The sequence below is a fragment of the Hylaeus volcanicus genome, chromosome 2 (assembly GCF_026283585.1).
Source record: "Hylaeus volcanicus isolate JK05 chromosome 2, UHH_iyHylVolc1.0_haploid, whole genome shotgun sequence".
Taxonomy (NCBI): domain Eukaryota; kingdom Metazoa; phylum Arthropoda; class Insecta; order Hymenoptera; family Colletidae; genus Hylaeus; species Hylaeus volcanicus.
This window is the reverse complement of record NC_071977.1, coordinates 25,636,354-25,780,532: the sequence shown is the minus strand read 5'-3', so window position 1 is coordinate 25,780,532 and position 144,179 is coordinate 25,636,354. Positions and strand designations below refer to the sequence as shown.

Below are 144,179 nucleotides of genomic sequence, written 5' to 3'. Positions count from 1 at the left end.
GATATCCAATTATATTTTAACTAGCAAGATTTTATCGTTGAGTTCCTTTAAAAGAAGATGATAATTTCCAGGGGTGGAAGTCTTGATTCTCGAAATTCCTTCGAGAACTTCCCACCCCTAAAATCGTTTCAACGTCGAAAACGAAAGACAATCCACCATCTTGTGCCCTTACCTCGTTCTTCAGTTTACTCGAAAACGTTGGATGAAATGGTTGACCGATGCTTTCCCTCCTCGTTAAGCAATTATCGCTGCAATTGCGATGCTCGCACGGGATTGGCGTGTTCGGATGGAACGATGTTACCCACTGGCGTTTATTAAGTCAAACAATATATTTAATATTAATTGCAGCAGAAGACGATTAACGCTCGCGCGGCATTTTGCGGAATTAAGTGAACGGTGCTCCGTTATCGCGAGGATCTTTCCAAATAATCAAAGCAATTAAATACCCACATCGCGCGGCGTGTCGATGTATCAGGATCCGACGATGAGAGACAGGTGCGCCACTGTTCCCCGTTTCACTCGCTATTAAACGGTAATTAAAAGGTAATTGCGCGAGTTTGCATCCGCTCGATAACAAAGTAACAATCGCTTCCTGTTGCGAGCTCGATCCGCGAATACGATGGTAAACAGCGATCTGCGTTCGTATGGAACACGAGAAACCGTGATATTTCTCGTCCCTGGAAGCCCTTTGATTCATGTCTTCATTATTTTCATTGTTTCCCGCAAGTTCGACCACGTTACTTCTGTCTTCCAGGCTTCTAGCTGGCTGAGCATGCGGCAAAAATGAATTCTTCGGCTCTGCATACAGGATCCTTGCCTCGGAGGTTTACCTGTTTAATTTGCTTGCGAACCCTGTCCGAACTAATATTTTCGCAATCTTTAATGGTTTCCTTCATTATTCCGATACGCTTCACAGTCCATATCTTTCTCCTCGATTGTTCTTGTTGAGCGTATGCAGGACTTCGTGTCTTCGTTTTTTTTACTCGGTCATTATTTCGATATTATAACCGGCTGAGTATGGCGCAGAGATAGAATCTTAGCTTAGCATCTCGAGTCCTCGAGTGTAAAGGGTTAATTTATAAATTACTCCACTCGGAGATCATACTTTTCCTCTTCTGTCGAGGCAAGGGTGGACAAAGCCATCGATGTCCAGCTCGAGCTGACGTTAGACTGTCGCGAATTCCCCTTTCCCGGGTTTCCCACGAGTTGTAAAAATCGACGAACCAGCCAGGGATTCTTCGGCTGTCTCGAAAACACCGTCTGCTTCCCATCGAGGTCGTATCGGGGTTCAGCTAAAACAGGAAGACTTACGGTTCTCACGGCAGCTTTCCATAAATTGCGAGCAACGTCGAATCGGTCAGCGTCGCGGCGCGGCTAGGCAACCAACATGGTAGTTGCAGCAGCATGGTCGCGACGAACGAGCCGGTGCACGCGCCAGGAGCGCAGCCCTCGAAGACGGTGCAACCAGCACCAGCTTCAAATTTTACAGACCGCTCGTATGTCCATCGAGAACGTTACGTCTGACGTTTCTAAAATAATTCATTGCCATCTGTTTAATATTCTTTTAGCGGCTCTCTGTATCTGTAAATTGTCTGAATGTTTCATCTTGGAGAAACTCCTCGAAGAATCTCGTCTCTGAAGATGAGTATTTCTTGGACTCTAGTCTTCGACTTCTGGCGCAGATCCAGAATCGATGTCACCTATGAGGGCAGATTAGACACAATCTATGCGAACCCGCCTTCTACGCAGTTACCCACATTTTATTATTATTTCAGATGTTTTACGTACACCCTTACATACTTGTGCAACAACGTGGTTAAATAGAACAAATCGGTAAATAAATCTTCCTAAATTTGGATATTGCTGCTATGAGGTCGTCGTCATCCATTGCTAAAAATGATCGAGCGCCTTTGGAGCCTACGCGTTGATCCAGCCCTGCTCGCAACCCCGTATTCACCACTCCCAGTCGCGGAGGCATGGTTTCTCCAGGTGAGTTTTTCTCACCTGGTGTACCGAAGGGTCCGTTCGTCCAACCAGGTCGCGGCTGTGGTCGGGCCCACGGGCCAATCCCCGCTGATGATCGCTGGTCCAGAGCCACAGCCTCCTTTCGTTTTCCCTCTCCGTTTCGCTAACCTATCGTCCGTCCCTCTCGCTCCTCAGGTTTCCTGGTCCTGGCTCGCGGTCCTCATTAGTGCCTCCTACCTTCCTTGAGCCGACGAGACGTCGTATCCTGGTCCTTATATCAATGACGCGTAGGAAAAGGGCGACCGTACCCCACTACCCTCTCCGTCGGCGAGTAACGCCCCTTTCTGATACCTGGTCATGTTTCATTATTTTCCCCCGGAATCATTAAGCCGGCCCGAGTCATCTCCCTCCTAAGAGGCGCGGACTGGACGTCAGCCCTCCTCCGTGCCCGTGGAGGAGATTAAACGCACACTCTAGCACGTCCACACCGACGAGCACTTACTCCCTCCAACCTGGCCTCCTCACCTCCCCGCGTTCACCGTTCCAGGGGTTCTTTTTTCGTTCCAACCACTACCCCTTCCACTCATCCCTGTCTCTACGTGGTCTCGCTCCGTCCTGGTACCGCGTTCTCCGTCGATCTTCGATTCTCCCTATCGCGCTCCTCTCTGTTCTACCAGAGATTCTCGCTCCATTCATTCCTCCTCCTCGTCCTCTCGGCCGTACCGCCGCTTTTTAATTCCAACGAGGCGCAGTGCGGTGCTGCCATCTGCTACTTGCAGGAACTAAGCATTTTTACGCGTTGCAAAGCTTGCTCTGAACCCGCCGAATGGATATCGTGTGTCCCGAGCCAACCGATCGTCGCGCAGAACTTTCCTGCGAAAGTCACGGATGGAACCGATCAATTTGGAGATCTGGAGATGAATTTCGGAGCAGGGAGCGCAATTAGGTCAAAATTAGAGTTCTCGAAGGCAGGTTCTCGTTTTTACGAAGGGTTTCTTATCATCTTATCATCTGCTTTGTTTCTAATCACTTACGATTTTCAATTACAAAGAACTATCTACGCGTATCTACAACCAATGCGACGTTCCTACTTCGATTTCGCTATAGATACGAAATCTATCCAGTCACCTATGACTGTCATCCATGCAGCTCGCTGATTATCACTCTCAGGTGTGAAGTTTCGCGATAAATCGAGTACCAAGATAACAATACGTTAAAAAAATAATTAAGCTGATACGCGAAAGAAACTAAGCGAGCAACACGGTGAACTTTGCTTGCGAACGTACTGCCTGTTAATTAGATTAGTTAGAAAGGATCGGTAACGAGGAAACGGTCCGCCGAGCAAAGGTTGTTTTATGCTCGAGCAAATATCGACTCCAGGTGATTCGAATCGACGGTAATTCCCTCGTAGCGAGAGCTCGCGACAACGTCGGCTCGTGGGGCAAGGATAGATCATAGAATCGAAACTCGAGCACGCCACGAGCTGCCATTTCGCTGATAATGAATGCTAAACCTGCCATTGCGCGTTCGCCGATAAACGCCGCCTTATCGGCGATGAACGACTGCCCGTACACGGGTCTGTATTGCTGGAGCCGAGAGATCGCGCGATAAACTCGCGCTAATGAACGACGAGCAGACCCTGTTCCTCGAGAATAATTCAGAAACGATCTTGTTCGCTTCGATCGAATCATTTTATTGCCTGGAACGTTCCTCGACTACCCGATCCGAGCCATCCTCGGGACACTTGAAAAGAGTCTGAAAAGGAATCGAGGCGAGCGCATCTAATTTCGACGAAAATACAACCATCGACAGGTTGCATTTATTTCGCGAGTATTTTTATTTAGTTGCTAATCGTTTGGTAGTATTTTCTTATTTATGCTTGGTGAAAGTGTGGTGTTTTTTATACCTGAAAATTTGGATAGAGGATGAGGGATTTTTCGAATAGAAAAATTGGAGCACAGAGTGAGTACAGTAAAATATTTCTTTTTTGTTATAATAAGTGAAAAGAAGGAGTACAACGTATTGTATATATATATATACATACAGTAAAGTTTTTGAAAAATAAACCTGAAAAGGAAGATATACGCTCATTTACATGCGTGTGTCTTGATGTTGTCTGACTATAAATTGATCAAGCTCCTCAGCAGAAGATTGAACAAATAGTTCGCTCAAGTAATATTTGAGTAAATTACACCATTTCGGTAATCTAATGAAAATACTTGCTACGACAAGAAGATCCAACGATCTCGTATAGCAAAAAAGAAAGCTTGCACATCTTTAACTGACTTCAACGACGCGTAGTCGTTATACCCGTTCAAATGTGCCGTGGATGACTCGAATCGAAACGCGAATTTATCGCTCGAACGAGAAACATGGGAAACGATAACGGAAACATGATCGTAGGATTCCTCCGAGAATAGGTTGATGCGACTGGTCTGATTTCAGCGCAGATCGTCGAGCACGAATCCGATAACCGCTGTCGACAGAATGAAACGCTTACGTGCAGAAAAACACTACGTTTCAGGGGGGGGGGAGGGGGTAATTATAGCTGTCGCCAGGAGGCAACGAAAGGTGAGAAGCGTGGCGTCGAGTCGTTACCTGTGCTCGACGCAATTTTCACGTCTTTTAACGAACCGAGTGTGTCATTAGCGACCACGGCACTCGAGAAGGTTCTGTCGCCTTTGAAAATCACGCTTCGTTTTTGCTTCTATTCTTTTTTCTTGGGGCGTGCAACTTGTTAAGTCCGGATCTAGTTCAGACATGATTATCAAAAAGAACAAGAAAGTAATAAAAGACATTCGTATACGTGAGCAATATTGGACCGCGACTCGATGGATCTTCTGAATTTATTCTGGTAATAATGACAATACATAGAAGACAAACTTCAGAGTTGATGATCTGCCTATCAACTATAGATTATATACAGACGTGGTTTTTAACCCTCTGAGTGCCAAAAGAAAGTTTCATACATATCCGGGAAATGCCAGACAATTTTAAGCTTTTTAAAAGATGCATGGATGTAAACAAAAGTATGCAGCGATATATCGCTCCTTGGCACTCAAAGGGTTAAATTAATATTGTCTTCAGAAAAAATAACTGTCTCATTATTTACAGAATGAAATGCTACAGCTCATCGACTGGCGTCGCGAATGTCTTCTTCCCCCATTCGCCATCCGTGTCGTTAGACGGGGGTAGGAGGAAACCTGGGCGACGGTTCGTGGCCTCCAGGGTAAAAAAAATGGTTCACCCAACGACAGAGGGTGTATCGTTTCTGGGCGCATCCTCTCAAGACTCGTAGCGACGGCAGTACGAGCATTACGGGCTGGCAATTTATCGTTATTACCGTTGACCGGCATGAATATCGTTCAGGAGCCGGGTTATAGCCGAGAGCCAATCGGGCTTCGTGATCTGTCTCCCCGTTTCGCTCTCCTGGCCGCGGCGTTGCACTCACGGCGACTTGCACCGTCGGCGAGCGAGCATTAACGCTCGAGTTACGCGACCCTATCTACATCAGAATAATTATTGCCGCGGCGAGCAGGACGCGACCGATCCCTGCATCGCGTCCTGCGCTCCTTCCAGCCTCCCCCCTGTACCTGATCCTGATCTACGGCCGACGAAACGCATCCTCAAGGACAGAGGAAATCTCGAGGGAACCGTCCTGTCCGATCCGCCATTAGAGGATGCGCGGTTGACCCTTGACACGCCGAATATTAAATGGGTTCGAGACATTATCGATTAACCAAACCTTTTACTCTTCGTGACAGGAGAATTTGAGTAGGTTTGAGACTTGGAGACTGGGAGGAAGGACAAGAAGATGGAGAGGTACCTTCGGACGTGGTGTTTCTCTCCCTTTTGCGGTTTCGAGAAAAAGTGGAGGTGCTGGAGCTACTGGTCACCGATGCGCTGGAATCGTCGTCTTCGAGGCGATCATATGAACTACTCAGAGAGTTTTTCAAATCTGCTTCACCCTTCAGCCAGAAAGTCAGCATCGAACGCAAGACACGCGTCCAAGACTGTAGAGGAACGACGATACAAGGCGGCAAACTTGCCAAGAGACCTCGACGAAAATCGTCTCGCCGCTTCTTTTTGCCTCGCGTCGCAGACGACGCGTCCTGCATACGTCACACATCGCGAGGAAAGTTCTGGTACTTGTACAAACTGTACCCTATAGGACGTTTCGACAGCGACTGAGTATGTGTTCGCGGAGATGACGGGAAGGGGTTATATAACGTCGTAACACAGCAAAACTTACACGAAACTTTCCCGAAGGGAAAAGAGCGAAGAGTCTGGCGACTGGCGCGAATATACGCGCCCAGGAAACTCAGCTTCGACGGAAACATAACGTCGCTCGCGAGAGCATGGAAACAGCGGCGTAAGGCAGCTTGGAAGAAGAAGAAATCGGATGGTGCGGTGCACGTGTCGTGCTCGCGAAGGGTGAAGTGGCTGAAACAGCCTGAACTGCGAGTTCGCGCCTCTAAACTTCGGTCTGCGACCTCCGTTGTACAACCGGGAAACTTTATCTCGGATTAAGTTCGTCCTTACTCATCCCCCGAGCTCCGAGAATTATTCTTTGTTTCGACAACGTAGCCCGATCGATTTCGTAATAGGTTCTCGTATTTGCTGGAAAGGAACCGCGAAGAACAACGTTGGGTGAGTTCCGGAGAGTGGGTAAGTGGAGGGCTTTGAATCTTGATGTGCGAGAGTCGACTTTCAACACATTTCAGAAACGGGAAGACAAATTACGCGACGGTGTGTCGATGATGTCTTTGTCGCCAAAACTGTAGGTTTACAATAGCTTGGGAAACTTTACTTTCCACTGAAGCATTCGGTACTCTACTCGGTACTTTACCAACTTCATTGGTTTGTCTGAAAAGTTCGTGCCGATTTTTGGTAGGTGGTACAGGTCTGAATATATCGGAATGGTTGAAAACAAAGAACATGTGTACATCTCTTAAAAGATGGAAAGGTTGTAGAAGAAAATGGTACCTATGTTATTTAATAAATGCATATCAAAATTCAAATGAGTTTTCGAATTTTTCTTAAAAATTGGCACGAACTTTCTGGACAATCCAATATTTTACTAGTACGAAACAACGTTAAATAATTTGTGGAACAATTCCAAGGTACTTCGTACCTCACCTGTTTTTTCATCAATTTCTTTCCAGCAAGGATTAAACAAGTTATCGTGCGGTTTATGCAAAGAACCGTGTTCAAACACAGCTTGGGAGGACGATATCGTTTCCACGGTCGCCAGGGAGTTTTATTCTCGTTCCTGGGTGAAAATTTGAAAGAACGAGTCGGCTGGGGACTTGTATCACGCTGGTACCAGCGACCATTTTCGAGTCTTCCCTCGCGTCGCGTTGTCTTAATATGCGCGAACTGCGAAACTTTCGGCGTAAAAGCGCGACAAGGAAGCGACTCGAGCAACGAGATCGAGCTTCTCGTCGTTTCATTCGTACTTCCTCGATGTGCCCCGAGGCTCTTTGTATTTAATGCGTGCCGTTAAAAGACAACTTTCGTCATTAACAAGAGCGAGATGCGCGTTCGGATCGCTTCTAACAATCTACTTCATCCGCGAGCGAATTACAACGTCTATTAAGCAACGAATTCGTCGCTTTGAATGTTAACGAAGTTTTGGAACCGGGACGAATCGCTCGCCGATGAATATAACGGGGAAGTTCGCGGGCTAACCAAACGTTAATTAGACGTTCAGGTGCTCCGAACTTGAGCGGAGGATTGTACGCGAAATCCTCCTAGAAGCGGGATAAGAAAATATAGAAATGGGGGATAATAAAAATTTACTCAAAGGGTGATTCGTTACAACTTTAGGACCGCAGAAGTTGGAATCTTTGAAATCGTTCGCACACCAAAGATCGCCATAGATAATCTCAACTTGTATCATATGTTTCTAGGTAGAAGGATCATTTCCGTTACACATGCACATGGACTAGGTCGCGGAGGACTCAGCCGATCTTCGGCAGGAAACATCGCTCTCGCCGTCGAAAGCGGAGCATGCAAGAGGCGAGGAAGCTTCATCATGGTTACAGAGGTTCGAAAGAAGCAACTTCCGAGAGAAAAACGATGCTGAAATTATGACCGAGGGGGGAAGAATCGGCCTTGTATATACGCTCGATCTTGTTTATTCGAATCCGGGCTTATCAAGCCGAGGGGGCAAGGTGGCGTCGATCGATTACGGAAAAATAAAGAGCGCGCTTTGAGTTGGCCCGTGGAACACGCTCGACACGGCCCGGGTCCCGGCGAGTGCGCCAATTAATTCCCGACCACGGTTTATTTATTTATCGAACGGTCCCGCGGTACCACGGCACTTAATCACCGCGATCTACGCTTAGGGACGCGAAGCAGCCCAACGAAAAAGGCCGGCTGGCGAGAGCATCCTCCTCGAGGATAAATCAGCGGCGATCCGCGAGCGATCCTCTAGGCCCGTTTTCGCTATCGTCGTACTGGATACGCCGTGATCGTTTCTAACGAGCTTGCGTGTTCGCGGTGGCGCGTTTTGTTTCGCGGTGCGATACGGCGACGAGTTCCGCGCCGATATGCAGATAGGCCGCGCGCGAGAGGAAGGCGCAGGTAGAATACGCGCGTAGACGGGATACGGTCGTAACGGGGTCCCGCCGGGAGAGTAGCTATCCCTTTTTCCAGACTCCTACGCGCTCACGGGGCTGTCCCTAATGTCTAACGAATGGCCCCCGATAAATTCATAAGCCGGCCAAAACATGCCCGCGAGATACAGAACACGCCGTCCAGCCGCTCTTATACGGCGCGTTAACCCAGAACCCGAAACTGCGTTTCGTATGCCGATCTGGCTTGCAACCCTAAGTGCACCACTGACTCGCATGAGCATGCCTTTCAAGTTGCGAAAGCCGCGCCTTGATCGCTGGCCAACTTGACAGGTATATACTTTCACTTTTAATGCGCCTGATTCCTCGACATTGATTTTCAAATTTCGAGTTCAGACATAGAATCAGCGCCTCCAAAAGTACCCCACGTTTCATCCAGATCCACTTTTCACATTTTGCCCCTTTGAAAACCCCTGTAAATGAAGTTTCATTGAAAGTATACACACTAGTGATATCCTTTGTTATACATCTCTCTTATGAGAAAGCCAGATGGATTTCATAAATATGAATCTTCCGCAGAAGCTGCAGATTAGTCTAACCACGTTGAAGCAAAAAGAAAGATTCAAGAATCGAGACGATTAAAGCGATCGCGATTTGGGCATTGCCACGGCGTTCTCCAAAGCCTACGCGATAACCAGGAACGCGAGGAGACGAGAAGTTCGCGTATCGGGGGTGCTCGGAGGCGCGTAGATACGCGCGAACCCGCTCGCTTTCGTGGCCGGTGGTCGTATACGCGCGTTACGGTGATACGGCAGACTTTATGGTATCGCGTACCGAGGTAGGCACGGGGCGTGCGGTCATGCCGTGGCGTATTCATTTCCACGCCAGCCTCGTAAAGCCGACTTAATTTAATGTACGCTCGGCTCTTGCGCCCCACCCCCTTCCCGTTTCATCTCTTCCGTTCGCTTCTTCTCTGTCGCGGCTCGTGCGAGGGAAAATCGAAGAGCTAGGGGACTCTGGAGGAAGCAAGATTTTATTCAGATAACGGAAATATACCTCATGATTTAGTATTGATTAGTATCAAGGATTTAAAGTTTGTTAAGAATAGCACGGATGTGTTTGAAGTCATTAATTCGACTCTTAGCTGTATTTACCAGTGATACTCTTAATATGTATTTAGTTGGTCCAATCAATAGATATTAAAATATCAACCTTTCGGTTTTGAATACTACATTATGTATTCGAACAGTGTGCATGATAAAACGTTTATGCAGTAAATGGAAAGAATAAGTGGAGAGCAGTTGCATGTTCTCGTTAATTACAATGGTACATCGGTTGTATCGCCGTGTAGTTGATCCATCCTTCTGTCAGTTCTTATTTCTTGAATGTACTCTGACGTTGCGTGACCTACAGTTTCTCCTGCGCTCCGATAAGATCGACCATGTCTTCCTAATACTATCAAATCCTGCTATTGTACGTCCCTTTCGGCGTTCGATTCGGGATTTGATTTTTTTGGTGATCTTTTTATAATTCCTCGAGGCGTCAATGGTTTCTTCGTCGATTCGAACCCACTGTACTACAGCAATATTTCCGAAAAGTCACTCGCCCCTAGCATAATCGTCGATTAATTCATTTGCTACTCAACATTCAAAGCGTTTCATCCAGGTGAGGACTTGAACGATCCCTGCCCTGGATAACACCACGGAAACGGTCTCCGTCCTTCGTGGAGCGGATCCCTCGATCGAACACCGTTCCAGAATCCAACTAGTCCCGAGGTCGAGGCTCTAGATCATCGTCGATCTCCCGCTTCGAAAGGTAGACGATCGTCCCCGAGTAATGAGAACAATGCGAGACACGTGACGCCCGTGGGTCATTCTTATCCGACGTCTTCTCCTCTCCGATCCGTCCGTCTCTCGATATCCCTCCGCCGCCACCCTCTTTTTATCCTCCCGGCCTGCTGGTACCCTCTCTCTCGGAGTACAACGAGGCGCAGCGAGTTATAGCGGCACGGATCGAGGTAAATAATATATTAATATAAGATACGAGTGGCGGTGCAGTGGTTGGCAGGGCACCAGGAGGTAATGGATGCCCGGGCTCGCTGGAAGTGACGGCTCTCCGCTGGTTGCGTGGCCATTCGTGGTTAAATTCCTGGTTCCTCCGAGGAGACCCCCCGCGGTCTGTGGGCCCCGCTGTCACCACCCCCCGCCAAGGGCCCCCCCTCGAAAACTACGCTCGCATGCCTCGGGCACCGCGTTCCTCCACCGCGTTCTCCGCCACGTTCCATCATCCAGGCGAAATCCTTCCCTGGTCCCCCGCGTTCTCTCACTCTCTGTCTTTCGCCTGCTCGGTCCTGCGTTTACCCACGACTCGCCTCCATTCGCTCGCTTCGTCTTTCTCGGACTCGCGAGCGTCTCGGACTTTTCGTTGGGCTCGTTTTGCATTTCTTTATATCTCTTTCGCGCGAGCTTTCCTCGGTAATCTCTTAATCTCCAGTATTTCGGGTTTTCTCAGCCGGAGGCCGTCGAATCCCGCGTGGAACTCCGACTCTGGCGAAGCCTTTTACAGTGCAGGATAATTGGCATCGTCGTTGCGAGACGCGGGAGAAAAAGAAGCAAGTTGATTTTTAACGAGGAAATTTTACAGAATTTGAGCATAATTCTTTAATTAGTAGCTAGGGTGGTAGGCAATCTACTACCTAGGAACGCATTTCCTACTACTTTCTAGGAAGTATGTTGGTCCTGCAGGTAGATGGGACCCATTGCGTTGCCTTTACCTTTCTCGGAGTTTCATTTCTGGACTTTTTCGATCATTGAATCGACTGCATCCGGGCTGAGGAAAGAATTTTAAGCACTTTCTATAAAGGCAGCTGCACATCACCATGGACGTTACCAATTTCGGAGCATGGTCAAATAGGGAATATGTTCGTATGAACTTTCTCCGCTGCTTTTGCGTCCTCGATCCGCCGTTAAAGCGAGTCCCAGATGTTACCGTACACTCTGTATAATTGAAAACTGGTGCAGAAGAATTGAAACAGAAACAGGAAGATTTTAGTTTCTTGCGATAAAGGCAAGATCGTCGATATTCCCTTCGCACAGGCTGTCGAGGTTTTTAAGGTATCCAGACTAAACGTGCGGGTAATGGTTAGAGCAAGATTTAGAGTATAGCAAGGTTTTAGGAAATGAATCAGGATTTGGTGACGCGACCATGATACATGAGTGCAATTGATATAGGATTTTGGCGACGTTAAAGGCAGTTTGGAGTTTCGATATCTGGGATTGAAGGAGGAATACACGACTGTGTGTACGATGTTTAAAAATCATGTTTAAAAATTAAATCGAGCAGGCATTTTCTTTTCGTATCAAAGCCCTGAAACATGTCCACCGACTACACCCCATGGTAAAGTTCCGCCTCTAAGCTGGACTTGTTTCCTCCTACAGTCGACCGATCGGTAATTCGACCTTGTTTCTTCCCAACGCCCCGTCCTGTTCACCACCGTCCATGGCGGCCGAGTCGATAATCAAATTAGGCCGCAACGAGCGAGGGGAGGGTCGCGATCGTGGAGGCAGAGAAAGGGCAAGGTGGGCAGGTGAGAGGACGCCGTACGTATCGAACCTGTCCACCAGGCGGATTACCTCTAACCGATGGGACAGGACGCGTCTCCTAACAGGCCGTCCTGTTACGGACGCGTAATTGAAAAACGCAAGCTCGATTTTTATTTTGATCACTGTACAATATACACGCTGCAGCTTAAATCTTAATTTTTGATTGCGTTTCTCGATTACAGCCTCTACTCATTTTGACATCCTTGTTATTTCTTGTTATAGTACCTGTTAGAATATTATTCCATTTTCGTTAGCCCTCAGGGGCTGTAGCATGCGAATGTGCTGCTACAGTACGGGCTTAGCGACCCCGGGGTACCTGAGCTATAATAAGAGAGCCAGTGAGCCCCAAACAGACGTGTGCTAAAGACAAGAGTAATGTAAATGTAATGTAACTGCTATAGAAGTTAAAAATTAATAAGTTATGTAAGGCAAAGTTACGTTAAGCAGAATGGAGATAAATTATATTGCGATGTATGGATTCAGTGCAATAACTGAAATGACAGTTACTCCACTTTCATTAGAATACAATTCACCGATCTTTCATAGTTTGACTGATTCATGAGAACTAATACTTTGCGAAAGTGTTGAAACATCGATCCCACTATTTCGGAAAAAATTCTCCAAGAAGTCACTCACCCTTGACATAACCGTTGACCAATTTCGTGCAGATTCATCCCGATCCAAACAATCTCCGTTTCGGTTGGCTAGGCTGCAACAGAATCTAAATTGATACAACACTGTCTCAACGATGCCAGGGTACGATTAGGTACGCCGATCTGCGTGGTCCCCGGGACAAAAGCGGTGGAGTTACGAACACAGAGATCGTGGGCGAGTCGGTGAACGACACGTTCACGAAAACCGTGCGAAATCGTTTCGATTCCCATCGGCGGCTGTGACCAATCGGCTGGGGCATCCGTCCGGGCGGATACAGCCCTGACCAAGACAGAAGGCAGGTACGGGCCGAGGGAGCCGAAAATAGCCATGGGACGCTGCTAACCGTGCTAGGACGCAAGGAAATCTCCATCTTGGAAATAATTAGGGGGACCAAGATCGATGTCCTGGTCCCGAAAACCACTCGCAGATAGGATCGGGACGGAGCTGAATGGAGCCCATTGATGCGTCCGCGGTCGTCCAGCGTTTCGTTTCTGCTATCAGTGTCCACGGTCCGGCCTAAATCTCCTGACTGAGGGGCCCCGACCGTTCCGAGAAATCGAGCGTCCTTTCCGGGACGAATTCTCGAGATAAAAAGGGTCTGAATGAATCAAGGCCAGCCGCACGAGTCCTCTTTCGTTTCCCTTCGCGTCGCCACGGCTTTCTTCTCGGGCTGCCACCTCTTCGTCTTCCTCTTCTGTTTCTTCGGCTTCCCTTCGGTGAACGCGAGAACCTGTCGCCATCTCCCGAAGATGAGATCGCACGATAGAAGGACGCCCGGTTTTTTCCATCCTTTTCGTCGCTTTCCGAGCTACGAATCCAGAGACGGAAGTCACGCTCCTGCTATTGTCTTTGTTCGACGAGGAGGGCCCCACTTCCGACGACCTGTAATCGATTCTTGGTCTAACGTAATTTCTTCTGATATATTACCTTTGAATTCGCGCTAGGGAAGAGAAACCCGAATTGTAATAAAATAATTCAGATTCTTAGGGCAGTTCTTCAGGGTAGGTCCTCGCAAAAGATACGATCTCGACGCAAGGGTTGATCGATAATCAACCATCCATGCAAGGAAATGTACGAAATGGTTTCTGAAAATATAATCTACCAACACGAGAACATTCACTGCTCGAGGTGGGAGTTCGAGCGACCTTTCGCGTTGCTGTTCGTGGCGGAAGCAACGGGGGCCTAACAGATCGCTCGTAACCACCGAATTATCGAACACCATACATCAACCGGCCGGAATTTCGTTACATCTCCGACACACCAATCGATCTCGAGTTTGCGCAATAATCGCGGAAACATCGTCGGCTCATTACTCGGCTCGCATAATTACGCTCTTATAGGCACGGTATTTCAAACGTACCCAAACGATTTTGACACGCGACAACCTCCTCCAGGCTATTTCCTTGAACTATGATCTGTGTTCATCGATAGATTCTTCGTTTCGACTACTGGATGTTCGATTCTCTGAAGAGTTTTACATATTATGCAATGTTAGGTGAGAAAATGGCTTCTGGATTTAATGGAGATAATCTTTCAGGGACATTAAGAGACAGATAAATTTGTATTTATTTCAATTGTTTTTGACTCGTTAATTAAACAACCATGTGAGAAAATCATTTTTCCCCAGAGTAAAATGAACATCGTTCCTTTAAAGAGCATTTTTAACATGTTCCATCGGAGCCAAACGCCTCCTTCGTTTTCGAGGCTACGTAGAGGTGTTTCAGGAGGCACACGACACGGAAATCAAGAACTGTTTTCGTACGAATCGGGCATGATTCATTTTAATGCGTTTATTATGCACGGCAAGGGATGTCGGCGTGTCGCGTTAAGTGGGAACGACAATGGCCGGCGGTTGTAACGATTTAGTTGGAATACACCGCCGAACTTAACGACAATAGTCTGCCACGCGAATAGGAAGGGAGGAAAGAGGATGAGGAAAAAGAGGAGACGTAAGCCGATGACGATGTAGCTCGTCGTACGTGACAGGATGAGCAGCCACGTGCCCGCTGTGCGGGTGGCTGTTGGCACACTCGACGAGCGTATCTTCGTCATCGAGTACGTGGAAGACACCGACAGACGCTGCACGTGGAATATCTGTATAATGCACCCTGCCAACCCTTTCTTCCGATGACGGGACGTTAGATTAGCTCGGAAGCTTTGATATCTCTGCACTGAATCATCAAACATTGAATGACAGATATTCCCCGAAAGAAACGCTACGTGAAAATGAGTACTTATACCACGAGCAAGCAGAATTTATTCTAGAAATTGGAGCAAATCTTTTTTAATTGCAAAAAAAAAACTATAGAAGAGGAAATCGAATGGTAACAGGTGGTCTAATTTCTGGAGACCACACATTCGACGACGCACCTGCGAAACTGCACCTTTCCTTTAATAGAAGTACGCACCTTCATTTTTAAATTATATCGATTCGTTTCATCTCTCTGTTCGTACAAGTAATACGGTAAATACCTGCTTCGGACAGTGATTACGGGATATGTATCTGGGACGGTCGATGTGGAGCTCCAGGCCAAAGAAGCTGTAGTTGTTTGCTTCCATAGACAAATATCGTGTGAAGTGTTCATTCCAATGGACTTAGTTTTCTCGCTATAATAGCTATTAGTTATTTATAGTTTCTTCGATTTGGAAGTTGAAAATTCCTCTCCGACTCTCCTCCGTTTCTCCAGCGCACAGTAGGATTGGACCTGTCCTGACATGGACACAATATCGGTATTCGACCCCGAGTGGACCTCGAGACATTCCATATAAATGGGTGATGGATGACGGGTGATGGATGTCCTATAAGGGTGACGAGTGCGTCGAATGAACGTTGTCGTTCAGGTGGCAAATGGGGGTAAATGGGAATAGAGCATAGCAGAGGATAGATGGGTTATAAAATAACACGAATATAATAGAATTAGATAAGCTAGACACCGAATAAATCCGCGACAGATGGGAATACATAAAGGACGTTGCGGCAATCATTTAAGAACTTGAACGAACAATACATCAAAATCTAAGACACCAGAGTCATAAAGCCACCAGATGTCTTGGAAATTCAGCTGTTTTCCAATCCCAGTTCCCAGAAGTCGTCGTGTACCACGGATCCACGCGTGCAGCGTTGTCCACACGTCCAGGTTCATAATTATTCCGGGTGCACCTGACGACGTGCGACTACACCGGCTCGGAGACGCGTCTCCAGCAACGATGATTCACGGCTAGACAAGCCTGAACGCGGTACGCGTCGATTTTTAATCGTCTCGCCAGCCGTCCAAGCAGCCGCGGCACGCTTTAGCGTGACCAGAGCCTCGTCGACGCGTACCCTCGTCGATTTCCTGTGTCCAGGTTGTCCAAAAAGCGACACGAAACTCCGTAATAACGGGAACAATGGTGAACCGTGGTCATTGTTTACACGGAAACAATCGGACGCTATTGTTCACGAGTAAAAAAAGAAATCTGTTCGGTCGATTATTGTTCGTCCGGGTCCATTGGAACGATGCAAATTGCTGGTGGACGTTCGACGAATTTCAAGCGAATTCGGAGTCAACTCGCGTTAGAATTTCGTCGTCGTCCATGGTAGTTCGAGGGCTTTGTTGGCCCTGTCCGCTATTGGTTTCGGTCTTTTGTGGATTGTGAACTGGAACAATGCGGGAAGGAAAGTTCGATGACTGAGCAATGGCGGGATTAATGGTTCTTAGAGAATCGAAAGAAGTTTCGGAGCATCAAAACACTGATGATCTTCGCGACGTTACGCCAGAGGCTAACGTAGACTTAGCCTATATTATCATAGAAGTACAATTTGCACAAGTCCGAGACAACCTGGCCTTTGTCAACTGTTTGATGACGGGGGTACAACGAAGGTAGGATGCGTCTTCGCGTTGTCTTCCAGCCAGACTTTTAAGGAGGAGATAATTCTACCGAAGACGGTATTAAAATGTTAGAAAACATACTTACAACGCAGGTGTCCGCGAACAGGTATTAGCATCCTCGAGACCTCCGGCAATCCAAAAGTTCGCAGTTTTACGCGGCGGGTAGCTGTCTCACGAATTTATCGTAGGGGACGAGAACGCACGAGGAAACGTCACGAAGACGGACCCGCGTGTTAATCAGGCTGAACAGCTCTTCGGTTGAGGGATTTGTAGCCGCGGCATGAAATTACGGCGATAAAGTGTCGAAGAACCTTCTGACCGACGTATAATGCCTCATCTCGAGGCAGCATCAAAGCGTGGCCACAGAATTTGCTCGCGGGGTATAAAAGCCCACATAAACGCTTGGCCCTGTCCGTGGCAATAAAATCAAGTTGGATTTAATTACGCGCCGTTATCTTCGCCGAGGATCTACTCCTTTTATCATTAAACCAGCCACCCAATTCCCGAGCGCAGCGTCAACCGTTAAACTAACCCGGGTTTATTAAATTTGTAGCTGCTCGTACGGTTCGGCGAAACAATGGAGCCAAGCTGTGTCGTTCCGATTGCCAAAACTGGGAGGAAGAAGACTACCCTGGACTTCTGAAGGCGAAGAAGAAGATAACGACGAAACGTATTTATATTCCTAATAAAAGTACGTAATTTAGATGATAACCTCGGTTGATTATCGCGATGCGCAGAGTTAATTTGAACGAAGAAGAAGCCTCACGAAGCAAGAAATGTGTTTGGTACATTGTCGGAGCAAATATTTACCGATGCTAACAGCATAGCGCTCGAAAGGGCATCTAGATGGTCAGCCCATCTATCTACCATGTTGCAAGGAATTAATCTTAACGACACAGGAACATAGTTGAATCAAGTCGAGCTAACAAGCCCAGTGCCCGAAGGACACATTCCAGATCTTCGTGTAAACTAACCTATTTGCACCGCGTTGCAAAGGGTTAAAATCAGCGAAGAAGAAACCTCGTGGATCCAAGATGAAGAAACCATCGTTACTCCATCGACTCGAAGAAGAGTCGCTTAGGCTCCAGTCTTCGTAGGCAGTCGTTCAGTTTTCGTGTTTTCCATTCCGGTCGAGCAGCGTTGGGAATCCAAACGACCGGATGTCCCAAGCGAAGACGATTCGAACGGCGGTCCTCGGGGCCCTCGTAAAGCGTGAAATAATCAACCGGACGAAAAGTGGCAATAAAATGTGTCGCCAAGCTCGGTAACGAGCCTGAACGGGCCAACGACGGAGGCGGCAGACCACCCAAAGAATCTCGAACAGGAGGCGGCCGCGGTGGCCGAGGGGGCGAAGCCAGAGAGGGCGGGCGGGGTCACTCGAGCTACTCATTATGCATCTCGGATCTCTGCTCGCACCTCTGTTCTTAATCTCGCTAAGCGTTAATTTAATTAAACGCCTCCTGCTCCTCCGCGCCGCGCGACCACGCCATTCATTCTGTTTCTGCGTTCCACCATCGTCTTCTTTGTCCCTTGCTCGCGACCAGATATACCGCGGTCCACCGGTAATTAACGCTCATCGCGATGGAACGCCGTGCTCCCTCCCTCCTTACGTGGAGTTATTCCGCCTCTTCTTCCACGGAGGCGAACGATTAGGTGTCAGGTGCCGCCGGATTCCCCGTGATGTTCGTAGTCCAACAAAGAAATTCGGTGACTGCGCGGGTTTCGGAGGGGCACAGGGTACGTATCCACAATATTGTGATCTTCAACATCTTCGGAAGTAACGGAACAGGTTTTTTAAAAGCTCCGTCTTCGACGCAAAACCGAGAGAAAAGCTGTAGCGAACAATGGAACGCGAGCCCTTCATTTTCGAGATGCTAAGTCCATTTAAATTTCAGCGGAGCGCAAACGCAGTCGTCCATGCGTCGCGCCGTTAAGTTCCATTCGAAATTTAAAACGGTTGTAACTCGGAGACAAAGCGTTCACGTACTGGAGCCTATTAAGTCGTTCTTTTCATTTTAAGACGTAGAATACTTGGAAATCCATCGTTCGTCCACGCTCGAGCCACTAATCCTAGGAGGTCCTAGCCGTTAACGCTTCCCTAGATTTTTTTCATTCGCCGTACCTGCTCGCGATATTAAACCAGTTTATATCCGAGTATTAATTTAAGTAAAAAAAAGCGCGACCGTCTCCGATCGCGTTTTTCATGCTCGCCTTGCACGGCCTCTCGATGGTCATCGATCTCGGCAACTTTGTACGCGGTAAATCGAACAGAAAGCGCGATCCGGTAATCGACGATCGTGCAAAGTGAAATATTTCTCAACAGGTTTCGCGAGTCGAATCAACAATCGGAGCTGATAAAGCGAACGAACGGACGGCCACGCGTGGCGGCAATTAGCTCTCTCGGAATCATCAGTTTCGCAGATAACACGACGTTTCGAGAACGTCCGATGCGCGCTCCGTCTTTCGCAACGTTCATCACCCTTTCACTCGATGCGAAATTACGTATTAATAGCAGTCGATGGGTTGGAACGTGAATGATGCCTCGAAGCCCACGAGATACCGTTTCGCATCGCGAAATACCGCTGGCATCTCGATGTGGAAACAGCCATCGATCCTCTCCCGTGTCGGAGGGCGAGAGAGCATCGGAGGAAGCGTGTGCAGGCCTCAAAAGTCAGACATCATTTCGATCGATACGAAATCACGAGCTAATGGCGCGGGATGAAATAAATTGCCCGGTGTCCCGGGATTGAATTATGCGCAAATAGCGAAACGTTATTTGTTACCGCGTCGATGTCGAAAGCGGCACGGATAGTCTTCGATGTCGGGGATCGCGGAGATGGAAAACCTTTCGATCGCTGCCAGCAGAAGGTAGGAAAAATTGTAATATAATGTTTCGAAGATCAGTTGTCCGGCATTGGAATCCCTGTTACCCTTTCCTTATTCAATTTCTAATGATTTCTTACAGGTTGAGCAAATAAATCACGCGAGTAGGGTTATTTACGACCAAGAAGTTGTAGCGGATAGGAATATTGGAGGACTGAGATTGTACTAAAGACACAAGCCAGTGCAAGTGTCTCTACTGCATCCTATCGGCAATATAGAATCCCTATTCGAAAGTTTCACCGACAGAGCGATCAATATTACCAACAAAACGACCTGGCCCATCCACCGAGCGTTTTACGGACGACAGATCCAAAACGGTATTACTATTTTCGTAGCTAATTTAGAGGTAAACAGAAATAAATCTCAAAATTACAGCGTCAATGGGAATAAACTTCCAGGTAATCCTTGGAGAGCAAGGACAGCTCGGAGTGGGGTTGCCGACGGACGCGAAAATCGGTCGTCGGGAGTCACGGTATGGGCAGGTCTTAAACGAAGGCGCAAGCAGCGTGGGGGTATCTCTATCAGAATGTGTTTTACATTAATACTTTAGTGTTTTAGTGGCGATTGCCGGCCGTTAATGCCACTCCGGCTTGAGTGGTCTGGCTCCCGGCTTTACAAATTTATACACTCTGCCGGTCGCTCGTCCTCTCCGATATGATATCTACGTTCGAGCGGCCGAGGCGAGCGGAGGCGAGTCGTTTGACCTTATTCTCAGTTCGTCCAGCGATCGGCGTGCGACGACCTCGATCCACGTCAGAGGACGCACCGCGAACGCGAATCGCGGAACCTCTTTGAGAACTAACGCGACTCAAGGAACTTCATAGTTGCTTCGTACAATGTAGTATGAATTTTTTAAATTCATCTTTGCAAGGGTACAGTCTCGTATAGTTGACACGTTCCGTGCTCAGCGTACCACCGGTGGTACACGCAGACATATTTATGTAATTCGCTGAGAACATATATTCTATGACAAATTTAATTCTGTAAAATATATTCCGAGCAAAAGAATGAAGCACAAGTGGTACACAATAATTATTGGTCTAAACAAGCTAACTACTTATGGATCGACGATGTAATGAAATATTGTGCGATAATATATCAATCTTTAGTCAAAGCATCAAATGGCCAGATCGACAAGTCGAGTAAAAATGGCTTGGCACGGAACGTGTTAATGAAGTTTGCTACAGTTCTCGTCGAGTCAGTTGCATCTTTAAGGGTGACTCTGCCTAATTGTCATCGCTTTATTTCTGGGGTGGTATGGGAAGAAAAAGAAAACAGCGGTACAAGCAGAGTTATGCAATTGCTTTAACAAAGGTTATTGCCGCTGAACTGCCAGGTCTAGTCCCTTAGTCCCTGAGTTACGTTAATTGCCCAACATCTCGCAAACCATCAAGCCCCCGAGCCTAACAGCCTACCAGGGGTCAAACATTTTTCGGTTCGGTTATCTTCGAAGCCGTCACTAAAAATCGTCGCGTAACCCGTCACTTGGTTCCCCTTATAAGTGTTTTTCATCGTTCTAGCGACACATCGTTAATAACCGACGACGAGCTTTCGTTTGGATGATACGCGTAATTCCGCGCGCTTCTCCCGCCCGTCGTCCCGGAAACCTGTCCGTCTTCGCCGGGTCCGCGATTTCGAAAACCGTGGACCGGGGCCCGGTGTGTCCCAAGAGGGGAGCGGCCCGCGTTCGCGACGACCGCAGCGGAGAGAGGAAACGCGGCGTGTACCGTCTCTCGGTGATCCGAAAGGAGTGGTAGTGGTGACGGATACGGAGATACGACGACGATGATGGTGCTGGTGGTAGTGGCGGTGGTGGTGGTAAGTATGGTACCCCTTGGAGCGGGTGTCATCATTTATCTCGCACCGGAGATCGGGCCCGCCGATACAGCGGGACGTTTTAATGGCCGAACCATGTTGGAATTAACCAAAACAAAGACGAAGCATCAATTAGGCGACTTTTTCTTCCACTTCTGCTGGCTCTCCGTCTCGCTGCCGGTCCCGCGGTCTTGCTCCCTCTCGTTTCGCCGTGTCAAAGAAGAGGATCGGAGGTGCATACTCCTATACGCGGCCCACCTATGTACTCTGCGGCTGGCCTCCTCCTCGCCGCCCCTCGCCCGTCCGATCCACCCAGCTTTTACGTTGCTCGACTCCTCTTCCACGACGGTCGGAGCTCCTTTTCTCTCTGGCGAATGCGCCCTCTCCCCCCTCTGCGATTCAAACCGTACGCGCCCTTTGGCGCCCAGGTAGCCGCATTGTCTCAGATAATGGCTAATAAATTGCCCGACGAAATCGCGCGGCGCTGGACCACCGCGACCAGATACAGTCGCGGCGAATTGCTCGTCGGCGTCGTTCCTACGGGAAGCTTCTACGCTCGTCCGGTCTGGGGACTCGAAGTCTCCCTTAACTGTCGAGTGGGAGAAAAGAAAATTTTTTTCAGGTTCTCGCAGAGTTCGTGGACGGTTCGAATGGTTTACGTAGGGACGGACAAATTGCTGGGTGTATATTACACGGCACTTAGGGCCGCGTCACCGTGAAATATCGTATTTTGGCACGAGGCCCCCGCGTTTACGAGGAACAGAAGTGGCGTGCGAACGAGACGTCCCACGAAGTGGCCTACGAGACGAGGGAGAGACAGGAGGATCGGGCTATCCTTGACCGTCGTCGAATAATTAACGTCGGTTTTCGTGAAACTCTCGGTTTCCTACCTGTCCGAGCCTCCTGTCCCAAAGTCCTTACCAGCGAAAAGGAGAACGAAAGTGCCGATTCCCCGATTCCACCACAAATTTATCGATCAACCGCTCTATAAATCGAACTCGCGAAATGATATATGAACTCTAGGATTCGGTGACGTACCTTCTATCGAATAGTAAAGCTAGGACTCCAGTCGTAAGCGTTGCAAGGGCTTCTCACCCATGAAGCCGTGTTCGAACAGCATCAGGGAGTGTACCCCAATATCATCGAATCGCATCATGCAATGAAATGTCCCTCTAAAGTCATCTAGGATTTACTTTCCCAGGCTTCCTCCGGTCGCGGAGCCTCGTTTCATTGAGATGTCCTAGAATCGAGCAAATGAACACAAATCCCGCGACTGGTCTCCCGTTACCCTAATTGTTCCAACATTTTCGGATGGTGGACAGGGTCGTAGAGAACGCGCGATGATGGATAGTCAGGAGAGTGCGTCCGTGGCTCTCGAAATCGGTCGCGGAAGGGTCGGGCTGCGGTCGCGGTATAAACGAGAAGCTGATCGCGCAGATGACGCCTGGCCTGGCTCCTCCACTAATCACCATCGGTTTTAGATTATTCTAAAATAATGACCAGCCTTCTAACGGCGCGAATCGACGGTGACAAATCGCCGGCTCGAGCGCACGGGTGACGTAACGACCGGTTATGCGCGTCGTTGGCTCTAGGGACGCGTCGCGTCGCGGCCAGTGGCTAGCGGAGCTTTCAGGTGTCGCTGAGACATCCTTGGAACGTCCCGTGCCACCGCGGTTTCTGTCCTTCGACCCGCCTCCGAGATGCTTCGAATTGTTCCCCGGCTGCCTCCGACCGCAGCTCGCGCAGGAAACATTAAATCAACCGGCTCGATGGAAAATACGAATGTCGCGTGAGAACCGGCCACGACCACTCAGAACTCGTCCATTATCTGCAACAGATTCACCTACGGTGGAATAATCGTGGCAAACATGATTATACGGATCCCGGCTTGCGGTGGAATTATTACTCGTCCGTGACGTTCTATTCATCTTTGTTAGAAAAAGGAAACGTTACGTTTGAAGATGCAAATCTTACGATTCGAAAAGATTTTTACTCAAAGTAACCATTTGCAAGTGTTTCAAGTCATAGAATAGATCCAATGCATATTAGTTTATTTGTAGCCTTTATTCGATCGATATTTCATCTAACGATAAAACCAAATTCTACATTTTCCTAAACAGCTTCTTCGATGTTCGTTTATCTTTGATTCGTCACTCGAAATTTGTAGACAGATAAGGATTTTGCTCGGCTCCGATACGGACCAGAGTTAGAACGTGTTCGAACATTTCCGAATAAGTGGATGCTTCTCGTCGAGGAGGATTTATGGAACGAGGCGGTTCGAGGGTGACTTCTTGGCCGACGAACGAGCGTGGAATTAAATGGCAGATAAGGGACAGTTCGGACCTAGAGGGGCCAAGGCAGGCGTGAGTGCGTGAAAGAGTGCGCTGGCCGTTTCATGGATCACCGTTTGGCCCATTAGCGGTTACCTGTAAGTGGTTTCCCTGTTTTTAACTCGCGGCACGATTAAGCGTTTAACCGGTCGTTTCGTTTGTACGGAACAACGTTAGATGTGTCCGCTCGTTCACGAATGTTCGATGGGTAATTTACGCTGCGACCAGGAGAATTTATAGCACGATGAGTTTCGTTGGTAACTTCTGCTCGGACGAGTGAACGAGGAATTAAAATTAAACGGTAGATAGATGGTCTGACGGAGAACACTGTCGGTGCACGCTCGATAGCGATTTTGTTCTCGGGAGGCTGTTGAACACAGAAATTTATGAGATAGACACTTTTTTAAGTACACTCGATTTCCATTTTAAGGGTTGAAACAACCTCTCGTAAATTTAAGATTGGTTTATTTGGCTCCGGGTAGACGAGTTGTTTTTCAAGCAAGAAATTAGTATCTTTACATAGTATTTAGATGAAGTTAGCTTCTATTAAGTCTGCAGATTTGGTCGGAAGACCAAGACCCAATCCAGACTAGGTGAAACTATGTGTTGAATATTTCGTTACACAAAACACGCAGGTTTTAGGTCTTCCACTGAGGTAATACATTTCAGAAGTCTTCTGCGAAAATGAAACTTTCAAATTATAACGGTTTCATTTTTCGCAAAAAATCCAACAGTATGTAGCGTTCCAGACAGGATACCGAAGAAAGACTGCACCAAGAGGTCCCCTCAAACAGGTCCTCGACCTCCTTCCGGTGGGCATCATGCCGTATCCTGATCGATCTCGAGAAATCTCAGCCGCGGCGTCCTTTCTCTCGAATCGCGACCGGGTACGAGACGAGTCCGCTCGCCGACAGGAATACCGTGAGAGAGGTATTCCTCCCTCGAATACGCGCGGCCACCCCGGTCGCCCCCAGACTCCCCTGGCCAACCCTCGTTCATTCACGCGCAAACCTTTCCATTGATGGTCGTCCTCGACGCGAATCGGACCGCAGGAGCGGGAGAGGATCGCGGCTCCTCCAAAGGAGGAAACTATGCGACCGCGGATGGCGTAACGAGGAAGGCCCACGCATTAATACTCATCCTCCCTTTCCTCGGCGTTTTCTTTTTTCACGCCGAGCCGTCCGTGAGACCGCGTGGCCAAAAAATTCTGGATCCCCGACGTCGAGGGGAATCGACTCGGCGGCCGCTCCTAGGACGAGCTGGACCCTCGAGCCGAGAAAAAGTAGACGGATCGCCTGCTCGCCGCCAGGACGTTCCAAGGATGTCGCGGTCACACCTGGATACGGAATGCACCCCGAGCCTCGCGGTCCCCGCCGGAATAGTTTTATAGTAATCGATCGTATCTCGCAGCGATTCCGTTCTTCTGCTCCTTTGGGATGTCGGATACGCCTGGCGGTCAATGGACGGTGGATGTTGCGCGTAAAGTCGGTATTTCGATCATTTCGAATAGAGAATTTGATAGGTAATCGCTTGGATAAAATATTTATATGGATTGGCATTTGGTATGAAAATTTTATCTTGATCACAATATCGTTCCAGTAAAACACTCTTCGGTTCTTCACCGAACGAACAAATACTTTATTCCGTTATGGTATTTAAATTCTTTTACTCGTGTCTTTATTGTTTTACGGAGGTGTCCTCCTGTAGCGTTCGTCACGTTCTTGTCTGAGTGATTCTTCATGAATAATCTTTTATTCCGTTTAACACTTCCTCGGATACGCTTCTGTTCGTTCAGCGTGATATCATTCAGCGATTAAAATTCCACTTTTCATTCAACCGGTAACGAATGAAACGTTGTTTACCTTTCCTTCTTCTGATCGAGATTCATATCTGAGCGATATCTTTTCCCATCCCTGGCTTCCGGCACGCGAATCACACATTTACCGCCTTCGCGATGGCGAATTCAAAAGCTAGGAAACGCGCAAACGTATCCTGAGAGTAAATTATCGAGCGCAATCCCGTCCAAGGAAGTCTAATTGTATCCTCTCTTCGGAACAACGACGATCAAACGGCGAATTGCTCTTCCGTTCGGAGTAAATACGAACATAGTAGTTTAAACTCTTGTATCTGTCCTCTAATGAAAGAAACTCCCAAGCGTGAAATGCAAGGGCGCACGCGGCGCGACGAACGAGGAATGCTTGTTAATTTGATGTAATTTAAGAGCGCGGTAATTATATTTAATGGCGGTATCGTTCGATCTCGAAAAGCCTTAACAAATACACCGTGCCCCGAGCACGAGAGGAATATTAATCTTAGTCGTAAATTTTGATATGCCGCGGAAAGCCGTCTCCGAAGTGGCTCGGCTCGCGAGGTTTATTGTCCTGCGACATGCACGTAACATCGCACCTGAAATCCTTATCGACTAACGGCGAGCCGTACGAACTGAGTAATGCCGTTGGCTTTTCAGATACAATAGCGCGATTTCCTTTCGCCCTTCGACGGAAAACTCGCGGCTTCCCAAACCACCGACAACCAATGGCGAACACCAAAAATCCATTGGGAAATTAAGGCGGACGCTTCTTTCCAACGGAAAAGTAAGCACTATTTGGGAATTTATTCCAAGTAAATGGTAGAATCGATACGTTTAGCATATACTTGTAGCACGAAAAAAAATAATGGCGAGACGATATTGTTATTCCTCTGCAACGGGATAAATAGACAATTTATTTTCAAAATTGTCAGAATTCGAAAACAAAACTTGTTTTCTTATAAAACTTTAACAAATCTGAAGTTTTAGGTATTCTAACGTAACCTCTGTAACATTAAATTGTGTTCTATATTTATTCCTGTCCGGTCGAAACCCGAAACATTTCAACGTGCGTCGTTTTCCGAAGCACGATTATATCAGTACTTCCAATTAAAGATCTCCCAGAGATATCTAAATATTCCTCCAGATGACATCAAAGTTTCAGAGATGTAAATTCAGCGTTAGATGTTTTGTCAATGTTTCATCTATCAAATGTACTCTCGGACGTTTAATCGTCTGTCGTTATAAATTCATGTGAACTCTCGATTCGACGAAGCGAAATGAATTTTAGCACGTAATAACGTCCATCGGATTCCAGGATACGCGCTATTCCTGTCGCGAAGATTATTAATACCGCCGATTAATGACGTTCGAACGACATCTATAAATTTGTCTTCCGTGGACGTTGAAACTTCGGCGAGTTTAATTCTATTTCCGTCTACGACACATTCTCCAAACGTACCCCCGTGTATTTGCATATCTGTCGAATAATTCGGTAGATAAGCAGCCTCGACTGAAGATGTTAAACAAGCGGCCGAGAGCGTTTTCACCGGGGCGTCTCTCTTTATTTTAATTTTTAATTCTGCACCTGTTTATCTTTCCGCGAATCCGTCCGATCTTCGTAATACCGAAACAAATACGTTACGTTTCCTACGTCTGATTGATTTATTGCAGTCTTTTTAGAGAGACTTTATATAGAGACATCTATTTTTGCCTCTGAATGGTACGATCGTTCTTTTATTATTTATTCACCAGGAACCATTCTGTTTCTCCGAGGATCCTCCCACGAAAAAAATAATATCTTGTCAACATCGCTCCAGGACATCGAACAATCATCTCGTATGGTACAGAACATCAGCCATCGTCGTCAGAAAAATATAGCTGCTCCAATAATATTCAAATCCACTTACTCAGGTACAAATCCACCCGGACATTCCCGCTATCGTCGCAATCTCTCGCAGTTCAGCGACGCGATCGACCAAAATCCGCGACGATTGACAAGACGCGATCCGAGGGACGTTTGTTCCCACGGTCGAAATCGAACGAACGGACACGAAACAGCTAACGACGATCGACGCCGCGGGACCCGTCGACGTGTCGCGTAATTTCGGTTAACGAGCAGGATCAGCTCGTCTCGTGGTAGGTAGGGAGAGACGAGCGAGAGACAGAGGACACCCTCCAGCATCCGGCTAATCTCTGACAATCCGTGACCGAGTAACTAGCGTCGTAGGTCGCCCTGTCCGAGCCACGGCGCCTTTGTTTTTCCCCGAGGTCGGTCATTTCCAGGATAAATGTCCCGACAGGTCTGCGACGTCCGGTTTCGGTTCGCCTCGCGAAGGGCCCGAGCGGCTCGGGCCCACCTTGCTCGCCAGGTGACCTTAAATCACGATTTTTCAGGGGGTCTGGGGATGCGAGAGGGCCCGAACGAGTCGGAGAGGACTGAAGGAAGCTGGGGGAGACCGAGGGGGACGAGAAGAGGGAGAGAGGAGCGTGTCGTGCGAGTCAACGAGGTCCACGAGGGTTGTTTTTCTGGGCGACGTCGCCGATAAGATAGGGGCCCCGACGAGACAGGGAATATCCGGTGCCCAGTTTCGGGCCACGTCTGACAGTTTTGTACCTAGTCGCGCGGCAACAGATAGTCCGTTGGAGAGAGGGACGCCGAATTCCGAGCGGAACAGGGTGGTCCCCACGTTTCGGACCGAACCGCCGTTCCGAGGATCGGGATACGCGTCGCGGGTACCGGATCGGTCGTATCTCGTTTGCGGAAGCCACGCGATACTTTGCGGTGTTGGGGCTTTTCATTAGAACCAGGAAACTGTAGATAAAGGAATGTGTAAACCCGAGGGCCTTATTGATCGAGGTGCCGTCGAACGCCATGGGGCTGCCTCGATGTCCCCGTCGGGTCTTTCGCGTGCTGCTGTTCCTTCTGTCGGAGTAAACATGACTTTAAAATTCGTGGGCGGGGTTTTGATGTAATTGACAGTTTTTGGGACGATGGAGTCTCTTCTAACACAGTGCACCTTGGAATCGGTACTTTTTGCCTGAACGTGATTTTATTGCTGTGTTATCGCTCTTCAGGTTTGTTCTACTGGGCGTTTTGGCGTGAGATTTTCCGAATGACGAATTTTAATCGTTATTAATTCGTGCAGGGGTGGTCCAGGTGACAAAAATGTGCACTACACAACGCGAAGCAAAGGAGAGGGGTGGTACAATTGGTTGACAATCCGTTGATAAGAAAATCTTTGTAAAATACGACTTTCGATACAAACTTCTATATAATACCCCTTCTATGATAACGTCTCTCGCAATATCTAGAAACTATGTTTCACCGTATAACGTGGATTATATAAGATTAAGTCTCGCGTAGAGTGACGGCGAGAGAACGACAGCTCCAATTACGAGCGAGAATCAATTATCGGTCCCGGAGATGACCGTGGCCTGTAATTAACCAGACAGATCGTCTCCCTCGAGGCTGACACTGATTGGTCACGAGCGATAATGAATTTATTCGGGAGTAAACGAATGACTCAGCGACCGTGCCGTCGCGTTCATACATAACTTTTTTCATTCACTTCCGGTGGACGTTGATACGTCCTCGTTATTCCACGAACTCGAAAAATAACGAAACGACGCGGCTACCCGTATTATTAACGGAAGGATGGAATATGTTTTTCGGTTTCTCTAAACGTCGCTATCTCTCGAGCATTACGCTTTCATGAATTCCGTTTCGTCGGGTTGAACGAAATTGGGATTAACGAACAAGTCTTTCTGGTCTCAGGCCGACTTATCGTAATATATGAAGGCCATTTAGATACCGTTATCCTTGACTCTGTCACCCTATTAACCGAATGAAACAAGAGCCTCGCGGAGCCACTCGATTCATTGCGAGACCGTCAAAGAATCGAATCCTCCGAGTGAAAGTTTTCCGATAGGTCCAGTTAACAGTTGTTTCCGCTTGTACGACTCGAGGTTGCGCCTGAAAAGTCGAGGGAAGTACCCAGTGAACGTCTACACTGGTACGGTCTATTAAAGATCTCACTTGAATTAAAATTTCACGAGAATCCTTCGATAGGAACAGCAATGGCAACGAGGTCTATTTTGACTGCGGATACTCTTCTATCAATCCGTGTTTACAAATGTCAATAGTACTTGGTACACCTGTCAAACATGCAGATTTATCAGATATCGACTTTAAAGTGACCATTTTTCGAATATACGAATATGTCTTCCACACAACTATATTATCGATGCATGTCAATTTGTATCAAGATTCATTGCTTCGATCGACATATGCTGCATTCGAATATTCGAGATCTCACCTGGCGTCGTTATATAATTTTGTTTTCTAACATCAACAGCATCCAACGACAGTAGTACCCATTACTTTTTCACGTCCATCTTCGCCGATCAAAGTCCAACGAACCATCGCAATTATTTCTATTCGAGTTCCCTCGCGACGCGAAGTTTATCGAAGTTTAACGACACACCATCGCCGAATCTCCGAGGGAACAAGGGTGGCCATTGTCGAGACAAAGCAACGGCGTGTCCCCCAGCCGAGGATGAGATTCGATAATCGGTACGAAAAATCATTCGGAGCGGGGCGCGTCCGGAAGACCTCCCGCGTCCTTGTCCAAGGCACGAGGTTTCCGAGTCGGCGCGGACGGACCGGCCGTGTAATTTAATTTAAGTTACGAGCCCCGATAACGCTGGGGCCACAAATCAATTAGAGTGGTCCGTTCTTTCGGGGTGATAGTGATAGCGGCGGCGCAGACCACGCTGTAAACATCTTTACTGCCAGATAAGTGTGCGAGCGTCCCTGCGCGTTCCTTCGCCACGCGGTCGACCTCTCTTTCCCTCTTATCTGCCCACCATTTTGTACTCTCGATTATTTCAATCATTGGCTTATTACCTTCGAGTGCCACGGTGCCGGTGCGAAATTTATCGCCTCCGAATCGGAGCAGGATACCTTTGGAACTTCAAGTCGCGCGAGACTTCTTCAAACGGCTTATCTCTGGCGTTTGAATTGGTGCTGCTCGGTTGGTTTTAGTAGGACTCTTTCTTTCTGTGCCTCCTAGTAGAGCAGATTTTTGGAATCTCTTGCGCTACAAGCTTCGAATGTTTCATTTTCTCGATACTTACAATTGAAGATTCAGAAATCTGGTGGGGATCGAGCTCAGGAGCCACGGGCAACAGATAGCCTCGAGCCAGAGTCGAATGGGACACTGTCGTCGAACAGGGAACCTTCCTAAATGGAACTTGGCATTCCAGCGCAGCGTGAGGTGACTCGGTCTCGTCGTGGACCGCGCACCCGCTGCTCCAGCGACCTTCGTCGTTCATTCGTATCGACTCCTAGACAACGCCGCGCCGTCGGGGGTGTCCTTCTGACCACGTCGATTCTCTCTTCCTCGATAACTTCATCCGGCTTCGCCGCGACGACTGCTAGCTCCTTTCCAACCGGTTCCAACGCGTATTAATTGCCTCGCGCACCGGTTACAGGGATTGCTCCATCCGCGGAAACCTGTGGAATAGTCTGATGGTTAGCTGGATCGGATCTGAAAGGGGCCGATGTACTCCAACACCTGGACACTGAGGGCTTCGATTCGAAAATGGTAATCAATCGACTTTTCTCGGTGTAATGTATTCTAAAGTGGTCAGCTTACGTTTCTCGAATGTAATCTCATAAGTACAACCGCCGTATTACATACTCCGATTGGAACATTTATTTCGTACTCTTTCTAATATTAGAAACACTTAAGCCAGGGATCGTCAAACTTTTACCGAGGTAAAACATTGTATTCATCCAAGACGAAGAAACAATACCGAATAAATTATGTATCTACGCTATCTACTAGCTTTGAGAGTATTTTCTATGTTCTGATCATAAACATCAACCGATAAAAAAAGTCTACATAATATTTTTCAACATCCGCATGGAAAATTTCATCGCGAACCCCTCGTGAATTCCGTAATTGGGGAAAACTCGTCGGGAGACCACAGAAGGCGCGCGTCGATTCTTTCCAGGAATAGAGAACTCGTATCGGAGTCAAAAATCTGTAAGCCAGGTATGCAAAACGTGTGCGTGATTAAAGTGAGTCGCGCACTGGTTCGAATCGGGCCGGATTTGATCGGATTGGATCGGATCAGATCGGATCAGACATTGTATCGCAGAACTAGTTGCGCACTGGTGCGAATCGGATCGAATCGGACGTCGGTACCGTGCACACTGCGTCGGACAAGTAATACCGAATAGATTGTCCCTGGCTGGGCGCAGCGTCGAAGAAAAAGAAGCGATCGATCGGTCCTTTCTTTCTCGCCAAACGCAGCCGGCAAAAATTTCAATCGAAGCGTGAGTACCGGTGGTGGCTTACGCTAGTTAAAACGTCTAAATCAGCAGAGACAGAACGTGCAGAGTACAGAGAACTTGTAAGACATTTAGAGCCTGCGGAGCACCTATCGGTTGCAGATCGTTAAGAATTTCTAGGTCGTTTAGAACCTCTAGGATGTCTAGAATCTTTTGAACAACTGGAACCTCTGCACAGTTAAGCGGTACAATTAATTACAATTAATCTGACGATTTGTCCGAAAGGAACATCTGATCCCCCTTATTAGTACGTCACAGGGAGCGACTATAGAGATTCAGACGACGCTCGAACGTGAAGACCTGGCAGCGGACACGCAGCTAAGGATGAAGCAGAAGAAGAAGTAAAACCATATGAAGAAAATGGTGGCCCGCCCCGAGGGGTGTCCGCGCTCCGATGAAATAGTGTCCGTAATCCGGCGTAAGTTAGCGCGGAGCGATGTCCCATGGCGAGGAAGACGAGGCCCAACGTGCTGCTCTTCATGGTCCCCGCGAGCTGCGTGTGCTCGTGAATATTCACCTCCGATGCGAGACTGTGACTCGCGGGAAGTAGCGATGGAAATAAAACGCTCCCAACCAGCGACCACTCGAGGTGGAAAATTTCAAGCTTGTCGAAGGTGTTGCGCTGTACGCCGTTGCTGAAGACAATTAGTATCGCGTTGGGACTAAGATTTTATCACCATCAAAGTGACTACCGACCACTCTGGCCTGATATTCAACGAGTTTTGAGTTAAAAATATCGCGAATCTTGTCATTTGGGATGTGCTCACCCTATTAAATCATTTTCCAGAACCTAGAAGAGACGATGGCCTGTTCCAAGGTCTGTTACTATAAGTCCAAAGGATACGGGGTTCATAGGCTGCGCAGCGACAAGTTTCCTTGGATTCTCCTTGCTATGCGTAGTTTGACATCGTCACCATTTTTCCTATTCTCTTTAGATAGCGCTGCCACACTTTGAATACCGATACGCGAACGAAACGCAGCTAACCTAACAAACGCAATCAAACAACCGTGTCCGCGCAAACGTACGAGGATTCCACGAAGTGATCGCTACACGCTACTTGAAACGAGCATTATTTATGACTTGACTCAACATTCTTTAAAACGACTACATTTTACGACCTAAATTGTATGTATCTCTACATTTAGATGCAATCGTACAATGAAGTCCTTACTCGTAAGTACTTGGGAAGTACGAATAAATGCACGTAATTACTTGTAGAATGCATTATGCAATAGGTCGCATAACAGTGTACATCGCAGGCTCAGTTCCGTTAATTTGAATAGATAAGGGAATAAATAAAACATGTGTTATAATACGCAGCCTGGACACAGCATGAAGTGGGAAGACCCGATATCTTCTAGATAGGCGAAATTTATTTTTCCACAGTTCATATATATTTAACGAGCGCCGTGTAAGCGAAGCTTTACAAACAGTCCTTGATTGCAACGACGGACGACAGATTACTACCTGATCTACTAGGATGCACGTCTGCTAATCGAAAGGTGTTAACTGTAGACGCCACGAAGAGAAGGATGGTAGGTCAAATCGCAAAAGGAAAGTAACCATCTAAACGGACCCGCTGTAACTTTCGCACTGACCCAAATAAAGTCCAACTCCTAACCTCGATGGAGCAGTCCAAAAGACGATCTAGAACGAAGCGTTGTTCGGGGTGCAATGGATCAGAGGCCCCAAACTGCGTTCCTCCATTTACCAAGAATTGCATGAGCGGTCAAGCCGACATCGCGAAGCTTTTTCGTGGGTACGAGCAGCCGTCTTATATGGTCCCGTTCCCCCCTGAGAGGAGAGGGGGCGACTGGTGCATACGTGGGGCATCGCGAACGATGCATCATGACTGCACCCCACGCGGTGCATCCCGGTATATTAGTCACCGGGAACGGGCACCAACTGCCGGGGCCAAATTGAGTCTTTGCCATAAAGTAAGCCGTAAAAGGGGTTGCAGTCGCGGGGAGACGCTCCGAGCAGGAGGAAAGGCGAGCCTTCGCGCAAAGGAAGAAGATGGTCCCCGTTGGTACGGGCCCAGGGGTCGAGAGAGACGGACGAACAGCCAAGGTGGAACGCGCGGACATTCAAATTTATGGTAATGTTCGACTGCTCCGCACGGGGTTATCGATACGGTCCTCCCTGCCCGTTCTTATTCCTATTATTAATATTACTATCGTTGCCATATTCGCGTCCTCGCAAAAACGAATCCTCTGGGGTATGTTCCGAGGAACGACTCGACGCCAACCTTTGTTTTCACGGGGACAGGTTTCGTTTGTAGCTGGCCTTAAATTAGTCCCGCGGTCCTCGATATCTCGATTTGTAGCTGCTTTTTATTTCTCCGTTTGGTTCAGACGGTTCGGTGTTCTTTAAAGTTTAAGGAACACTCGGACTTACCACAGCCTGAACATCTTGCGTGCAGTACGCAAAAGTATATTCTGTAGCTGAGATCAGCCCCACTACCCGAATATTCTGCTCTGACAATTCATAATGCCTTCGAGGGACAAAAAAAAAACAGAAGTAGTACAAATACTCTAGGTATGCTTGCATGTCTTGGATCTCTGAGAAAATGCCCCAAACAATCGATTCCTCCGAGACTGCCATCTCGAATGCCACGCATCGAACTCGAGGGAATACTCTGGACTTACAACCATTGCATTCGAGAAATCTGTTTGCGAAGCAATCGTTGGAACGTCCTATTGTCGAGGCCTCGTCGCATAACAGTCCGAGCATCCCAGGTAATAAAAGCAAAGCCCGAGGCGCGGGGGTGTTCGTGGCCCTCGGCTGCTTAATTCGCGAGCGCAACAACGACCGTTTCCCAGGCACGCGTTAAATCATCGCAATACGTCGAGCCGTTTCCCTCGGAGCGTGTGCATATTCATCGGGAGGAAACGGACGGGGCCCCTTAGGTGTATCAGAAACGGTTAACCGCGGCGGTGCACGCGGTACGAGAGATTTCCGCGCACCCGCGGAGCCTCGCGACACGTTCAACAGCCGGCTGCGAGATCTCATATTTCTTTTCGAATGATATAGGGCCGCCGTTGTACGCCCGGGTCTCGTAAACTTCGCCGACTAGCGCGCATCTGCCTTGCCGCGCCGAGAGGGCTACGTAGGGGGCGCCACTGTGGCGCCCGGGAAAGACACGACGCGCGCAGGAAAAAGGAACGAGAGGGTACGACCCCATAGAAAATATTGTACAAGCTTTATTCGGATATTGATTCGATCAATAATTTCGTGATGTTTTATTTCGTTTTGAAAAAATATTTTTCAAGTTTGATGTATATCACCTTTTATTATATAACATCGAGGATTCTAGAGTATGGAGTGACAGGTTTATTTAATTTCTTTTGAATCTTTCTTTGTCTATAATTTTTACTGTCTAAATGAATCGTGGTACCGCAATAAAAATACCTGAAATACACATGGTTACTCCATTTGCGCTACAATATAATTCATTTCTTGCAATAATATAAAAATATTAGAATCTACTATTTGATAAAAAGAAATTATACTCACATCCATAAAAATCGTTTTCCAGTCCTCTCCCTACAGCCCTTCGGGGTCGTCCTTAATTAAGAAATACTTCACGTAACCTCTTCTCGTGGCACCAGAGATGGTAACACTGCTCGAAGATGGATTTTTCGTTTCAGTTCGAAACGATTTCAAACACGGCCTGGCATAAATTTCCCCGGCTACACAGTAGACAATTTCACGTTTTTGCTTGGCAGAAAAAGGATAGGGCCCCGAAGGAGAGCTTTCTCCGGAATGGACGCGCGACAACCGGCGAAGTGATTTATACGTCACGATGCAGGCGAGCCTTGAATCTTCGTGGGAAGTTTTCGCGCATAAATTCGATCCGTAAATAATGCCACGGGCGATCAAAGCGACCGTGCGTGAAGCAACGCGAGACGCAGCCACCGCGTCCCTCTGTTTTCACCTGACCCGCACAACGGCGACCGATAAACCGGCGCAAAATTGGCTAGTAATGAATTTGCGACGTCGATAATTGCCGCTTGGTTTCACGGACGGCTGGGCTTCCGCTATCGTTTCGCGTAATTATTCGCGGGATCGATGTTTCGATCTTATCCGGTTGAATAATGCTTGGCTAACGTCCTACAATTTCCATATGGGCTTTATCGAAACCCGAGCTCGATTAACGCTGAGATGTTTTGATACGGTGCGTTTGGGAGGAAATTATTATTAATGCGCGAATAGGGGTGGTTATTTTTCCCATCGCTTCGGAAGGAGGATACCTGAAGGAACGTTGAGTCTAGGGTGTTACTGTTTTGTGGAATGGGAGTTATACTGGGTTACCTTTCAGTTTATATAGGTTTATATTATACATAGGTTACTTTTTAGAATTAACTGATGAAAGAATAAGTAGGAGTAACGAATACCCATTTGATTTTCTTTATATTCAATCAAATTTCGCTCGAATAAATTCTTGTAAAATATGGTGTAACGGATAAGGTTCATCTTTCTTTCTACGCTCAAAATTTTTATTTAGACAAGAATTTCATCCTCCTCAGTTCGAGCTCCCCTTCCTCACAGATCCATTGTCCTTCTTTCGAGGACCGCGTATTTTCGTTGGAACTCCGCCCACCGCGAGAAGTACCATTGTTCGAGTGTTCAAAACACAGACATCCTCGTTGTGGAATGTCGGTGTGGCCGCGAAGCGGTTTCGACGCCTCGCGTCGCGCGTGACTAGACTGGCGAATTGCGACTGCTCTACGTGCGAAAATACTTGTCTGCCACGAAAATAATCGCCCGTGCCGGCCTTGACGTCGAACGCGTTCGAAACGCCCGTCTGAAATACCAATTACCCGAATTCAACGTTCGGAAAATATTTTAAATTTGATTTTTAATATATTATTAAACGTTAATAAGCCAGAAGTGGCTATAGGTCTTTTGAGGCAGTCCTATGAGGTGTCGGGGTTTGCTGTAGTGTCCCAGGTCAGGCCTAAAAAGTGATAGTCGAGCAAGTGGTTCACCTCCTCGTGGTTCCCGTCGTGAGTACCTCTGAAAACGTGTTTTAAAAATTGGGCTGAATTGACGATAGCGCGAATTCCTAAAATTTACCGGAATTGAAAATGAATACTGGAATCCACAACTACAAAGATTAATTCTGGTCTGCTTTGATGTTTCTTTAATTATCACAACGACGATCGGACAGTAATTTGACGGATGAACGGGATCGAGAGTGTCCTGGAAAGATCAAGGTTTAAAAGAATAAAAAAGAAAATGAAAAGTGAAAACGTACAACATAATAGTCTCCTTTTTAATATAATGAATAATGGTAGTAGACAATAATAATAATAATAATATAATAATATAATAATAATAATAATATGATGTCGGCAATAATAATAAAATTATAATAATAATAATAATAATAATAATAATAATAATAATAATAGATATATTCTGTCTATATTCACATTCAGAACTATGTACAGTTTAATTAATTTACAATTGAATTCGTACGAACAACCAAATAGAACCTATTAATCATAGTATGTATATATTTATATATTTATATTTATATATCTATATACCTAGTACCTGTATTATGTATATTCACAACAAATAGTTCTCTCTTCTTTCTCACGAGGGTGCGATCGTGTACACAAAACTCTCTCTCCCCTCCTCTTTCTGTATACTCGTTTTTTACCCTTGTTCTCGTTTATATTCCTGTTCTTGTTGTTTATCCGCCTGTTTCGATTCCGACGGGAAGGTACGTTCGACCCTCGTGTCCCTTGGGCTACGCACTGATTATTTACAAAATCATTATCGAGTCTAAAATTATTTCTATACGATATATGTGTCAACGAATGCACGAGCATCGACCGTCCTCGTTAAAGTACACCATAGATGTCCTCTCTTCCACTCGCCTACCTCCACTTCCTCTGTCCGTCTCTCGCATGCACTCTTTCACATTTTTTTTTTTTTTATTGTTTTTAACCTCGCCCATTATCACAGATATAAATAAATGTACTCTTTACAAAACAATGTACAATTTCTCGTTCGCTCTCGCTAATCCCCATTCTTTCTAAACCGTATGCTCACCGACGTGCCACCCTCTTCATCCCTCGGCGATGACACGCACGCACACACGCTCGCATATGCCAAAGTACAAAATGATAGTCGATTTATTTTATTATTTTTCATAATTCCCATTTCACCGTTTCATTCGCTGCTGCCTTGGGTTCCCGATCAGCGAACACGAGACACTCGGCGATCATCGAACATACATCTAAACAATATATTGCACAGAGGAGATTGAAAAGTAACGAGGATAGAGTACGATGCTAATTAAGGTAGATACCGCTTGTGTCGCGATCGACGAATTCTCGTGCGCTAAAAGTGCACAGTGTTCGGGGAACCGGAAGTCTTCGTGGATCGCGAGTGCACGGCGCCCGCGCGAAAAAGGACGAATTTACTCTTAATTAGTTTACCGTCCCGTTCAAGCCACAGTGGCCATTCACTCGCACGATTTCTTTCCAATATTTTTATTCTATAACACAGCGTGGAGACGCCATCTTAAATCTCCACCTTGATACGGAGGACTGAAAGTCGCATTAATGCAAATTAACCACTCCTCATTTCGAGGAACTTCTTTTCTATCGAATTTGCGTGTCTACATTGCACCTATGCACAGCAGCCAATGTTTAAAAAACATGACTCACGGTTATGGGATTTCACCCCTTCGCGTTCGTAGTTCCGATCGTCCAGGCTCCCGATTGTATTCCTTCAAATTCTCCCGAGGCCCAAGACCACTGTGGTTTACGACCTATAGTCCTTTCCAAGAAATTTGACCGACCAAGGGCACTCCCCTGACTGAGATTACGAACAATGACAGTGCTGCAATATATTGAAACGAGGAACTATTACACTGATAAATCCCTTTTCCACCCTCATTTCAAAGACACGCTAGTACATATAATATGTAGGGCCATCGTTCTAGACCTAGGTACTCTCCTGGGAAGGACTCTATCGCGAATTTTACATAGACAAAAATATCATAGTTGTCTTAGGGTCGAAACAAACGAATTGGGCTATTGCCAGGTGTCCCAGGAATAAACTTAGGGTGACAGCCACAGCGGTCTCGATAGCTCTCGACTGATCGGCCAAAATTCTTGAAAACTTTTGCTTTCGTATACACGTTAACGATCCCATTGAGATAATTAAAGAGTTAGCGATATTGTAACAATAGAGTATCTCGTAGCGCCTCGCCGACGAGCCTCGAGGATGACGATTCCTGTCGTCTTCTCAGGTAGAGTGTCCCGCGCGAGTCGCGACGAATCTAAAACTCGACAAACGATAGCATCGACTTGGAACACTTTCCACCAGGTCAGTGGAACTCTTCCAAGTTCTTCTGCTTCGACTAGGTAGCTCAAACATTCGGGATACGATAGCATTCGATAGAAATGGCGATGGAACCTGGAACTCCTTCGCCCAGCCAAGTCGATTCTCTTGCTTGTCGAGCTCTAGCCACAGAAAAGGTTCTCTAAGGGTGTCCTCGCGTTCAGGTCGTCCTGCAAGGCTGCTACTTTGCACGTTGCCCGTGATTCGCGGAGTCCTTGGCTCCCTGGAAGCAACAGGACCCGCGTTCGACGAGTAGTTGGACGTAAGCGTGTCCTAAACTGGTCCTCCCGCTCACGATCAAAGGTATATGTACAAAACAAGGATCGATCCTTGAGACGCGGTGAACGGTTGACTGGTGGTTGCCAAATCGTCGAGTTGGCCTGCGAGTCTACGACCGACCCTCCTATTTACAGAATCAAAGACGTAAAACGCGAGAAGATCGAGGGACACGCGTGACCAGATAACTTGGACACATCGCGCGCGTCGGTTCGTCGATTTCTTCCCTTGTTTACCTTGATAGGCCCCTTTCCCTTTCAATCTACCGAGGGAACGAAGGTTTCTGATGGATTATTATTTTTTGGTATGTAAAGTTGGGAACATTCTTCTGTTTCCCACGTCCACCGTCATGGTGGTCGTTGACACCAGCTGCGGGAAGTGTGACCGGAGGATTCTGAATCTAGAATTAGATTTAAAGCAAGATGTCCTGTGTCAGTCTTACCGGCGAGTCCACTAGCACTGTCTGGACGAAATTTGTATAACTCTCTACAAGATGCTTCTCACTATGGAACTAATCGACTAATATAACGTGTTCCCGATATAAATGTTTACAGAGCCATTCACCCAGGTATTACTATCGTTTTCTTAAAAATCCAGGACAATGTATCCTATTCCAAATCCATCTAACTAAAAACTGGACAGCTATACAGCTGTATCACTTTTCTTTTACAAAAAAATTACACTTGGTCCATAATTTAATAGAATTTGGCAGAAATCACTTCGGTAATATCTGGGTTAATCTCCTGGATCCTGATTTATATCAAGGATGAGCAAAGGGGTGGTTTCGGTTAGCCCATCGCTCGTTGATCGACGAACTACCTGCGATTTTGGATTATTATTCTGTGGTAAATAGTAATCCATCAGTAATTTTCAACCCCTTTTGTGTATCTTCCGTTGCTATAGGAGAAGCAAGAGGTTGCCTCTTCGGGAACTTCAGGGTTCGCTGAATTTCTCGAATACAGGGACGCGACAGACGCGATTCAGCGCACGTCCTCTGGAAGTCTGCTCTCTCCTGGAGTCTTCCTCCCTTACGTACTCGTGCGTAAGCAGGCACTTCGACGTAATTCCCCTAATTCCTAAATCTCCTCTAAGCCGTCTTCGGCCCGACTCGCGCCATCCCTCGTTCGTCTTTCGCAGTGGCAGCTCGCGGAGGGCGGGGACGATTTATGTATCCCTAGTAGTCACCCTTGATTCTTTGCTTCCTTCCTCTGTTCCTTTCGTGCTTCCTCAGCGCCGAGTCTTGGCGCTTCTCGCCTCCGTCCTCTTCCCGTGACCTCTTCTCCCTCCTCGCGGAGCCGAGACGACGCTAATAAATCCCAGGACCTCTCGGGAGCGCGTATTTACAGTCCGGTCCTTGGGTCCCTGCGTCCTCCGCGCCGTGGCTTATTCCTGCAACATAGAAACGAGAAAAGACTTAGCTTCCGCCATGTTAGTCTTCCCTGTTTTAGAGAAGAAGGGGTAGCACGTGGTGTAGCTCGAAGGTGGCTCGACGAGGGGCAGTGTTTCGGGAGGGTGGCACGCGTTGTCGCGAAAGGTAAGCTTGCGCGGGACATGAGGGAAGGGGACAGGATTAAGACAGGCAGGAAGTTGGTTCTGTTAGGGGTTAGACAATCTACTCGTTTCTTAAACCCTTCAGTGCCAATTTTGCAAGTATATTTTAAACTTCGTGACGTTAGAGCTACTAAAGCTAAAACAAGAAGGTTATTCTACTCCACTCTTGAGGGCTTGTATCGCTACTATAATGGTCTTCAAACTATACAACACCTTCGTTTAAAACTTTTACTGCGTACGCAATTTTTTAACGTAAAATCGTCAAAATTTCCTTGGTCACTCATTAGAATATTTTGATTACTCATTCAATGCTACCCTTCCAAAGACTCCCAGGCAACGATAGTCGCATACCAATGCGTGATCCCGTTAATAACAATAATAACAAGGCCAAAGAAGGCGAAGAAGCGCCACGATGAACCGGTACACGGATGAACGCCGTGACGACGTTCCATTTGCAGCTCAGAGGCGTCGTGTAGCGACTCGCGAGAGAAGGTAGAAGCGGGTATCAGGCGTGCCGATCGTAGTGGTACGTGCACACAGGACTTGTCTACCAGGTGAGACACGGTAATCGCGTATCGATAGCCAGCCACGACGTATACAGCTCCGATCCACCGCAACGCCGACGTATATAGCTCTCCGCTAATAGTTAACTATGATCTTACAAGCCGTTTACATCCACCCGATCTGGCCGCAGTTGCGAAAACCTGGCTGCTCCTAGCGCGTTACAACCTCTGTCCACCCGTGGATAAGTGCGCTTTAGGGATTTCGAGTCGTCACTCTTTCCTAGCGTCCTAATGGAGCGGTGAATCGAGCGATATCATTCGGTGCTTTCTCATGGATTCTTACATTTTCCGACTGATGGATCAAAGGTGGAGAATAATCTAACCTGTTCACAGAGTGAGTTTTAGAACTATGTGTTCCGTGCACATTTCATACGTGGACTTTCATGTATAGCGATTTAAATGGCTGTTTCCTACGTAATCGCCAGAGTTAAGTATGCTGCAAAAGGTTCCTGCACCCGCGTAATAGGAACGAGCAAGTTACCAAAACTGTAAGGGTCCGCGAAGTGAAACTCAACGCTTCCAAAACTAAACGGTTGCACCGATCGATTTATCATCCGGAAGAGCCGACACGGTTGCAATGAAAAATCGATCCTGGACAGGAATTACTCGGCAACGCAGAATTTCTCCACGTCCAGCCAATTGGCGGCTCGGACAGATGTACAGGAAGAGTCCGTCGCGTGTTTCGCCAGTAACACGCGTAATTCCACGGAACAGGATCTCGCTGTGGAAACCCGAGAGTGCAATATATCTTTGAAACGTAGCTTGCGCCGACGTGGCCCCGAACGGAGGTCATTTATCGCGCGATTAGGGCCAGCCTCTAAAATCGTTCTCAGGTCCTGACGATTAGGCGGGCCCGATAACGACGACAATCGCGACTCCGCAATTATACGCGCGGTTCTACGGTCAGAACAACCGGTTCTCGAGGCGCTACCAACGTAAGACCAGCGAAAATATCCGCCACTGGCGTTCGTAAACTCGTAACCAGACTATTACTCGAGCGGTTACGTCGCCACCGCGCTGGGATCGACTCTGTATACCCTGCAAGCGGTTATCGTTACGCGATTACCGTGTCTCAGCCGGTGCACGAGCTGGCAATGCATTTTCCCGTGCCATCGACACAGTCGATGCACCCTCTTCGACGTCGTTTATTTCGTTTCATGGGCGTGCTACTCGGACCCGCGCTTACAAGGTGTATGGGAATGTATTTATGGAAAATTCACGAGTGAGAAAAGATCGTCGTCGAATAGAGGATATTAGACTGCTTTAAATTATTTTACTTGTTGGTAGTTAGATGGTAACCAGAGTTGCCATATATTAACAAGTGTATAGCAGGATGGTTCTGTTCCCGAGAGTCTCAGAGTCTGTATGCAGAGGATACTTCAAATAGGTCGAACAAGCCTGGAGATGGGAGTTCCTCGTACATAGAAAAATCGAAAAGTTGCGTATCGTTTTGCGATGTGCGCTTCGTCGTTAAATGTCGCGAAAAATTTTGCACACGAATGGAAGAGTGACTCACTGAGCTAGACGGTTACCGTCGAGCCCGTTACATGTGTCACCATTGCGGCGAACCGCGGTTTTATATCACGCAACTACACAAACGATCACGGTGTATCTGGCTTCGTGATTAAAATCGACGCGCGTTTCGCCGCGACAGACCCGATCGTGTCTAGAGTAACTACGTTACAGAAGTTATTTAAGATCGGGTCGCTGTCTTCGATCTCGAGTCAGCCAAACAACACCCTAATTCTAATGAAGTCATACAAGCACTTCTATTAAGCGCATTTTACTGAACAACTTTACACATAGGTACGTGCAAGAACAGATTGCTTGCATTGAATAGTCTTTCACATCGACAGTTTTCACGGAAAATCATGCGCCACCAAAGGAATTTTAATCCAAATATAGATAAATAAGCAGAGTCCTACGACATCCTCCAAATAGCGGAGACCGTTCCAGGAATATTATTAACCAGTGAAAGAAGGCAGGATTGCCCGACGATGAATGTTGATTAATTAAAAATTATAGCAGGCGAATTCGCTGATCGTCGAGATTAATTAAGCGAAGACGAACCCAGAAACGGACCGCGAGTCGCAATAACTCGACCCTCACCGCGTTACGTAAGGTTTCCACGAATCGAACTTCTTCGCTCGGTTCCTTCTGTCGAATTTGCATACGTAACGACAGCTCCCAAAGTACATTCCGATCGTGGTTCACCGCTCGAATCCCCAAAATCACTGGCATCCGATATTATCGGATCCGTGGAACTCGGCTGCCCGAACGTTACGCTATTCGAAGATTCGCGCGATTCGTCGACCAGAACTGCCATTGTTTTTTTTTTCTTTTATACAGAACGATAGTTTTCTTTGTTCGCCAAAATTTAAAAGGGAATCAGACATTAAGTTGGGCTCGCGACTGATTTGCAAATAGCCATCCAAATGGCCATCTTCTCATGTAACACGAATCAGGGCTGCCATTGTTCTCGTTTCTTTTGCGAATTTTCATCACAGTGAAATATTATCCATCGTGAAATTTGAATAGAGAGATAAATGTTTGCCTCGCGAGGAATAGACACTCGCTGATTAAATTAACGCGCTCGAGTGTACAGCGTCGAGCTACCTTTCCGCGTTTTCGCGGCTTACCGCAAGCATCAGTTGGATTTTATTACTTCTCTGTACTATTTTATTTGTAGTGGGCTACGGGCTATCGAAGGGAAATGGAAGCAATTTGCAACGAGGTGAGTTCATGCCTTGGCGTGACGAGGAGATGAACGTACCTCGTGAAATTCACTTAACCGGTTGCTTGGGTAATACGGTCAACCGAGTTATTCCGAGTATTAACTTGGTCGTCACAGGTGCATTAATTACGTAGTTACATAATAAATGCATAATCGGTTCGATAAATTACGTTGCAACAAGTATTAAAATATCAGAGTGAAAGGGAGGATACTCGTTTGGAAAAATAGAGTACTTTGTCGATAGTCTAGAGCGTCCTGTCGGTAAGACTCGGCAATGTAGAGCCCTAATCGATCGAAGGATTTATCGACAGAGCTTTCTACATTGCATTCAAAGCGGTCTGTATTATCGATTGTGTCTCCAACGTTCATCTTTTGAACTGTGTGGAGTATCCAAAGAGGTTGTAGCAGTTGAAGACTTCCACTATCGTTTCTAGTAATGGGAACAACATCTTCGTAACGTTAATATGTTATCCAGTTGCTAATATAAATAGTTAGATAGAACCTTTCCCACTGCTTTCTATAGATACCTCGTTCTAGATGAACCACGACCACTAAACGCATTCAAGTAAATGAGTCTATAATTGTTCCGAACTACGAATAGGATAATTAGGTCTCCTGTCTGTAGCTGGCATCATTGCTCGCAAAAATCCAAAGCGAACGGAATGTTGCTTCGCTCGTATTACTCGAAACGGGAATGATATCGGGAATCGTAGCTCCGTAGCGAGAATTCTTTCTCTTCGATTTACTAGAAAGTCCTCGGAATCTAGCGTGGAGCATCCGCTGGATAATTGAATATTCGTATCTCGCCAGGCGAATTATGAAAATGGCTCACCTAACTGTTAGGAGTTAACAGCGAGTGTAGACTTTCACGGTTCGAATCGGAGGATAATTTTCTGTGGGATTCCTGGCCGCGCGCTTTCACGGGGCCAACTAATGAGCTGGTTTGGTACTGTTTTTAGAGATTTGCACGCTCTACTAAACGGTAACAATGGGATCGATAAAGATTTTGACGAAAAAATTAACCAGAAGTAGAGTCTAGTAATAATCAAATTCCTTAAATTACGTTTCCCTCTGTAGCTGTAATAGTGAATATATAAGAGATGTATAGCAAGCAAGCAAGATAGATGCAAGCAAGATAGATGCAAGCAAGGAATTATATCAGATATTAACGTCGAAGCACCGAGAAAGATTAAAGCGAGCGATCCAAGCGCGGAAACAATTACCCCCCGACGCGATTTACGATCCATCGCAGCGGCGCTGGCGGGATTTTTGCTCCACGGGGTTCGATTCAAACGAGACACCGTGTACCCATTTGTTCGACGTTTCAACGGCGTGTGACAGTGGTGTAACGGTGCTCGACGAATATTTCAAAAGGCTACGGGCTATCTGTTGGCTCGGCGAGCCGAGGCGTGGCGCGCCTCTCTTCATTTCGCTCCTCGTTCGTCCTTCCCTGGCCTGTGCAGCGCACGAAATGACGCGAAACCGGATGACAAATGTCACGTGATTACGGAACAAGTCGTTTTAAGAGTACCCCGGTGTGTCGTTTGAACGTCGCTTTCTCGCGGACGTAAGGCCTCAAAGATAAGCGTTGTACCAGAGTCTTTTCGTGTACCTTTCACGAGCGACCTCGTTGCATCACACACTGGATCATCCCATAGATAGGCAGACTAATTTATTCGAAAAATTTGTCCGTTGATGACCGAGAACAGGGACTGAGTCAGTAGCACCAAAACATTTTTAGAGAGAAAAACATCGTCGTTACTAGGCTAGCATTGTTGAATGATTGTATGACTGATTTGCATATCGATTTAATTTTAATTCTTCAAGTGCTAAGGTTAAAATCACGTCCATCGGACGTGCAACTCACCTGAAGAACGTCGCGCGCGCGCCGAAGGCGTGATCCGCCTTGAGCTTATCGTATCAATTGCATTCATGATTGTATTAAAAAATTCCATAATTTCCAATGCTTGTCGTACTTCTAATAAAACTGTAGCTTTAAAACTTAAATTTCTATCAAGCAAACACTAGCATCCATAAATCACCATATCGCAGTTTAATGTAAGTATTATAATTCATCCTAAATACCTGACTAGTACAGCTACCTCTAAGAGTGAAAATGGTAAATGTACCTTTCCTGAAATTTACCAGCGTATCAGGAATTGAGTAATAGAATCTCTTAGAAATACCTCCGCCGGAGCGAAGTCGTCGGAGATTAAACGACGCTAATTAGCCCGTCGACAGTGTCAAATTCGGCTGTCAAGCGCGAAGATAGACTGAGAGGTTCGACCGAGTAAGAGATTAACCGCGATCCGCGTGGTTTCGTAACTTCACTTTTCTTGTATCCGTTATAGATAACGGAAAACGGATTTGTTGGCTCGTATTAAAAGCTTCGCAATTACGGGAACCGATAAACCAGCTCGACGATTCGTCCCGGAGAGAAATTCGTTCTTAGAAAGGTGGACGTGAAAGCTGAAATTTCGTGCAGTCTCGTTAGGTTGAGCGTATAGTTTCGACGCTCGTCGATTCATGGGCGTCCTATTCATGAATATTCCGCGATTCTGGACACTCTGTCGAGTTTGAATAAACGAACGGCGCTGCCTCTATCGAGCCTGGATACATCGTGTCTGATGTACGATGAATTTCATATAAAGGATGAACACACTCGGGTGGCTCTCGGGCGATCAAAAGGACAGTGTTACCGAAAAATGACACTATCATACGGAAATAAATAATTCATTTCGATCAGTACACAGGTGTTCCTTCTATAATTAAAACGTAAATTGTGTGTTTTAAAATAAACAACCATCGTGAAAAGTACAAGATTTAAATAATTTCTTATTATAATATCTTTTCTTGACATTATAAAGCAACTTTTCAAGTAGTTTAGATATCTATCGTAACTGTATATCTATTCCATCCTATTAATTCTACTGTTAATTATTGTATCATTCTTAAGCACTCAACAGTCTCAGATACACACGCTTAATCTTCCCTGATTCAGTCCAAACAGCTTACGCCCACTCTGCCTACGAGTCGCTGGCTTCTCGGTGATTTCAATACAGATTTCTGCGTAAGCGGTGTCGTCCAGTACTCGCCACGCAGAAACGATGACAGAAACGCGTCCTCGAGTTTTTTCCACTCCAGCGTCAAAACATCTTCCTCCCTCCCACTCTGATAGTCGAGGGATCATTGGATAACCCGGATTAAGATCTCAGGAGAGCGTCCCTCTCGTGAGCGCAGAGGTTCATGCTCGTGACGGTAATTTATCCGTAATCGTGACGATGATCTGGGACCCAGGTGATGCGACTGACGTGTACAACGTGATGTCGTAATTTAACGCGGGGAAGGTCACGTGGAGGGGGGTGGCAGAGATAGAGAGAAAAAGAGGGAAAAAGCAGTGGCATGTTACCATGTAGGCGAAACATTCAGGACTCTAATCACAGGAGGCTTTCGAATACAAATGTTTCAAGTAAATACTTCAAACCTTTTTCGTCAATCTACTTAATATACAAAGCAATAAGCTCTATCGCGAACCATACGGATTGTTTCTGAACAATTGGTTTGGTTTGGAAGCTGTCTAATTTCGTAACTATGTTGTCTCGATAAAATAAGATGAAACTTTTATGTATGTACTCGTTTCTTTGTTTGGATGTTACCTGCCAAGTTCCATTTTTTCTTGAACTTCGCGTAGGTGTATATAACACACCACTGACAGAGAGAAAAGAAGAGATCTCGTGAAATCGACACGTGCTCCAGTGGAACGCGTCGACTGCTACGACACCCTGGAGAAACGAGACGAGCGGGCCGATCGCCAGGAACGATAACGCGACGCGGATTTCAATTCCTCGCCGTGTTAACGCGACTACATCGCGAGACAAACATGGTGTTTAATGGAAACTCGTCTGGCAATTACCCTGCTGTGCGTTATCTCGAGCGACGAGTCCCTCCGTGCACGCATCGTCCTCGGGAAACGAGCCGTGGAAATTATAAAGATGGAAGCGATCACCAGGTACCCTCAAATTACCAGCCAGCCTCGTAATTTAGCAATTATACAAGCGGACGATCTTAAACAGAGGTGTGAGTGATCTATGCGACGATTAAAACACGTTCAACTGGAGTAATTAAAAAGGTGACACAGTTGTCTCCTGGATCTTTCATGTCTTCCTTGTGTGAAAATCAACGAGGCTCCTTCTAGTCTTTTTTATCTACTCAACTGAATGCTGAAGTTAATGTTGTATGGATATTTGGGAAGGTTGTTGGCTATATTACGAATGAAAAATTAATTCTGCAGGTAGGACTATGTGTAGATATAATTAAACCATGAACAAGAATATGTAATTGCTTCGGTTGATAAATGAACAGTGCCAACGTCTTTTCTTAATGTAGCCTCTACATTGAGAACAGAAAGTTTGCACACGGGAATGTAATTGAATTATAGAATAATCGTTGGTTAATTAAAAATTGATTATTCATAGCCAGGAAATGACCGTGTCGCGCGTTATCTCGCGAGTCATACCTTGTCTTTGCATAGACACGTTGTCCATGGCGACCGAGCGTGGAAATTATAAAGATCGAAGGACCGATCAAGTCCCGTCAAATTACCGGGTAGCACTGCGATTTAATAATTATCCAGGCGGACGCGACGGCTCGACATACGTGTTTTTCCGCGAGATCTCCTATCTGCCCCGCGCTGATAACTCAAACAAGTCGGGCAGCGACTACTCTCTATTTAATTGTATAATTATAATATTCTGGCCCGCTGATGGTTGTATTAACGACGACCAACGGCATATTTTCCAGCGAGATCCACGGCGCGATTAATTGGGGAGTGGCGCGGGATAATTAGGAATTATCCTGATAAGTGGAAAAACACGACGCTCTCGGGGAAAGAGATTTTTCTTGAGGAACCTCGACCTCGGGTAAGGTGGTAGCCTTTGAAAGTATTCCGTGTGAGTCGGAAAATTGATTAAAAAACCGCGAGGGTCGAATGGAAAACGAAGCAGACGTTTGCATAATTTTAGATTAACCCTCCGTTACATGATCCGCTCGATCAAGAAACTCGGTCGAAACAATTCCTGCAATGTTTCTTGAGGAAATTTTTACAGGATTTGCGCGTTACACATGTTCGCGTGGGAACCGTGGATTCAGTCACGTATTGTACGTCTGCAGCATTAATTAATTAACGAATATATAAATAGCTGAAGAACAATTCCTATTTCGAGGCGTGACATTAAAGTTATATACGTAAAGGATTAAACGATGATGTCTGGATAAATCTGACTGGGAACGGGACGTGACGAGGGGTCTTAGAAAAATTTTGAGGCTTCGAGATACTTGTTCATCGCTGATAACATGTCAGCAACAAATGGTGGCGACAAGCTTCGGCGAACAAGTGAAAAGTTAAACACAGAATCGAATAATAGGAGCGTCTTCTAAAGCAGAGGAGGATGGAAAGTCACTCGCATTATTCAGGAGAGAAATTTCCAGGGTTAAATTGCGTACGCCCAGGAGTGTTCCAGAGGATGGAGATGGGTCTCCACGGTTTTAGCAAGTTCTCCGGTTACCCAGGTAGCAACGAAGCCGGCGGCCATCCGAGGACGTAAATCCGGGCTACCGTTTCGGCCCTGAAGATCGCACGATCTGCGCCGCGGTGTAATAAAGCCGGGGGATCGCGCATCGTGCGGCAGCGGAGGATCTATCCTGGGCAGAAATGAGGTTCGAGGACAAAGAAGGACGTGGCTCGAGCAGGTGAAACACCAAGAATTCCAGAAACGTGGTCTCTGAGAGCAGAAGAGGACTTTCCAGGACCAGGATTCGAGATCTCGCGACTGAACCAGAGACGATTCAGAGACCAAGAATCGCCGGAGACGAAGAAAGAAAAAATCGCGACGACTTTGAAGGATTTATCGAGCGGACACTTGATTTACAATCTCCTGGACTTTAAAGTCGATGTAAAAATTTGGACAAATTTAAATTTTACGTAAAATTATTTACTATATCGCTAAATATCAACCTCAACGTTCCACCCAGGTACAAGGATTACCGCGATAAGCCCCGGTGGTCGCGAATTTTATGGGGACGCCGTGGGACCGTGTAAATATCGCGAGCAGGAAGGGGCCAGACGGATGGCCGTCGGCGGAGGTCAGGCCGTGGGGCCAGACCCAGATTGGGAGTTCACCACCCAACCTAATGGCAATTAAATATCCCCGCGCTAATTGGCAATTATAGGCCCACCGTAGGGTGTCGAGGGTGTCTCACCGCTCTCTGTTCTCCCGAACGTCACACACACCTGAGGTTTCGATCTCTTTCGCCTGGCGTTCGAGGAGGGAACGAAGGGGAGAGAAAAAAAGGAGCAAGTCCGGCAGGTAGGTGCAACAAGAGGCACTCCTCTCGCGCGATCTGGAGCTTATACGTATACCTGGCTCCCTGTACCCGGGGCTGACCGACGGACGGAGGGGTCTGGCGACCGATCGAGATGGTCCAGGAGGGAGTTCAGGATGCGAGCCAGAGAGTGTTATAGGCGTCCAGGCCACGGGGCCCCAAAGGTCCCTCGGTACGCGCGCCCGCAGAACGAGGGGCCAGAGAGGGGGGCCCGAGGTGACGACAGCGAAAACTAGTTTATTTGGGACGCGGCTATAAATTAGGATCAGATCGCCACGCGATAAGAGTACCGGCTAACACCCGGTTCCCTTCGAAAGGATCCCTCTTCACGCCGCTGTTCTCTCTTCCCTCGACTTCTTTCAGCAGGCAACCTACGAAGAAGAGACAACGAGGACGCGTCCTCCTCGTCGCGCCTATGCCCGACCATCCTCCGGCGGTTCGTCGTCTCTATCCGACCGAATAATTCCGGAATGTTGGTCCTTTTGTGCGAAATAAGCGATCTGACGCTAATTAGGGCGCTGGAATATACGAACGATGCTAAATTTGCTGCGAAGTTACTGCCGGTCGGATGGCTTCTCCGTTCTTGCTTTGCCTTTCCTTCGATAACTAAATACGTTTTGCAACTGTTTGTTATCGTTCAACGGAAGAATTTAGCGGCTCACTATCGACAACAGCGAACGGAAGGGCTCCAACAAATGGAGCCATCTGTATTTAAAACAAAGTTGATCTTCATATATTCCTGACGCGTCCACCTACGGAAAAATTAATAACACCAGAATATGCCCCACTCGATATCATTTAAGTTTCCTATGAAACATTTTTCGCTCCATTTCCACTATTAGATAGGTTATCAAAGAAATGAGAAACTTCCACCATAAATGTTTGAAAATTCATGTTCTCCAATCGATTCCTGCCCACGGTTTTCGACGCACACGTGAATTCGCAACCTATCGCGATAACTTTTGACCTCCTAACCCGACGTTGGGATGACCAAAGTGTCAATGAACACAGTACGTCCATACGAAAGTATACAATCGACCGATCTCTTCGAACGAAGATTCGGATCTATAACGGCGTGTGTGTCTGCGCGTCTTTTTTGTCAAAAAACTGGTCCTGGCTTGTTTACACCGTCGAGGAATCAGATAACCTTGAATGGCGCGATACCTTCGAGATGCGCGACGAAACGAGCGAGGAAAAAAATCGGAGTAGAAAAGCCCTGGAGATGAATCTGGCGAATCGTTTGTAAGGAAACGAGGGAACAACCGTTTCGAGATCCCCACCTCGAGCCTCCCACCCTCGTCACCGTCTCACTCTGGCCGCAGTCTTGAATGGAATGAAGTCTCAGCCATTCTGAAGGCGATTTAACGATCGCTCGACTACTACGGATAACCACTTTTCTATCTTCTCGCCGAGTTTTCTCCGTCCGAGCACTCCGCCGTATTAGCGAGACGTTCACAATCGATATCGCCCGCGGAAATAGGTGCGAGTCTGCTTTCCGATACCAGCTGTCGGGCGACTCGGGGTAAATCGGGAATATCGTTCTATCTTCAATCCTCGGTTTAATATAAATTCTAATATGGGATTGAATATCGGTCTAATTTCGTAGCTTGATTTAATATCCAGTCTAATGCAGGTTTCGGTATCTAATTTTGAGGTGAATATACTCTAAAGATATGATCGAAAGCCACGGGAATTGAATAATTATTACGTTGAAGCTAATAAAACGAAAGTGTCGATAATACACATTTAGCATCGCTTGGTATCTGTAAATTTTGTAAACGCGTTTTGTAAAATGCTGACTTTGACTCGTGCATGGGTCGTAAACCTACAACCACATCGAAGCTTCGAAGACCAAGGTTTACACGTAAGCTTAGATAAATGCAGCTTGTAATTCCTGGATGCCTCGAAGGCCCGAGCTTTCTCCATCCCTGCGCGCGAGTACGCGAGCAGGACCGCGGTCAGTCAGCATCGCGACAGGTTCAGGTGTGCCCGAGAGCACGGTGTTCCCGTGCAGCCGAACACTCTCGAGCGGTCAGAACGCAGCGGGACCGTGCGCGAGAGAAAGACGCGGGCAGCCAGCGGTGATTCCATTCACTGATTGAAATCTCCGTCCATTTGTCACTGTCAAGAAGGTGGCGATAGCCTCTCTTCTCTCCCGTTCCTTCCCTCCTTCCCGGTCGCTCTCTCGCTCGCTCACCTACCCGTGGACTGCCCACACGCTACCCGATACCCGATACTATTATTATTTCAACGCGAGTCCGTGCCTAACGACCAATCGACACGCCGGATATTAATTTCTTATCGATATCCCCGCAGTGGATCGCCGATCGAGCGACGCCGTCCCGCTCGATCTTCTCCCGAACGCGCCATTCCGCCGATTCGCGAACCGATTACGCGCTCGTGTACTCCGTACCCTCCTCTCGAAGCCCCCATCCTCGTGCCTTTTCCCATTCGCGAAATGAATTACGATCCGCGTGGTACAGCGCCGCGCGATTAGCGTTCCCGCTGTAAACCCGATTTGTCAGCGAGTCCTGCGGGACGCGCTGGAACGCGACTCCTTCTTTTAGCTCGCGAAGTGATTCATCCGCGACATTTCCTTAACGCGACGTCGCGCGCGTCAGAGGAACTCTGCTCGATATTTCTGGATGGGATCAGGTTTACACGGTGGCAAAAAATGGGGTTTCGATTCGACGACGAAACCGGTCGAACCGAGCTGCTTCACTCACCTCGAGGGACGCGACGGTGATCCGACGTTGATCCAGCGCTCCTTAGACCGGCGATACGAACCCGCTACCCATCGACTGCGACCTGGAACAAATAGTTTCGAACGTTATCCTGGTTGCACGTTCATCGGCTGTGAGAATCTGTGGTTTCGTAAGATGAAGAGTCTCTAACTTTTTAACGGCTGTGCAAGAATGAGGTGAATACGGTTAGAGTACGTAGGTAAATATTACGATTACGGTACTATCTATCTTCAAGTTACGCGACACCTCGACCGATAGCCTAACAACCTTCGTATCTGAATTACGTCCAGGTTTCTAAATAACCATCGTTCGCACCTACCCTTTGTAGAACGGCTTGAACGCGGTGGTAGCCTCCGTGGGCGGCAGGCTGGCAGTAGTTTGATGCTGATGGAGGATGGAGTTCTGTCCCGCGGGTGAGAAGTCTTTGTGGGGTGACGTCTGTAGCCTGGAGCTGAAGGAGGAGGCGCTACTGGCCGAGCCGGAACTCGTGGACAGATAGCCAGCGGCTGGATGACTCGCTCCGTACGGATTTGGATTACCGTTGGTCGTGGCGTTGGCGTTGCCACCAGTGCAGTAGCCGGCCGGTGGTCCCTGGATCACTCCATTCGGTGTAGCCACCTTCATGTTGGGCGGTGTCTGTGGTGGAGTGTCCGTACCAACCTCGGGAAACCCCGCCGCCGCCGAGGAGGATGCGCTCGAGCTCGAACCGGACGAGGAGTTTGGGTTGTAGTGGAGCTGACCACCGGAGGAGGACGAGAGGAATCCTCCGTATCTCGTCGCCGCGCTCGAGTACGGAGCGGTCGCCGCAGCAGAGGGACTCATCGACGCGGAGGAGGGCAACGCGAACGAGCCGAGGTTTCCACCTCCGCCACCACCACCCGCGCTTCCACCGCCTCCGCCGCCGCCCGAACCGAGCCAAGGTTGCTGGGAATGATGATGGTGGCCTTGGTTGGGCAGGTGATGCTGCTGTTGCTGCTGGGCGTAGTGCTGCTGATGATGGAGGTGGTGGTATTGCTGGTGATGGGGATGCGTGGGCGGTGGCGGCGTTTTGCAGGCCGCGGTATCCGCCAGAGACCAAATTTTCGGCTTGGTGGCGGGTATGGGTACCCCGGCCGCGCTGCAGTCGGACTTTATGCCCTCGTCTTTCAGGTGGTCCTCCCCGGCGTACCCTTGATGATGATGGTGATGATGCTGCATCGCGTGGTGAAAGGGATGCTCCCCTCGTCGCGGGTCCTCCTCGAGATCCAGGTCGTCCTCGTCGTCCAGGTCCTTGTCGTGCTGCAAGTGCTCCGCTTTCACGTGCCTCATCGGCTCTGCAAACAGACCGTAACCGTCAATTTAGTAAATTGCCCTTGCGCGAGTGCTCGGGCGACCGACCGTCTACGAGGATGGGTAAAAAGTTTTCGAGTGGTCGATGGAGGCTATGTCGAATGCTGCGAGTACATTTTTTCTATTTAGCGATACGTTTACTTCTTATGGGACATTTGGAGCGTAGGGTAACGTACGTTATTAGCGTCTGCGAGGTTTGCCCAAGGGAGTCGAAAGAATCGAGAGTGGATCGAATCAAAGCGAATGGCTAATGGCTCGTGAAACCTCTTCCTTCTCGTCAAGGATGGAGCGCAACGGAACGCGTTTTCCGCGAGACTAATAGAAAATTCAATACGGTCAACGGCGTATCGCGTTACCCTTGCACCCCTCGTTATTCGGCCTCGACGCGATGTCGGAATTAATGGTTTATAATCCCTGGTGTGAAAGCGAGATCCACGCGAGTCGCCGTATCGGTAGCTGCGAGGGGTCGACGGCGCCGGAGAAACGGCAGAAAAGAGTCTCCTCTCCCTTGCACCCTTGCGCAGTTAAGCTGTAAGGGATGCTGTGAAAAAAAAGGGAGCGGAGCCTTCAACCACTTTGAGGCGCGAGAGATTTTAGCTCCCCCTCGAGGCAGAGAACCGGCCGAGGGAGAATAGGGAAGCTGTATCCTTTTTCCCTTTCCTTCCGTCGGCTTCATCCCTCTCGCTCAACTCTCTCGGGGCACTCTAGGATCGTCCCGAACGTCTGCCAGCTAGCCAGCCAGCCAACCGTCGAGCCAAGCCAGCCAGTCAGTCAGGGGTGAGAATTTCATTAAGAGGTTCGAATGAGTCGGCAGAGGGTTTACTCGATGGGTCGTCAAGCGATAATTCCCAAGCTAGAAGGGGCGGCAACCCCCGTGTGGAAAAGAGAGAAACGGACGGGGATGGACGGGCCGCGAACAGACGGAGAAAGATACTGGGAAACGGAGAGTTTAGGTTTAGGGTGCGCGGCAACCCCCTTATAAAGGGAACCTTATGGGCCAACTAAATAGATACCACCGTCGAGTCCACAAGTGGCTCTTTAACTTTTGACCCCCTTTTATCAGACGTTAATCTCATAATCTTCGCGCCCGTCCGGCTCCGTGTCTCGAATCCGAGCGCGGACACGGTCCACGCGAATTGCGTAGATTAAATTCTAAAATGCTTCCGGTCTCTCTCGACGGTTCCGCTAAAAGTTTGATTCGCGAAACGGCGTGTCCAAAGACGGCCAGTGTTGACACGCTCGAAAAACCGAGCGGTCCACTCGTCGAGTATATCTTACGACTGAACGGACCGTGGCAACCCTCGTGCGCGCACTCGTGGCCATCTCAAGTGACCTCCTCCCTCCGACATGGGAATTCATGAGGGTTCGGTAAGCTCTTGAATTTAGTAAACCTCCGGCGAACCTCGCTGCTGCCTTATTCAAAGCACTCCCGTGGAAGATATATTTGATAACCTCGACGTTGAACACGCTTAAAACCGAGGCAGTTGAAGATGAGTTCTGTTCAAACTAAGTGCTAGTTCGTTGCTACTGCTCGACTTTTTAGAGAGCTCGAACAATAAAAATAATACTGGACAAGTGGGTGGAAGACATCTCTCGATACCTCGAGACACCGAACACCGGCGGGCAGATATTCATACACGATCACAAATCACTCGACGACCGTGCTCGCGGGGAATAGAAAACAAATCGGTTCCCTACAGTCTCCGGGCGTCCGGATTTTCGAAGGGCTTATTTCCGAGGCAGTCTTTAAAATTACGAGGCAACGCGGGACGCGCGTGACGTAGCTGGACGCAACACCTAAATGTCCCGAATCGGGGGTGGCGGAGAGATAGAACGAGACAGAGACGGAGCAGGAACGTGGATGTCCTGGCGTGGAGCGACGGAGACGAGCGATATTGGCCAATGTGCGGTGGGGTAATGGTGGCCATAGGAGGGTCCGTACCATTCGTCTCGCCGCGGGCGCCGATACATCACCGTACCTCGAACCACCGGCTCTCTGCCGTGTATCCATATACATCCAACGGTGTATATATACATGGAACCCGTGGCAGCGGAGTGTATATGGTCCTACGGATGGCTACTCAGCCCGGGCGCACCCTCTGGCTCTCGCCCACAGAGACACGCTTAGGGAGACGAGAGTACGCGCGCGCTAGCAAGCGACCAACCGACCGACCGACACACTACGACACCACCCCACGGTGAAAGCCCTGAGCGTGCACACGACCGTCGTACACCAACACGGACGAAACGGCCCGGTCCACCGGGGGACCAAACCGAAGGCCATTAATCTCTTCGCGCGGCAACCCGCAACCCGTCACTGTGTTTACCCACATGTGAACCATTATGTCCGCCTCCGCGATATAGACCCCGACACACGCAGCCCGGTTTCGCCAGCGAATTTCTAACTCGCCGTTTCCGGCCGTTGGACAGAATGCCTGGGATTCGACCGAAATGGCCCTGGGCTCCGAATAATCAGGAGGTGCAAACCTGTAGACTCGGGGTACGTTTAGGCCACAATTAGGTTGCAATCTAGATACAAATATTGAACAGAAAGGAACAAATGACTATGATTAAGAATCTGTTCATTTGTTTTATGTAATTGGTTATGTGAAATGGAGAAATTAAGATTCTTCGAGATGTAATACATAAGAAATTCACACCTTCGGTGTGTACAAGGAACAAAATGAAAGTTATGATGTAAAAATAGGAATGTATACTATGAAACAATGAAAGACTGTTACAGTGTCTAGTTCGATGGTTAATCAACAGAATTTTACAATCAACCTGCTAAGAAGGTTACCTGCCACCTCAGGAACATTGTTCAATGTATCATTGGTGACTGCATCGTCCTCCATGACACAATCCGACTAATTTATATTTTACCTTCATAAATTACAAATTGCAAAGGCCTATTCGATAAAGGGAAGCCTAATCTCTTTGCGCAAAACCTACTGTGTTTACCCACATGTGAACCATTATATTCGCGATATAGACCCTGACATATGCAGCCCGGTTCTACGGTGAGTCTCTAGCTCGACGTTTCCGGTTGTTAGGCAAAATGCCTAAGAAAGTATCGAGCTTCGACGACGGAGGCGCGATCAAGGCTAGTGGAAGGCGACTTTTAAACTCACGATGGGATTTACGAGCTGGATGACGCGGACGCGGTGGCATCTCGAAATCGAGGAAAAGTCGACGATGTTTTGATAGTTTACGCTCGTCTTGCCGCGCCATCGACGAGATATTTACGGAATCGCAGTTTTGGAAACGCGTTTCGAATGTTTTCGTCCTTGACTTCCGGAGTTGCTTCGGTCTGACGATAGAAGTAGAAAGAGGGTGATGACGGCGCGATGTAATTAGCGTCACTCATTGTGTGTCTATCAGGTGCTAAGCGATGTTACCTAGAAAGCGTAACAACTCGGAAGAATAGCGGACAAAGCAACAAAGTTGCAAATCGAGATCGAAAGTGTTGTCATCGTCTAGCTGAAGAAAAACGGATCCCTGAAGGATCTACGCTTGGAAGGAAGCTCGCAATCAAAACACGCGTCTAACCCTTCCTCGTGCGTGAATGAAGACAGCTGGAAGAGAATGAAGAGATGTTTACAGTAATAGCGGGACTCGCAAGGCATCGGCACGCGGAGACTCGTTTAGGTCTCTGTAGAGGTGTTTATGCTTCGCGAGAATCTCGCGAGCGATCTACTCGAGCGACGATCCATGTAGGGTGAGGTCGTATGGTTCGGCTTATTGTGAGCGGAATGGATGCTTGCGCAATATCAGAAACGCCGACCGATGGGTAGTCGATATCGGGGAAACTGGTCACGCGAGGTGTACACGCTACCGGCATTCCGAGTCGAGGAGATCGGTATGTTTTCGCGGCCGAGTTCACCCTCGACGACTCCGAGTAATTCAGAGGTATTGCACGCCCGCGCAACAACTTCCATCGAAACCGTCGGTAATTGGTCTCTAATGGCGGCCGTACTACCAAGATTCGTAGAGGTTATTCCAAGTATTCTTACTGCGAGGACGACGCATGGGTGAAGTTGGGTAATTGCGTTTCTCGTTCAATGCTGCCTACACGCGTCGTCTATTCGTCGACCGAACTTCAGGGTGGCGGGGAAATCGAATCGAGACGCCGCGCGCCGGTTCTTACTTGGGAGAATGTATGGGTCTCGGGATTGTACGCATTGAAGCATTTTCATCGTAATGCGTTCTCGTGCTTGGTTTGATTAATATCGTTAATAGGTTCGTTAGTCTTAGGAGTCTAGTAGGAGCAAAATGTTTCTCGATCTCTTGGATACAGAGTCATTCGTATTTCACTTCACGAAGCAATTACCTCAAATTGTTTTATTTCATTTGAACGTATAATGTATCCAAAAGCAGACTATTATTTTAGGTAACTCGAGTGAAATTTGAAGTAGTGAGAATCACTATGTCAAGATGAAACGGGAAAAGAGACGACGGGTGAATAACAAAAGAATGGAAAGAAAATGACAAGATAGAGTACCAAGAAAGGGAGTTACTCACCATTTTCTTCGAGTCCTCTCCTCGCCTCCTCGCCGACCCTGTCGCCTTGATTGTCCCCCGCGAGATCGTCCTTTTCTTTGTTATCCTCCGAGTCCGTGAGAACCGCATCGTCGTCGTCGTCGGTCTTGTTCTTCGGCTCCCAGGTCATTTTATTCTCCTTCTTCAGACGCCTCCGCGCGTTGGCGAACCAAGTGGAGACTTGAGTCAGCGTCATCTTCGTGATAATGGCTAGCATGATTTTCTCGCCCTTCGTCGGGTAGGGGTTCTTCTTGTGCTCGTTTAACCAGGCCTTCAAGGTCGCCGTAGACTCCCTCGTCGCATTCTTCCGCCGCGCGGCCAGGTCGTATCCGGCTCCGTACCTGAAAAGATCCACTTGTTAGTCTACAATACTTGAACACTACATAATAATTAATTTTCAACTAGATTGTCCTATTTTAAATTATTCAAGTTTCAATTTATTATTTCTTTATACTGTAGTTTAGTTTAGTTAAAATATAATGCAGAACCTTGCTGTTTCATGGTCCCGTAGCCAATGTTTATATTTTATATCTTACTCAGTTTATATTTTATATTTCGTTGAGGTGCAAATAATGCGCGATAAAATGAAATAAATAATAAGGGTGATATACGAATTTGAAGGAAAGTATATAAATTGTCTGTTTCAGGGGGTGTGAGAACTTACATTGAAATGATAAATCTTGTTCTGCTCATCCTAAACAAAAAAATCAAAAAGATTCTTATTTGTGCATAAATGTGTTCTAGCCGAAATAAATAAAGCCTTGTTCTTTAGCCCTGTTCGATCGCGATAATCGAGGTTCTACCAAATTGCGTTCAACGACCACTAGCTTCGGACGCCGCGAACCGAAAGGGCCAATATCCATCGTATATCAACGGTGTCCCGATCGGAGCCACTCGACGCATCCCGATACAAGGATACTGTCTCCGTTCCAGAGCTCGAGAAGCGTAATCATTGTTCAACATTTGTCGAGCCGAGGCACTCCACCCGAAAAGTGGTATCCTGCCGAGGAGGGTGCGAATTCCCCGCAGATTCCCGCGAGTCCGAAGTGGTTGCTTTCAAGAGAGAGAGAAAGAGAGAGAGAGAGAGAGAGAGAGAGAGAGAGAGAGAGAGCTCTGCTTCCTAGATTCGTTTTTGGCCGCCCTCCGGCCTCTCCTTGCCGGAGCATCGAACCCTCCGGGACAGGGGGCGACATCCTACTGGGTCGAGGGTGATACTCCGGCAAATATATACGGAGAATAAACCCCCAGCGGCGGCGTGATTCCATCGAGCAACCCCGGCACTCACTCGCCGTAATGGCGATTCGATCGATCCCCCTCTCCCTTTCCTCTTGCCACTCGTGTTCTCTCTCCATCGCGCTCTCCTGTTCACCACTCTCCGTCTCGCTCCCCCCGTGTCCTCCCCCACTGGAGAACTCCACGCGAGGGTGTTATAGGTATGTACTATTATATACTGGAGCCTAAAATACCTATCGACGATCCATCGAGCCGTGGAAGGGCGCCGCTGGCGATGGTGGTGGTACCACTGTTCGAGGCGGTGGTTACCAACGACATTGTACCCGAAGCGTGACGCAGCCTGACGCCCGATACTCGGGGACCGGGGTCGAGGTAGTTACGCCGAGAAGAGAAACGACCACGACGCCTAATGAAAACGGTGTATCGTTTGGGAATGGTTTGCTCGATAGGCAGCGGGAGACCTCGTTCGCGAGATGGAGGAATCGAGCAAATAATGAATCGCTTTGTCTAAGAAAGTATTCGTTATTTTTACGTGGTAATACTGCAGAGCAATTGACGTTATAATCAAAAAAAGATAGCACAAACAAAATGTCTTGTGACTACTAATGCGTCCAGTCGTTACTAAATCTATTGGCCATGCTATAGAATCGGATCAATTATTTTGCAATCTTTTGCTCTAGTATTGAATTTCATTTAAAATTGTAAATAGCTCCGTAGACTCTTAAACTTGCAAGCGTTAAAAATGCTCCATTATGCACTTGTTCATCCCTAATTTAGTTACAAAAGTATTTACGAGGTTATTAAAACAACCCACCCTTACACTAGCCAAGTATTTCGTTAACGTTCTGCACGTTCTCCGATCCTTTTTCCCTCCAGTTCTCCTCGCAGAATATTTCTTTTTACTTAAAAATAGGTTTACGACTGCAATTTCGTACAGTCGGGACCCTTTTTCGTTACTTTTATTGCGACTTGACTCTTAAAGATTTCACGGCCTGGGTTCTCGCCATCCAGGTATAAACGGTGTTCGTTTGAAAAAATATTCCTGTCGTTTCGCAGGCATTGCCATATTTCTCGAGGCTCTAAGGACACTGAAGGAAGTATTTTTAGAAAAATGCATAGCGTATACTATAATGTATCTCTTTTATTGAGTAGAAACCAGAGACGTGGAAACGTCCACGTCTTGAGACACGTCCTGGCTTACGGTACAAACTGTTTTCGTACAAATGTTACTAATTGCAAGAAAAATCTATCGATTAAAAATTTCCTGTCTTTACTCGAAACTAGAAGTCTAATAAAACGTAGGGGACACGTTATATCGAAAAAGAATCCCGCAGACTCTCGCGGTCAATAAATAATCTCTGCTTCGTTAAGGGAGGGTAATGCGAAGTTTACTGTCCGATGATTACAAGAAGCGACGTTTCTTCGGGACACGGTATAGATTCGAACAAAGAGAATCGTCGCACGGTTATTTTATCGCTCGCCATAAATCGACGAAGAACGAATTCGCAATTCGGGCGTTCGCTCGCCGCGATAAATAAGAGTCCGAGCGAGAGCGTCTCGATACCGTCGAAAATTTTACGGTCCGATTCTACCTTTTTGAACGGGAATCTATCGTGTTTTACGTCCTCGCCGGACGAGATCATCAACGTTGGATCCTTTTTACGCGGGCACATCGAGTTTATTCAAATGGAGACGTTTTCCGCTTCTAAATCGCGCTTTACGATCGCGGCTATCCCGAGACCGATACCGTTCGGCGAGCGCAACAAATGGCCCGATGAAATCTTCCGTCTCGGGCTATAAGTTTAGACGTGATCTAATCTCGGCGTTTCACCGCTCGGGAACGACCGCCGCTATCCCCGAAAATATTGCCCTGCGTTATGTCGACAATGCTACTCAATTTGGACATCGAAACTACCCGGAGCCGCAAACATTGTGGTCTTCAATCGTCGTAACTCCTCGGCTAAACGTTTTCCTTTATCGAGATTCCCCTTAAAATAGATACAGAGTGGGCTGAAATCGGTGAACTGAACTGTGAAAGTTCACCCCGACGGAGAGCGTATCGCCATTTAAGTTTAGATCCCTTAGAACAAAATCTGGTGTCGCGGATTGATCTTTGAATCGTTGAAGAGTTTCAATTGCCAATGTATCGAAACCTGGGCCTTCGCTTTTAACATTCCCTGTATGGGATTCCTTCAGTCTCGACGCGCATAAGCGAATTAGATCGGAGTAAGACGAAAACAGAGGTAAATCGTAGGAAAAGCGAGCCATTAAGCTTCTGTTCTTCCTCGAGGAACAGGGGATTACGCAATTCCCCCCGTTCCTCTCCTACTTGGTGCAATCCACATCCAAGATTGCCGATGACCGCGTCGATGGGGGCGAAGAAGCCAGCGATCCCAAGGAAGCAGACTCCCGAGGAAGTTCGAGGACGTTTCACCCTCTATTAAACTCCCTCGGACAAGGGAAAGGCGGCTGCCGAGGCTCTCGCGTCTCGCCAATAAAATCAACCTCTTTTTTCGCTTGTACCTTCTATTTTTCCCTTCTGCCTCTCTTCTTTCTTTCCCTTTTTTTGCACTTCGAAAAAGTTCAGTAGATTCGGATTGCTGGAATGCCACCGATACCTCAAAGAATACGGTCTATCAAATCAGACATTGGTTCTGGATAATTACTATCGTCAACCCCCACTGGCTCGATACAGAGGTAATCCGTCAAACGAATATTCCTTGCTCTACCGATAGCTCGCGCGAAAAATCGAACTAATAAAAAAAATGATTAAATCACCTTCAAGTATAAACACAGCCACCGCGATAATTCCCCGCGTATCCCGCGCTATCATCAACCTCCGGAGGGGTTGGCAATCTGTCAAACGAAAGACGCGAGTTCGACGTCTCCGGCCCGCCGATCCCGTCACCCCCGACTCGACTGTTCCCGACGCTGAAACTCACGGCAATATATCAAAATCACCGAGACTGCTATGCGGCGACTCCTTTGTCCGAAAATAGAGCCGGGGCGAGAGTCAATATAAAGTTGTAAGGGCCGGTTTTCGAAACGAAACAACTCGTTCCGCGAATGGCTAGGAAGTTAGAAATTGACAGCCGACCGGTGCCTCTAGATTTAATCAACGCCCGAGCCCCCTTCATTGATATGCGCAATTTCGACTGCCTCCCACACGCGGAGGCCCCCGCTGCCGCGCAATTATCCACACACACACATACACACGGGTTGTTCCAGCTCATGCGTCGCCACGCACACCGACGGCGACGAACGAGCACGATTTACATATTAAGTGTGGCGTTGCGTGCCAACGGAGAATCGCTCGAATGTATCGACGCCGATCGTCCCGCATATGCAGAGAGACGTACGAGAACTCAGCGCCTCGATGCAATGCAGATGCGACGCCGGGCGAGCAGAAGCTTAACGCCCGTCTACGACGAAAGCTCGCCTCTTGTGTGTACACGGGGCTACGGTTAGATTGCTGGCGAGCGACGATCTGTTGCCGTTCATAAAACTCCCCGACACTGGTATTATCGTCCCTACCGTCGCGATGTCGGAGAGCTCTCGAGCTGGATCGCCAGGAATCCAGGCTGCGTGGGTACGCCGCCACCGACCGAGCCCCCATCGATCGTCCGAATCGAGTCCACCGATGCTCGTCTTGTGATTTAACGCGAAACTACCCCTCGAAATAGAACAATTCTTTTTTTTTTTAATGTTAGAAACAAGCGTATTCAGTTGGCCTGTTTTAAATAGGACACTCTGTACAAGTAAATATCGCTGCTGTACACGTGTATTCTCTATTTACAGCAGCTTCTTCAGCTGAGAATCCTTCTAAAGCGTCGCGTCTAAACCATACAACGTGTCAAGCAATGCAACATCTACTCTATTAGTCTATTCGATCCGCAAGCTATGTACAAAACGTTACAATTAATGTTGACAGAAGAAAGCTTCTCTCATCTTTGTGTTTGAACGAAGCCCCGACGCTCGAGCACGTCATCCGACGCTGAAGCAATTTTTCCCTGCTTTCCCTGCTATCGCGGCCCTCGAGCATCCCAAGCGAATCAGCCAACAAATATTCGCTCTCCCGACGATCACAGGTGGGTTGCGGCGCTCTAGCGTCGAGGACGAAAACGTACGCAAATTTCGAAACGCTGCTACACGCCCCAGCGGGCGTAGATCGAGCGGACGAGGATAGGGTGGGAAAATAGTGGAGAAAAGAGAGGATCGTCGAATATCTCCCGTAGTGGAGGTAATAACGACGACCAACGCGGATAAGGGGGGAGGTGAACAGGGACTGAGCGCGTAATACTAGACACCGGGGCCACTCGAGCGACTCATTAGGGGCTTTGCATATGGTGGCGTCAACCTCGAAAGGTTAACCAATATTGGCAGAACGCGCGTAATTACGTCCTCCGGTCTCGTATAGCCGTGTATATAGCTCCAATAGTTACGCCCGGTCCCGGATGTGCAAACGCTTCCTACCTACCTATCTACCAACCAACCTACCAACCGACCAACCAGCCAACCTACCTTGCTCGCGCCACGCAACCTACCGCCTCGTCTGCTCGTCGCTGCATCTCTCCTGACCCGCCCCTTGGTTTATCTTACGACGCATGCTGTTTATCATTTGGAGCAATTTCTACGATATCGATCATATGTTTTGCTCGGATTCGGAGAACAAAGAAGTGCAAGAAAGTGAGTGCACCCTTTCTTCGATATCTCAGGCAATAAAGAGTCTCGAAATAATCGAGTGATTAGATCAAGTATTGCTTGCAAGTACCAAGGAGTCATGCAAAGAAAAACTCGCTGCGACTAGATTGAACTTCGTAACAACGCAAAGAAGCTAGAGGCTATGAACAATGAATATCGATTGCATAATAGCATAATTTCCCCCTACTTTCTATCCACCGTCCTGTCAACCAATCTGCCTTGCTCATGCTACCTACCGCCGTATCTGCTCAACGTCGCATCCTAACCGATCCGCCCCCTACGTGTAACTGCAACTGCTGCATTCGACAACTTTCCACCTCTTATCTAATCAGACGCGTCCTCTTCTTCCTTTTCGCTCGCTGCGTGTCCTTGTCGGACACTACCGATTCCAGCGTTGCTGTTGAACGAATCGCGACACCTCAGGATCGAGACACGTAACAGCTTTTCGTGCACGTGCTTATGATAATTGTTGTGGAGCAGGATGACGAAAAGCTAGCGAGTTCAACATACCGGCGGGAGCCTCCATGTTATGAGGGTTATTGCGAGTGAACGAAATAGAATCGAGCACCTATTTTTTGGAAGTTTGCGATCTAAAAGATCTAGAGGATCTAAAGGAAAGATTATTTCTCGAGGTCATGTCTACCGAAATTTCTTTCCAAGGAACACTGAATCACGAACAACTGGAATTGTGGGTGGTAAATCCCAGGAATTGTTTGCGACCGCCGCCACTTAGGTCCTCGTCCAAGGGTAACGGTTTACGACAGTGCCTGCCGAAGTCGAGGACAATGCGCGTTGTGTGTGTTTTAGTTCTAATTACGCAGGCTTCCCGAAACCTACCTGATCAAACGAAGGAATAGCATTGTTTTTTCTCGGAGATCGGAAGAAAAGATAGACATCGAGAGCCGTTCCACCGATTTTCTCCTCAAGATCGTTATCTTCCTGTTATTCGTTCCAGTACGACTTGCAGACTTCCGTGTTTCGTCGAGTCTTCCACGAATTTTGCTATACGTTGAAAACGACTTCTTTTGTTCACCAATTACGCGTGCGTGTTGAATGTTTGAAAAGTTTTGATCTCACTTTCTCAAGCGTAACGAGATTCTTGGTCACGAGTACGCATTTCTTTTTTTATGCTATTTTTAATGTGTCTTTCATTTCAAAATTCTCAATCGACTGGTGAAAGTCTCGTCATGATCGTTCACCTGCAAGATACTGGTGAACGTCTTAAAACAAACATACCAATTACAAGATTATCAAGATCGCTATACCGACAGCGAAAGTCCTCCGCCAGATCGCCTTTAATTTATTCGACACGGCGTTACGCTTAATAGATTTTCTACAGGGACACGTGTTCTACTCGTCGACAGGCGCGAATAATAATTTACACGGCGAAAAGATCGTTAGCATTAATTTCTCTTTTTTCGCGATTTTCTGATATCGATTGGAACGACCGATGGAAGTAAAAATTGAGCGTTTTCCGCTCTTAGCTGGGAACTTGGATTCGAATAGCTATAACATATTCGAACATTAAATTATTCAAACACTCGAACATTCAAATTTTATACTTGGATAGTCCCAGTTTAACAAATTCGTGGCGATCGTCTGATCAAATGGTCGACTAGAAAGCAGAATTCAGTTAGCTCGAGCATAGGCGTGCTCAACCGCGTTGAATTTTATCGTTCAACGACCGAGGGGGCGCGGAACGTTTAATTGGGAGTCGATCGCCGCTCCCGCAATGAAAAAAAGTTCAAGATTTTTTCCAAGCTCCAGTTCGACGAGGGAGAAACGGTAATTCGACTTGGTGGCAATTAGCCTGCGCGGATATAAATATTCATGGAAAGAGAGTCAAGCGATGAGCCCCGACTTTTCAACGGAATTTCTCGAAGAAGATCGACGCTCTTTCACTCTTCCGCGGCGATTCTTTATTCAACGCGTAACATCCGGGGTACTCTCGAGCCAGCCAGCGAAAAAACGACGCAGCGAAGAACAGTAGGGGCGAAAAAGAGGCGAGGGTGTCGCCTAGGATCTTCCGTGAAAAATGGCGCGGGCGAATGGGGGATAAAGCCTCGCGGAAGACTTTTACGTTGTCCGCATCTGCGACCGCTTTCCCTCGTTTCGCCAAAGAAATTGTCCTACAGGATATTTCAAAGTTAAAAAAATTCAAAGTTAAAAGTAGAAAAAATTTAATATCTTTTGTGATTTATAGAATAAACACATTGTTATCGCATCCTGCATTCTTATATCGGTGTTAATATTTGTTAAAAAGCTCTCGACATCGTTCATTGCCGCTCGTAACAGACTCCACTGTAAATAGAAAGAATGCATCCCTAACAGAAAAAAATTCAGCATTCAGAGCGCAGCGTCACGGAAGAAAGGAGACATCCCCAAAGTATCACGTTCGTGGACTAACGACGTATTTCTCATTTCCCGTAATCAGACGGTTCCCGTCGGCCCGTTGCCAATCGAGTCGCTTTCGGGTTCCGAAGCGGTCGCCTCCGCGTCGATTTCAGCCCTCGTTTTCGTTCCACGACTCTGGAAAGCTCGCGTCGAAACAATAGCGGCCCGTCGACGACGAAAGTGACGAGACGCAGGAGGACGTGGAGCGACGGGGGCTGAGGAGAGCCGGATACGAGACAAATACAGGGGGACGAGGGGGACCCAGAGGGCTGTCGTATTATTAAGCAAGTAAATTAATAGAGGCTCGGAATGGAGAGGACTGAAGCCCAGAGCAAGAGAGGGTTGTGGATTCCACGATAAACAATGCCTACGGTCCGGGGAGTTTTGTGCGCGTACACACGCGCTCGAGGATGGATCTAAGGGCTACAGCACACCAGCGTTTGCGCTTCGCTCTTCAGCGTTTTGCTCTTCGATACAGGCTAGGCGAAACTTTTATTCGGGTAAAAATATTGAGGAGGAAAACTGGAGTTAATTGATCTTGGTATGTGGAGACTCTGACTCTCACTCTACTATCTAAGAGTATCTACTATTTTGGAACTCTCTACCATCGAACTCGATTCCATCTTCGACGTGTATCATCCTCTAGCGGTATTCTTGTCAGACCAAAGTAGGTCAGTCACCATCCAACAGTTAAACTGCCACCAAAGTCCTAGACAGGTGCGGAGGACCTAGCTAAGAGGGTTCTAACTAATATAGCCGGGACGTTGGCTAATAAAGGATCCTTATGGTTTAATCAGAGGGGCCATCTCCATACGTCAGCTTTCATCGCAAGCAGTTACTCGATCCGCAAGGTTGCTTCGAAGGCACCGCCGAAACGCTCGGTATCAAAACGCAAACGCTGGTGTGCCGATGGCCCTAACCCAGGAGGCGTAGGGTGGATAGCAGAGAATCAAACTCTGCGCGAGGGTGTTTGTGTGGACACGAGGGTTGCTAAGCAAAGTAAGTAAAGCACCTGTGGGAGCTGGCTCGCGTTCAAGGGTGGAAGGAGGTCGCCCGGCGTCGGGAGGTGGAGGAAGGCCGGTCGGGGGAGGAGGAACCGAGCGGACCGAGGAGCGAGCGTTGCACGAGCAAGAGGAAACGAGCAGAGTCGGGGCTGGAGAGAAAGAGACAGGGTGGGGAGAGCGAGAATAGAGAGTAGAGAGGCCTGGCGAACAGGCGAGCCAACCCCGGGAGGAAGCCAATCAATAAACTCACTCACTCGCTCTCCTACGGAGAGACCTACTGCTCTCCCTACGCTCGCGATGCGACTATATATATACCAGGCCAACCTGGAAGCCTCCATTACGTACGCCCACTCGGCTGCCTACAGCCATTTTGTAACCGTTCGCCGTGCACGGTTTCTCTCCAATCTCGCTCTCCCTCATCCCCCTCGAGATCCCAAGGAAACGAGTAGAGACCGAAGTCTTGCCCGAGATCAAAGGAATCCGACGAGATCGGAGAACCCGAACTCGATATCGGGTTCCATCGCTAGCGATTTTTATCTCGGCCCGAGCTAGGGACTCCTCTTCGCCTAATTATCGATCCAAATTACTGGATCCTTCCCCTGGAACGTGAGACGCGATATGAAAATACGACGACCGTTGTCTCCCGGCCGTTTAGGAAACGAAAAAAGAAAGAAACCTGGGATTCAGATTTACGAGCGACGAAGAGGAATCGAGGCCTGGAGGAACCAAGTGTTTCCAATTACGGCCAGCGTCGAAATCCACCGTCGATGTCTCATTTTGTCAACGGCACGCGACACATGGTCTTTAGAAATAGCTTTCTTTCCCACGGAAAGCTCTGCCCGTGGCTTCTAGATCCGTCGCGAGCTTCGTCGTTATTACGAGGGCTACTGGGCCACTGCCTGCCTAATCTATACATGATTTCTTAGTTGCAAACAGAGCGCGCTCGTATCCTCTTTGAAAGTTCCTAAACCTGGCTCTATCCTATCACCCTCGCTGCTCCTTCCAAAATCCCTCAAAGCCATTAAAGTCAAATGTAGTTAGACCTACCCACGAAATCAGGACAGACATGCACTAACAATTTAATTTCGAAGAATAAGATAAACATTTAAAATCCATTCTTCGCGCCAATACGAATCAAAAAGTCCTTCCCCAGTTTTCAATTTGAGACATCGTTATAAAGTTATAAGCAGTTCAAGATTTTTCGTGGCATCCTGTGTGCAGTCGCGCGATCAGCTGACTGGAAACCAGATGACGCGCATCGGGGTTTACGCGAGCGAAATCAAATAACGGAAAGCGTCACCTTCTCGCAATTGACCGACGCTTAACCATTCCACGCCTTTGTTTCAACCAAACGCGCGATACTCTTGACAACTATCGCCTGCTGCAATAACGCGCCATGTCAAACGAACCGGCGTTTATATTTTTCTTTTTTTTTTCACTCCTTTTTTTCTAATTTTAATTCCGACCCCGATAAATGATCGTTCGCTCGTTCTGACAGATTTTGATATATCGCCGGTGTATTGCGATATAGAGAGCGTGCGCCGAGCCTCGGCCAACGTTACCCAAAATAAATTCCCCGTCGTAAATTCGCCCCCGTCAGGTTTTTCGTCCGCGGCTGCCATTATTAATCAAAACAACGGATCGGCAACGAAAATACTGCGCTACTGGAAACACAGCCGAGAATCACTTACTGCCGATAGAATGTTTACGGGATCTCGCGGAGTGTCATCATAAGCGACGACCTCCTCGTCGCCCATCGATATTCCCCGCCGCTTCCCTACAAGATGAAGTACAAGGGTCCTCGTGTTGACAGCACCCTCGTAACTCTTATCCACTAGCAGGAAGAACGAGCATCCGGTTTGCTCGTCACCCTTCTTACGGATTAATTGTCGCCCACCTTGACTGAGTGCGCGTCACGCTGTACAGATTTCCAAGCCCTGACGGGAACGAACGAGATTAAACGGACTCTCGCGAGAATCTGCGCGGCGATATCGTCGACTGCTGCGAGGCGTTTCAAATTTTCCTCCTGCCTGAAAGGGTCTAGCAGGATAAGGATAGACAATTTGCTCCCATCCCAATTTTTTATTGCTATTATGTGCCGTGCAATGCTTTTGACCTAAAACATCATCCCATAAAGTTTCAACCCGTTACCCCTCGTTTAAGGGTAATATGAGGGTAAACACCCTTAACTTTATTATTATTTTTCGGTTACTATTTCAGATATTTAAGAAAATAAATAATTTATTTTTTGCGGGAGGTAATTGCAAAGAACCCTGTGAGTGACATCTACCAAAAAAAATCAGGAATGATGCTCGGTTATTTAGCTGACACATGTAACAGTTTCAGAATGGTGGGAGTTCTGGAACATGGTTAAATAATTAAAAAGAAACAAAAATCCCATGCGTCACGCTCCGTGCAATGTGCTGAAGGAGAATGAGACAATGGTCAGACACACTACGCGTATCGTTACAGCTATGCGTACGACAGGGACTGCATATTTTCACTACACAGTCTAATAGTCACAGTCTAATAAAAAAATAAATCCATCGAGGTTCAATATGTTGACTTTCACGTGACATTATGTTCGATTCATATTGCCAGTTTTGTTTCTTTTTAATTATTTACAACTACGTTACAATCCATCGAGCAACGCACAGGGCGTGTTTGTAAACAATGTCTAGATATCGTTTAAGAAATAATAAACAGAATACTTTAAGGAAAATCGTATGATATGAATTACAAAACTGTTGAAACTGGTTGCCTCGCTGTCGTATGCATAGCTGTAACGATACGCGTAGTGTGTCTGACATAGGTTGTCTCATTCTCCTTCAGCCCATTGCACGGAGCGTGACGCATGGGATTTTTATTTCGTTTTAATTATTTAACCATGTTCGAGGACTCTCGTGAGATTTTTTGCAATGAAAACTACTCGACGGATTGGAATGAAATAACTCCAAGCTAATAAATATCTATTTATCTATGTACAGAGCGCTTCAAACGCGAGCACTATTCAATTGTTTGCGTAAGCTTCGTTGGACTACGGGACGCCTGAAACTGTGTTCGCGCAGGGAAAGATATTACGGATTCGCGATAACGATAACCATTCCTGGCGGGATATGTGTAGCGAGTACGAGATCGTGACTCTTGTTTTAATGGCGGCACTGAGCAGCACCGACGTGGAAGGGGGCCAGAGAGCGGAGCGCGGGTGGTGGTTTAATCTAATGGAGCCGAGAGACCATGAAACCTGGTGATAAACTCACCCGTAGGCGGCCAGGGTTGGATCGTAGGGGTAGTAACCCGTGGCAGCAGGTTGAAGGGCGGCCGTGCCCCATGCAGCACCCATATCCGCCGTCATGCCCATCCCCGTCGTGTCCTTCAATCCGTACGGATTTCCCTGCAACGGAATCGTGCCATTGATTATTCCCAGGAAAGGTGCAAAAATCACATTGGTCGTTTACAATTCAGAAATATTAAAACAAATTATGTGCATACGTCCAACACAATAATTTTATTATACTATAAAACAAAGAAACCTTCATTTCACTCATCAAACTTACAGTAATAATATACGGTCAGTCCCATAAATATTCGTACCATCTATGTCTATTGAAGAAATTTATTTAAATTAAGTGGTAGGTTTGACGTTTCCAAGTGTATACTTGCATAAATATGTTGATGTATATATAAATATATACATGTATAAGCTTATTCATATGTATAGATATTTATAATGAAAAATTCATTTGGTAATATCAAAACTATTATTTAATTCAGTCAAACTTCTTCAATAGACATAGAGGGTACCAATATTTGTGGAATTGGCTGTGATGACCTCTTTATTACTACCTGCAGATGCAATTTAATATTTAAAGTATCAGTACATCGCAGAATATAATTGATGTTTCGCTCCAAAAAAGGAGTTTCACCTTCCCTCCCCGCCTCCAAACCCGTTCATTACCATAGAAGAACAAAATATACGTCCCGTACTCTTTAACTCCAAATGTATGCCATGTCGAATAAAAAGAAATATCGCAGGGACGATTCGCCTTGTCAGAAATGAAACGAGTTTACCGCCCCCCCTCCCCCTCATAAATAATTTGGGAGGAAATAAAACTTGAGGTAGCGGTCTCGAATTTGTAGATAATTATGTAAGTCGCATGTTTGTACATGTTGCATAAGTACACCCGAGCAGGTGTTATTGTCACGCGACGACTGTTTGCAAGATGTAAAACGGAGCAGATGAGAAGCACCGCCGGCGAAATAAGACACGTGACAAGCTACGAAGAAATCAAGACATGCGACACGATACATCGTGCGAGGGTTTTCTTTAAAAAAATGATCAGCGACAAAAATACCTGCGAGCCTAGAATAAAGTTGGTTTTGTCGCGAACGCCGATGCGTGACAGCCGAGACAAGCTCGAAAACGATGACTGACTAACTGGCCGCGATGATAGTTGCCCAAGAATGTACGCGTTGCTTCTTCTTTCGTTAACAAGATATTCCCTGGCACCATTCGCCGTGTGTCAAAATAAGCAGGAGGAAAGACATAACAATGCGCATCGTTTGCCAGAATTTCACTGGTGCAATGTAGTAATACATTTAGGCGAAACAAATGAGTAAACAAATAGTCGTACAAGCGTAGTCCAACTTTATTCTGTAAACGTTCCGAATATTTGGATCGTTCTCAGCGGCATGCGAATGTCACCGATGTAAGAGGAAAACGAAGGATCTTAAATTTCGTACACGTATCTGTATGCATTATAATTTTCCAGTCAGAACTAAAGAAGAAGACCTAACGAAGCTTCTGTAATTATTGAAATGGAGTAATTCATATGCTTGACATATTAAATTGGATAAATTAATATTATACACATTCCCATATTTTACCAAAGAGGATCAAAAGGCGAGGTTAGAACGTTTAATTAAGATAATTGAATACATGCTTGCACCAGACCACGATCTTGCCTTCCGCTACGAGTATTCCTCCAACCTGACCTTCTCCTCGGTACGACCCGGGCAGCCCACTCACGACCATGACGCAATTTATGCAAATGCCCCGCCGAATTAAAACCGACCGATCCATCATCTCGAGCGGTGATCCACGGGAATATTCATCGCAACGAGGTCAGGAACGCTCGCGGTTCAATCAGCCCATCGACGAATGACTGACGCGACCCGTTCGTCGAGCTACGCCCACGCATTCACGTGGATCGCGTTCTTCCAAACACAGACGGACAGACGCAAATGATCTCACAAGTTTCGATTATTTAAATTTAGAAAATACGAAACGAAGGATGTCAAGCGAGAAAATTGTCAGCTTTTCCTCGCAGAGGATTTACAAAAAGTTTGGAAAATCCTGCTCCGAACATATAGGACGCAACGGAGCGCGAAGATTCGAGGAGCGACGCTTATCTCTGTGAAATCGACCATTTCACCGTCCTTTCTCTGCTTGATACGTGCTCCTCGAAAAGGGGAGTGCGCGCGCGAGTCGTCGCGACAGGGTAAAAAGAGCAGAGCGTCGTCAGCTTTAATGAGGCAACGCGGACAGTGGAGTCTCGACCGGATACAGTCGCGCAACAGACGCATCGAGACGATGTTTCGAGGTGTCGTTACAAAACGCAACGTAAAGACGTTGAAAGCGTCGAGAGAGCGAGCGAGGACGCGCGTATCCGAGCCGAGAGGAAGGACGACGGCTCGTTCGGTGGCTAATGGTAGCACAATGGGATATTATTAGAGCAAAGGCTTAGAGAAGCGTTTGGCGCCAGGAAGTTTCGCGTTACACCGATCGGCGTCTACTCTGTCGTCCTGGTTCCCTGACTCTTAATTTCTTCAGGGGGGAGGGGGGACGACCCAACCCTCAGTTTCGATTTCCGAATCCGCCGCCGCGGCTACCCTTTTGCCTCGATGCTTTTTTACCCCCGCCCGATTCTTTTTATCCCGTGGACAGAAACAGCGAGAGAGACGGGCCAGAGTATTCGTCCCTTTCTCTCGGTCGATTTCTCTACTCGAGTACCCTTTCCACAGAAGCGACTTTAATGGCGAACCACGGGTGGTCCAGCGTCGACGCCTCGGACTATTGTTACGACTGCAGAACGAGCCTCGGTCAGTAGCCGATTATACGAGCATGCATTAAGGTAGCAATGCGCGTGCGTCGCCAAGAATTTTTCAATCCTCTTTGCATATCCCAATGGCAAAGGTCCTGCGAGTTCCGAGCAGGCCCGATTCATCGCGTAATTCCAAAAATGGATAGTAAATAGAAAATCTAAGAGCGTTGGGGTGGTCGCCACAAGTGAAATTTAGAGAGGATGAAATTTGTTACGCGTTTTTTTTACTGATTAGAAAACATCGCTGCACAGAATTCCGCGATACGACTCGATGAAAGGTTCGGACGCGATCAGATGCCTGAAAGTTACTACATATCTAGTCGCGTTTCCCTTTTGCGGCGCGCGCGTTGCCCATTTCAGATTAGAAACGATGCCGCGACTGATTATTGGCGTATGGAGTTCGTTCCTTGGTGTTGTTGGCGTAGACTTCACGTACTTGCACTCCGACGTTGACTCTAAGTACTTGCCTCGATGAAATATAAAAATGGAAAGGGCTTGTCTTTCCATTCTTTGTCTTGGTCGGTTTATGGTGGGTTCGATAGAATAAGAACCCTCATCAGTGGTACAGGTACAAATAACTAAGATATTTGGCACCCGTTCGTCGTTATACAAATGCATCTCCTTTTGGTGGAATCAGATTCGGCCCTCAAGCACAGGTACTTGGTATAAATAAAAGGATTAACGATTATTGGCGTACACGACACGCGCGCTGTATCGCCGGATCGAGCTACTTTGTGGCCAGCACGCACACCAGCGATACGCGCAAAATTATTAATCGTGGGGTAGCGAGACGTGTGTGAATTCGATTAACGGTAGATTCGAGGCTCCGTAAATGCTTTCACTTTTCCGAATCGAGCGATTCAACGGCCGTCGTCGCGATCGTTATTTCACCGAGGACGTTCACGGGAAGGGTGCGAAACGCTCGCCCGGGGTGATTATCGAAGCCGAAGGGGAGGATAATGCCCAGCTATGATCATCGTTGAATTCGTGTATTATTTGGTTTAGTTGAAAATGTCGTGCATTATCAATTACAGAAGGTTCGAAATGTATTGAAAAATGATTCTAATAAAAGACACTCACGAATCTGCAACGAATCGCGATGTACCATTGTCAAATTATGGAAAAATTAGCTGATACAGCAGAAATCGATGGGTACAGCTTTCGAGGAGTTTCCTCGAAATCAGTTTTCCAGTGTATATACTCGATTAGTATGCACGCCCGCGTCCAAAAGTTCTCCAAACAAGCGCGAGACACACTTGGCTTAAGCCGTTGCGCTGAGTTCGACCCATGGACAGCGAGGAAAGACCAACCCGAAAGCGAAGTTGACCGAATATAAAGTGGGAACGTCACGCTGAGACCTTCGAAGTTAAAGTTCGAAGCTCGGCCAGCAGTTGTCCCGTGATAATTTAATTAACAGAGCGAAAGAGCGAGGGGAATATCGACTCGGCGATGATGAAGCCGTAGAGAGCGTCCGCGTGAGACAGCTTTCAGATGCCACTACGCTGCTCGCGAAAATTCCCACTCGCGAGATGAGGGCTGCAATTCAGACGAAAAACGAAGAGATTTCGCAGGGAGTTTCTTATTTGGAATTGTGCTTGGCACGTGACAAATAAAGTAAATCCCCATATTCCCGAATCTATCTGCTTTAAAGATTATTTTATTATACTTAATCTTTCTTTTGCTCTATGGGGTGTAACCGACTTTTTTCTTTGAAATGTTTTATTTATGCTTTAACGATGTTTTCCCTCGAAAATTAAAATTGCACTTTCTGTCTATTGATTTAAAAATATTCTAAAGTATATATCATTGTAAGATCGCTTTTATTTCACCGTGTCCAAAAAATTTGCCAAACGCGAGCGCGACGAACATTGATTTTTTTATTTATTCCTGGCGAGGTCCTTTGTTGAACAAGGGCCACCGTGGTTGCCTTAAAGAGCCCGCTTTTTATTAGTCCCTTTATCGCTCTGCGGTCTCGCGCCACCCACTTCATTCAATGCTAATCCGATTCTTATTATATTATAATGCTCGTCGAAACGACGCCACTGCGTTCGAATCGTCGGAAGCACGCGTTTCCTGGTTACCCCCCTCATGATCGCCGAATCATTTTTCGATTCACGCCAGGCTTAGGCGATTTATTCTGCTGCTGCTATATCCTCACGTTTCATTGAAGAAAGATCTTTCCACATTCAGGAAATTCGGTAAACTTAGGTATAGTTATAGTTTGAAACTAACGAGACAAACGTGTCGACAGATAAAATTCAAATGCCAGTAAAGTAACACTTTAAAATCAATTTCGACGGATGAAATTTTTATTGGAAGGACACGTGGTGGATACGGAATCCCGAAGGCTACCCTAACCGACTGAGCTATCTCAACCGTCGATGGATTTTTGTTTTAATATTAAAAACCTGGAGACAGAACACCGCATCGGTTCCTGTTCCTTCAAGTTTCTCGGCTAGCCATTGATTTCTACTTATACACCCGTTCTGACACTAAACGTCCCTGCGTCTATGCCAAAGCTACCTGGGAGTCCATTAGCAGCCACTTCCCTTTCGTCCCAATTTTCTTTTTTCTTTGGATCCTTTCTATTCCCAAGTCCTCCTGCAGGCTCCAAGAATATATAAAATTTGCATCTAAGTCATTTTTAATCCGACCCTTGACGCGGAGGAAATCGTAAGAATTAATCGCAGGTAGGGAAATCGTGTTGCATTTTCGAGAAACCTGATTTTTCGAGTAACCGGTGAGAAAGGGACGATGTAAACCGAACCACAAAGGGTCAAGGTGACTCCTTCATAGAAACGCAAACACCTGCGACAGCAGAAGTTGCTCGAAACAAATTCACTTCTTATCTAACGTGTCAACATATTATTTCACTTAGTAACCAATACATACACATATCTCAGCGACGATAAGATTAAGTTATAGTCGATTCGCGTTACTAATAACTTCACCCTCTCGGATAAGATTAGTTTGCGAGCCAAGCAACGCGAGAAACAACTATTTTCGCGCGATAGCTGAACTTCGTAACCGATCCCCAGTGTCGTTCGGTGTGGGCGGTCCAGGCAAGGGAAAAATTTTATTCCAATAATATATTACTCATGAAAACATTCTATTACAATTTATATGCCGCGGTTATTCGATCGAACAGTTATTAGAATTATTTCACGATTTAGATTGGAGTTTTTATCGGTAATGGATTCAAAGCTGTTTCTATTCGGTATAAAGTCTATGAAATGTGTGTATTTCTATTCATCCTTAATAGTTTTTCTAGATAAAAGGTCAGAGAACATTGTTTAGTAACTTCTATGAAACATTATCTCAATATAGGTTTCAAACATTTCCATTTGAATCATTTAGTTCTGAAAAATTCCTTTGTACTAATTTCTGACCGCACACCCAAGTATTCTTCCCTTAAAATGCCTCCAGAGTTCCTCCCTTGCAGACCACGTAATAAACAAATCTACCTAATCTATTCACCCGCTATTATTCCAATAGAACGTGCCCATCCCTGTGCTAGAGATAAATATCGGGGGTCGAGATAGCGAACTCGTCAAAATTCTCAAAATTCCCGCTGACCGTTCGCTTATGACATTCCAGGGTGGTTCGGCGTCGCGCTGCCTCCGCGGAGGCGTCGCGTGCACGAAATTGCACGACGCCGCTGAAATTCCACGAAGTACTGACCGGCTGCAATTTATTGCGATAAAGGTGCAAAAGCCATGACGTTCGACGCATCGTCTCACGACAAATGGCATTCCACGAGTGTCGATCGGTCAACCACGGGGTCGGCTAATAACGCCAACTAGCATCGGGATAGGGGACCGACCAGGAATTTTTCGCGTCGCACCTCGCTCATCAAGGACGGCTGCGGTAAATTCGACGCGCGGAACGGACCGTGCGCGGTTGCGGAACGCCGATTAGCTGATCAAGCGAAGCACACACGCTTTTTCTCTCGGGGACTCGATGGAAATTTAAATAAGACTTGTAGGCTCTTTCATTTTGTTGTTTTATCTCGATTATAATAAACAAGAACTTTTCAATTCATAATTACACGAAGAATCGATCCCCAGAAAATGTATCTGCGCAACTGTATCTCCGTTTCGAGACAAACTTGCTATCGGATAAAATTTCAAAAAAATCCTAAGAAGGATCTTTTCGGAGTGTATCGCGAAAACAGAGCGTAGGAACTGCAAGCGCGATGGGTGGTCAAACCCTGCTTTCGTTATCGTAATAATTTTAAGACCAACGAAGAATAAAAATCCATGATATCCATCGTGAAACATTCATGGCGTAGCGGTTAGGAATCACTGGTGTAACCGTTCAGGTACGCGAGAGAGCTTCGCCAAACAACGACTCCGAATATCCTGGGGTGCGTTTAATATTTCACGTTTGCCAGCGTGTTTATGCGCAGGATGCCAGCCGGCGTGCGCAACGAGCATTACCGAGGCTCAAGCCAGACGGCAGAACGATCCTCTTGGAAAATAAAGATCGGGCGGGCTGCGACGCGGGCGTATTTACCAGCGACGCGTTTACATACATTAAGCCGAGCGAGCGTAGCGCGTTACGTTCGAACCGGAGCGTGCAGGGTACATTGTATCGCATGCGAGCCGCGCGTAACTGCCAATTATAAGAGCGTAAACGCTCCGCGATTAAGAGAGCTACGTGTGTTACGCTTATCAATGGGCCGTAAACTAACGCATTTCGCGATATCGCGGATCGGAATGTTTCGTCTCTTTCCTACCGTTGGAGTCATGCGAACCAGCGGACACTCGCGGCTCTCTCCGTGGAATATTAAAGTCTTCTCTTTTCTTTTAGATAAATTTTAACGTGGGAGAGTTTACTTTTTCCATGAAATTTTAGTTTAGTCACAATTTCGCGTGTTCAATTTTCAGTAGCATAGGGTACATTCGTTTATCGATAAAGATGTTCGGAAGGGGAGTCAACGTGTAGATATTAATGGAACGTTACATACTAAGATTGTTGTAACGGTAATGCAATGTTCACGTTTCTCTCGCCATTGATCGTACAAGTCAACATAATAAGAGTTTGAAGAACATCGATCACGATCGTTTCCTTTTCACTCTACATCTTTGTTGCACCATAACATAATAAGATACAAAGAACTAAAGGGGGCAAAAAATTCACAGTGTACACACCGGTTATGCTACATGGAGTGGGCGAGGCAACAGCTCTATTACAAGCTATCCCTAATTAACCTCCATCGTTTATCACTTCCAGCGACTACCTATTTGTAGAAATTACGTTCTTTTTTTTTGTTACCAATCGTGGTAGTGAAACGTTTCGAAAAATTGAAGTTCTTGGAATTTTTACGTCGAGTCTAAGCAGCGATCGACAACATTTTCATCGCGTTTAATCGGCTGTAACCGAGGAACGCGGCAAATTATGAATGACGCTATCAAGATATGCTGACATAATACGCGTACCACGTGTCGCAAAATGTCCGAAGAGCAATTAAACATCAGCATGGAATACGCTGTTTGCCCATGAAACGAACTGTGAAATAACTGAAATTAAATCGAGTATTAAATCTGCATTCCTTCCGTTCTCGTTCGCGGTACGCCGTCCTCGGAACGATAAAACGCCAATCTAAATTAATTCGTTGAATCGATACACGGCGTCCAACATTATGGACGTTCCGTACTGGAGGTAGTTGAAGGAAGTTGGAGGAAGCGAAGCCTGGGAAAGAAAAATGTCATCTCTGAAGATGAAGGTGTTTCAGGAAATTAAGAAAGTTTCTTTTAATTAGAAGGAACCTTGGCTGAAAATGGAGCTGACCAGTTTTCAAAGAAACCAGCTCCATGCAAACCAGTTCTAAGTATTTAAAATTTTGACAAGGATGCAATGTTACTGGTTGATTTGAATTTTTCAGCGAACTGTTATCGATCTCTACAAAATCGACTTGTCGTTCTCGGAAAGGCTGCCCTTCCAATTTTTCAGGAAATTTCTCACTGGCAATTCTCGAGTGCGTAATTCTCAGAGACAATGAGGGTAGATAAAAAATTCCACTATCCGACGTTATCCGTTCATGATCGACTGATTGCGCGGCGACATCAAAAGCCCGTCGATCATTCGTAGGCGATGCGGGCAAACAACGTGTCCCGAAAAAAAAAAACTGTATCGCATTATCGAACGATCGATGGAAACGATAACTTTCTACTCGAGAATCGACGATGAACAATTTCGGCCCTGTCAGCCGAAAAACACAAAGAGAAATTCAAGTGTCGCGAACAGAGTGACTCATCCAGGGGTGATAAAACGGCTCGTTATCAGGGATATCACTCAGCCCGTTAATTTGTCGGACTGGTGTATAATTTTGGCCAATCGGGACTTCGTTATCGGCAGTCACGCGCCGATTGGTCCGTGGCGATTTACTCGCGCGTCGGGGTGGACGTTGAAAATTCGTCATAAACGAGGCAAACATGGACACCGATATATATCTGTTGTGCGATATTACCTCGTCCTATTTATTAACGGCTGTCCCGTTAATTGAATCGCGTCGCAGCAAACTGTTCGTGATAAGAAGCCAGAGATTTGTTACGGAAATACCTGCTCTCGAACCCTCGAGTATCTCTCATGACATTGTGGATTTCCTAACGCAGCTTGAAAGAACGAAGTGTTTGTGATTTTTATCTCGCTCTTCGTCTAGTCTCTTGGCCAAACCCAGACCATCGGATTAGGATCTTAGTAGATGTTTTTCATCGACAGCGAGAGCATTAGTCTCGCTGAAGGGTAAGCATCTTGGCTACGTTTGATCCAGTCCGACCCGAGCCGTTTCAGAGGGGCGCGGAGATAGATCGCCGAAAAACTACCAATTAGTGTAATTACACCGATAAATTCAATTTTAATTGGGCCTCCTTCCTGCCTCGAGGAGGCAGATCCAATTCTCGTATCGAGATCCAGGGCAATAATAACGCGCTCGCGATTATCTCTAGACCGATGCATTTTGTGGAACCGGCAATAACTGCGTGTAATCCATTTCACGTGAAACGAAACGGTGCAGGAAACGCGTGCTCGGCTCGATAAAAACGGCCCGAGTCTGTATCGTGTTCGAACGTGGCGTTTCGAACTGACCTTTCACTTCGGTCAGGATTAATGCACTTAGCGTTCGCAGCGGACACACGAGAGCTTGCAAAGGAAGGAAAACTTCGGGAGGGGAATAAATGCAGAATTTAATTATCAGATCTCTCTCTCTCTCGTTCTTTCATTCATTCTGTCACCGTTTCTCCGTGCGTCGGTCGAAATAACTTCAAGTGGCTCGAAACATCTGGCGAAGTGTGTGTTTTCCAAGCGAGCTTTTTACCGTTTCTACCTCCCGGTGGTGAGTATCCACGCTCGAGTGCAGATATAAATTGGCCGAAACCGCGATACGATCGAGCTTCTATTTCTATATGTCTACGCCAACCGACTTTATCAGCGTATCGTCGACGTATCCGCGATTAGGCAACGTATCCCACCGCGTGCACGATTCTGGCCTCGTATGTCGGTCAAGCAAGACCGCCGAGCTACCTTGGAACGGCTCACTATTTCGTGTAACGGACACGCAGTATTCATGCTTAAGGACCAAGTGAAAGAAGAGCGTGAAAGAAGAGTCATGAAAAACCTCGAAAAATGAAACAAAAATACTTTTATGGTAGAAACGTCTCGTTGATAAAAGTGTTATAACCCAGAGCGTTTCATTCGTAACAAAATGATATGCTTATTGAAATATACGAGTAAAACCAGAGGCAATCGTGCCTGTAAAGAGCACAACTCCTGAGACTAACGCTCGAGAACAGATAAACTTAAAACTTAGAGAACTCATACTACCGTGATCTCGATTGTTCAATGCCGTTCTGTGCCAGCGATCTTCCACGGTTCTTAACCCAACGACTAGTCCAGCAGCCAGCACGCGATATCGTTCGATGCAATTTCAATGTCCGCGGTAACTTAATTACCCGCGTCGACACTTCTCGTGCAGTGACACGCGAGATCTCTGCGTCCCGTCGCCAAACAGCGCGAACAGCTCGAGGACGGTCGAGTGGTCGAGTGCTAGAGCCGCTTCTCTCTGTCCAGGACTTATTAATAGTCGTTTCTTTCCGTTGTGGTACCAAGCGAACGAGGACGAGCGGAATAAACGGTGTCTTTGCACGAGAAACGCGCGTTTCGCAAGATTCCCGACGTCAGAGAACTCGCGAGATTCTCTTGGCCTGAAATATAACCGCGAATCCATCACCTAGTCCTCGTTAGAGGTAGCGAGACGACGCGTCTTCCGCGAACCGAAACTTAAACGAGATTATCGCTCCGCTTCGCGACAGCCGGCCGTGAATAATTCGACGCTGGTTGCGCGACGCCGAGGAGGCTGCGAACACGCCAGGAGACGCATGGATAGCGACGGGACCAATCCAACGGCGTACTCGTTTACTCTTTGGGGGTTGGATGAGTTAAAAAACTGTCCAACTTTTAGTTTAGTGTTGTATGCGCATGGCTTCATAGATGAGAAGATAACCAAGAATGATCGTTCTTGCAACGCTCAAAATTGGAGGTGAATCAAGAGAGCTGGTAAAAGGACTAGTTTTTCGAACGCCAGAGTTTAAAATTTCCAGTATAAAATAAAAAGATAAGTTATTCATCTATTTCATCCTAAATGAAGTTTACTTTTCTCCGAATCCTCGAGTATACCTTCGAATTTCGATTATAATTTGATTGGCTGCTGTGTTAGTCCCATCGCTATGCAAAGATATTCGCGCGAGTAGAGGCGATCGCGAGAATCGAAGACGTCCCGAGGCTGCCATCGTCGGGATTCCAAGCTAATTCGTGGCAAGAGCAGCCGCTAATCCGTCTTGGGTCCAGGCCGTGCGAGCAATAATCGTCCGGCACGCCTAACTCGACGGGCCAATCAATCTGAGGCACGGATAGCCCGGCGCATATTTTACACGTGAAACGTTACAAAGCGTGTCGCGGGACCACTAATACTCGTCTCGTGACGTCCGTCTCGTTTGAGCCCGAGCTAATAAACCGTTTAATGATTGCATTTATAAATACGGCCGAGTCGTAACTCTTCCGATTAGTCGTGGGACGTGTAATTTGCGTAATTTATTGTTTCGAGCGTCGACTCCCGCAAGGGGGTGGCACGGAGTTCCCCGCCCCAAAGGTGCCAAGATGATATACGAGCGACGTTCAGCAAAGAATATTATGTAAACAAGCCATCGAGAGCTGCTTATAGGGAATATTTGAAGGAAAAAGCTCAGGAGCATTTTCGAGAAGAGGTTCGAGTATCTTCATACTAGGCGTAGAATATGTATAAATCTCTTCCATCCCGTTTTTTATATTTCTCTTTTAATTTTCATCTATTTGCTCAAATGCCTTGGAATATCCACAATTATCTCTTTATTTAAATCATTCTATCTGTATTTATGAAGTATGATCAAAACTACCAAAGAATTAATTTATTCAAATCGTATGTTAATTATGAGTTATCAAGTGTTAACTGAAATAGTTGTTCTTCTAGCATATTTACACCAGCTGTCTAATTAGGTTATTTAAATGAATGCATCTGCATACTCCGGGACGGTTTAATCGTGTCTATACAAATTGAGGAATTATGTTTCTCCGTAATATTTCCTCGTTACTTCGCGTTGTTGATCAAAACTGAAATAACGCGTGCCGTACACGGAAATCTATTACATACAAACGAATAGAAGAGACGATCTTTGCCTAACTTGTTTACGTGAAACGAAGATGAATCGTCAAAGTTAGAACTTATAATTGCAAAGTCTTAACTTCCACCATCTCGGGATAAAAAATTGATCGATCAAGGGTCAAGTCGATGCGCGAAACCAATTAATATAAATAGCCAACGTGGCATTAACTACAATTAAAGGAAATCGTTGCGAAATCTCTAGACCGACAATCTGTGTCAGGCGTCGCTTTCAGAGTCGAGATGAAGCGATATCGTCGCCTGTGAGAAACCTTACACGTTTCGTATACGTGTGATGTTATGAGGTATGCATATCTTTCATTTGCGTAATATTCAGATGCAGCGAAGTTTAATCAACAATACGAGATCATCTACCGCGGTCACAAAAAATTCACACATTTTAATTTCGATCCCGCGTCGACACTGCAACGTCACGGAACGCTTCAGCAGGCAGTAAAACCAATAACTTATCGTCCATGAATAATTCATCCCAAGTAAAGCGCGAAAAAGTCGTCGATTGCCGTGGACGAACAATTACCGGCGACCTTCCGCGGCAACTGGAGTAAATCGAGAAAATAGACTCACCAGAGGAGGGTAGAACGCTGAGCTGTCCATGCTGATGCTGGGGTAGGGACCCTGGTCAGTGGTGGACGGCGTCGGTGTGGGGTAAGAGGAGTAGGAGGTCGCCGTGGGTGCTAGCCTCGGGTATGCACCCAAAGCGAGCCTCGCGGCGCTGTCATACTGACAGCTGCAAACCGTCTGCCCGGTCACAGGATCCGTCATCATGGGCCTGCCGTTTTCACAGCAACCAGGGCCCGTAGTGCCGCCCACGGGGGTGCTCGCTCCTCCGCTTGCCGCCGCGGCGCCTGTCGTCGTCGCCGTCGACGACGGTGACAGCGCCCCGGGGCTGAGGGCCCCACCAGACGACATCGCCGGCGACGTCGCCGTCGTCGGCTGTCCCCCGCTCACCAGCAGCTGAAAATTTATCAATTTACGTTAGATACATTCGGCGAACATAATTAAAAAATCATTAAAAAGAAAAGGAAACAATAGATGGGCAATAAATGTAACCTCGAAGGAACCTGCCTCCTTAGTTTCAATTTTCGAATGCAGATTTGGAATCAGCGAACCCAAACACTCAACGTGGAATTGTTCGATGCGAATCTAACAAAATGCAAATTGAAGGGCAACATTTTTACTATCTAATAGATAGAAATTTATCTGTTATGAATTTAGGAGGATATGTATCCTCGTAAAAATATAGTACACCTCAAGAAACCGATGTTGCGACACGATAGCATAACTCAATCGGGCAAATGTTATTGATATTACGAATAGCCTGAAAGAGTAGTAAAACAGATCGAATAAAACTTGGTTCTTATATAGTTTCATAACGCAAACAAGTAAATAACCGGTTGATGACATTATATTTATCTAGTGGCGTACGATGGTGTTTGATGTGGAGTATTAAATGAGGAAAGTCTCGCATGTCTAATTGGCGTATAGGACTTAATTTATCGCGAAATGTCAAGCAATGCAAAACTGCAGTTAATTAACTCCAGTAAAAGTAATAAGTCAGCTACGATTGTACGTTTTCCCAGAGCTATTGCATAAACGTATCTGCTAACGTGAGGGATTCTAGGTGGCACGTGTCATTAACGTTAAACTACTCAACATATGACAAATAAATCTAAATTCATATGTTTTAAAATAAACGAGTAAATTACTAGTAATTACTACCGTACCCACATATTTCATATTATCATAATTCGACGGATCTCCTATTACGAAGGTAACACGCCACTGATTTTCGACGAAGCATTTGATAACGTTACACTTAACGAAACATTTAACGAAGATAAAATCAACTTAGATCTTGTCGATGAAGTCTTAAGTGATGGTATAATGGAACTGCCAATGAGACAAATAATAAATTTAATTTAACGTATATTAAAGAGACGTTTGATAAATTCGATAGCAAATCCCACTTAATTCTCTCTGAACAACTGGTTTCAGAGACACTTCATGTAATAATATTCAATCGTACTCGTAAGTTTTATCGGGATACCTTGAATATTCTGACTAAATAATACCTACTCTATTAATGAATTGCAATGCAGAATAAAAATATTTTTATCGTACTAATAAAATACCAGATGGATATATCACGTAATATATTCTTCGTACATTTGCTTGTTTCCAGTCGTGACGAAACATCGTAACATTGTTGCTCCTACAACCAAGAATATTTTTTCCAATCCACAAGAATTGCCCTTCGTGATGACTAAGTAAATCAAATTAATTAATTTTTACTCGAAACCCGTCATGTCCACTCTGTCCTGTCATTTAAGCTTCCTTTTTATGTAACTTAATTTACATCATTCATTATTGAAGCAAGCGGAATGCACCGGCGAATGAATAACGAGTGACCAGGAAACGAGTTTAAAAAAAAATAATTTCAGCTTCACGGGTTAATGGCGATAATGACGGTAATTTCAAAAGTAGCCGGTGGCTCGCTTATCGCAATGAATCCGATTATAAATGCGCGCTCGATAACTCGATAGCAATTTCGTGTTACTTTAATGGGCGATAATCGAAAAGACGCAGGAATATCTCTCGTTATTAAATAACAAATGAGGCTCCACAATTAATTCCCTTAAAAGCTTCCTCCTAAGTAGGGAGCAACTAGAGGAAACTGAAATCAGTTCCGCATTTTTTATCGAAGCAGGAATTAAAAACCGCTCGTTATATTTTTTACTTGTTATAAGAAAACGAAGTCAACTTTTGCTTCAATGAAAATACTGCTCGATTCGAAGGATGATTATTTTTTTAATAAAGTGTCGCGACGTCGTGACGTATCGGTTAATTACTTTTTTCACCACGGACCAGGTGAAAACACTCTAAACACTAAGCGTAGCCTCGCACGCTCACTAGGCATCGATAGCAATAATCATCACATAATTTCCTGTAACGACGTTGGAATAATATCGTCGATATCGTTCAGTACTTTTCACAGACCGAGCGAATAAATTAAACGGAAATTTATCGCTGCGCCGAGTCGCTGTGGAAGTCAAATTGCTGCCAACGTGTTCATATATCAGCGAACCGTGTTTGCGCTTTCATGAACCGACGGTGCTCGCCCTGTATCGCTCGGAAATTGAACTCGTTATATGTTAATGATGGAGTAAACGAGCGTCTCTCGAACCGCCTAAAACGTTCCTCGTCAAAACACGCCCATTTGTCACCGCTATCGGGGCAAAAAACTTCCAACACGCGAAACGACCAGCGCCGGCTCCGAACGACTGCAAATGTCTTGTCGTGTACTATACGCGTTTTCGCGCCGTAATTGCTACAAGTCGAACACAAGGGAAAAATGCGCCTTCTAACAAAGGATCATTACGTTACTCGCGGCCGACGTCGGTACGGCTCAACGTAAATTAATTGCCAACGACGAGGAAGCGATTTTTAACAGTTCATTTACGCGTTATTGCCACTCGTAACAAACTGCACCATTTTATTTACATCAAATCTACATCCTATCGTGTTGCACCAATTATCTTTGGAATTTTGTTGTTCGAAACAGTAGAACGCTGATAGATTCGTCGCATGGTCAACGAGCAATGAATGACTGCTGGACGTTACCTATACGAACGAATACTTTTACCAGCAGTATCCCGATGACGAGATCGATCCATCTTGTTCAAGATACTAGTTGGCAAAAATATTGGTAATTAATGAACCAGCTAACATCGTGTCTACGCAATCAAACAACTCGTATATGCGCGTCTAAGGAAATGAGATCATTACCACGCAAGGAGAACGGGACATTAACTGCTTAATTAAACTTAATAATTGCAATGTACAACTGGAAAACAACAGAAAAAAGACCGTCTTTCCCATCAACCGCGATAGCTTATGCGCGCCGATACAAAAAAGAAAAAAACGATATAAATAAATAAACTGTCTTTGAGAACGAAGTCAACTCGATCGATAATAAACAAGTCAATGAGTCTTAATTACAAGACTTGCCACGGTTTACATAATAATCCCAGTTCCCAGCGTCTCTTCGACGGCCTCCCCTGCAAGTTTCAGCTATCGGCGCGGTAGAGATCGCCTTAAAAGTTACTCGCAGTTAACTGCACCAAAAAAGAAAAACGTTTTAACCGAGTAATTATATTTTTTGGTGAATCTGATCAACAGTTGCCATGTTTAATTATCACTCGGTATCCCGAACATTTTATTCGGTTTTCCATTTCATTTCTTACTCGCATATTTATCCCTTTAGTTTCAAGATTAAGTATTTTAATTTTAGATGACAAAGATGCTAAAGTGCGACACTTGGTAGCCCAGAGTAACACGAAAAACGAGAGAATTTCCAGCCGATAAATCATTTCCAATGGGTTTCTATTATTCCCAGATCCTTTGATTCTGATCCTAACCGGTGAACTCCATGGCGATCCCGCGATTAATCGCTCGACGAAGCCAGCCCTCTCAAAGTCCACGGTCGTCTACGTCGCGGAAGAGAGCCCACGAATGGAGGGGTTACGCACATATATCCCGCAGGCTTCTCCGCGGTAAATTAGCTCGCGGTAAATGAGGATGAAATGAATCCTGGTAATTAATACGGCAGGGGAGTTATTTCGAGAGAAGCTACCAACCACGTGGGTGAGAGCGAGAGAAACTAGCGCTCTATCGCAGCGGTGATGAAGCTCTTCCCGCGCATTCCTGCTAGCGTTGGGCGCAATGCAATCCGTCAACGTGATTGCGAAATAATCAAACGCGATTAACGAATAATCGGGCACTATTAGCTCCGAAAGATCGCGATTTACCGATTCACGATCCCAGATTACAATAATGTAGTTTTCAATCTGACACGGTTAACGAGTAATGATTAATCGGACACGATCGGCTCTGACATTATTGATCAACGATTGCCGATTATATAAATATAATTTTTAATCGGGCAATTGTGCGTGACGATTGAAAAACGTAGATAACAGAAACTGCATGGTGGTCCCTCGAAATGCTGACTAACCTGCTTTCGTGGTATTTTAAGTAACGAAAAGTGGGGATGTGAGTTTTACTAAAATTTGACCTGATCATTGGACTCTAGTTGAGATAGAGTATCGTTTATTATAACTTTAAGCATTACGAAGCCGATAGTAATATACCATTTAGAAGAGTCTAGAAGCGTGATCGAAGCGTCTTAATGTATTTAAATATACATGCTCGCGACACAGCCTGCAATTTGATTTCAAATTGGATATAAACGTAACAATAACCACTGTCCATCTCTGATTACCATCACATGGCGCCGATAAAAGGGAGAAAGGGAGCACGTGGAAAGGAAAAAGGTTAGCGCGGCTTACTACCTTTCTATTCGTAGATCGTGTCGAAATCGACCGAACCGGGACGCCCACGGAAAACGTGATAAATAGGATCAACGAAATGCGTTATTCTCGCGCACGATTTTCCCGCGGCGCTTTGTTTTCGGCGTCTGGCAAAACGAGCACGACCAACGGAAAAAGAGAATAGAAAAATAGAAGCTGTGTCGCCACAATTTCGTTTTATTTTCTCTACTCTCGTCTCTCTTTTTTTTATTTTACAACACGTCCGTATCTTTCGGCGGCGTCGACGTGTTTACGAAAAACGGGATTCCACGTCGCGCTAAATAGTCGTAAGATATTTCGACGCCTCTGCCGGGCCAGCTACAAATTTCGCCTGATAATTTATCGCCGCCAACACCTAAATAGCGTCCCGCCGTGAAATTAGATGAGCGAGGACTTGAATCACGCGCCCGTTCGTACGCGAGTTTTAATTTACAGTCGTTGTTCGAATTATTAATCGGGGGAGGGGAAAGAGTTCTCTGTATCGAGAAAGCAACGTCATCATAACATATTAAAGTTGGCAGTACTTTCCAAGAGCAGTTTGTAAGGTTCGCCATTTTGTTCTGGTTGCCTTTACTACCACACTGTACTGGTTTAATATCGGCTAGATAGTCTTCAGAATATAAAATTTATATTCAGTTCGAGGAAGGATGAAAAATCACAGACGCCGCTGTACCTTGAATGGAAATCGTCTTTAAAATAAAAATTATTCTTCTGCTCTAGAAGCGATGCATATTCGTCCTCTGTAAGCATAAAACTTTTCAGACATATCCAAAGATCCACGTATCCTCGAGCTCAGGACAACCCCTACCGAAGACCCCCCAAATCAGAACACGCCTTGAATTCGGACGTAGACGCGAAACGTCCTTCGGATCCAGAAAAAGTCTCCACACCATATATCGGAACATGGTTAGGAAGAAGCCTCGCGTTGATTTGCGAGCGCGAGCGTCACCGAATCGTCGACGAGGCGAATGGGGGTGGCCCAAGGGTGGAAGACGTGAAAGGTAACCGAGGAATAAGGGACTACGCCGAGAGGAGTCTTCCTGCAGGCCAGGATTCGTTGGGTTTTCGCGGCGGTGGTTGATGCCGCGGGGGTGAAAGTGGGCTTTTAAAAGGTTCCGATGGGAAACCCAGCAGGGCGTGAATGGCTCCAGACGCGACTGGAGGACCCGGAACGTTCCTGGAGCGACGAACGAGGGACGGAGGCGAGAAAGCATCCAACGGTGGAAGAGTATGTGCGTGCACGGGGATACACAGGCACGCGTGTGTCACGGCCTCGAGGTGTTCCACCACCTCCCGAGTCCCTTGGCTCTTTGTTCACGAAAGTTCGGTTTACCTCGTTCCCTTCCGAGGCCAGGGCCTGGTTTTTTCTGGGTCTATTTTTGCATCGGGTCCTCTTGGAGCAGGAACGAGCCTCGAACTGGACGGGGACTCGTTTCGCCCCGTGGAAACACAGAAACGGTACCCTGGGGAACGATTACGGTATACGTGTGTCGATTTAATTAAGGATTCTACAACCGACTCGGTGACATCTCGATGGAAGGTGCGAATGTTGTCCAGGATCGCCTCGAGGATGTTTGGCTCGAGGCTAGTATAATTTTAATAAGTCGATTTTGTATATGCAGCTTACCTCGTACAATTATTCAGCGAGTATAATTACCCCCTTTCACCAGGAATGCCTAATTTTAGAGAAAGCCAAAACGAAACATAACGCGAACTCGGAAAGTTGTAACAGTATCAAGACCAAAAATGGAGCAGAATCTCTTCGACGACCAACCGAGTCTTTTTATAAATTCTCCTCCGATTAACCGTAAACTCAGCAAATGTAACCATTAAAAACACCAAACTGAGATTACCAAACCTTATTTGCACGGCGAAGAACAACGTAATACATGGTTTTCCAGCAAACTTCCCCCTTTCGTTTCGTTCGCGAATCTTTCGGGTACGCCTATGCGCGCATAAGGAAGAAAACGCGAGCAAATTAAGAAATAAAATTCAAATCTTGATGCAAAAGTGGCATACGAAGATGGCCGTATGATTACGAGTATTTGTTTTAATTGGAAGGTGCTCGAGGCTCGAATGGATACGTTCGACGAGTATACGCGAATTAAGGAGACCATTTCGTGGAAAACGTTAAGTATGGTTTATCGATGATCTGATATACAGGGCGTAGCAGTGCGTGACGCAGGTGTAAAGAGAACGTAGCCACTTCTTTCCGATGCCGATGATGAGGAATAATTTACCGGTACGAACGTGTAATTTCGACGTAAGTGCCTTAACCCTTCATTCGTTATGGCAGTGAATTTACAATGTATCGATTCCACGTTCGATACACCGAGTGAGCTCGCCGAGTAGCCACCGCTCGATAACTCCTCGGGAACACGTCCATAAATTGTCGATACATTCGCATTTGTCCGTTAAACAACCGCGACTAATTTCCAATCATCGATGAACCTTATCTGACTTTTGTCTTATCGCGAAATCGAACTTTAATGTTCGCTGTATCGATCGATCGGCAGACGAGTTCGCGAAGGCTGGGGAAACGCGCACTTACGACCGCAATTACATCATATAGACGATCGTGCCGGACACCTGCAAAACAATCCCAATATCAAAAGTGATAAACGAAACTCGGTCGCCTCTTCAACTTTCTACAGACGATTGCGAAATTACTCATTAATGTGATTAATAACGATTCGCTGGAATAATCGCTTCCACGAATTTCGACGTAAAACACTCGGAAATACCGCGATGACTCGTTCGGGGAAAACTGGGTCATCGAACGCGCCATCTAATTTATCGTATACATAAAAATGTACTGGTGCTGTTTATTATGATTTCATTGGTAAGAAAACCGAAGAATAAACTCCTTTGCAATGCATAAGATTGGATGATAATTATACCGTAATTTGCATCTCGATAAGAACATTGTTTCGCATCCATCTCGAGAATTTTCAAACGGGGATTCCCCGATTGAGATACGAAAATCCAGGAAAACATAATGGCTAGCCATGGAAGGAGGAAAAATCGGAGGTAGAGTCCTTCGAGAACAGGACTCGCGAGGTGTTTGAAGGGTTCTCTCGGTAAACAGGATTACACGTGTTCGAGTTGAGCGAAACAGCGGTCTGATCGCGAGTTATCGGCGTCTCGTGCAAAGTAACCGGAGAAACTTGACAATGTGACTTCTAGACCGCTCGCACGCGATGTTAGAACGTGCAACGAGATCTCGCGCGTTTACACGATACGCGAATTCGATTCCGTCGTGAAATTAACTTTGACCTGTTCGTATCGCGCGAAAGATGGCGTCGGGAGATAAGTTTGACCACGTTTGCACTGCCTCGGCTACGTAGTGCTACGTATGGTTCGGCTAATCAATAATATAGATTCTCTTTTCAAAATCTAAGCATGCTTTCTTCAAGTTTTCTATTCATTAATATGTTATCAATAACAAAAATTTTCTATTGCCATTTTAATTGAACGGGTATTTATTATCATCCCTATTTTACCGTTGAAATGTTTAACGAACAGATTAACTTTCTTAATTACGTACATGCGCTTACAAGAAGTGTATTGCCGTATAGTATGGTGATAAGATAAATGAATGTGATAATATGTCAAGTGTATAATGTTATGTAATAATGACGTTTTATACGACGAGAATGCTTCTCTCTAAACGAACAAAGAAAAGTACGGTTAGCGTGCGACATCTAAGCTCGATAACTAAAAATAAAATCCCTGGAAAGTTAACCTAGTAAAACTTGATATTTTCACGCGAAAACGTCTAACGGCTACTCGAATCCTGTTACTCATTCTTCAATTCGGACATTAATTTATGAATTTTGATTAATCGTGTGAATTTCAAATATACTCTACCATTTCTGAAACAGAAATTATTCATTTCCTCCTACGTTAGATGTTTGAAGCCAAGAACTCCTCGTAATTCAGATGAAAAAAATCTCCTCGCAAATTCATGAACCGTACGTTTAATACGAATTACCGTAAAATAATTTCTGTTTGAAAAGATAAAAAAAAAAAAAATGTTCGCGCGGAGGAGTGGCTTATAGGGCGGCAGTTAGCACGTCAAAGTAATCTTTTTAAGGATATCGTGGCTACGAGATAAGGAGCGTGGCAAATGTGCCCTAACATAGCGAAAGGACGACGGGAGCGCAATACGCGCGCGCAATTCGCACGGAAAAAAGATGGCGGACCCGGAGATACGAATGGACAGTCTCTGTTCTCGACTTCTTTAGACCTAACCTCTCCCTCCCGTTCCTCGGCGACTCCTTCCTGTCGTTCCTTCCACCTAACCCATGTGTCTTTTTCTCGTCGCTGAAATTCCGGGCACATAGGGAGTACGGGAGCCCGTCGTCCGCCCTCTTCGTCCCCCGTCAAACGAGATCTTGTATGACAACGGCATTACGGACCAAGACCCTGGCAGCTCTTCTTTTTCGCGACAAATTAACCGTTACGATGACTCTCGCGGTGCCGAGCCACTCAATCGAACCTTAATAACGCGTCGTCACGTGCCCACAGTTTGTCCAGCAAATAATCAGGGTTAAGACCACGGTTTTTCATCCCAGCAAAACGTTGTTTACCGCCTCTAGCAGATCTGGGACCAACTAACGCGATGGACTTTCTCTCGCAAACTGGGAATATTATCGAGATCTGCTAAGGTCTAACCATTCTGACACGGGAACAGGAGTTAAACTAATTCTCGTAATTTTCCAGAACTTGGTCATTTTTTAATTCGTTTAGGAGTAAAGGAGCAATGGTATTTTCTGAATTCTTCTTTGTCTCCAAGAAGAATGAATTTAACATGTTTCCTAGCTTCTAAGTTGCACTTTTAGTCATCGAATGGCGGAGGTGTTTCCGCTGCCGAGTTGGATCCGCAGATTTTCACACGGCTTGCAACTGATAGACACGTTTAAGATTCTTCCTTACGTGTGATACTATTGATAGATCGAATAATCTGTACCAACAAGTTGTTCTAACGATGTACTAATAACAAGTCGAGTAATTGATGTTCGAACGATTAATAGTGTCGTATCTCGGGCAGAATCTGATAGATAAACCTTGACGATTAGTTCAACTATGAGTACCGAAATGAAGCGTAATAATATCGTTTTCTATGTCTAAAATAATACTTGTAACACAAGGAATAATATTTTTGTTTAATATATCGGGAGCTTTTTACTTCCAAACGGCCAGAGTTACAAGCAAATTTTAAAAAAGGCCTCTTGGAAGTTTTACATTCAGAATTTTGGTCGCCTCGAAGTATCTATTTGCCAAGAACAGATTCTAATCGAACGTGCAGACGTGTGACGTCTTTCTTGATATCTAATATCTATCGAGTAGAATATATTTCTTATCTCACACACCGGAGTTCGATAAGCATATGCGTTTTAAATAGATCTTACGCACATTCTGTTCACCGAAATTCACGCACGTCTGAATGGTGGTTTGATGACATTAGAATCGATTACCTAACCGTTAACTATGTTTGGACATTGTCCGTCGAGTAAGTTTAGAATACAGTGCCGCTACCGTGGTCACACCGCCGAGTTCGAAACAGAGTATAAACCCTTGAGAGGGAATTTATTTTGTTTCCGATGTAAATCTACTGAAAATTGGTGGGATATAGTAACCCATAATACTTTTGTTAATATATTTCAAGAGTAAGTTTACCTAGATAGTCTAATTAATGAATATTTTATCGTCGCAATCAACTGATATTAGAGCCACAGAAAAATACTCTTCATTCAAATTCGTACTATTTTATCGTAAAAATTTATCTATCTAGAAATAACAAAAATGGTTTGTTTTTCTTTCGATCACGTTTCAACATAATGTACGTTATCGTGTAATAATGTATGTAGTTTATTGTATGAAATTTTCCACGCGTCAATGGTTCGAGACGATTCGAAATCAGAAGCTTTCCTCGCGTTTCATTTGCGATATTTATTCTAACATATATATTCTTAAACATACAACGTTGTTCTATCGAGGCATTCACATACGTCTTCTTTGTTTGTTTGCAGGGTATAATTTAGTTTCGCGAGAATAAGTTCAAAGGAAACCGTGATTTTCATCAGACTTCTATTTATACGTTCAGAGCGGTATACGTACTTCTTTTTTTAATTTAGAATATCGAAGTTGAATTTTTATTTTTCCGGAGTCTAGACGTTTCGGTCTTAATTCAAGTGGTCTACAAAAAGAATTCGGTGTAATATAAATTTAAAAAACATATGGAAGAGTATATACATTTATCTTATAAATTTCATATGTTATCGAAATATGTTATATATCGTCTCGCTGAAATGTATACATTTCTATTTCATCGTAAAGTTTGGAGAAATAAAAAATGTAACACTGATTTGCAAAATTAAAAAAAAAAAATGTATATCTACCGTTCAGAAAATCCTTTCCACCGCGAATTCTTAATAATATCCCCTCGGAATCGCGACATCCGATTTGTTCAACTCCTTCGGCACAATGAACAGGGTCGCGACAATGGGAAAAGAGGCACCGCGGTGACATTGAAAATATAAGAGTCACGATTTCGGTCCGTGACTTCGCGAGCAACGACGCAACACCAGATGTGGCAGTGAAATATCGCATAGTAATGACGGCAACAATTTAACGTTAATTACCTCCGGGTAACGGCGCCAAGGGGAATCACTGGAGCAGTTTTCGTGAGCGTAGGCCTTAAAAACGTCTTAGATGAAAAAGGATGGCGGTCGGTGGGCCGCCGGGATCTATTTGAAGCCCTAAAGACTCCGTTAAAGCGGCGATAACTTGACGTTAAGAAGGCGTGAACGTTAACGGTACGAGTGACGGGACTAGAGGTATTTTTACGCATCTCGCCGAAACGTTTCTTACCGGTCGAGTAAATTTTTACGAGGAATTTCGCGACCCCCGTTCCCCCGAAAATCCACCGAAAGGAACGCTACCGCTTTATTTACTACGTGGCGCGATTTTATTCATACCGTGAAAGACAAACGGGAACCAACACTTTCCATCCCCTCTACCCGCGATGCATCACCCCCACCTCCTCATACTGGTTCCCCTAGCGCATGTATGCTCCTCCTCCGGTTTAACCTCTAAAAGCCGACGCGAAACTCCGGCTATGAGAAAATATGTCTGGCTGGGAAATAACCGGACCGCGAGGCTGTGCAAAATTAAACAATGGATGTACAGTTGATACCAAGATAAGATAGCAGTAGCCTTGATTAGAATCAACCATGAACCAGGTTGGAAGGCCTCGATATCGTAGCTTCTTAGGGTTAGCTAGGGTAATAACTGCCCCATCTTTGCTTACCCTCTTATCCACGATGGAATTTTTCTTTTATATTTAGTGCGAGTAAGTAAATTATTTTTTAACTGAGAAAGAACATGTTATTTGATGTTTTATATTAATTTCTAAGCTGAATAACCGATGGAATTTTGTATTTTAAATCGTGCATCTCGGAGAGTTAATTAACGAATCCGAACTTGAGGAATCGAGAGAAGTCGTTAGGAAATATGGCAAAAACGGTAAACATTGTAATTAAACATAAATATTTTTATGGACGCACGTTTAAAAATTCTAGTGAGTTGTTTGCACTATAAGTGCATCGCGCGGTGTGATTATAATTGCAGATACAGAACGTTCCATGCCTGCTAATGTAATAGAAATATCGAGTCGAGGGATCGAACTTCGCGCATGGTGTGAAGCAAAATTCGACCGACTCTCGTCTGTCCCCGAATGAAATTCAATCTTCGGCTATATGCATATCGATCGTTTTTCTCACAAACGACATTCCTGGCGAACCGCGGCCCAAGGCTGCCAAAGTGATTTTAGCAAAGGTGTCAAAATAACCACTCGTGAAATACCAAATCGTACGAGAACCCACCAACTCTCCCAAGTATGATATTTATTTTGGAAGGTTGCTTATACTGGATCATTTTCAACATTTTCGTATTTTGCAATATTTCTGGCAAGTAAGTCGACAATATTGTTGTTATTCCGTATGTATTAGACTCCAATACGTACAAAATGGTTCATCGGTCAAAAAATGTTTTCGATTATAATTTCAGAAAGTATCCGAAGTGCCATGCTTATTACTATTCTGTTCGTTTAAAATATGTAACAATTTTTGTCTTCATTTTGGCGCAGGTTATTCGCAAGAAACTTTTGGAGCACGATAACGTATCGTTTCGCTTGTCAGACTTTCTGTCTTAATACCAGCTCAATTTCAAAGGAAATTATTATATTTAAAAATGCATACTGAAGAAAAAACTCTTTTGTAATTTTTCAGCATTCCAAATCAGAACACCTCCTTGAAGAACGTCGAGCCAACCGGTTTCCGCGGTGCGCGCGTTAAGGTACCCACATAAAGTCAACGCTATCGTGTATTTACACCGTTCAAGAATACAAAGTATCGTCAATTTGGTTTACAGTTTTTCATTCGATCAGCTAAATGTGAAACAACTAAAAACACGACTCAAAAAGCACCATAAATTTGTCAACGCTGTTCTCCTCGTGCGGTTCGAGTTTCACTTTCCTTTGAACCGTGTGCCCCGAAGAGATACTATCGATCGTGTGTGAGTACCCTAATCTCGGTGCAACAGGACGGCCTGGTAAGGGAAATACGTGCGAGAATCCGGTGGCGTAATTGCCGATTCCGTCAATCATCTTGAGCCAAGCCGAATTCGAGCTTCCACCGAATCTCCGCTGATGTCGGTTAAACACACCGGGTAATAACAAAGTGTAACCATGTAACTACGCTATAATAACGCTAGTTAACCGAGCGAACGAACCTCGAAATTCGCCTGGCAGCGCTCCATCGTCATGCGATACGCCGCGAGTAGCATGAAACGTAACTCTGTGATATCTCGGCGAGCATTATTGTAACCGATCGGAGCACAGCCTCAACAAAGTAATAATTTTGCTCCGTAATCGCGTATCCAGGACGCACTTCTGTGTATCATTATACCTGGCCGCGCATCGGGGGGATACGCGGAGACTTTCATTTAAATCGTGTCGATGCTCATGGCGGGGCACAGGTAAACGCCTAATAAACTGCAATTAAATTCCTCCAGCGATTCGTTACCGCCAGCTTCCGTATACCTGGCCAACCCAAACCACTGGAATGAAAAATATCCGCTCCGGTGCAGTTGCATAAAAATTGCATCGCCGTATTGTGGAATATCGCGGTATTGCTCGAATATATTCCACCTCACCCTACCGATTTGATCGTAATACGAAGTTTTATCCCTAATCGTGACTCTAACTTAATTTCCTTTCGACTGTCTCGAGTTTTTATTACGTTGTGAGAACATGAATTGAGTCAAGGGTGCTGTGGATTCTCATATATCGATCACTCTATATCAGTAACTCTAAGTAATAGTCAATACAGTTGTGTTCTTTTAAATTAAGTCAGGAAGCATCGACCTACTACTACTTTCGTTTCACAGGTCTCAACGTCCTATCACAGAATATTTTTTCTACCTCGAGCACGCGATTCCGTAACCTGAAGAACGATAGGACGAAGCATGGAGCTCTTATCGTGAAGTCATTTTGACAAATAAAGAACCAGCCCTGGAAAGTCCAAGAAGACTTCGTTCCAGCCAAGTAGAGTAAAGTTTCGTTGAAGTGACTCGGAAAACCCTTTTCTGCCCTTGGAATTGAGTGCTCGTCGGCGACGGTGTTCGAGAACGGTAAACAAAAAGATATTGGAGAAGGTAGGGAAAACGAGAGGCGAAGAGCAAAGAACGAAGAGGTAGATGGAGAGGGAGACACGAGGAGAACGTAGGCCACGATCCTGAAAACCGATATTACGGAGATATCGAGGCGCTTCCGTGTCCAGGGCCGTAATTGCACGACCAGTCGATGCGCTCGTTGCACCGTTCCAGCGTTATTGCTGTTACTCTTCGCTATAAGTCCGCTAGGACAGATGTTCGACTGTCGATACCGAAATCGAGAGCTCGTCGCAGACGTGACGAGAGCCGATGATTGTAAATTCAGCGATTCGTGTGGTCAAATGACGTTGCTCTAAGCCAGTGGTGTCCAATCTTCTTTAAAGTTAAACCAAATGCAATAAAATAATATTTTCTGCTGATCAAGTTTTGTGTCGGTAAGTGATATACTTTATTTTCATCTAAGAAAATGTCAAATATATTTGAAATACACAATATATTGGCGGAATATTTATTTATTCGTTGAGGTAATTTTTTGCTGACTTGATAGAAGTCAAGAGTAAATAAATTTTAAAAAATTCTTGAAAATCTGGTCAATTTTACCTGAATTGTATTTTTTAAAATCGCTAATGACACTTTTCGATGAAAGGGCCAAACGATGGACACCACTGTGCTAGACCCACGGAGTACCTTTCCATTGCACGAGCGTGATTTCTCCGAACGAATTCGAGACGCCCATCGTCCACCGTACAAGCGGTTCTCGTTACGCTCGCGCAGGGAGATTTTGCTATACCTATACCTGATACACATTAACAAGTAAACAAGCGGAAATTCATTATTAAATAAGCAGGATAAGTATTTCCAGCAACATTAGCCCGCAATAATTAGATAAGAAAGGTTTTTATTGCAGAGTCTTAGCGCTACTACTTCAATATGTATCTATCTTGTTCTTCTTTTATATCGTGTCTACTTTGTGAACAATTTTCGCCATAAATACGTCAAATAACTAAAAAAGATAAACTAATATGTAATCGGTGCAACAGACCTGGGCACTTGTGAAATAATCTTATTTGAAATACAAGTATTTCGCGCTATCTTGTTTCACGGTTACTTAATTTTTCAGATAGAATCACGTTATCTTCTTTATGAAACAACTCTGAATATAATAATTCTAAACGAAGAACCGAAGAAATACATACGCAGACATAGCCGAGCACAAATACCTATTTAACTCGTCCTCTCCTTTAACTGTCAGCTGTAACGATTAGCCCGTGGATTTTATCCGCTCGTGACGTATGCTAATCTGGAAGACGAATGCGCAATGTATGCGGAATGTATATTCCAAATTAATGTTGCAATATTACTATTTCATTCTGTCTATGTGCGTACATACTGGATAAGTTCACCGCGTGTTTTTCATACACCACGTACACGTAAAATCCTTCGGTCTAGCGATCATCATTAGTCAAATGTATTTTTTACCCAGGGCGCGCCTAACGAGGAAACACCGGGCATGCGTACCGTTTTCGTTTAAAGCTCAATTAATGCGCGATCATCGTTCACCCGTGAATAAGCACAGCAAAAACAAGTGGCAGTAATAACTTTGTACTAATTATTCGCCAAACGAAAAAGTAATTAGCGTCGTTACGCGCGCGCGTATGTATAATCGGCGAACAGATGTTCCCGCGTCGAAAGTCGACCAGTTCGACGTGTTCCGCCACCGCTGACAAATAACGGAAGGATCGCGATCGATGCGTTCTTGGTGAACATAACGAGCCCTGGCCAATCGTTGCTTCTCATTACGCGTAACGAACGAATTCTCGACCCGTGGTCTCCTTGTACCAGAACCGTTCCCCACTGGTCCGCAGATGGGCAACACTCTTATCTGAATAAACGTTTCGGATCACGAATACGAATACGAGACGGTCAAACGTTTACCCGTTACTTGTCGAACACAAATTTTCATTTTAATTTACATACCATTTTTAATATGGCGTTATTCTTTCTCATTGGTATTCCCAGTATTTGTTTACATATGTTTTTTGTAAGTTTCAGCCTTTCTTTTTATGTATTCCTTATTATCGTCACAGTGATCGAGACCTTTCTGGTTGCTCTAATGCTCGATAATGACGTATCAACCCCTTACGATAGAATACAGGTACATAGAAATGGATTTATATAAATTGTACCTGATCGTTTTAAATGTTTCCAGAAAATATTCACGAACAAGACAATAATAATAAATTCGACGTCTTTTAGTGCACTCTGTAAGCGAGCTTCGGACATTAGGCAACTCTCCCCTAATACCATTACGCGCGTGACTTGTAACCTGAGTTATGTGTATAGACGTATCCAACCCGTAAATGTACCGTTTATGCGACGTGTTTCACAGGTGCGCGCATATCATTAACATCATATTAGCTGGATCTATGTTAACACCTTGCTCGCCCCTATACAACGCTCGACGGATACAAAAGGCGACTCTACAGAGTCCTCGTCACCGTCTGCTTCTATCGGCGCTACGAACTCCCTTCTAGCCGCTACTCTCTCTTCCTCCCTCCGCGCCCCATTACTCATTTTCGATGATCTTTTTATTGCCAACCGTGGAAACGTAAATCACTGGAATATCTGCTGACAATTCTATTATTTTTGCAACTTCCCAGTTTTCCATTGAAACTGAATCGCCAAAAGAGGACGATTCTCGGTGTATATCTTCCGTAACGAATGCAGCTCTCGGCGGTAAAATAATGGAGTTTCGAAAGTTTCCTAATTCAATACATTTGGTGGGATGAGGTACAAGATTAGGTTGGTAGTCATTAACGGTGCAGTCTAGGTTCGAACACGTAAGACATCGATATATTAGGTTGTCCCGAAAGTTTCTTTCGCGTGTTGGACTCAATTATTTTATGTGGTCGTGTTTATATAAATAGACAATCTAATATCATAGATATTCATGTTGTAACAGTAATAGAACAAAATGAATCGTGCACAATTGAGTAATGTAACATAAAACATAAACTATTGTGCATGTATTTCTTATTAATAAAGCGAAAGAAACTTTTCGGACAACCTAATAATTCCTCTTGGTTTCGTTTTCTTAGCAATCCTGAACAAATATTTTGCAATGTCTGTGTCGATCCGAAGACTGACAAGCAACAATTTTACGACAATTTTAAACTATATAATTTAACATTTTGCACTTTTTTCTCCGTCACTCTGGCGGACTAATTTATATCATCACCGTTTACGCCTTTCGTCGACTTGTTTTCCGTACAATTTCCACCACAACTCCAGCATTCCCCGTCTGCTGGTCCATAAAATGCACCGTGCACGCCAGCGCGGGAATCTCATTAATGGGCAACCTTGAAAATGCCGGAAAATTTAATCGACGTTGGTTAGCATGCACGCTACACGCTCCCGCGGAGTCGTTCGCATTAATCGGCAGAGCTTAACGCGATCATCGAGTTTTTTCGCGTTAATCAGGCGCGTCATGAGCGAGACTTCATAAAAGAGTTTACAACAAGCCTTGTTCGCAGAGGGTTTCCCTTTTTTCCCTCAATCGGAGAACGATAATCATAATTTCGTTTCGAGGGAAAAAATGAAATCCCACCCGGCGGTTTAACGCGCAATAACGTTCACAGCGGAGAGGATAAAAGAAAAAGAAGACGTAAACGGACCCACGAAGAGAAAACCGTACCGAACAAGCGAAATTTACTACTGGTGCCCCCCTCCCTCATCCGGTGGCAGTAAATATATTAACTGCCTAATCAGTAATCGTGGATTTTACGATTCGGCTCCGCGTTGTTGCCGCGATCGGGCAGTATTATAAATTTACGCAAGTAGGCTATAAACTCCAATTATCGTTACTCGCGTTTCCGTGGAAATGATCCTGCGTAAAATATTTATTATACCTCGCGCGACGGGTCTCGGCGACGCAATCGTAAAGCATTCGCGCGCCACGTAGAATTATTTAGACGCCCGGCGAACCGGGCGCGTTTAGACGATTCCGTGGCGCAATTAAGCTTATTGCTTTTCTCTATTTAATCTGTAAAGTCCGCGTAACAACGTTGTATTTCGCCTCGAACGCCCGTGTAAACGCGGTGTAATTCGTCGATCGGCTATACGTAAAGATAGAAGCGATGATAACCGACGCATTATCGCTTGGGTGCCCAGCGCAATTGGTATCGGTTCGCAAAACTGACAACCGTTGGGGCCCCGAACGCTCTGAATCTGAACTTGAGTACTACCATTCACGAGGCAACGATGAATTGAATTTTATTGGTGTAGCCGATGAATAAAAACAGTGTAAAATAATTTTTATTTCCAAGGGGGATTTTACTGAACAGTTGTTCGTATAAGCTTTGATTCCTGCCTGGATAGGGGAATTCGGATTGTTTTATTTCTTATTTAGAGGAGGTCATATTGCACGCATTTATTTTATTTAACGGTAAAAAGTCTATCCCCGTTAGTTTTGATCTTCAGGAAAATATTGGAGCAGAAGGTTTCATCTAATCCTTCCTGTAATTGTGAATGTATACAATTACGTAACGCGCAGCGGTCATCCTGTGTACAAATTTGCATGAACAGTTTATGTTCTTGTTAATATTGTAGGAACAATACGACAAATATGTGCATAGATCAAACAAATTGACGGACAGTTCGAAAACAGTAACAATTAGAGGTTAGTAGAATATTTGCATTCCTTATCTTCTGTAAGTGTACTACCAACAACTCTACTGTCTAGCAATAACTATTGTGTTTGTATAGAGGGATCCAAAAATGACGTCACCAAACTTACGGACCACCCTGTTCTTAAATCTGAGGCGCAGGAGTACAGCTATAAATTTTATGGTTCAGAAATTACACGTTTACAACGCCATCGAACCCTTCCCTTGGGACAAAAACTTGCATAATTTTTATTAGTACTTTATATCGCTCTTGCTGGGGTACGGAAGAACATTTGTTTACTTCTTCGTTTTCCGGTGGGGCACACTCTAATCCAATATATTCCTCAGACTTAACAAGAAAGCAATAAACTTGGTGAAAAGATTCGAGTGTCCCTCAAATTTCATCGACGCAAAAGAATTTACAATTCCTCAAACCTGTCCGTCATTTTCTCATCGATCAAGTTCGATAACCTTTGCGAAGGTTGCTCAAATCGTACGTTTACAACTTGGAATATAATCGATTATATCAGTACAGCCTTGTCTGTTTCCTTAAATTGAGCATTGTAAGCAAACAACCAAAAACGCAGTTAATGGGCTCCCTATAGATAAATACTGCAATTACTATAAATAGACTTCTAGTAGATAAAGCATCGACAAGTCAACCTTCTATACATTTCCGACGCGAATGTCGCGTAACTGTACGTTTGTTTACACTGTGAAAACAGAATGAAGACAAAGTACTATTGTAATACTTTGCGTAGCTTCGCGTGCACTGAAGGGTTGAGAGAAAGGACTTTTCAAGCATCGAACGTCGTACCCTTCGACGACTAGACGGAGAACGAAAGAGGAGAAGTCTTTTATCAGCCGAGTTAATCGAAACAAGGGAAAGCCGCAGGTTCGAGCGTACACGCGGCACGTTAAAGGGAACAATGCGAGTCGCGTCTCTCTCGATGCAAGTTGCACCTTTCTCGCGGCCCATGCGGGTAGACCTAACCCGTATTATTATCATCTAGCCTCGCGGCTGCACCTGCGCGTTCGCCGTTATATTATTTGCTCTCCTTCCTTTTTTCGGCAACGAGAGAAACTGCGCGCTTGCGCCCACGTCCATCGCGCCAATCCCTTCCGTCCTCCCTCGAATCCCTCGTAAATCAGAATTTAATTTTCCCTTTCGCCTCGATACGTTTCACTCCCACCAGGGACAGATTTTCAAGCGATGAAAAATCCACGCTATTCAAGGAAATCCGATACGATCCCAAATTTATCGATTTCATTGTTCTTTACTATTTTATAATGGATATTGACTAGGTTGCTATTAATTTAAAGTTTAAAATTTAAAGTTTTCTTCGAGGTTAGCGCTTCTCCTGATCGTTTGTATCTCTCTGTTGGCCTCCTCGTAGCATTCTGCATGCGTTCATATCTATATCTTTCCGCCGAGAAATAAATTCATACAGAATTCCGCTCACTGCTCTATCTCGCATTCCTAGCTTCTCCACTATTGCATATCCAATGTTGAGGAGACTTATTCGTTACACGAGGGTAATCGAATACACCGTACCCTCTAATTCCACGATCACACAAATTCTCCGATTTCCTCAGAAGTAGAAACGGAGCAATACGCATAGAATATCCGTACACGCGCAGGTCACAGGAATTTTAATCGCCTCGTAATCAATTTAACTCCACGGCGCATGCACCGCTGGCACGAATAGTGTAGCTCTTTATAAAAACTGCTGCGCCGCTTATAAATAATAAGGGACTTGCGGTAAGCTTTGGGTAGAAATAGGCGAAATAAATTTGTCGTAGCGTTTCCATTGACGCCTACAGAAAAAAAAAAAATAAAAAGTGTAACTTAAAAGTGGAATCAACATACTAGGGTTCTTGATCCTTTCTGGACTTACTACAATCCCTCGCTATTCATTAAATTGAAGAATTTATAATCTTCTATCAGGGATTCGATTCCCAGTATGATGCAACGGAAGATCGATCGATCCACCGTTGGATCGATGCCTAATGAATATTGTCTTCGAGCCTCGCGAGAGGTGTCGTGCTCTCGAGCGACGGCCGTCGGTGGACACTTACGCGAAACAGGTGCACCAATCGGAAACTTATCGTCTGCACTTGGGAAAATTTCACTCTCGATCGAGACTTTCTCCGCGAACGCAAGTCGAACGTCGATTATTCGAACAGGCGTCGTTCGGATCTTGTGAACGTTAACTATCGCGGAAATATTTATTAGTTAAGGTGAAACCTATTTGGCAAGTCATTAAAGGGTAAATTGCGTGAATTTATGAGTGGTCGAGTAAATGAAAAAGATGAATGATCGTGTTCCATGTATAAAATCCTGTCCGTTCGATACTTATCTAATACGACCCTTTATTTTTGTCATTTATCTATTATCTATGCATAGGAATTTATCAATGGAAACAATTTCTGAAAACAAAACCATCGGGTGAGTGGAAGTTAGGGTAATCGCAACTAGTGCAGTTGGAAGGGAACTTTGACGTACACTTCGATGAAAACATTAAACTTGAACGAGAGAACTCCAAAACAACGGTCTAATAAGGGAGCAGCGTTTAATTGCCAGCTGCCTACGTTACAATGCATCGAGTTTTCTCGAAAAACGAACGATCGCTACCGTAATTAACGATGATTCTGAAATTGGTACCTGGTAGGCGACCATCGTTAGTCGAATAATTGAGGTACGACTTTGCAGACAATGGAGTAGAAACCGTTACCACTACCGCCTCCTTTCAAGAGCAGCTGTTTCTATCTGTTTTGTATTTTTTTATCAAAAACACGATGGACTAATTTAACAAGACAAGCATCGAAAGACGAAATCTGAGTAACATAGAATTAATGTATCAGAAACATCTCGCGCTTGTCAAAGTCATCAAATAAACATTAACTTCCCTTATAGTCGTCTTCTTAAGATAAGAATCTCATTAATAACGAAATAATTAGCGAATTCAATCACGTACATTGTTTCTCCTGGGAAATAGAAATAATTAAAACTGTGTCGAATAATCGTTACGCTAAAATTCAATAAAGTGCATGTACAACATCTTCGCGAGGACACACGTGGCGTTAAAGGCGAAACGCTCGCTCGTGCTATTCGCGGATAGAATGTAAAGGAAAGTAATACTTAGTCATTAAATCGCGGAACTAACTTAAAGATTGCAATGAGAAACACAATAAAAAAAGTTCAAAACCTGTAACTAACTGTACGTAATGATCTGGTGGTACGATAATATCAATCAGGATTCTATTCGACAAACTATCAATTCTTTTTTTCTCCCCGGAAGAAAGTACACTGAAATGCATTAGATATTTCAATATTAACGTCGAGGAACTCTCTTATTATTCGATGATGATCGGTATTCGATCCAAAAATATTTTCGATGGAAACTTACGTTCTATAAAAGCCATCGCATAAACGAATTGCTTGTACGACCACATTCCACAGTTTTATTTGATAGAATGAATGTGTAACGAGCTGGAGTAAAATTTAACGAGCTGGGAGGCAGGAGTATGTAATCGAAACATTTATTTCATTTTCAAACTGCTCTTTAAACGGTACGACTGGGAAGATAATTGCAGCCTCGTCTAAAATAATTAAAATCGCGAGCTTTGCCGTGTTGGCTCTTACCAACGAGTTCGCTAACTCAATCGAAATGAAACGATGCTTGATGTACTGGACATATTTTTAGTCTTATACGGGCACCAGGAAGTTTCTTTAATAAAAACGTGTGTTACAGTTCATTGAACGAGTAATTTGTTGTTATGCGATAATTCCTTGCCGTCTGCTCCGAAACCATCCCTCCCTGTCTAACGTTCGTGCTCCAAAATTTCCGATTCGCAAATTTGTTCAGGCCGATTATGTACCAATAAACTACCGAGTAATTATTCACTTTTAAAGCACGATCCACTTATCGATCATTTCAATTGACAGAAAATAATATCGACACAGGTTTTTCGTTGAGTCGAGTAAAAAATAATGTCCGTTTCGACTAGCATGTAGCGATCGCTTCTCAGAGCCCTCGTACGCCTGCGCGAACGTGGTTATTTTTATTGTGTCCATCAGGTTAGGTACGTATTAGTATTTACAGGATAATCGCTTTATTTAAAGCGTGATTCCGAGGTATTGAAAATGGAAAATGTTGGGGAACGTTCGCGGGAATTTAAAATAGGCAACGGTGATATAGCGACGGCTGACAAATTTTGCAACATGTATGGCAGAGATGAAGTGACGGACACTTTTAAAACTGTAATTTTGCAGATACGACTACAACATAACAACATGGGTCGAATCGGTCTTCTAGCTTTAAAGACGATATTTCGACACTTTTTCTAGAAAATTACCAACGTGTCAGGCAATTAGAGAGATAGCGGATAAATTCAACGCTTCGCAATCAACGATTTTTATGAATTGGAAATAATTAGCTAGTCGAGTATGTGGATACTTCGTTAATTCGTCAAGCAAACCAGGGAAATTGAAATGGACATCGCAGTGAACTCGTCATCCCCCTCGAAGAAATGAATCGATACTGCTTCAAATTGTGATTGGAGCTAAAAAATGGAGCACGTACGAGACGATGGTGCAACAAGGACATATAATCACAATAAAACCCAAAATCGAGATTTTCGAGCAAGAAAAATTTGGGTTTGCAACCTTGCTCCGAAACCATACTCTGAAATAGTAATTCGAAGATAGTAAAAAGCGTTTCCTAAGCGACAGCCGCGTTCGCGAGATCGCTCAGGACGTTTTCAAATCAAATTTTAAATTTCACGTCGAAGGTATCGATAAGCTATCGAATGGATGACGGCAATAATCACGATTACGTCTTAGATTAAATTCGTCATAATCTACGTAACCAATCAAAGTTAATGAAATTAAACGGACATTATTCGTAACTCGACCCAGTAATATATTGGAGGTGTCTAGAGGGTAAATAGTGCTCCGTTTCCGTCGTACCGAGTAGCCGCCGGTTTGAGGACTCACCTGGGACGCCGACGGATACGAGTACCCGAACTGCGCGTAGGCTGACATGACGGGTGTGGACGGGTCGGTTGTCTCTGAATTTCTCTCAACAACAACGAATTAGGTCACAACAGCACCTGCACGCACTGCACTCTCTCACTGAGTCAGTACTACTCCGGATAGCGACGCGAGGAACGTAACAGCGTATCGATTGGCGGCGAACGATCGCAATGTCTCGCCGTAACGGTGACTGCCATCAGGGTGTCTTCGAGTCCAGAGCATGGAATCCGACTGGCGAACACATGTCGGAGTCGATCCCTACCTTGTTTCGTTCGGTAGAAGGGCCCCGTGGCGGCTCGAGCGGCCGACGGGACGCTTGGGAATCCCACTGGTCCTAAGGAGTCCAAGTTACGCGGTCCAAGAGTCCAGGATGCCGAATCCACCGACACGTCTCGACGTGACACGATGCACTCCGTTTACTACCACGCGGTGCAGCGAACAGTCCCGATGATAGCGCGCGAGCGCGACGCCGACGCGACGCGTTCACAATCACGACGTGAAAAAGAGAAAACGGGAACGACACGTCGATGGGACGGACATTCGGACAGACGGACGAAGCGTCACGAGCGATTAGTATAGAGAGTTGTTCGTTCGTTCGTTCAGTCCGTCCCCTGCTCTCACAGGGCACTCCAGTCTGCGACTGACTCGCCACCACTCACACCACTTCATCGGCCTTCCGCTCCGCTCCGTCCCAGTTCCCCCTCTGGCGGCGGAAAACCGAATGCAGGGGTTACCCCCACCTCGGCGGCGTGGGAGGTGGTGCAGGGTAAATCCTCCAATCGGCGAGCTCTGCGCGAACTCGCGGGCGTGTCACGTGGGATGAAACCAGCTTCGCGATTGGAGCCTCGTTTCGCGCGCGGGCGTACTTTCGATTCGAACTTGCCCACCACCGCGACGACGCCTACACTTGCCCCCACCTACGGAGGAAAGTAGCGTGAAACGATACTGCCCCCGCCGCCCGCCGTTCGTCCGTCGGCCCGCGACAAACGGCCACGGCGGAACAAGGAGAAACGAGTATGTTTACGCGAGTCTACTCTTGTCAACCCGACGGCGAGGGACGAGAATAAATCTGTCGGCCTCTCTTGCGCTCGGCCTCCCCCTCCTCTTTCAGTCATCCCTCCCACTCGGCAACCAGATCCATCGTCTTTCTTTATCCAACGACCGCGGCACCTTCTTCCGGCTTATATCGCGCCATTGTCCGGTTCGTGAAATCTCTGAGCACCCGCGATGCGTCGTGCCGACCGTTTCCACGCTTCCCGGCCTCGGAACTTTGTTACGGCTACGTGACAGGAACGAGTAAACGTCTGGGTTACAAGGACACCCTTCTTGCGCTGGATGAAAGGGGGTAGCTTTCGGAGTCGAGTGAAACGCCCGTGACGGGATGTTTCCTTGCACCGTTACGCGCCGCGAAATAGTGCCTCGCGTAATGCTAAAGAGACTAGGTCGTTTGCTCCACCCAATACATGGTAGTCAGATGTCATAAAACTACGGGCAGAAATTGAAGTAGATAGTCGATTGCTATAATATTTTACAGCTACGCCAATGCTTTCCAGCTGTCATTCGACCTCGTCGCTTTTACGTTTCTCTTCAACGCACTTTGTTGCTCTTCGACGCCCTTTATCGCTGTTTGGCGCGCGGCGGACGTTTGAAGTGAGCCGAGCGCGTTTAAAGTCCCACGGTTTAAACTCCCACTGTTTAAAGTCCCACGCGAAATCAACATCTGACTCTAGTCCAGGAAACCCATACCGTTCCGAAGATGATTTTTGCTGATTACAAATCCCAGCAGCAAATTTTATCGATATCCGAGGTATCGAGCGAAGAATTCGAGCCGAGAATGGTTTACTAACAAAAAGTGGCGATCGAGTGGTTGGGTGATCGTGCGGAATTTTTTAACGCGCTCGCCGCGGTGGTTTTTTCGTGGACTTTCATATTTGACGCAACTTCTACTACACTTTCAAATCTAGCGGAGATTTCTTACACCAGAGTCCAACGTTCCAAGCGAGACGCTCTTGTCCTGGCGCTAACCGATACGAAAGATCCCACGAATGACGGACGTCGGAAGGATTAGCCACGGGGATGGTTCCGTTTCGACTAATTTCACGGGTTATTAGGTAGAAGCCTTGAACGTTTATGGTCGAGTTGTATTTATCCAGCAAATTAGAGTGTCTAGGATTAGCGGTGGCCGCAATAATAACGTTGGGCGATCAGGCGTGCTTCTGGATACAATTTTCTAGTAACAAATAACGGATACACTTCGGTGGATCATCCGTTCGATAAAGATTGCAATCTCGATTGTAATTCGTGCAATTCCACGGTATAATATGAATGGAGTAAATGTGTTTCACAAAGTGAAAAAGAGGTACAGATGGAAGCTTAGTGTGTAAATCGGAGTAATAATAGATGTAACTTTCTTTTATCAAACGCTGACTTTTATAGATGAAAATCCTATGTTCCCATGCGATATCAATGCCACGCAATCAATCGTAAACGGTTGAAACAGCAACGATCAGACCTTTCATGCTTACACAAGCAAGAAAACGGGGAATAATTGCCAAGAATAATATCGCAACGAGTGATGAATGGTCGGCAATAAATTGTTTGCACGAAGTTTGCGCTATTTGAATAAAATTCTGCCCATCTCCGGCATGCGACCGTGCAAATGGTTGCGTTTTCTTGGCGTTATGCTTGGCCGGCCATGTGTCTTATTCGTGTCAATGAGGCCCGCGTGGCGGACGATTTTCCGCGACGTTGCTCCGAGCAATTTGCAAACGTAATGCAAACGCGGCACGTCCAAGTTACACGGGACGCGCGAAACGTTCCGACAGGCCACTCGCACGCCAAGAAACTCAATCGCTGCGTCTATCGCGCGGGAAACGCTCCGCGGACTAGAAAGATACGCGCCGCGAGGAGATCGCTCGACCGAGAGAACCGCGATCAGAACCGGAAGTGCGTTCCTGGGCACGATACTTGAGAAGGAAACGAAAAATATGTTCTCGACGTTCCGTAACTTTTCTATCAGTTTGAAGATATCAAATTTTCTTGGTTCCGATACTCGAACAGAGGCAAAATAATTTTAACGTCGCAAGTCATAGAACAACAACTCAGGTGTAAAAGGAGGAGGGAGAAAAGAAGCTCTTTACCGAAGAGCAAAGAAAGACCATCACTGTGTCTTTTGGATGAAATTGAGAGTAACCTGAATTGCCTCTGTCATAACGCGTGCTGAATCAATGATTCTTAAGGAAATCACAACTAACGCACGAGCAACTCACCATGCCCAAATCCAAGCTTAAATCAATGCCAATGGGGGTTTTTTTTATAGCCCAGGTATTGTTTATAAGGCATTTGTACCTCAAGGAGAGACAGCCAACCAAATTTATTGCCATGAAGTCCTCGGCAGTCTCGGAAAAAGGAGTCCTCCGTGTTAGGCCTGAGATTGCTCACTTTGGGATGCTGCATCATAAGAAAGCTTGTCTCGCTGCACCCTTGGCGAACGAGTTCTTTTTATCGCTGAAGATATCCCTGCAGCTCCACAGCCCTCTTCCCTTTTTTCGAGGCCAGGTGGCTTCTTCCAGGAATAAAAATCAAAACTGATTCCGAGAGTCATCTTGAATCTGTGGACGTCGTTCAAAGAATTTCTAGTTCCGTTTCCACGAGTCAAAGTACCATCCTCGATGATCAGGCTCCACGCAAACAAAATTTTTCACCCGATTTCTGTTTGTATTCTCATACTCTGAACACCTCGAAACAATGAGAAATTCAAAAAACCAAGAAGGATAAATTTTTTCTCGCAGTACCACTTCCTCGAAGCAATACACCAACATCCGAGGAGGTAAAATGGTAGTCGCGACGCGACGCAAGATTCAGTGCCGCTAATAGGATTAGCTGACAGGTCGACGAGGTCCTTGAGAGATAAGGATCCTTCCGAGGACTTCGTATATACCTGACCCCAGGGACCGTTCCTCGGTGGAGGGAGCCACAGGCCCCTTCGGATGATTTATTGCGCTGCGTAAACCTAGTGACCTGCCGATCACGCCCCCTCGACGAGCAGACGCCGACATAATGTGCACGTTTGGAGAAAACTGTGCCCTTCATCTAGCTTACGACTACGTCTCGTGCCGTGGCTACCTTTCAACAGAGTCACAGCGACCCGTCAAAACCGCACAATAACCCGTTTAATCCCGTTCCTCCTCTTTTGCTTCCTCGTGCGTTCACCTTTGTTTACCGCCCCACCGCAAAAGGGAGCCACGACTGTGTTCGACGTCTTGCTTGCGCGGCAAATATTTTCTTGACGATTTCGAGATACAACAAAATTTTAGATGGCACTAATTACGTGAAACGTGATTTTTTTATACGCTCGAGAGTGGTATCGAGAGTTGGCACTCCAATACCTAAAGTATTCGTCGAAAAGGGATGTTACTCATTGCAATGTAGCCCAACTATGCATTCTTTAACTTTACGATACTGCACCTATGCATGAATTATATACTGTTTAAATAGACTTACCACTAAATCTACCCACCCCAAAATGAGCAAAAGTAAAATAAAATCAGCATCGAGATACGTCATAGTTCTCAGGCCAAAGCAACGAACGTTCACGCCGATTGTCATTCAAATCAACGCTCGACAGTATCGAGAATGTTCCCTTATAAGCTTCTCGAAGTTCCCCGAACAGCGACGTCCGCAAGCCCCGCGAATCGTACACACCGGCTAAGGGGGTTCGTTAAGTAACGCTTAAATATATCCCAGTGCGTAGTTAAAGCCGTTTAAAGAAGCATTGTAAATCTCGCAGGGTAGTGTCTGGAGGCCAGTTGCAGCGTCGTTTCGTGTTTACAGCCGTCAAGTTTTTCAGCCCTGATAAGGCTGGAGGGTTCGTAGCAGGGCCGAGGGTACCTCGGCCGAGAGCCCTATCTCGCTGGCCGGTGTGTCCACTACTTGTTTGCAGGTCGAGTAAAAGTTAAACGGCCGTGTCGGGGCAGGCTGTCTCCGACGATAAGACTGCTTAATAAGGCAGCAAACCATCCACCTACCTCGCTACTCGTTCATCTCGACCAGAGTCCCTCTTTGACCGTTCCTTCTTTGTTTCACCCTCGACCCAGTTAGGCGAAGGTCCCACTCCCCCTTATCTCTCGTTCCATTGCCAGGTTCTTGTGATTCGTTACTCTTCGGCGCGGCCTAACGAGGGGAAAGATTTCAACTACCTAATTCGAGGCGAAACAGGGAAATCGGGAGAGACACCGGACCCCGTAAACTGTCCCACCAACACGGAATTACGAGCTTATCGCTCGGCCCTCGAGACATTCCTTGGGGAATCTGGCTGAAAAACCGTTCCGAGGATCCAACGCGGAAGAGGCTGTGATCAGTGTGCGAGGGGAAATCCTGTAGAAGAGGTCTCGATTGGTTCCAAAGCTAACGTGTAACGAGGAATAACGAAACAATGCGACGAAGATAGCTACTCGATGACCAGTTCATCTCGTGTTCAAACTATATACTTCTAGAAAGTGAAATATCGTTCATCTCCCTTCGAAACGTCCTTAAACCTTCCGTACTGGTTCCACGTTCGCGAAGTCTACTCGAAACTCGAAGACTGGGCTCCTGGAGGCTGCTTTCGAGGAAACGTTCGTTCCGGCAGGATATGGTCGGCGTGGCGTGCCGGAATCACAAAGGCAGCTCTAATCTGGACGCAGTAAAACGGTGCGATATTCACACCGTCGGATAAAACAAAAGGTTGTTGCGGGGGACGAAGAGGTAGACGGTAAAAGTCGCAAGAGGGGAGCTAATAAGGGAGGTCCAGACTGCCCTGGCGCCTTCGGTGCACCTTCGAAGGGGCACTGCAGTTTTATTGGCCGGAGCGTCCTTGTTCTTCGTCCTCTTCCTCCTCTTCTTCTTCGTCGTCGTTCTCCTCTGTACCGCTCCTCCGCGGCGACTTCGTCTTCTTCCACGGCACTCGGGTATGGCCGACCAGTATGTTGCCGTAAAAAAGCCGGTCCCCCCTTGTCTGTCCTCCTCCTCACCTTCCCCGTCTCCTCCTATACCGCTGGAACGACGAACGAACGAACGACCAACGAAATGTCAACCGTAAACCTCGCGAGGCAACACTAATTAACCCGACCGAAATAAACTGCGCCGCTCAGCGGCGCTCTCTTGCCTTCTCGTTCACCCTCTTTCTCTCTTCCCTCCGTCAGGGGTTCCACCGCGAGGCTAGCGCGGACCCCCGAAAGAATCCTGACGCGGTTTCGAATCGTTCGCCACGGGTCCGTGCTTAGAATTCGACGCCGAAGAAGAAGAAGAATTTTAGGCGACCTGTTTTCCACCGCTTCGATGCTCCGGGGGTAGAACACGACATGGTCCTCCAGGGGCGAGGGGTCGAGAGTCATCTCGAGGTACTCCAGGATTTAGTACTCCACTAAATTATTCCGACGAGACTCTAGAAATTAACTGCTCGGTGATATTCAGTTCTATGTCGTAGTACTCTATTTGTCAAATAGCAACTCAAAGTAGAAGCCAACGCAAGGATTCGCTACTTCCAGTCGGTCAAGGAAGTCAAATCGAAGGAGAACGTCGCCCATGCGTTTTGACGCCGAAGAGGTACGAGACCCCTCGACGGAAATAAATCGCCAGGTTTTTTCTTCGACTGCAGGGAACGAGTGTTTTCGCCCAAAAGAACTCCCCCTTGGCCTCCAACTCGCGTGGAAGGATCCAAAAGAGTCGAAAACCGCAGGGTTTCGCCTATACCTCCCGCTGCCACGCATTTCCATTTTACCCCGCGGACGAAGGGGCGTCGCGATACTCCCCATACTTTATGCTGTGGACACCAACATCGACGACCACGGATATCCCCCGAACTTTATTTATAAACAAAGAGGACAGTCGATACATCCGGAGATTGCTGGGACATCTCTCTCCGATGCCCGCTCCCCAACCAACGAAGGCAATTTCCTAGAAACGACTCCGAGCAGTCGCTTGAAAAATAGTCGGTGGATCGAGCACCGTTGCGGCGTTCGATGAAGATTGATCGATACTTGGCGAAAACAACCTCGATTTTCGCTAATTAATCGGACTGAATCGCGCCGGGTTTCTTTCTTTGCGTGGACAGGTGCTAGAGTACTGTTCGTTTTTAAACTGTTTACAGTACTGAAGGGACGTCGAGTCCGAGCAAGAAAAGCGACGGAACTCGAAGAATCTCTATCTTACGATGGAGTACATACATTTTATTCCGTTGCCAAGAAATAGCTTCGATGTTCTGGACTCCCATACTCTTTGGTCAATCCAAGATGTCAAAAGCAAACAAAGAAATAGTTGGTTCGATAGCTTACGAAAGAAACATTTTTACCTGCTGTACGTCTTGGAAGTCGGTTCACCAGACTTTTCAACTTGAGACTTTCAAAGTCCTCCTGTATACCTAAACACTTATCGCCTACCCAGCCACCATAAACGCCAACTCATATTCCAAGCGAACAATGAAAAGGGGCTATATTATACTGTGACGCAATCGTGGCAAAAATACTGGCACCGAAGGAACACTGCGAATAAATATCTCATCAGTCTAATCCATGTACAAATTATGGAACGTGTTGCTAGAGGGAACCGAATATATCTCGGCGACGATCCAAGCGATCTTTTTAATACGGTACACAGCACGGAACGCGTGTCGCAACGACGGGAAGCGTTTAATTCGATCGGTCGAACGGCAAAATCGTTTAACTCGAGGCATGCGATTTTGCAACCAGTCAGATCGTTATCCGTCGTTTCATCGAGCCTTTATTCCGCGATCTCCTGAATCGTTAGAGGAACCGACGGTTGTTGTTCCTTGCGCTGCGAGTGTCCTCTGAGCAAGTCTCTGTCGATATCTGACGCAACGCGGAAATATCGCCAAGCTTTGTTGTTAAAAAAATTGATAGAGAAACCGTCTCTCTAAGATATTTGAGGCCGTCACGGTATGGTTGTTCGTGGGTTTCTGGAAAATTAGAAGGACTTCAAGATAAAGATTACTTTCTTACATTTAACTTGATATCATTTCACAGATCTGGCTCTAATTACCAAAGGGTCGTTTTCATAGCTGTCCAACTGCACGCGTTCGTTTCCAGTTGGCGAGGGGTCCGTCGCTAGTCATGTCTCGTCAGGGTACGAGACTCGTGATACGCACGCTACCGTTTCCCGAATACTCGTCTACACGATCATGGCGTGCACGGGAAACGATGAGCTCGCGCGGCGGAAAAAGAGAGATAGCGGAACTGGCGCGCCGCGGCCACAAAAAGAGCGGCTAACGAAGCATGTGTTCGGACGGTATCGCGATTAGGTGTTCATCACGGGACTGTTATAAATTGTTTGTAATGGTTAGCGATACGGGGACCGCGGTGCAGTTACGTACATTCGACGCTCGGTATCGGGCATCTCGAAAAGTTGGCGGGCGCTTCGTGACACCATCGCGATCGATATTTTCGCTTCGTTAGGATTACGTATGACTCGGTGTTGTCGTGTTGGGAACGTCGGAAAGCTTGCGTTAGGTCGTGACGCTGAGGAAGGACGATGTGATACGGGGGTATATGTAATCCAAAGAGAGCCACATATGTAATACGTACTGCGTAAATAAAACATAAAAACACGGGGAAAGAATAAAATGAATATATGTATATCTTCTATACAAATGAAGCTACCTGCCTTAATTTGAAGATAATCTTATCGAATATTGAAATCTATTACTTTTACGCTAGCTTACTTTAAGTGAAATGAATTGTATGAATTACTACAGTCTTGAGCAAAACCTACGTTAGGTCTGCGTTTTATATAATCCGAAGAGGGCTACTGATTTCAGCACTCAACAAACTTGCACCTTCTTCTAGCAGATCCACTGTTCTAAAACGATCATAAAAGAATATTTTTTATCAAGATTCTAATTGAAAGCGAATGCGCCAAGTTGGAGTTTGAATGACCAGTTCTTCCCTAGCAGGGCACAAGCTCCAGCGATAATACTTCCAACCCCTCTAAATTACTGTCCGTACGATCCTTCGTTTCAACCCGCGCAGGTCAGATTTCTCAAGGCACACGTACTCGTGTACCTAGAGCAACACAGCTCGAACGAGCGTAATCGACGACAGACACACCAAGCGCAAACCGCACGAGGGAGCCATCTTCTCCCTCGGCCGCCCTCTTCGTCCTCTATCTGCAATCAGGTGCAAAGCACCGGTGCATCGCATGAGCCAGCGCCTCGATGTTACGTGCCCATGGAAAATGAATAGGTAATTATAACGCATCAATAATGCGGCCAGACATGCCCGGTGGTGGCTGGTCGAGTCCTACGATCGAGTTCGCTTCTCGGAAAGGGCTCGCAGGATCAAGCGAGCTAGGGGACGGAAGAGGAAAGTCAAATCGCTCGTTGAAATTCATTCGCGGATACTTCTTTTTACTCGCTTGCTGCTCCCTCACGAGTATTTCCTGCGGCGGTAAGTATCCCGGCCACGAACCTCGAAGATCATGGATCGCTCGTTACGCTCGGCACTTTTATAATTGGATTTTATTGGCCGTCGCGGCGATTAGAATCAGCGAGCGTCTTTTTGGCCACGGTACTCGTCCCTGCTCTGTTCTGGTATTATCGGTTCCTGAAGGTTTTCGTGGATGATGGACAATCGCAAATAAAAAGTGGACCATTTTTTTAAATTGGAATATTTCTATAGAATAAATAAAAATGAAATGTAATCGACGAAATAAATCATTCTCTACATGTTCCTGCAGTTTATTAAATTGCTCCCACACATAAATTATGTAGGATTGCGAGATGTCTCGATGATAATTTCAAAGTGAGCGAACAGTGGTGGACCGAAGAAATAATTTGTTGGCAGAAAAGCGGAAAACATAGTGGAGCGGTATTTTATAATTAAGAGGTAGATGCAACACCTTTTCGAAGACGATCCTGTAACGCTTGCACGCGAGGATGAAGATATTTCATTACAATGTCTACATCTGATTAAAAGGTAACTTGTACTCCTTTGTTAACATCTTCTTTGTTACGGAGAAATTCTGTAATTAATAAAATACCACTGTGTATTGCAACAACGCGATGAATATGTATGATTCCCACATAAGTATTCTTCGAGTTTGAGATTAACTTGGCTCTCTGTTGAGAAAATCTTAGCAACCTTAGCGGTAAAAATAAAAAATATTACAAGGAAGTATGCAAGTTACGTTTCTATGCAATTTCAACGCAATGAGCTAAGAATGAGCGTAACATCTGTCATGGGAACGATGAAACACAAATCTCGGAGAAACTGAAGTATGGAAAATCACTATGAAAAATTTGTACAGAAAGTTTTTCAATTTAGCGTGTAACCATTTCTGCGATATGCGTTTTTGCTGTAAAAGCACCGTAAGCTATAGACGAGCGGCCATCCATTTCCCGGGGTCCGGTTACAAACGGACAGGACTGCGTTTCATATATCTCGGTTACTATCAATGCCATCAAAATTTTGTACGGAATGAAAAAGTTTCCCAATTTAGTTTGCAACAATTTTCGTTGTATATATTTTGTTTCTAAAAGCAACGGTAAGCTACATGTTGGGTAGCCAGTCGTTTTTCGTGACGGGGTAACGAACGGAATTGCGTTTCATTTATCTCAGTCACCATAGATTCTATTAAAATTTTGTACGAATCAAAAAAGTTCCCAAATTTAATTTTCGTTTTCATTTTATACATATTTTCTGTAAAAGCTACCCTAAGCTAAAAAAAAAGGTAACCATCCCCCTCTTACATTGTTCGATGACGAGCAGACAGAACTGAATTATATTTAGAAACCGTTAATTTTTACGTTACGAGCAATTAGATCGCTCGATCAACGTCATGGATTTTCCCTGAATTTAGTAGATTTCACCTGGCAATCCCCGTCCAGTGTCCACGCTCGCGATTCGCGCTGCCAGCTGAATGTCCGTGCCCACCCTGCCTCCTCCAGTTCTTTATCGGCCGTATAAGTGGTGCTAATTATAGTTATTACAATTAAGCACGGCGTTCGTGGCAGTAAGGTTCTTATAGCGGTGACCCGAGAGCCAGGGCTCGTTGCGAACAGGTTGGCGAACGACAAGGGTGGCGGCGGGGGTTGGTGCGTGTAGATAAAGCACACCGATACCTCGGTTGCGAGAAAATATCTCGCTGCCATCAACAGGTAATTTCGAAATGAACGAATCTGAACGACAATAATACACCGTCATGCGAACCTGCCGAGTAATCTTGCTTGGTCTGTTTGCGCGGGGGCTTCCGAGCGTTTCGGGCGACGGCTGTTATTAAACTGTAACAGTCTCCGAGATCTATGATCTCGCTGATCCCCATTTCTTCGCGACGCGATTGCAAAAGGAAACGGATATAGTGAATTTTACCGTCACATTAAATATTGTACGTGCGTAGACCTCAGGGGCTGTAGCTATGTTTGATCGTAGCTACAGTACGGGCTTGACGATCCCGAGGTACCCGAGCTATAGGTGGACCAATCATGTAAGAAGTTAAGAAGATCTAAAACAGTGTAAATGTGATATGGTGATTTGTAACAAGACTGGACTAACAGTTTCTCTCTTTTTTCATCCAAGGTTGAGCGTGTAATTGCACCGGCCGATCCCATGGCGCGATTGATCGCTCTGGAGACCCATTTCCCGGTTTCTCCAGGCCACCGACGCTTTTCTCGAGGGTGCAGGTCAGGGTGCAACGATTTTCCATCGCTGGGATCGCGTGGCGCTCGAGCGTGTGCGCGCGAGAGCGACAAAGCAAAAGCTGGGACCGTGGGGCCGAGTCCGCGGCAAAGATAATGATCGGCGGAAGTTTTCGTGCTAAAATATGCAGATCCGGCTAAAATTACCGGAGGAGTAGCACCTAGTCGACCGGTCAACGAGCGATACCGGCGAGTGTGCGTCGTGCGCGTTACACGAAACGACGCGCGTAGCCGTGCGTGTCGCTGCGACTCGCAACGCTATTCGTGTTTCCCGCTGCTGCGTGACATCAAAATGTCGAAGAACGGAGACCGACTCCGAGCAAACTTTTATTCGTGTTTAACATCGATCCGTGAAGTGTTGCTCTGTTATCGAATATTCTGGGTCGTCGCCACTGGGGATACTCGTTCGCTGAAATTCTTTGAGAGCTTCACGCTAGGATTTCACTGCGAGAGTCGAGTGAATTTAGTCAAGTGCTTTATAGGTACTTTGTGGAAAGTGTTTTATATGTAGAAAGATAAATTTCTGAATTGAATCATTTCTCGAATATCTTTCGACTCTTGTGCTGGTGGTATCCTATGGCAAACGATGATGAAAACACTTGGTATAGTGTCAGTTTTAAACTACGGAAGATACCCTTCAAGGTACCGTCCCCGTTTCAAGGTAGCGGATCGTCGCACGACACGAAGAAATGCCAGAAACGTGTTCGAGATTTCATTAGTGGGTCGCTCGGTACATCGATAACGACTCTTCTCACGAATCCTCTCGCAAATGTACGGAATGGAAAGGAAACCGAATAATTTAGACGCAACTCCTCGTCTTGTTGCGAGCGACCGACAAGCCAGCGACACCGGTTCGTTCGGTGAAAATCGTCGAGCAGGAACAACAGTATCGTCGCGGGTATGCACAGAGTGGCTTGTCGTAGGAACCAATTAACTTCTTTACAAGAAACGACCATTACCACGGAACGCGTTAAACCGACCGTTGAGTGCAAGGAAATCGTCGGGTACCGACACGGAATCACTAAACGAATTCCATCGAGGATTTCCCAACCGGAAGACGCGTTCGGTGGAACCTCGATGAATCGTCGTAATCCTCCTGTCGAATGCGAGATGCCATCTTTTTTTTTCTTTCTATCCTCACGGTGGCATTCGAGTTAGTTATTCAGGTGCACCGTATAATATTTCACCGGTGCACGATCCGCGTAACCTGCGGTTATTAATAGTGGCAACATTAATAATCAGCGCCGCGGCGATAACTTAAGTTAAGCAGGGAGTTACGGTCTCCCGCTACCTGGCCTCCGTTTCCGCGTGCAGATCGTTCGCGGACCAATATCGCATACAGGGTGTCCCTGGAAACCTCGGGACGACGGGTGAAGGGTGGACTTTTCATACAAAAACGAATTCAACGTACGGAATAAATAATAGAAAGAATATTAGTTTGAAGAGAGAGTCAATGAAGGGAACACAATACACAGCCCAAATAAAATATAAAAAAACACGGAGGAAGAAGAAAGTAACTATATGCCTATACAAATTCCAACATCTACCTACTCGAATTAAAATAAACTGTTCATTAATTCCATACTTTTGATTTTCTTGCCCGCATAGAATCACCCTCTCCCGTGATTGCGACACCCTGTATAACACGAATGGACGGCTCTTTCACCGATATACATCATGGGCTCGAAGTTTTCGGAATGGCCGCCTCGCGTTTAGGGTCGCAGAGGTTAAGACTCGCGAGCACGATCCGGAAACCGTTTCGCGACTTTCGCGGGTCGCGTCGCAAGTGATTAATGACGGAATGGGAAAGAAAACTGGAAATAAAATTCATTTTTGTTCCGAGTGATTAGTTGCCATGGTGATACTTGAAGGGTTTGGTTTTTTATCAACGTCTAAATCCCTCGCAATTTTTAATAGTGTGATCGAAATTTGTGTTTTTATGTAAGAAAGGGCAGATTGCTAACCAATGATCGAATTGTAGTAATCAATAAAAGAAAGACGAATTCTCTGATAAAAATATGAAGCTATCATTCGTGTAAATTTCCTTTTCCTAGTTATCGAGTGCCACTGTCGTTGAGCATCTTGGGCTCGAGTTCTCAGCAGTTGAAACTGATAGAGACGAGGTAGATCCTACCAGGGGATTGCGGTACCATTGAATCTGATAGTTATAATCCGGTGTTTCCGCCTGTAGTACCTTCGCTTGTGCAATTCTTTGCGGTCCGTCTGTTTCGCATAATGAACCGCCGGCTGGTCAGACTTATTTCAGAGCAGTGCTGCGTCACTTGATGTAATGTAATACGTGGATGATAGCAAACCTTGCGTTACTACAGCATGTATCCTTCTATGCAAAAGCTAGTGTTTCAATTATACAAGCCGGCGATGTCTGGAGATAATTGCCGAACCCTTCGGAATGCAATTCTTCATCGTCCACGATCAGCCTCTGCGATAAGTCTCTCGGTATCCGTGGACTAAACGCCAAATTTTTCATATAAAATTTATCAAAGGTTTTCTACGTCACACATTCATGCTCGAACACATTGTCTAATATTGCTCACGTTTAGAAATCCAAGTTCGGATTGTGTGGAGCTAAAACGCAATAACGAGCGGAAAAAAGTCGTGTTGAAAAGTGGGAACGAGCGTCGAAAAGCACCAAGCGAAATCTCATTTCGACTCCTCGAAACTGCAACTCGCTGTACCTGTCTATTTCAATGCTGAGCGCAAACAGGTAGGAACGGATATTTGGCACGTTCACGGCGTATCTCTCGGCCATGACGAGGAACTATCTATTGGGCATCCTACTGTAGTCTGATGATTACTGTACTGTCTGTTTTTTAAAGCAAAAGTCGGTAGATAAAAAAGATGAAATCAAAATATTCCTATCCAAAAGACTCGCATGATTTTCGCAATTCAGGTTAAAGAACCTGTTGATGAACGTTGACAATCAAAAAAGAAATACACGGTATCCCAAGGTCTTGACAAGTGATTATAACAATTGGGAAGCCATGCAGCCTTAATAAGGATAATGACAGCAAATAATTGCTTGTCGAGGGCTTGCAGAACCGTGTACTTTAATTCAGATACAAGCGCGACGCGCCACCAGAATTTAAAAAGAAAGCTTTCCCGGTTTCGCCTCTTCTTGGACCGCTAACGGTTATCAACGGGATGTTTATCCGTCGGATCGGGGATGAAAAGGAGGCGACGCTGGCCTTTGGAGACCGTAGGAGCGGTCACGAGGAAAGCGCCGAGGAGTCGACCATAACAGGCCACGTTTTATGCGCGTATAAACGTACGTGTAACGACAGAACGAGAGTACACACGCGCCGCCTACTCTAACCTGTTAACAAATATCCAAGGCGGGCGGTTAACATGCGTTTACGATAATTTATCGTGCCGGCGTAGCCCGAGCAGGCATTATGTTCGGTACCGAGTACACGCGTACGCTGATATCGGGTCACCGTGAAGAATCGAAAAGAAGACCACCGTCTTCCTTCTCCATTCCCCGACGGCACTGTTACATACTTCGGCTTCCGTTGCTCCTTTTGCAGGCACCGTTCATAGTCTACGATGGTCCAAATAATAAATGGTTACGTATAAAAATAATATGTTGTACAGTTGTGAGAATCACCGCTTATTACTTTACGCTGCCATTGTGTGGTCTGTTAGGTATCGTAATACTGCTGGGAGTGGTTGCGAGGATAGAAGCTGTAGAGTATGATTTCAGCTTGTTCATAATATCTAGACTGAGGATGATTATGTACATCCACCATGATGATAAAAATATATAAAGAATCAATAATAAATATCATAGCCTTTTGTACTAGGTATTTTCTACCACTGTTTTTGTTCTCGATAAGGAAAGGCTTTATATCAGAGCTGAGCAGAAGACACTTTTTACCCCAGCCAATACCAAAGAGTTATCGTTCCCTGGTCGCGTGGCCCCGTCGCCTGTTATCGCCTGACGAAGAGCCGCAGGAAGCCGCGACCGCCCATATTAAGCGATATTAATTCATCATCGAGAATAATAATTACCTCCAGCCGCGGCCGCTCCTCCTCTTTTTTTCGAGCGAGTTGACTCGCCCTCTTTTTTTCCTCCCAAGCGCTGATCGAGGCTCGCGACGAGCGGAGCATCATGATGGATCGGTCCGGCAGCTTTTATCAATCGTTTAAGCACGATCGTGCCTCGATTGTCGAGGAGCCGTGCGCGCCACCGGCTCGATTTCGCAACGGTCGTCGATATTCTTCGTCAATGGAGGATAGAGCCTGAAACTGTTCCCAGAGTCGCTTCGCGACGATCATCGATCACCGGGCCGGGGCTGGCGCGTGATCGAAATCGCTACGACGCGCTTATGCTAGCTCCGAGGACGCGACGCGATCACGCTCGATTTTTTCCACGCTTTATACGGGAGAAAATCACCTCTATTTATAGGAAGAATCGTCGAATCAACGTAGATTGTAAATGCTTTTTGGGCTGTTCGATCGTCTTCGGCGAATTTGGTCAAGAGAGACACCATTGAGAATTAATTCGACGGAAATTAATGCGAGCTCTGAATTTCCTTTCGCTAAACGTTTACGCGTACCTTAGAGATTATTTTCTAAAACCTTGGAGTGCACTCATTTCCTTGGAATTAATTCCTAAAGAAGATTATATATTGGAGCAACTCGTCGATCAAGTTCCTTTAGAGTAAATAAATTCTTCACCACCAAAAGTAACAAAATATCGATCTGCGCTCCGAAAGAAAATATCGACAGTCGATTAATCCAAGCAAGAGCGCGTATTTCATCGGGGCAAGCCTCTTTCACGGCTCTGGATCGATCGCGCGTCCCGCCTCTAGATCCTCGGCGAGAAATCGCCGCCGTTGCTCGTGCTCGAATATCGAAACAGCCTGTACACATTAAGCGAGCGAGATACGGGGGCCTTTAGCAGGCGAACCGGGAATAATAATTTCGAGTGCTCTTCGCGGAGATACGAGCACGAAGAGGTGGAACGGAGAGACGACGATGCTACGGTGGATCGGTGAGACGAGGAAGGAAATCGGTCGTGGGGACGTGGAGAGGGGTTCGAGATATACGTTACAGGTGAGAGCGCGAGTATCGCGTGCTGCAAACGAGCCGGCAGCTGCCCGCTCCTGGCTACACGTACCCAGGTATTAATATGCGACTGACCGAGTGGGACCGATGCTCTCGTTGTTACATCGAGCCATCCTATCACGTTGCCGTTAATCTACCACGTCCATCCAGCACGTCAGAGCCGAGGACACCCTTTGATTTTCGTGATCTGATCCGAGCGTCCTGCGCTCCTAGCGACGTTCGTTGGATTAGCAGTCTCTTAGTCTGTGCTTGCTAATCTTTTCCAGATCGTCGTTCTGTTAGGAAGCGAGTAGAAAGTGTCACTCTACTGCACCACATACAATTAACTCTATTGACACCAGTATACTCAAATATTTCACGTATAGGAATAACAACGAGGAACCTTTGCTGGAGGCCCTAAGCGTCTTTGTTGCTCATAGGATAACGCGTCGCTGGTATCCCTTTGAGAGCCATAAAAAGTGAAAATCCATCGCATCGACAGCCTTCCTATGACTAGATGATGTGTCTCGACAAGATGATTAAGAATCACTGATCCGGGTGATGACACCGGAAAAATCTGCATGCATCGTTTAGACCAGCGTCTGCTTATCGCTTTTCACGATTCTGGTGGCCGTCGCCGTTTGACCTGAGGCCATGGTCCCACTAGCTGAGCTTCTCTTATTGTTACAGCCTTGAGACACGTCATTATCGTTGCATCCTCGCGTGATTCCCCGTGCAGGTGCTCCTTGGAGGCAACTACGATGGATCCAGGAGACAGGACGCGATGTCGTAGATCCGCATTGCTTCGAGGGATATCACAGCAGACACTTTGTATAATATCACGCAAGGATAAATACAGTACATTGTAGGGAGAATGAAAGATCTCGAATTAGGAATATCGAAGTAGCTTGGAATAGTACTAAGTTTATTTTAAACTCCGAGAAAACGACCTCAGACCTCTGCGATGTTACCGAGTAGCATTTGATGATCGAAGCTATCGGAAGCATCGTGATTTATGAGTGGTGTGGAGGATTCAGGAAACAGTGAACGCCGATCTAACGAGTGGGATGATTGACATTCGGAGAAATTGATGAAGAGAATAGTCGAGGAATTTGCATCACTGTTGGTGAAAGAACTCCGCGGAAGAACTGTTAGGACACTGGTGTGCAACATTCCACAACCTATCCGCCAGATTCAGGAGTTGCGGACCCAAGTCGAAGTTAACTTTGTCACCTTACAAAGCAAATACCAAGGAGAAGCAGATGTTTCAGCTCCGTACTCAAAGTTGAAATGAAATATACTTGCGAGTAACTCGACTGTGGTATAAGTACTCTAAATAACGTAACTATCGCTTCCAATTACCGAGCCGCCACGAATTTTTCTCAATTATCTTTATGTCCACTGAACAGTTCGAATGTACTTGTATACGAGCACTTTGAACTTCGATATCCATTCAGACACGAGAACATACGTGAGAGAACCAGGAACCGGCCGACGCTTGTTTCGCTTCTTTATTTCGCTTAATCTCGTCGTCGGCCGATGCGGTAATTTTAAGGTGGGACAAGAGATTCTGAGTTCTTATGATTGCTGTTGCTAGTGCCCGTGCGTGTGTGAAAGGCTGGCCCGCCGGCGAATATCTGTTGATTTACACCGCGTCGCGATATACTTTGTTAAGTACGGCCATCGAGAGTACGAACGGGTCCGATGCTCGATCCCGTCATTACGGTTTGCTAAAAAGGGGTGCTTTCTCATTCCTGGGCCTGACTGCCGACAGAAAACACGGTTCATCGTCCCACACTACGATGTTTTCGTCCACGTAGAGGATAACGTTTCAGCGGTGCCTCTGCGAGGGTTTTTAATGGCACTGACAGCGACTCGGGGCGGCTCTGATTTTGAAGTAGCACCCCATTTACCGGTGTATTTGGCGTCATAAATTTTCATGCGCGAAACTGTTCGAATCAATTTGCTACGTAACGTATCGTAACTGTCTCGCGTGAACTGAGAACGTATCAATGATCACTTCTGTAAAAAGGAATCGAAAAGTTTTTTTAACGCTGTTATCGGTGTCCAACGCGTGACCTCTCTCACAAAAATAATATTATCATACATAATATACCCGCGATCGAGCAAGGGAACCAGTCTTTCGAACCCCATGGCGTGATACTTGAACGCTCCTTTCCGGTGTTGCGTTCCAAAGTCGAAGGTCCCCCGAATATGCATAAACATTACGTTAAGTAGATTCCCTCGATAAAACGACGACGTAACGCGCGAGAAGCGGCGTTATCGGGTGAAAAGGATCCGAACAGGTGAAGGTTCGAGGGTAGATGTTCCAGGAGGATAGAATCGGCCAAGTCGAATCAAAGGAACGACTTGTTGGTTCGCCGAGTCCAGTTATCTTCCGGTTCTCAGTTTTTTCCTCGAGAGTCTCAGGGGCGAAACGAGGCGAGAGAGGATGGCGAAGAACGGATGGAAACCGAATGCCGGGCAATCTGTTTTCAGCACGGGATAACTTTGCACCCCTTCCTCGTCCCATCGCCCCCTGTCACGGGTCTGCTCGGCTGTCATCCCCCTTTCTCGTTCCCCTTTTCGGTTAGCTAGACTGCAACCGCGGCTCGGTAACCTCCCATCGACGCTATCGACGCCGCCGCCAGGGCGTAAAAAGCACATCCGAATTGAATCATTGCTGAATAAGCGGGAAAGTGGCTGAAAGGAAGGAAGGAAACCGGGAACCCCCACGGACGAGGGTCGTTTTCCATCCGACTCATTGGTACACCTCCTCTGTCATGTCGACCGTTCCCGCCTAGCTCTATTCTAGCCTCGTTTTTCCTGGTCTCTCTTCCCCGACTCTTTCCATGAAATGATCGAGCGAGCACGGCTACGGTCAGAAGCACTTCGTCGATCCAGGAAGCCTCTAGAAATCATAAAGAGCTTTAGCCAGCGGATTTCTAGGTTGGCAACGGCTAGAGAGAACGCGATGCGGGTTAACGTGTTCGGTGCACGGTGCTCGAATGATCAATTGATAGCTCTACGGATGCGTTATTATCAAATAAACGATCATTGACTTATCTTGGCAGTTGGAGTGCTCTCTATCGGGTCACTTGGATCGATCGAGAGAAAAAGAGGGAGAAAGAAACACTCATTTCCCATAAGGAACATTTATAGGTTATCGAAGGCGAGTCTGGACGGGCAAGTAGATCCAGCCTCCTATGGTCAGACAGTTGTATACTAAAAGATGATTTCGCGTTTTCTTACGTTGTAAAAGTGTCTATGGTTACATTATTATTCCTTTACACTAAATTTGGTCTTCGTGAAAACGAAAAAGCTTGTCTCAGCTGACACCGTGTACCGTCTTCTACTCCAAGACGAAGCAATTCGCCCATCACTCGAGCGACCTTACGCGAATCCAGAAGGAAAATTGGCAGCTTCCAGCGGAGATCCATCCCATCTGGGACAAAAACGGAGGGTTCTGGACCACAAACTGTTGCGTTAAAATCGTCGAGGGTCACGCTCGGCGCCTCCCGCTTAATAAAGCAGCCGACGAAGTGTAGGAGAGGTTTCCGGCGTATATACGCTCACCGAGGCCGGAATAAGAGGCGGAGTTGTCTCCTACGTACTCCCATTCTATCCCTGGCGCGTTAACGCGCGTCGAGATAAACTCACCCCCGCGACGGAGCGTGCTGCGAGGCAAAGGGTCGTTCAATTAGAACGGAAGCTCTCTTCGGCTCGCCGTTTACGCCAAGGGTAGAGAAGTTTTAAAAGGAACGACACTGCGGGACGGGGGTCCACGCCTGGGAACCGCAGAAGTCAAAAGGAGAACCTCGGACGCGAAAGGAGGAAAGTCGTGCAGACAGAAGGGGAGGAAAGCTTGTCGAGAAAAACGGAGCTCTGGGTGTGCGTGGCCGCAACGACACAGAAAAGATTTTTACCGCTCCGATGGAAAGGTCGAAGCCTAGACTCCGTGACTGCCGCGTGTCACGGTTCGTAAAGTGTATTCTCGCGTGTGTGCTCGTTCCAGCGACGACGCGAGGAGTTACGATCGCAGCGATACAGATTTACATCCGGACGACCGAACCTGACCGCCGTAATCACCCGTCGATTGCTCAATCACCAAGCATACTTTCCTGTCGTTCGTTCGACTTCGACTGCCACCCTCTCACCGTCGAGCCTCGACCAATCCCGAAGAAATGCCTCGGAGATGCAATCTTTTTTAGCAACAAGTGGTTCGGGCGTGTTTCTTTTACGTATGATATTGTTGCGACCCTTTGTAATTACGAAAACAATTTTACGATTGAAAGAATTCACTGTCTTTCGTCCTGGACTTTGGACTGGAAACTCAGTGGTCCGCTAGCTACATTCGAGATGTAATAACGTCACGGAAGGTTCGTTAGATTGCAGAATATCTTCACTAAAGAATCTATTAACTGTATTCTAACCGAAATAGCCTCGATGAAACAAGTACAACGTAGATTCCAGCTCATAGCCTTACCCAAGAGTGTTCCAACACGACTTTAGGTATATTGTAGATAAAGCAACTTTATTGAGGAGTCCACAAGCTACATTCTGACTGAAATAGCCTCACCGAAGAGTCCACTATCCATGCTCCAGCCGTGATAGTCTTGCGCGAAAGCTTCTATCGAGCGGTTCCCGCAATTTCAACGGAAGCAAATGGTTGTTGTTCCAAGGGAAAGCACGCTGCGCTCTCAACAACTGCGGAGCACGGGACCATAACCATGGGGGTTGCAGGGAGCGTGGAACCATGTCGCACGTGTCCAGTCGATCCTGGATGCACGTGTCGCGCGTTTCTAGACGAAGGAAGTCTCCATGCGAGGCCTCGAGTGCTCGGGAGGGTGGACGGAGTTCGTCGACGTTCGAGGGGTCCTTTGGAGAACGGGAAGCAAGAAGGGGGCGACAAGTGGCCAGGGCGGCAAGTGCACGCGTCGAAAGCGCGGAATGTCGAGTCCGTGTGAACCGAAGCAACGAGCCTACTTTCAGGAAAGGAGATATCGTCGAGGCGAAACGGCCCCGTGTACCGTCTAGCGACATCTTTCCCCTCTTTCGAGCGCCATGGGAGCTCTCTCTGCGTGGGACGCTAGATTGTGGGAAGATAGCATCGCGCTGTACGAAATTTAGCGTCAAAGGGACGATGTATCGTATCGCTTCCAGCATCTCGCGCCAAGACCGATTATTCAGCCGGATTTCGAGAAGATCGATATCTGGATGTGCTGCGTGTAACTTGTTTTTTGTAATGCGTACTGCGGGACGGCTGATTAACAGCTCTCACGGTGCACTGGATTCTCGTAGAACCGCGTAGGCAACTTCAACTCGAATTAATTTATTAACACTCGCGTTTAGAGAGGGACTCACTAGGATTCACGGTTTTGAAGAAGTATTTATATAGGTCAAGTATGCAAATATGAAAACTTCTTAGCGAGCATGAGAATATGTTATAAGAAGACATTATTTCGCCGGAGGGGCTGGGATTACACACATTTGCAAAAGGATGTTGTATACGGGCGTGAAGTACAAGTGTTCAGGGGAGAGTGATGTGGATCGAGCGGTTGTTTGACGAGTAAAGTGCCTTAGGATCACCGATGACCGTTGACGCCCAATTCATTCGAGACGATACGCGTTTACACTTTCTTCAAGAAAGAACGACACGTTATTACGCGTAACATTTTTCCACCGAAGCTTTAAATTTATCGCAGCAACTTTTACAGTATTCATTCGAACTGATTCGCGGTGGGGTAAGACCAATAGAGGACAGTAAATTGTACCGCGAAGGGACGAATCCGGATGGCGGTTGTAAAGCGCTCCAGCACAGCCACTTACCGCGGGAATATTAAATCTCTAAATCGTAAAGCGCGCCATTACCCTGTCGTCCGTTCGCGTTTAACAGACAATAGCGCGCACTGAGACATTACACTCGGAGGAATCGGCGAAATAGGTCAGCTAGCAAGACAGCCGGTATTAAGCGAGACAGGTATTATCTGTCTGGTTCCAACGACCTTCGAAGCTGGCAAACGATGGCGGTTAAATACGTTCGGAGACGCGCGCCGTCGACGAAATGCTCTGTAGTTGACGCCTTAAGGAACACGATCCACGGAGACCGAGGCACGGTTTCCTCGGTTCAAATGCAATCAACGGCTCGTGATTAATCTCCGAGAAGATGTCATGTTGAGCGATAACATAAAATAAATGCCATTCCCTTTGCGAGATAAGTCAAACAAAATAATCTAAAATTGAACCCGAGCCAAGTGAACTCGAATGGTACTTTCTAAGATAGACAACCAGATGAAATTCCTTTCATCAAAAATTTTTTTCGGTGTGAATTCGAGTCCCCAGTGAATGGCGGCCAAGCTGACGGACTCCGTGACAGATCCTGATCGGAGATCCGACCGTTAATCAACCCCTAATTAATACGCCGCGATGAGATCTGGACCCGGCGAGGAATTAAGAGCCGACCGTCGCAGCTGGTGCAGATTAAAGAACCAGAAGGTGCGATGCGACGTATCCGAATGGACTGCGTTGAAACGTCAAGATCGAATCGGATAACGCGGCTGCCACTTCTTCGTGTCCATTCGAAAGTACCGAGAGGATTGGAGCACTGATATCACAAGCCACGGTTCAAGGGGTTCTCGGGAGGCCGGAAGTAGAAGTCGAGGGCTATAAAGACACGCTTCGGGGTGATCGGGCCCGAGACAAGTCTGGACGCGGTAAAGCACAGGTGTACCGCGCCATAATTTATAGCTACCTAATAAATTTCAGCCGAGAATCTTGTTCGTTGGTTTACGCTCGAATCTGGAGTCGTATCGTCGGGACATAAAGCGTTCGCGGGATTATTTAGAGGCGGCATTAAGGGAAAAATAATTGTCACGAACGGCCGCCATTGATAAGGATGAAATGCATTAATGGTCTACCGGCCGTGATATAAGCACGATTACTTGATGTATGCTCCCGATCTGCGGTTTGGGCGAGCCCGCATTGCGCTAGGTTGGAATCACTGCGACGGAAAGAGGGGGTGGAAGCTTCTTCGCGACGCGATAACGATGCTAGCTGTTTTATATGCTTTCATAGTCTAACAGGAAACCATGCTACTAATACATTTTTCCACCTTCCCACATTTATCTCTACCTCATCCTCTACAAATTTCGCACGACATTTTCGGACATTCCCGTGGCAAATCTTCGCCGATCGCATAAATCGTTGTCGGTGGACACTTGAGGGGCTCGATTATCGTATCTCATTTTCCCGACAATGGACACTCGACGTATCCGCGCGAGGTGAATTCCAATCGGCAGAACGTTCAGCCTCGGGCCGGAGGGGAACACAATCGGTCTTCGCCACGTATGACACCTCGCGTCGGAGGCTCGGGTGAGCACGAACGTTGCAATCTGTCTTGGAAATCGCGTGGAATTCCGTGGACGTAGCCTCGTTCCACTTCTCATTTCATTTTCACGACGATGCCCCGCCTGGTGTCCACGGCGAAAGCAGCAATTCGGAAGCGACTCGTATGCCGTCGTTATCGTACGAATCGGTCGAGTTCTCTCACGAAGAGAGTACGTGCCCTGACCGTCGAGACGGCTCGCGTTTTTCTGCCTCGGATCCCCCGGTTTTCGGTGTGAACGGGACCTAAAGTGCGGCGTAACCGTGCACGGAGGAATGTCGCGTGCAACGGGGGCACCCTCGTCGTCGACGAGGTTCTCTCGTCCCACAGATGGCCGAAACTATTATCCGAATGCGAACTTCGAGTTGCGAGTCAACGATAATCTTTTGCCTACCCGTTGGCGTGAGAATTAAACTCGGGGAGTCGATGAATAAGAATTGAACGAAGCTGAGACTACATGGCTACGTGTACCGATAAGGTATACGTATTCGTCGAGTTTTCCACACGCTACGTAAATTTAATTTATATCCTTTGGTATAACTTGCATAAGAACGATGTAGCACCCTGTGGACTCGGATCCGTGACAACGCGTTGAACCGAATTAAACCATTTACGAGAGTTTGAGAAAAGAAAGAAGAAAGGACGACGCGCAAGGAGGAAAAAAACATGCAAAGGTGGGAGGGCGAGACGGGGCGAGCAAAGCGAGGAGAAAACGCACACGAGGAAGGAATACGAAAATCGGCGGGGCGATCGACGATCGGAACGTGTGTTACCTATGCGCGAGTAATAAGCCCCGATATTCCCACACGGGCCCATCCTGGCCCGCCGTGGGAAACTCATACGTGAGCAGCGCTGCCAGCGTAGTCACTCAAGGGACGAAAGACTTACTTTCGAGGCGAACTATTTTCAACGCAGCTGCGGATACGATCGGCATCCTGCCGAGAATTTTTCACGCGCAGCTGAAACCGACACCGCGCACTTGTCCACGGATCAAATCAAACGGGCACCGTCGAATGGAATGTTGTGTATTCGTGGCTTCCACTAGTGGATTTTCGAACCTAGAGGTTGTGCAATGAAACTTTTGCTAGAGAGCTGATCTATTCGAGAAAAGTAATCGAAAAGTCCTTTCCCATATTGTTATGCAACGCTTGGTTACCGAGATACGAGCCATTCAAGTTTACTAATGTGACACTTGGCGCGCGCCATTTATATTCCAGTCAGCTGACCATGCACCTACGCATGCGCGCACTCACACACGAGCTTTGCACGACGCTCGCACGCGCAAAATATTTAATTGTTCGTATCTCGACAACGAAGCGATGTACTGCAAAATGGAAAACGACTTTTTCGTTTATATTGGCGAGAAAATTTGATCTCAAACGGTCCCTTATTTTTATTCATGTCATCTACAGCACAGGATTAAACGAAAAATTAAATGCTTCATTTTAAGATTAATACGGCGTTATTCACACTCGATTTTCCATCAACCTCTCGATTCTCCAACACTAATTCAGTGAAAGGTTTCTTAATTTTACTCCTCGAGGCGGTGACTGTTCTCAATTTGCACCATAATCTGTGCGCGACGCGTCGTACTCCTTTCAGAGCAATTTCGCGACGGCGACGCGCGTCGTGGGGCACAAGTTGCTTGTTTAATGTTTTAATACGTCTCGGCATTAAAATCCCCGCGAGGGAATTTCTGCATGCGCGCGTCCACCTTCGATCGGTTGTTTATAATTCTTCTCGGCGCACTAAGGAAGCAATTTAATAATAATAACAGCCCCAATACGGATTCTACACGGCCGGAACGTACGCAATCAACGCGTCTATATACACGCAAGCGTATAATCGTTTATCATAATAATACACGATCGGTGTGCGTGCCGCGTTCACGTACACACGCCAATGGTAGAGCTGATTGCAACTTATGTTGCCGCGGTTATTACCCCGGCTCTGGTCCGATCTGGTACAGGGGAAGACGGTTAACGTCGATACAGTTTTCGTCGTGTCCCAGAATTTCTGCTGCACGCATGATCGCCACGATCGACAGAGGAAAGGATCGAGGACGAACGTGTGTGTATCGGAGGTGAATCTGGGCCTCAATCGGGCCTGAGTCGTAGCTGCAGGTGCTCCGTAGAAATTGGCCGCGGTCAGCGGCGCGTTATCCTATAGACGAGGAAGACATCTGCCTAGAGGACCGTACAAACGGACTCGTGGAATCAATGTCCGAAACGCTAATTGCTATTATTCGTTTAGAATATATGGGAAAGCTAATTATTTGTTTCCTTGTCTAGATGAAATGAGATCGAATTCAAAGATATTCGTATTCTTAGGTGAGCGAGATTCTATTTTGGCCCACTGTTGGAAGAAGGCAAACGTGGATAGAAGGGGAGGAAAGCTTAAGAGGGAGCAACGGGTCCTGCACGCGCCTCGGACGCCTGATGCCACCGATATCTTTTTAAACTCTTCTATCCAGCCCATTCATGCCCCACTAAATGCCTATAATCTCCGGTATGATTACAGGGCACCGTCACGGACGCCCTATGGACCCATGTTGCTTCACCGCGAGAGCTCGTTACGTGGGACCCACGAAATTGAAACGGAGTGGGCCCCGTCGCCTTCCGTTCTTTCGTCTCTCCTCCCTTCGCGAAAATTTTCTCTGCCCTCCTCTATTTGTACTTTTAGAATCTCGCTTGATCGTGCATTATCCACGAAGACCGTCTAATTTTAAATTATTTAGCACAGTTAGATTACGACGAAATAGACCAGAAAGGTTTCCATTAATTGCCACTTCACCAATTCGATCAAAAGAACGACGATAGTTTGTGGTATCGCGAAACTTGTCGAATAATTAGTTCCGTAAGACAGATTCGCTGTCGTTTCATGTATTGTTAAAGAAGATCGATGGAATGTCGATGCATCGAAACGTCCGTAAACGGATTCGATCACCGTGTTCACGTTAAAACGGTTTCAATTTATAATACACCAAGTGGAGGCTAACAGAGATTTGATTTCCCATCAATAATCGAAACTTCGTTACCAGATGCCCGTTATATTAAGCACCGTTCACGAGAATAGAAATCTTTTTACCGATCCCACAGTTACACCTGCGGAATATCGATTTTACCACACAGTGAAATGTATTTGCGATGAAAATTTAAATATTTTATTACGCTAGTTAGTCTAGTTATTCGAAATTTGCAAGTAGATAGAAGTTTGTTCTCCTTTTCGATATAGACTAGCTAATATACCGTAATTCTACGTACACTATATTGTTACAAATAAAGACAATTGTGATAAATAATGCACATATTTCCTGTACCACGTGCAATCTACGACAAATATTTTATGAAATGAAATTAGCGCTATGTGGCAGGCAATTATAATAACGATGGAGTCCACCCGTGTGCTACGTGAATTATTCAAAGATGGCTGCTCCGAACAGACGTACCTTCTGGTCGTTTCGAATTGATTAGATTTGCACGACAAATTTCACGAAAATAAAAATTGCAAAGTCACAAGGAACCGCAAGGCACGTTTTCCCGCGCTTTTTCCGTGGACCTGACGCCTGTCGTATCTAGAGTGACGTTGATGGATGAATTCGAAAGCAGACGATTACTCGATCCCAATGATGGAAACGTACTATCGGGACACAGTAGGTCAATTTGAAAAAGCATCGAGTAAATCACCTGACCAACCGTTTGCCAAAAATAAGTTGCACGTTGATTCGCTAAAAGGTTATGTCCTCACACCCTGTCATGACAGCTACATTACCGAAGAACTTTTCTCGTGCAGAAATCTGCATCAAGCTGTACAAATCTAACAACCCCTTCAGCCCAAATTTATTTATAAACGACAATTATAAACCGTAGATATCGAACTCCAAGCAACACAAAAATATAACAAAGGGTTATCTCAATGCACAAAGTGTCACAATCGAGCACCCTTGTTTGAAGGGATTGAAAGCCAAAACTCCATAATAATAAAACAGTATTTTCCTGAGATGTTCACATTACTTCGTGTCACCCATGGTTAGTCTAATCATGATGTCCTAAACAAGGTACCACATCGAGTGTGCCAAAAACAAGTGGACACGATCTACCACGCAACAACGTCGCGAGGCGAGGAAAAAGAAATCGAGCAGCTCACCTCCTGTTGCTGAATTAGGAAGTCGGGGGCGTGCGGCGGCGGGGGTGGTTCCGTGCCGGAAACCTCTTGAAGCAGACCCACGTGCTCCCAGCAATCTTCCGATATGTCCATGATCGTCCCTCCTCCTCCTTCCTCCCGAACGTCTTCAAAACAAACACGGATCAATCTGGCCCTCCTCGACTCGACGACTTCTCTTCCGTCAGGGTCGCGTTCTCCACGGGGGGGAAATGGCGGAAATTGTCCGATCCCCGTGGACGCTATCTCTGTTCCTCCCTGTGGTGGGTTTTTTGTCAGTGGAAACCCTGTCACTCGACGGATCTACGCGTCGGGATGCCAGTGGCGACGGCACACGCACACGCGGGTGGCGGCGCGAATCAAAAAAAAAAGGTCCGTTTCGTACGCACAAACACAACCGTGTCGCGGGACCCGCGTTCTATGACGACGACGACGACGACGGGCGTCGAGGACGACGACGGCCGTCGGTGGTGGTCAGTCGGCGTGGAATGAAGTTGGCCCGCGGGTTAGGTTGGGTTAGCCGAGCCGGAGTTGCAGCATCAAGCGAGGAGAGGGACGCGAGAGGGCAGAGCGCGCGAACGAGCGAGCGAACGGGTAAACGAAAGAGGGATGCAGAGGAGGTGGAGGGAACGGAGCGGACTCGGAACAGAGAGTGGAAGCGAGAGGTGTTGTGAGGGGAGCCCGAGGGAAACTGTTGGGAGTGACCGAGAGGCACCCTGGTGAAAGGGGAAAATCGCGAGTGGAAGAGAGATAAGGGAGCGTTGTAACGAGCGAGAGGCAGATGGTGGGGTAGAGCGAGAGAGGCGTAAGGCGTAAGTCTGCCCTAGTCGCTCGCTTAACCGTGCAGGAGGTGGCGCCAATATAACCCGTACTCCACCTCCGTCCGACAAAGAGCTTGCGTATACCTGTATGCGCCTGTTGGTAGGCCATACCGCCTATCCGACTACCGTATTGCAGGATTCGTGATCCGTGCCGCCGGTAATTATTGCGATTTCACTTATATTCCGTCATACTTCGTGCCCTCGCGTACCCTGTTTCGTTGCTCTTCGCTTGTCTTTTTCAGAGGCCGCGTTAGAGTCACCTGGGAAGCCCTCGCGAAAGTTGAATTTCGTAGCTCGTGGTTTTACTGTAATTCAAGAGCAAGTACCTAATAGGGGTGTATTATATTCTGGCAGTAGAAATGATTCGAATGCATCTCAGGCGACAACAGATGTACAGGTTGTTGATAGTTCATTACCAAACGTTTCAAGTCTATCCACGATCTACTAAAGGTCATCCTGATAAGAATGACACGATGCGCCATCGAGTCGGAGGACTGTCGTCGATATTTCATTGGGCCCCGCAAATCGATATCGATTCGAGTCGTAGATCTTCCACTTTAAGGATTAACACCTTTCCCCGATCGCCGCTCCAGGTGAACGTGTATCGCGTTACTTATCGCAATTACCGCAATTCTCCATTTCCTTGATCTGTCGACAAGGGAATCGGGACCGATAGCGCGTTGGCGCCGATAAACGATCGTTATCCTCGATCAGACTGCCCTTACCTTTCGCGTATACCTCCCGATAATCGACGACGACGTGGGCGGCGTGGCGGCCTCTCTGGGACGACGTGGACCTCGTGCGCGAACTTACAAAGGGCGCCCGTGGACAAACGCTCTCCTCTTTCTCTTTCGCTCGACCATGCGGACGTTCCTTTCCGCATGAGCGAAACTGTCGCCAATCCCTGCTCTATCTGCACCAGAGATGGCAAAATTGTAGTCAAATGATACACTACTTGCTTTCTATATCCATATAAGTGTCATCTGGGACATCATTTAAGACCAAAGCAAACCGAATTAATGAAATAAATTAATACAATTGGAATCCGAGTCATAGAATCTGGTGAAATGTACACATGGTATCTCTAACTGTTATAAGAATATTTTCCTCGGACAAAAGTGCATTAGAGCTAACATTTCTGAAAGTAAACTGATATTACTTTCAATTGCAAGTATCATTTCCATTCCTGACCTCCTTACCTCGTTATTTGAGTTGTCGTAGATCTCTTCGCTTCCGTCATCAGAAGCGCATCCCCCACCACTTTCTGTCACCAAGATTTCTTAGAACACCTTCGTGTCATCACAGGTTACGTAGCGCCTGCAGACCTATACAAAAAGTTAATAATATTTGTTTCCATCGCGTGCTATTTACGTCCACAGCGGACAGTTTGCAAGAATACTATGTAGAGATCGCGAAACAGCGAAATTAGAGGCTTTCCAGGTACGTTATTACACGTTGTCACCGAGGTTTCATCTGCAGGTTTTTCCGCTAGTTGGTTATTCCGCGACAAATTGCAAAATATTTGTAAAGAACGACACGCGATAGGTTCGCAACACGCGTTAGTGACGCGTTTTAGACAAAGCAGACTCCGAAATTAATGTTTCGAAATCTCATTGCTGCACCTGGCAAATGATATACGAGAAAGATGCTCTTTTGCATGAAATAACAAGTGTAAACATATACGTTGAGATCACTGGATTATCAATTTAATAAATTCTTCCTTAGACTTTTAAGAGTCACTATGTCCTATACACGTTGCAGGAACATTCCGTTATGACGCTAAAAGGTGTGTTAGGAGAGCAAAATGTCGAGCAGAATCCTCGCGAGTTTACAAACCAGCGTCGCATTTAACGCGTTGTTCGACGCGTACGCTTCGGTCGCTACGAACACTTTTCTCGTGCTCGCAAGTCGCGGGTAACTCGCGCCAGCGTGTTTCGAGGCGCGTACAAGCGACCGGAGCGAACGCCTGGACACGGGAGCGATCGTACGAAGGGTTGGAATGCGATATGAATGCGTTAATGCGTCGTTAGTGACAGCGCCACGAATCGTTGATAACACTTTTTTACCCTCTCCCACCGTCAGTGGCGCGAGTAGCAATTCTGCAGTCTCTGTGCTAAAAGTAGTGAGAACTTCGTGTAAGAAAATTAATTCATCCCTTTGAGTCTTGCATAATTTATCGAGAAATTGTATTTAATACGTGTCGGATGTATTGATAACTCCTAAATAAAAAGAAAACTTAACATTTAGTAGATTGGAATATAATTTTCGAATGAAACTTCAAAAATGCTAGCTTACTAATTAAAAAAAAAATGACAGATCATTACGACACAACCCAATAATTTAGGTTTCGTCGCTTCCGTCGCGTACCTTGCCTAAAACGCTACTAATAGTCGCCACTTGGCAGTGGCTATTATCGCGCGGACACTCTCCAAAATAGCACGGCCTGCCACATCGACGTCAAAGATTGATCGCATCAGACTGCCGACATTCTCGTGGAACGTTGCTGCATCGATAAACGCAGCTGCCGTTTAATCGGATTCACTCCGAGCGAGCCCTTCGCCGCATTGCCTATTTTAAAATGTTTCAGGACAATTATAACCGATTCAGCTTGATATTATAGAAAATACGTCTGGCAATTAGATTTGTATTCTACAAGCATAGAAATGTATCCTACTTGTTAAGTCCGCCTGCCAAATCCTTCGCGTTTATTTCTGTGTGTATGTCGAAAAAGCAGTCGCGATAAGGGCACGGGTATAGGGGTGGTCGCGTACCGCCAGCCTGACAGGGCCTGTCCAACGATTTACGGTACCAGTTACGTCGAAAAGTAGGCGACCACGCGAAATACCGCTCTCGAATAGTGCAGCAAAAATTTTATGAGAAACGTTCGAGCAAATAGCATTCAATTTCCATCGGTACGTGTATTCCATCCGCGAAAAAAAGCCCTGGTGAGCTATTAGCCGCGCCAAGGTATACTTTGCTCTTTTCACGAGGCCTCTAGCCACCAACGACAACGCGACCCTGCGGAGTGTTGGTCGAGCCCTCGACTTTGTGTGCACGGAAAGCCGCTTTGCGACGTCGACGAAGGGGACACGCGCTCCGGTTGGATACCAGCCATGATAATATGTAATGCCTGTATAGACTCGAGTCTCTCGATCGCGAATCTTTGAAGTCCGAACTGGCTCTTCCAGTCGGCGATATCCAAGCGTTAAAAATCATCGGCAAAACTATGAGAAAGCCAAACATGCGGCGAGTTGGTACTCATACTCAGGCGAACGGACTCGGCCAAGTCCTCATTCGTTCTCCCTTTTTTATTTTTTCGGTACGCGGAACGAGCACGTATATACCGGCGAGCACCTGTGGCCACTTTAAAACGATGCCGTGGTAAACGGTAGTCAGGATAGATTGAACGCTCCGATAGGGTTTTAGCTCTCTTCTTTTGCCGGTGAGGATCGGGACTCGCGCTTTTAACCCCTCAACTCATTAGAGACCATAACTCTGTTCGGCGAAACGTGTACGCCGCCGACCGGCGAACGAGGAAACACCGTTCGGTTATACTATATTTTAACATGAGATGCGCATCCTTCTTAGTTCGGAGGATACTCATGAAAATCGGAGCGAAAAACCGTGGTGGATCGTGGACGCCCTATGCTTCGCGCTTTTATAATAAAGAGACTCTCTCACTCTCAAAACTTCAATCACCTGCAAACCGGAGTTGGCTACATTGTGCTCCGAATAAAGAACAAAGATTCCTCCAGACTTTCTCGTCGAAACAATTTTATGCTCTCGAGTTGGAGTTTCGAAGACTCCAACCCTTTAACAGAAGCCTCAGGATGAGTAAGCAGCGGAAGGCTCCGGGTGATCCAACATTCTCAACCGGAATGAGATCTTGTTAACCGGTATACATTAATCGCGATAAGTCGCTTTCCAGACAATTCAACTCCAACGTCGTATAATACACGTAATTGTGCACGAACGATCGACGTTCGCGAAGTGTCATTATTCTTTTTTCATCCGGATTGCTCCTCCACCGGGGGTCGTTTTTTGGGATCGAAATTACGAGTACGACTAGGAGCAAAGGAGGGTTTGTTGCGCATTATTACCGTTTTTCGTCGCGGACCTCCCACCGTCCTTCTAACGAGACCACCGAAGATACGGGGAGTAAAAACCGCGCAAGAAACCCGCCAAAGTACGGCCTTTATACGGGACGTTTTATATCGTAGCGGATTCGATTGAGCACAGACGCTCCAATTATGGACGAATATATAAGTGGATCTCGTCGGACACGCGCTACCATCGCGATCCCTTTATATGGCTGAAACGATAGCGCGCTAAGTCCGTCATCGGGGTTCGGGGCGAATTTACTGTTAGACTTCGCCGTTGCTTGCCATCCGTGGAGAGGACAGCAATGATCTAGATGCGGTTTTTTGCCGGTGAGGCGCATTTGCGCCTCCGCGTCGCGTATGCAGACTCGTGCGTGCGGCTGAGTCTCCCCTCGACAAAAACGGAGACGCCTCTAATGCTCTCTATCGAAAATGCATTCCAGGGACCACGGGTTAGGTAGACAAGTATGTATAAAACGCTCCTCTATGGTTGCATCCTCTATGCACTTACTGTTAAAGGTTAGGGAGAATTTAATTTCGTCCGAAGAAGACCAAAATGTAGGGGTCAAGCAAATATAAAAAGCTTCCCAACTCTCTTTTCTACCACTCGAATTAACCCCTTGTGCTACGATTTATTCTGGAACCATGGATACCATAGTCAGGTATAAAATCTCTTGTGCACGTTCATACAACGTGTCTGACTCGCGTTTTCCATGTTCGACTCGAATTCCTCATCACGTGTCACACAGGTTGTTATAAGCTAAAGGGTTAATATCGAATCGACATCGCGATCTTAAATGAACATCCCGCGTCCTCGACGACCATCCAGGTCGAGAATGACGTTCCGAGTCGAAAGAAGTCCGCGGAAAGCATGCGTTACATAATGAATTCCTGTACGCGTTTGGATAAACCGTGTACAATAAAAGGATAGTTCCCCGTGGCGCATTGTCCGAGAATTAATTAAAATGGCGCGAGAACAAACGGCCACGAAAGTCGACGAGGAAAAGAAAGCTCTCGCGGCTCTCCTCGGAATCCCAGCGGCGACATATCACTGGGCGGTAGATCACACGAGGCTCTTTTGCAGTTTGCACCGGGACGGATAAAGCGCTGCAGCGGCTGCAGGCTCCGGCGCGTCTTTTACGTATGCACGAGCATAAGCATAACGCAGGGGAACATGGGTAGATGATATCGTGGATGCACCTACGGGGCCACGGGGCGTCGACGCGATTCCTTTGTCCTCGTTCCTGGCCGCTCGGTCTTCTTGCTGCAACCGCCTTCGCCCCCGGACGACCTCTTGGTGCACATTTTGTTCGCGGAAATACCGCGGGGCTCCAATCTCGTGCATCAATCCCGCCGGGCTTGGAATTGTATCAAAAGAAACACACTGCGCGCCGGCTACCGCACTGGGAACCGATTACCATCTCATCTATTCCGAGATGGTTGATATTCTTGTTCGCATTCAACGTTCTTTTTATTCCACCTCACCTTTTAGAGACACAAGTATCCACGCGGCAGCGAGTTGTAATTACTTTAATCGATGTGATCTCTGATCGCCGCGATCCTCCGTAACCCGCATTACAAAACACGCTTGATGCGCTTTCGCGGTAGCGTTTAGTACGCGATTAGCAATTTTCGGTCATTAATCGCGCGAGCGTTGCCTCTTTTGCGGTCTGACACCCACAATGGAGAGCGTGCTGGTAACACGGATGAGAC

General features: G+C 46.3%; 1 protein-coding gene across 5 annotated transcripts; it reads right to left on the bottom strand.

The window, feature by feature from the left end:
* Positions 1 to 37,267: 37,267 nt before the first annotated feature.
* LOC128872088 (homeobox protein caupolican-like) lies at positions 37,268 to 137,787 on the bottom strand. 5 transcript variants are annotated; one of them, XM_054114422.1, is made up of 7 exons: positions 137,531 to 137,787; positions 85,063 to 85,452; positions 71,940 to 72,073; positions 59,330 to 59,688; positions 53,799 to 54,792; positions 53,462 to 53,543; positions 37,268 to 40,895 (listed from the first exon to the last, which is right to left on the bottom strand). In XM_054114422.1, the coding sequence occupies exons 1-6, from the start codon at positions 137,639 to 137,641 to the stop codon at positions 53,504 to 53,506; spliced, it is 2,028 nt and encodes a 675-aa protein (XP_053970397.1). In that variant the 5' UTR covers positions 137,642 to 137,787; the 3' UTR covers positions 37,268 to 40,895; positions 53,462 to 53,503. The 5 variants fall into 5 exon arrangements, with proteins under 5 accessions (XP_053970397.1, XP_053970398.1, XP_053970400.1 ...); XM_054114423.1 differs by lacking the exon at positions 137,531 to 137,787 and adding an exon at positions 109,209 to 109,874; XM_054114425.1 differs by lacking the exon at positions 137,531 to 137,787 and adding an exon at positions 109,510 to 109,874.
* Between the last annotated feature and the right edge of the window lie 6,392 nt (positions 137,788 to 144,179).

Excerpts from the sequence above, each read along its gene's own strand:
- LOC128872088 (XM_054114422.1), bottom strand. The coding sequence starts at position 137,641 with ATGGACATATCGGAAGATTGCTGGGAGCACGTGGGTCTGCTTCAAGAG. Across the intron at positions 85,453-137,530 it reads TCCTAATTCAGCAACAGGAG|CTGCTGGTGAGCGGGGGACA; the intron begins GTGAGCTGCTCG and ends ATAAATTTTCAG. Across the intron at positions 53,544-53,798 it reads TTCAAGCCGTTCTACAAAGG|GTCGCAGTCGATGGGTAGCG; the intron begins GTAGGTGCGAAC and ends TATTTGTTCCAG.